At 41.2% G+C, this 144,179-nt stretch overlaps 1 non-coding gene across 1 annotated transcript; it reads right to left on the bottom strand.

Annotated features, from left to right (window-relative positions):
- Positions 1-53,918: 53,918 nt before the first annotated feature.
- Positions 53,919-53,986, bottom strand: LOC148022141 (small nucleolar RNA SNORD36). Its single transcript, XR_015694531.1, has one exon. It is a non-coding gene; the product is annotated as a small nucleolar RNA SNORD36 (small nucleolar RNA).
- Positions 53,987-144,179: the final 90,193 nt, after the last annotated feature.

The following is a 144,179-nucleotide window of genomic DNA, read 5'->3' as shown; positions in this document are numbered from 1 at the left end:
TGGGCATATAATACGACGTTTAAACGAGCCATTGGCCACATCCCATTCAAATTAGTTTATCGGAAGGAGTGTGTATTGCCCTTAGAAATTGAGTTGCCGACCATTAGATTCATAATCAATCATTCTTTGGGTGATGAAGATGCCCTATTTGAGCGGTTTATGACTATAGCCCACTTGAACGAGCTCAAATTGCAGAGTTTGTTGCACTTGGAGGTAGCTAAACATCGAATGAAATGGTTGCATGATCTGAAAGCGAAGAAATATACCTTTAAGAAAGGGCAGTTAGTTCTATATTACAATGCGCGTAAGGAGCTATTTCTAGGAAAGTTGGAACCTCGATGGGATAGCCCTTACAAGATAGTTCGGATAGGTAAAAATAAGTCCACAGTTCTATTAGTTGATCTACAAGGAGTGGAATTTAAGAATAAGATTAATCTTAATAAGATTAAACCTTATTATTTCTAAGTATGCTAATGTGAAAAAATGCATTGCAGTTCCATGTTGGGGATGATTGGAGACTTGCAGGAGAGCTTAAACGGGTTGATGGGGCGGTTAATCCCTTATTTGGAGCACTCATTTCTTGAGCAAAGATATCATCAGGGGGGGGCTTATCTAGTGGAGCAAGGGATATAAAGTGATTGAGCAAGAAGACGGTATCTTTGTGTGGAAAATTAAAGTTTTCTGCCATCACTGCTTACAAATCTTGACAAGCATCCCTGTTGAGTTTAATGAAGAAGGTGCGATGGAGCCATCAGTTCATCCTCTAAATATGTTGAACTTTGACTACCATAATTACGAATAGCAGAGTTCTTGATGGCTGGCTGTGTAAACCCATTATGGATGTATACATTACACTTTGATGGAGCGTCCAGGGGCCCTAATAGAAAAGAAAGTGTTGGAGTAGTTATCCGAGATCCCCGACGTAGAGTTACAATGAATTAGCTGCTTACCTCGGGGTAGGATTTACTAACAACATGGCAGAGTATAAAGCTTTGATTATGGGATTGAATATTGCCAAGAAAGGTGGCATTAGGCGGTTGTTAGTAAAAGGGGATTCCCAGCTAATCTTAAATCAACTCAATGGGACATATACAGTCCGGAATCCTCTCCTTCATATGTATCATCGAACTGCTATAACCCTACTTGATGAATTTGAGAGCATATCTCTTCAGCCGATTCCACATTATTGGAATCAGTTTGCGGATTCCTTATCTAATTTTGCTTATGAAGAGGACCTCTTTTTCAACTGTGGTCCTAGTCCGGATGTCATTATTGATAATGAGACAGGACCTGGTCACTTGTGGGGGATGTTATCAGACCATGCGTTATATGGCAGGCGATGGCTGATATGGGTAATGCAAAGAGTAACCGAGACCCATCTACCATTGTTATCTTGGACCCATAGGTTGATCAGAAGACATGTTATGCGTACGTCTCTTGCTATATATGCAGGAGGTATGGGCCATAATTTGATGCATTTAGTTTAGGGCTGAGAGTCCTATTTTGCCCCTTGGAATGGAGCGTATTTGCGTATATTTGCCTTTTTCCAAGGAGGGATCTCTATGAGTTGTTTTGTTCGATTCCGTTAGCCCAAGAGGGCCAGCTGCTTTAAGTAGTTAATGTCTGATTTCTTTAGGCAAGAGGGCCAGTTGTTTGTAGGTTTTAATAATCTATCTCTTTAGGCCAAGAGGGCCAGTTAGTTTGTTGTGAAATGTGCTATTTATTTAGGCCAAGAGGGCCCTATCTCTATTTGGTGCAGGTACGTTTAATGTTTTGTTGTATTAATGATTGCACCATACAGGTCGACGAAGTCGCTGGAGGGAGCCTTTGCTGCGAAGAAGCTTCTTGTGGCCATTCCAGGTGGTTTCGTCCCCTTTTCTAGTTTTTTCCTTAAGCAATTAATTATATATGTGCGGGTGAGGGTTACTTTCTTTTGTTTGTTGGGGACCGGCACTTTAGGCATGAAGTCCCAGGTTTAGGTTCTGTATGTCTAGGGGAGGTTTGAGTTAGTCATTGTCTCCTACAAGGTTGTGTCAGGCATTGAAAGACCTGTTTTAGATGGGAGTTCTAGTGACCTTGTTCCGCTGACTTGCTAGCCGGCCGTTCTAGGAGTTCCTATTAGTTGTGAGGCAGTTAGAGAAGCCTACTAAAACAATGATGGAAAGAGACAAAACCCTAAAGATCTGAAAGACAATATATGAATATATGGAGGTATGTAAAAAGGGGTTCTAACCCCTATAAAAATACAAAAGGAAAGAAAGAAAAATCCTTGAGTTGTTGTTTATCGCCTTGCGAAGGCCTAGTAGGTTCCTGGGGATGAGACAAGATCTGGGGCTGATGCCTTGTCTTCCTAGGGGTGGCATCTAGCTAAAAAATAAAGAAAATAAAAGAAGGTTGGAGTGAAAATAAAAGTGAGTGTTAGAAAAGGATTAAGTGTTGCCTTGCGAGGGCTTGGTAGGTTCTTGGGTACTGAGACAGGACCCGAGGCCGATGCCCTATTCTCCTTGGGTCACTACACTCAGCTCCCTCCTTTTTACATGCTCGAGTATGGAAAATAAAAGCTTAAAAGAAGAAATGTGCTAAAAGAAAATATTTCTTGATCAGGCTATAGGAGTCCTCGCCTGTAAGGAGCTCCTAGTTGAGTTGTCCTTAGTTAGGTAGGTAGTTGAGACCACCACTTAGGGCGACCTCTTTGATAGTTCTTTTTAGTTTGGTTGTGTTGGACCAGTTGGTTAGTGACTGTCTTCGCGACTTCTATCAGATTATGCTAGGCCTACTCCTGGTGGATTTCATGCCTTGGTTTTATCAGAGGGTAGGGTATGAGCTATGATGTATTGTGTTGTGTATTTTTGTATCAGCTTGATGCTCCTTTTTGTTGTTTATGTGCAGATCTATTCGTGGGATTTGACAAGCTGAGTCGCCCTATCCCGTGGTCGCCAATGACAGATGATTTTTGATGCTGAGAAGTGCTTAAAAATAGCAAAAAATTATGAATATCCGGGAAAAAATAGGCTTCGTCGAAGGTGGTGGTCGCAATCAGTATAATTTTAAGCAGCAAGTCCCTAAAGCGCTAGTACTTATTTTCATGGAAATCAAACGGTGGCGGATGGTCAAGCTAGAGTTTTCCTAGATGTAAAATGACGTCAGAAATCCAACGCGTCTCAAATCTTCATTTCGAGGTCGTTTGATCCCCCATTTAATCCCTCCAAGGTTTGGGGTTGTGAAGTAGCTACTAGATCCGAAAGCCGAGAAGAGCGAGACGGGACCCAACTTTGTAGATTTCGACGTCACGGAGCCACCCGTTCATATGGATCTCGAATCCGATGTCGTTTGCCCCCTCAAAACTGAAAAATCCATTTGTCAAAAGTGTGAAACCAAAGTGAATGAACTAGATGATTGGGTGTTTAGCTTAAAGCTCTAATTAAAGAGCAAGAAAACATCATGATATGAAACGTTGAGGGGGGGAGGGGGCGTCGGTTTTTTGTGCCCCGTTTTTTTCTCCCCTCATCATGATTTTATGATCAGGTGAAGTAGGAGGAATGCTCCTGGGCCTGGAATGCTTCTATCCTTCACCCTCCATCGCCACAAACGGATTGAGGAATGATGCGCTGACTCAAGAAATGAAAAATCAATCTTTCTCTCTCCTCCCTCTCTCTCCTGCATAGAGGCTATTCATGTGCAAGAAATCAAGAAGAAGAGGGATTGAAGAATGCTTGTCCGGTTGTGATCGAATTGCTTCAAGATGAAGACAAGGTTGAGGAAAGAGGTTCAGCACTGAAGAATGGTTGTTGGTTGGTCTGTGGGCTGCTCAGAATAATGATTAAAAAACCACAACACACAAGACACGCGGTACGCTTCAATTTTATGAAGAAGTTTGATTGTTTTTGTTGTTTCATGGTCCAAATGTTGTTCATATGCGATGAATTTTTGTTTGAACCTTTTTTGCATCATGGTTGAGGGTTGGAATTACAAAAATATAGAACCTGTAATGATTTAGAGTAGTTATTAATTCTTTAAACCCCGCAAAATGGCATTTTTGATGGAAATTAGTGGTTTTTATTGATTTTGAGTTGGAGAAAAGGGATGGAAATGGGATAAAATCAGAAAAAATGTTAAGTTTTAGTCAAAACAATAAGCCAATACAAATAAATCAGAAAATACCTATTTTTCATGAATAATAAATAGGAAAAAATAGCACAAATTAGAGAAAATTTCACATTAAAAAAATATGGAAAAATAAGATTTATGTGCATGAATGTTTGGCAAGGTTAAAGCATGAGGTTAAGCCTCAGCTTGGCCTTGTCCTTTGTGTTATAGTCTGTGTTTATCACTTTTTACATACAAAAATGTTACAAAACAACCATTTACACCTATGCACCGTAGCAACACCTAAACGGTAAGGGGAGGATGAAGATTGTGCGACGATCTAATTGCTGAAAAGATAAAAATTCTAATTTTCCTCTTTGTGCATAGCATTTAGGGATCGTTCCATAATTAAATATAGGCGACTAGTAGCACGGAAGTTCCGATGCTAGTCCCTAAAGCAACGCAACACGTAACACTTAGTTAAAATTCATGAAAAGGCTGTTTTCTGCACCTCACATGGCTGGTTTTTAATCATAAAATGGTTGTGCACAATTGTCATACACCTTGCATCAAGCATGCCATGTGGTATCTCCTGGAATGCATTGCACTTGATTGATAAACTTTGACCAATGCTGAGAGGACATGAAACCTAAGCCATAGGTTAGACGGGTGTTTCCATTGGGGAAAGTTTTGTAAGGAAAATTAAAACTTCCTGGAACACTGACTTATAAAAGAGTGGAGTTTGTGCGAATGTTATATGTGTTAGCGACGCATCTTGGGGCTAATCCTTGAGGTGTAGGAGAGTCGCAGTGGAGCTGCGGCAATCAGCCAAGAGGTGCTTCCCTATGTGTGTATTATGAGGCATTATGCCTATATGTTACGAGATCTCCCTCTGAGGAGGAGGGAATGTGAACGCTGAACTACATATTGTTTACAAACACAAAATTGTCATAAGCATTTAGTGCAAAGTGAGTTTTAGACGCTCCTAGCCTGCGAGGCCATGTGGTGGGGTTGTCTGTCGTATACATGAGGTCCAGCTAGTGCTATAGCTAGCGCCGACACATTTTAGGTTCCATCGATAAGACTCTTGATAGGGGTTTTGACCAAGTTTTGTGGTAGAAATTTGGTTTGTAAAAAACTCGAATAAGATACATTTAATACATGTGCTGAAAGAAGATGGATGTCTATAGAGCTTCAGTCTAAATCATCAGCAGGCCCATAAACGTTACAATAGTATGCAAGTGAACATGTCAAATTAGGAAGTAAGCAAAGGCTTGTACAATTTACTATTGTATATGGGATTCATCCCTATTGGAATTGATGTTATCCCATTGGAAATGTTAGTGATTGTATTTATCTTCCTTTCACCATACGACAGATCAGTCATGAGAACACCAAATTGCTAAAAGATGTCTAGCTCTCACATAAATTCAATAAAATACAAGTTGTTGATCATACCTTGCCAATGCCAAATGAAGCCCCAATTATGATGACGATCTTCCCATGCACTTTCTCCTCGAGTCCTCGAGGACCACATGGAAGAAGCATAGTAGCACACTATAGAAGATGAGTGGGATCCACATGACTTCTCTCTCATATGTACACAAAGACCCTTTTGGAGAGGTGGATTTTGCGCAAGCTATAACCCTCTCATCCCCCGAATTGGACATGCTGTCGGTTTTGACATCGCATGTTGGATCCATTGCAGGTGAATTTTTTTGCCTGTGGATGTCATATCCCCACGTGTGATGGAGCTATCTATAGTTGTCATAGACCTAGCTCTGTCTATCTTGGTGGCTACATCGAATGATTCCACTGTTCTAGCCAGAGTCCTTATCAGGCCTTGGAGATTGGATTATTGCGGACGGTGCAACTAGGCGTACAACCTTGACAAATCAACAATCACAGTGGTGCCTCGTCATCCTCTAATGCCTCTTACTCTAGATAGTTATCTCCTGTTGCGACCACATAGTTTGCCACTATGGCACGTTGGTGTTGATCGGTGTGGCCCGATGACTTTGCCTCTTGCACACTTGTTTTCTTATTGCTCCTACAAACAAGTCCAAACCAGACCCGATGCAGACTTGTTTTTTGGTAATGCTCACTCCATAGCCACGTATGCATGTTTCTTTAGGCTAAACCCTCCTTGAGAAGGCCCTACCATGTTAACCTACTGGCTTCTTCAAACATTACCATGTTTAAAGCTTGAGACTAGCAACTACCCTACAAAGTCAAATAGTCATGGATAAACTAGTGGTGGGTAAGGCAACCACTCTTTAAAAATCTTGAAATATGTAAAACAAGCTCATGGTTGTAATCTCAGGGAAGGGGCATGTTCATGCCTCATTTTACAGCTCCCACCTATTGTCATGTTATAAGGTCTATATGTACATTCTATCTATAGACTGAATTTTCTAGTTGAAGTGTGCTCATGCACAACTCCCACTAGAATGCTAACAAATTTCTATTGACTCTTCTACAGACTCATAAGTGGCTGCTAATATCTATTTAGAGACTTGCAAGTTGCAGGTTGCTGCTCTATTGCTCACCACATGAATATCCCCAAGACCATGTCCAAGTCTAGGACATATTGATTACCAGCCTTATTTTGTAAGCCCCATATCCAGATGTATCACTATTTAAAAATTTACTCTGAATCGCTACTTTGAATAGTGCATTCAAAAATATGTATCATTGTTTGAAACATTCGTGCACAAAGAAAAAATATCTTAAGTCCACTTACATGTTGGAAATCTGTCAAAGGTGCCTGCAAATGGATAACAAGAGTTGTTTTGCTTGAAGATGACTTCTGGTCCTCTTCTATCCTTCTACTAGAAGAATCTCCTCCCTACTTTCCAAACATAAGAATTTTTCCCCTTTTACTACCATGGAACCTATCGTTTGTAACTTGAAAGAAGCAAGGATGATGGTGGTGATACACCATACATCATTTGATCCAAAAGAAACATCTAAGATCGTGTTCCTCTAGATGTGAGCCCCAAATGTATGGCCACTGGTTAATGCAATAGGAAATGTAGTAGCAGCAACCTTGTAGCATCCTCAAGCCATGTCAATATGTTGCACAATAATGCCAAGGTCAATTGATGCTTACAGCAACAACAGATAAATAACATTGTGTTGGAACTCACCATATGGATCCATGGGAAGAAATTTCTCTCTTTATGCACATCAGGGCACACCAATGTCCTCAACCATATGTCCACCAGATATTTGCAAAATCATTTCTCCAGTATGCTCATCATTCATCCCAATCTATACCTAGTAGAAACAGAGTGAAATTTTTGTTTTCCCCTTTTGGCTTATCCCTTCACTCGTCTTTTATATGCTCTGCTTTATATGAAAACGAGTGATAAACTAAAGCGTTGATTATTATAATTTGTTTGGCTCAAGGTATAGTCTATATGGGAATTTTCACATACAAAAACTTTAAACTTTCTTTAGACTTTAGGTTTAAAACTTAGCCTTCAGTACCAAGTTTTTTAACAAATGGCTTTGTAAATTAGATATAAGGACTACACATGCTAGCAAGGGAAATATGGAACTAATACCATTAGGTTAGATTTCAAGTGGCTATCACCAAACATGACATGGAGCAAGGTAGAATAGATCATCTTTATGCTTGCACTGTGTTTGCTCTCTACTTGTGGATGATGGTTTGCATGTATTTTTAAAGAAATTTCCTTATGGTAGAAATAAATACTTGCATGTGAGGCTGTACAATGCAAGAGAAGCCTGCAACACTCTATTTGTCTTGCTTTTAGAAGACATTGTACATCCTTCTGTTAATGATTTGTTGCAGTTACTGGTTTTGCTTGTATCAACCTCTTTAGTTTGGTCACCTTCTTCACCATGGTCTTCTTCTCAATGCAAGTTCAGAATATCATTTGCCTCCCTTGAAAGTTAGTAGTAGCCCCTACTCAAGGTTCTCATGGACCCACCACAATTTGTTCCTTCTTGTCTTATCCAGGAATAGGCCCCCTTGTTTGTCTATTTCAGTCACCTCTAGCCTGATGATGCATAGTGGAATTATCATACAACTAACAAGAGGTTGAAAATTTGTTGAAGGTTCAAATAAAAAGTATATACCTCAACTATCTACATATCAGTAAAGACATGCAAAAAATTGATTGTTGAATATATTAAACGCAGATCAAGAACAACTATACCAATGAACTTTCCCACTTCTCATGTCCTTTTTTGCTAGAAAATTAAAGTGGATCCGAGAGCACCTAATACGTATGGATACGAGTTACGTTATTGCTTATGCACAATCGCAAGTGCAGTACTACGCGTTGAAATATGTTAATGTATGCAAATGTGTCATTTACGTACCACGCATTATCATCATACTTACACAATTACACGTGTAGTACTATGCATTCAATTATGTTAATGTATGCGAATGTGTCATTCATGTACCACACACTATCCTCACACTTACATGAATCACACATTTATTCAATAAATCTTTATTTATAGGGAAAATGTAAAATATATTATAGTCATCAAGAAAAAAAATATGATGGCTGATAGTAATGGTATATACAAAAAGCCGATAGTAGCCAACAAGAACTCTCAATTGTTCCTTGTCTTTTTCATCGGTGGAGAGGAGGGGCCAGATTTCTGATGAAAGTATTTGAAGAAGATGGCACCATGAGAGCCAACCCTTACTTTGCCACCACTCAATGTTCCTCTTCAACATTTATGAGCTCTTCAATCAGTTCTTCTCACGTGTATGTGATAGCAACAACCTATGGAGTTGTATCTTCATCGCACTCCTCCTCTAGGGATGTATACAATGCAAGGAGGTAAATTGCCAATGCACAATCACATTCCATGAGATCCAAAGGTGCTGTACCTGGTGCACTGCCCATGGGAATAGTGCATACTCTGTGCAAAGGATCCACATGGGCCAAACTCCTATTCACCACTTTTTGGTGATTCTTTTCTACCTCAAATACCATGAGATATTCCAAAGGCACCCAAGTCATGTCGGATCCCTCAATGGATTGCAATGGTGCTCACAAATTCTTCCAAAACCTAAAGGGTGGGATCTAGTGATGAGAGCATGCTTTCAAGGTTTAAGTTCTTACTAGAGAAAACTTGAAATATCTCGTCACCCTAGCGGGCAAAGATAGTCTCATGGATCCACTCATCAAAGTGTGCACGAGCATCCATCGTAACAGGTAGGAGGGATGTGGTTGATATAAAGAGATGAAGAGGGAAAGTGTGAAATGAAACAATGAAACAAGAACTAAACTAGTTCTACCTTAAAAACCTTAAGTTTTAAACCATTAAGGGTTGTTCACCTACGATATTTAGTTATGGCTTTACTTATATCTTTGTAAAGTTTACATGCATATGTAAATGTGTTGATGTGGAAAGTGTATAAAAAGTGTATGATTTTGCATAAATACCATAATTTTTAAATATTGCAAGTTCTCAAGTGACAATATTCTATTGGCCAAAAGAATCCGAAAATTTATAGGGGTTGGATACTACAACTTGTGGTATTGGGATTGTTAGGGAGACTCTATAATTTCTAAAATATGTGGAGCCACACACTTTCTGCTGATAATAGTATCCTTAGCTCGGCTTCAAATTTTCCTACCATCTAGTGTAAAAAATAGAAGCTAACAGGTGGATTCTGCATTAACAATGTAATTTCCTGGCGCATTATACTCAAGGGCCAATCATTCTCCATTTGTAACACTTGGGGCTTGCAGCCCTCACAAATGACAGTAACATCCACAACTACACTTTCACGCATGTCTTGATCAAGGCACAACCATTTACCCTTGAGCATCCTCCATCTATGATACTTGAACACTAGGTATAAAGTCTGTCGTGTGACAAAGTATCTATAATTGGAAAGGAAAGTTAGCCGATTCATCCCAAAGTAAGATAATAGTCAACTAAGAGAGAAATTTTTTACCTGAAAGCCATGTCCCTTATTGTGACACAACACTCCACTGTGTCAGGACTGTGAGTCATTTTTTATGTCCATGTTTTACCTAGAATCCTTGTTACATAATCCTCTGATGCACTTTTTATGACGTACATGCTTCTGATACGTCTCAAACCCTTACATTCCTTGAACATGTATGCAAAAATTGCAATCCGTATGAACCATCTTAGATGCACATTCTTTGAGCCGGTGCTTGGCTTCATAGAATTCAATATGTCTGCTGAAATTCTTGTGCTACACATGTGCAAAATGTCGCTAGTATATAATGGCCATTCTATGCTATTGAGATTTGATATGTGCAGCATAGACTCAAGGGTTCCATATTCTCGACCCCCCTTGGGCAATATGTACTTGGAGTCATAGAAAAAAACAAGATCCTCTGCGAGCTGCTTAGCTGTACGCCCCTCAAAGAGCAATCTACCCATTTCGAGCTGGTAACACTTAAAAGAACTATGAAACTCTCAACATTTTGCCACTCACATCAATCTGAAGGGTATACTTCTGTAAATAGGAGACAAATTGCTACATAGATATCATGAAATTTCTCATTCTCAATGAGTTGCAAATACTTATTGTTTGCAATGTTTCGTTGAAAGGGCACAGTGGGCGCAATATGTATTTGTTTTTGCATGGATACATGTTGTACAAATGCCTCTGTTACAAGGTGAGAATAAACATTCCTTTTTGTGAGAGCTAAAATTTTAGCCTTCCAGTGCTTTGATACATCTGTAATTGCATATGCTTTCACCCCAAAAGCTCCCTTCATACTTGGACGCATATGTACCCAAGATCAGCAATGATACATATCAATGATCCAATTCCCTTCTTCATCTTTTCTATTACGTACTTCTATCAAGAGAATGCTTGTTCTTCTCTCATGCATTATAACCTACGCATTAGATGTAAATAAGTATGTATTAACCCCTAAATAATAAGCATTTTAAGTCTGTCTAGTAATCACCAATATGCCGTACGAATTGACATGGCACTAAGAGATTTTTACACTTTTGTAAATAGACACAAACATCAATTTCAAAATGCATGTGGATATGTACATCGACATAAAGTATAGATTCAATTTTAAGGCATCACTTTAATCATACCATTTACACGAAATATAATAAAATGAATAGCATAAGAATACTCATAGAATTTTGCAAAAATAAAATTTATTATAATGAATAGGAGTCTAATTAGACTCAATGCATTGTATGAAACATGGGTATTATAGAGTAGTTGTTACAAGGATAGCAGCCACATGGCATGCAAATCTTAATAGGCACATGGGGTTGACACCTTAGATATTCTAAGACTCAACACATTGTGTGTTATATGGATGATATGATACAAGAGTTTCATGGATCATTGCCAATCGGCATGGAGATCCAAATGGACACATAGGACCAATAAAGCAAAGGATTTTTGAACCATCGACTTGTTGAGATGACAAGCTCAACACATGCGGACATTGATGATGGACCGCCTGGTTAGATGGGTCCACACGTCTACACTTAGTACGTCGGTGGTCATTATGACTCTCACATGGCCATTGACTCATTACTTATTATATTCAGGTTGTTACACCTATTTACAGCTAGCATAGTTATAGCGCCAGTCGACTAGTGTAGTCGATTATGCATTGTTTGACTTAATAGGCCACTTTTCTTTATGTTGTATCTTATCTATACTTTGTGTACATTGAAAAGAGTGTGGAAGAAGAAGAAGAAACCAGCAAGAAAACGTTTTGGCCTCCATCTCTCTTCTTGTCTCTTGAGTGAGCTTCTCCTTGTGCATTCTCTGTGTGTTCGGTGCAGCATCTTGAGCAAGTCCCCCCACCATGCAATTCTTGACATAGTATCAGAGCTGCGCCACTAAGAGAGGATTATTTTAAAGGCTGAAGTGAAGGAGAAGAAGTAAGGTTCGAGCAAGCAATCCACGGGTAATAAGCTCTCCCATCCTTCCACTCTTTATCTTGGATAGTGCCTATGGAGGCACCGGAAGCAGGGCGGAGCAAAAATCTCAGATTGCAATGAGATTTGGTGTGCACGAAGAGCACTGTGTATTCTACAGATTTGCTCTTTAGGGCTTTTTCGCAGTTATTTTGGGCATCTGAGGCCGTTTTAGGCCCCGTTTTAGAGCCGCAAGGTTGCGAACAACAGTTTCAGGGTACACTGTGATTTCGGCTATTTCGACCGAAAGTGGGTGCGTAGGTTACAGATTGTGAATCTGTAAATATTGAGGTGTTTGCAGGAAGCAAACATAAGGTTTATTTGCAAACAGGTTGCAGATTCCATGTATTGTTGAGCAGACAGTGAAAAAGGTTGTCTGCTGTATTGTTGTGCACTACAGATCGAGGGTTGCAGAAGATTTGCTTGCTGTTTGGTATTAGTTTTGTGATAATGGCAGAGAACAGTGGAAGCCCCATCATTGAGAAGCTTGACAAAAACAACTACCTTTCATGGAAGTTTCGTGTCATGAACTTCCTTATTGGAAAAGGCCTCTACAAGTTTGTTTTAGGTGAAGAAAAGGAGTCGGATGTGAGTGATCCTCCAACTGCAGAAGAGACACAAAGGCACGGAAGGAATGGAATGTAAAAGACAAGAAGGTCATGTATTGAAGGTAAGGAGCATTGCAGATGCATTGGCAGCGATTGATGCAATGCCCGATGATGATGATTTGGTATCGTCTACCTTGGGCGGACTTAACAATGAAAAGGCTTGGAAGTCTTTTGTAACTTCTGTATATTTCAGAAAGCCATTTCCAGATTTCGATGAGTTGGTCTCCCTTATGATCACTGAAGAGATCAACATGCAGAGTGAGACATCTGAAAGAAGTGGTGAACAGGTCCAAGCTTTCTACTCGAGCTCAGGAAGGGGACGTGGCAGGTTCTCTTCAAGAGACCGTGGTACAGGACGTGGTAGTGACAACCAGCAAAACAGATTAAATCAACAATTTGGCGATATGCAGGTTTCAGGAGGTTGTGGTAACTTTAGAGGCAGGGGGAGCTTTAGAGGAAGAGGTGGATGGCAGAACAGAGGTTCTAACAACTCTGGTATTGTGTGTCACTACTCTGGCAAAACAGGTCATATTGCAGCCCAATGTTATGCTAAGAAATATAATATTCACAGTGGTAAGTTACGGCAAGGAAAGTATGCATCGTCTTCATGACATAATGAAGACAAACATGAACGTCTATTTGTTATGCAGCATATGTGCTGAATGTTGTTACAAAAAAGGGAACACATGATGATGTTTGGTATGTTGATTCAAGTACATCCAATTATATGACCCACCATGCAAAATGGTTTGGAGAGATGCAAGATTTGCAAAATGTAGGTTATGTGCAGACGGGTGATGATTCATGCCACCCAATTTCACACATTGGAAAAGTTCCTTTGTTCTTGCATGATGGTAAGTCAAAGAGTCTTTCAGATGTATTACATGTGCCATCTATTACAAACTTGTTGTCAGTCAGTCAAATGGTAGAGCAAGGGCTGCAAGTTAGATTTAATGCAAAGGGCTGCTTTATAGAAGACTTCAATGATAAGTGCAAGTTGGTAGCAAAGGAAAGTAGAGTTGCTCTGGATGCTGGAATTCCTACTATGAATACTGCTATGTATGCTAAAGGAAAAGATGTTGTTGGCAGATATTGAAATTTGGCACAAATGCATTGGACATGCAAATGTACAAAGGCTGAAATTAATGCAGTCCAAAGGATTGGTTACAGGTTTGCCTACATTTAGAGTTGCAGAATTTCATAAGGTATGCGAAGCATGCCAGTTTGGTAAGCAGTCAAGACAACCCTTTTCACATGACAGAGATGTAAGCAGAAATATCCTTGATGTTGTGCATACCAACATTTGGGGGCCTACACAAAATGTATCTCTTGGAGGCAGTTCATACTTTTTCACATTCATTGATGATTGTTCTAGAAAGCTGTCGGTATATTTTATGAAGGAAAAGAGTGAAGCGTTTGAGCACTTTAGAACTTTCAAGGCTGTAGTTGAAAGAGAAACATGCTTGAAAGTAAAGTGCTTGAGGTCAGATGGAGGGGGAGAGTACCTCTCGAATGAATTCCGTGATTTTCTGAGGACTCATGGGATAAAGAGACAGTTCACATGAACATATACCCCACAGCAAAATGGGGTTGCAGAAAGGAAAAAAAAGCATATTGCAGAAGTTGCACACGCCTTGATGGCTGAAAAGAATATACCTAAGCATTTTTGGTCTGAGGCTGTTCATACTGCTGTTTATATTATGAACAGAACTCCCACAGCTGCAGTTCATGCGATGACTCTTGAAGAATGCTTGACTGGCAAGAAGCCTGATGTAGCGCACTTGAAGGTATTTGGCTGTGTTGCATACGTTCATGTGCTAGATGAGCTACGGAAGAAGCTTGATCCAAAGGCAGAAAAATGTGTTTTTATTGGATACTCTTTAGAGCAGAAAGGGTATCGCTGTTATAACCCTGTTACATGTAAGTTCAGAGTGAGCAGGGATGTCATCTTTGATGAAATGAGCAGTTGGTATGCATCTAGTGGTGATGCATTGGATGATGATGATGATCATGACACTCATGTGCAGGCTGAAAAGCAAGAATCATGAACTCTTAGTGAACCAGATACATCATCTGGTAGTCCTTGGTCTGGGAGACTAAGGAGTACCTCTACATCTTCAGGTGCATCTAGTAGCACTACAGGTAAAGACAAAGGAAGGAATAAAGTATCAGATGGCATTGACGCAGTTCTTGATGGAGACTCCAGTGGCTCAGAGAGCTTGGATGATGAGCTTGGTATTCCTTCTATCAAGACACCAGGTGTACAGAGAGCTCATAGTAATGTAAAGGCTCCATTGAGTGATCCGGTGATACGCAGATCTAGCACGGTTAGATACCCTGTTAAAAGATTTGGTTTTGAAGGTTATGTAGCTCACCATTATGCTTATATGGTGAAACTAGTTGAGATTGTTGAGCCCACATGTTTTGAGAAGGCTATTGGTCATGCTCATTGGGATGCAGCAATGGATGAGGAGATGGCTGCATTAGAGGCCAATAAGACTTGGGATCTAGTATCATTGCCGAAGGGCAAGAAAGCTATTGGATGTAAGTGGGTCTATAAGATTAAGCACAATGCAAATGGTTCTATTAGTAGGTACAAAGCTAGGCTAGTTGCAAAAGGCTATGCCCAGACATATGACATAGATTATGAAGAATCCTTCAGTCCTATTGCTAGGATGGCAACTGTCAGATGTGTGATTGCTTTGGCAGTAGCCAAAGGTTGGAGGTTGCAGCAAATGGATGTGAATAATGCCTTCTTGCATGGTGATTTGCAGGAAGAAGTGTATATGGATCAACCAACAGGTTATGAAGATCTAGAGCATCCCACGTATGTGTGCAGGTTGAAGAAGCGCTCTATGGGCTCAAGCAAGCACCTAGAGCATGGTCTGACAAGATCAGAGAGTATCTTGTCAATATTGGCTTTTATGTTTTTGATGCTGATCACTCACTTTATGTGAGAAAGGGAAATTCAGGTTTGGTCATCATAGTCATCTATGTGGATGACTTGATTATTACAGGTGATAGTGATAGTGGGATTGCTGAAGTCAAGGATTTTTTTAAGAAGAAGTTTGAGATGAAGGATTTAGGTGAGCTAAGGTACTTCCTTGGCATTGAGGTGATCAGATGTGATGATGGTATATGGCTGTCCCAAAGATAGTATGGCTTGGATATGTTGTCCAAGTATGGTATGACAGCATGCAAACCAGTTTCAGTCCCATTGGAGCAGAATGTAAAGTTGAGTGCTGATGTTGGGGATGAGATAGAAGACCCTACTATGTTTAGGAGGATAGTGGGGAGTTTGATCTACATGAGCATTACAAGGCCAGACTTGAGCTATGTTGTTGGTCTTGTGAGTCAATTTATGCAAGTACCTAGAAAGCCACATTTGGATGCAGTCAAATGCATATTGAGATATGTGAAGTCCACATTACATTATAGAATTTTCTATGAGGGAGGTACATATGTACAAGTGTTTGGATACACAGATGCAGATTGGGCTAGTAGTATGTCTGATAGAAGATCTACCAGTGGATACATGTTCTCTCTTAGTAGTGCAGCAGTTTCTTGGAGCAGCAAAAAGCAATCTACAGTTGCTTTGTCGAGTACAGAGGCTGAGTATAGAGGTGCTGCTGTTGCAGCATGTGAGGTAGTATGGCTACAAAAGTTAATGGCTGATTTGGATGTGTAGGTGGAAGGTCAAGTTGTCATTTATTGTGACAACATGAGCAGTATACAGTTGGCTAGGAACCCTGTGTTCCATGCCAGGACAAAATATATTGAGGTACACTACTACTTTGTGAGAGAGAAGGAACTAGCAGGTAAGATTGACTTGGTGTATGTCAGCACACTGGATCAGATAGCTGACATCTTCACGAAGGCATTGGGTATAGAGAAGCTTCAAAAGTTTCGAAGCCTACTTAGAGTTGCAGAGATGCAGTTGAGCTTAAGAGGGAGTGTTGAGATGACAAGATCAACACATGCGGACATTGATGATGGACCGCCTTGTTAGATGGGTCCACATATCTACACTTAGCACGTCAGTGGTCATTATGGCTCTCACATGGCCATTGACTCATTACTTATTATATTCAGGCTGTTACACCTATTTACAGCTGGCATAGTTATAGCGCCAGTCGACTAGTGTAGTCGGTTATGCATTGTTTGACTTAATAGGCCACTTTCCTTTATGTTGTATCTTATCTATACTTTGTGTACATTGAAAAGAGTGTTGAAGAAGAAGAAGAAACCAGCAAGAAAACGTTTTGGCCTCCATCTCTCTTATTGTCTCTTGAGTGAGCTTCTCCTTGTGCATTCTGTGTATGTTTGGCACAGCATCTTGAGCAAGTCCCCTCACCACACGATTCTTGACATGACTTCTAGTAGATCCATATCATCCAACACAAAGGAATCACTCACCACATCAAAATAGTCAATCGAGAATTATGTGCTTCAACTAAACCTTGTACAATACATGCATGTACAAAAAAATACTTACATGAATCCCTTTTAACAAAAATAGTTACATGAATCTCTTTTAACAAAAAATATCTAGATAACTATATCAATAAAAGTATTACAAAACAGGGCCAATTTACCTATAAGTTGATCTGCTGGAGATAAGATTGAATCGTTATACTGATCAAGACCCATTGCAAATGATAGACATAAGAAAACATCAATTCCATCAAACATAAAAGTCACTAATTAAATGAATAAATTTTGGCACCACAAAATATGGTAGATTTACTCGTAAATTAAGCTACAGAATCTCTGCTCTACCTTGTGTCAAGTACTGCAACAACAATTGATCCTTAAGTTAGAACTAGCATCAAACTCTATTGTAAAGATAGTAATGTAAAGATAGTAAAAAATGAATAATGCAGAAAGGAAGAAAGAGAGAGTGTGTGAGTACATGCGAGAGAGAAAGAAATAAGCACCTATCCAATCTTGCCCAGATTGATCTCTGCAAAAGACAATAGCAAGAGTTAGTATTTACATGAAGGTATACTGAAAAAATAGTAGAAAAGAGGAAACATTAAGAGAGAGGGAGAGAGAGATGAGCACTTATGCAATGTCACCCAAAATGATCTTTGCAATAAAACAACAACAAGGGTTAGAAGTAACATTATGTTGTATTGAAAAGATATCAGCAAAAAAAACCAAATAGAGAGAGAGATTAACACCTATGCCTCTTGCTCCAATAAACTCTACAAGAAAACAACAATTTGAACCAACATCAAATTCTAGTCAAAACACAACATAAAAGAGAAACAATACATAGAGAGAGGGGGAAAGAAAGGAGAGAGAGAGACAAAGAGAGAGAGAGAGAGAGAGAGAGAGAGAGAGATGAGCACCTTTGTTTCCTACCCAAAACAACCTCTACAATAAAACAACAATAATAGTAAGAAAAAACATCAAACGCTACTGAAAAAATAGCAAACAAGAGAAAATGCAAAGAGAGATGGGCACCTGTGTTTTGCCCAAAATTTGGAGCTACATGGAGAAGAAAGTGCAGAGGTAAGCAGAATGCTCAAAACCCTAAGTACTCTCAGTATAGGGAGCTTCAATGGAGACAAAAATTCATGAGTATAGAGAAGACAGGGAAAGTGGTATGTTGCTTAACTATTGGATCAAATTGATTTCGTGAGAGGAAAAAAAACCGAAATTGAAAATTCTCCAAAAAAGGGGGAAAAATATGAGGCGAGAGAAACTCAAATTTTGTGTACTATTCATTCTTCGTTTTTTAAAATCTCCCACTACCCCTTTTTTTAATAGAAAATCCAAGATTTGGCAAGAGAAGATTCACCCTCCATGGTGGTCAACATCTAGCCTTCCTATTGGACTATCCAAAAGGCCCACATCTTAAACTATATTATTTTTAAGGGCCTGTTTATGAGTTCATTTTTTTTGTAATGCATGTTTATTCTCTCTCTCTCTCATTCTATCTTCCTTTTCTTCTTTCTCTCTCTTTCTTTGTTGCCCCTCTCTTTGTTTCTCTCCACCCTCTTATGTTTTCTCACTCATTCTCTCTCCTTTTCTCTCTCTCTTTCTCTCTCTCTCTCTCCATTTCTTTGTTATCTTTCATGTTTATTCTCTCTCTCTCTCTATCGTTCTCTCTTCATTTTCCTTTCTTCTTCTCCCTCTCTCATTTCCTATCATTCTCCCTCAATGCATCTCATTCTCAAGAAAAATCCTCTCTTTGTTTCTCTTCACCCCTTTCTCACTCGTTCTCCTCTCTCCCTCCCTCCCTCTCAAGAAAAACCCTCTCTTTGTTTCTCTTCACCCCTTTTTCACTCATTCTCCTCTCTCCCTCCCTCCCTCTCTCTCTTTCTCTCTTTCTCTCTTTCTTTGTTATCTTTCATGTTTATTCTCTCTCTCTCTCTCTCTCATTCTCTCTTCCTTTTTCTTTCTTCTTCTCCCTCTCTCATTTCCTCTCTTTCTCCCTCAAAGCACATCATTCTTTAAAAAAAAAACAAAAAAAGAAGAAAAAATAAGAACAAAACATGTCTTTATTTTTCTCTACCCCCTCGTGTTTTCTCATTCATTCTCCTCTCTCTCTCTCTCTCTCTCTCTCTCTCTCTCTCTCTCTCTCTATTATGTTTCATGTTTATTCCCTCTCTCTCTCATTCTTTCTTCCTTTTCACTTCTTCTTCTCCCTCTCTCATTTCTTCTCTTTCTCCCTTGATGCACATCATTCTCTATAAAAACAAACAAAAGAAAAGGAGATTAAAGAACAAGAACAAACCAAGAGGGGGCAATGTACTCACCGCAAAGGCCCGAGGATGGATTCTTCGTCTCCTCTTTGAGATGGCTCCTCTTCACCCTTCGTGCACTTCCTCCTCTCCTTTGTGAATGGCGACGGCCGTGAGAAGCTCTCTCTCTCTCTCTCTCTCTCTCTCTCACTCAAATGCACAATCTATTTCGTTCTTTGAGGCAAAATGCTATGCTCGAGTTTCAGCCGCTTTTTTTTTCTGAGTACCGTTGCATGCAAATAGCGATGCCACTGATATATATCAGCATTGCTCATCACTATTCCCCTATATCCTTATAGTGTCCTACTTAATATGATCCCTGTTGGGAGACCTCTCACCATTAGAGTCAGTTCATGCTTCCGCGGCGGTAAAAACATCCCCTCTTAGTATGGGGATTCAACACCTATCCTTGTGGGAGGTATAGGGCTCGTCAATTTTTATATGTTTTAATACTTAATTCAATTAGGATCTAATCTAGAAAATCACAAACAAGATTGATGTCTTCAAGCAATTATTACTTCAATCAATCATGCAACTTTCAAGTGATGATTAATCTAGTAGCAATCGACACTTGAATTTCACATAATGAACTCTTTCCCTTGGAATATAACTAAGGGTATCTAGATTTTGGGATCTCTAACTTCTTGGTTTAAGGTTTATTCATGTAACCAAGTTTCTTGGTCTTAAGTCAGTTTCTTTAACTTAGAGTTATTTTCGGTTTTTAAAATCTTCTATCAAAGCTTCCAGATTAAACTAAATCCTTGACTAATTTCTTCGAGGTTCATTCTTAATAAATCCTTCTTGAAAATTTCCTCATGATTTCTCTTGAGTTCTAGAATCTCGTAGTCTTCCTTATAGTTTTTAGCCTATAAGATATTCTAATAATCTACCAAGTGAATACTCTAAGATCACAGTATTTCTTAAGAGACTTATCTTATTTCTATTGAATTTGGATAGAAATTTTTAGAAAAACCTGTGGTATCAAAATTGGTAAAGGGTTGTTATCCACACCCGTGACTCTCTTAATGACTCCTGTGTTGCTCACAACTCCAACTGTTGCTTCCACGTTAGTAGGGTCATTTGCAATTTTTGCTTTTGAATTATTTTTCTTCGGGGCCATGATGGAAATATGATTTGTAGAAGAAGAAGAACACGATAATAATACCAGCTAACGAAGGTGTAAGACTCATGATGATGATGATGGTTATTGCGTGATTCGACGATGTAGGTCTTGTACATGGTTCTTCTTGATTCGTGGAGAGCAATACTTCTCTCTCTCTCACCTTGGCAAGCAAGGGTAAGAATAAGGATAGCTCTTTCTCTAGTATAGAGCAAGAGCGAGAGAATAGGTATGATCTCTCTCTCTCTAGTAGACGGAATAGGGACGAGAGTAGAGGTATGACTTCTAATCAGATTGATAGAATATGATAAAGTTCTTCAGCAACTTCTCTTCTCAAATTAGAGTAGAAGAGGATGAGAGACCTTTACCATATCCCCTTCCTTGGGTTGAATGGAATGATTTCTCTTTATCTCGAAGAATAGAGACTCCTCCTTCTCGATCAGCATCTCGTCCTCGTCAAGATTGCTCTTGTCCCTCTCCCTGGTCATCCCTAAGCCCTCAATTTATAGTTTTGAAAGGGTGGGGGCTAAAAGAGAGGACGCTTGCTTTTTAGCATTTTTCGATGACATCATCAATGACAAAGAGAGAACACTTTCTTTTAGCACTTCTAATGATATCATTGATGATGTGAGAGAGGGAGCTTCATTTTTGTAGTGGGAAGATAAAATTTACGAATATATGGGCAAGCACCATGTGGCACTTCATCGGGCGGCCGTCACTCCAAGGCTTACGACTAAGGCGGTGAGTAACGCGGTGACCAAGGCATAGACCTTGGCACTTGGCCTTGGCATACTTGGCAACGGGCTATGAAGGCTTCGTTGTGGCGCTGTTGGCTGTGTGCAAGAAGCTCCTACTAGCGTATAGAAAAATCAACCTACGAGGTCACCCATCCCGGCACTGTCATCACCCAAGTGCACTTAACTGCCAACTTACTATCCATTAGGCTAGTTATTTTTGTTGTTTTGTACTGCAAACATAGTTTTAATAAGCTAGTCTTGGGAGGTCTCCCAAGTCTTTCTTCCGTGAACGGGCATATAATACCTCAATAATAAGTATTATTATCTTCATAATGAGAGTGAGTTTCATAATTAGAGCTAGTTTTTTTTTTAATGTACATTTCTTTGGAATGTATACACACATTAAAATAATCTAAGTAATAGGGACATTACAAGTGTCTCTTTATTTTTACTATAAATGCTTCATTTTCTACTACAATTTTGACACCTAGTTGTACCTCTCATCTAGTTTCCATTCACACTCCAGCCTTGGCAGCAAAACCTCACTCTAGTTCCATGCTCAAAGAGAGAGTGAAAGAAATAGAAAAATATTGGAGCCATGATCAGATAGCAATGCACTCTCTCTTTCATTATTCATTCATTGTAATATACAAAGGTACTAAGTCTAAGTCACACATATAGTTTATGAAATTAGGTCACTGACTAAACAAACAACTCCAATCTATGTTAAGTCTAAGCAACTCATTATCATGCCACACATGATTGGTAATAGCGAGCTATAGTTGTACTAAGTAGAGTCAGTCAGACTAAGTCTAAGTCACACATATAGTGTGAAAGTCGATCATCTCTACTTCTCTTATCCATTGAAGCTTTGAGCTTGAAAGAGGAAATTACCCCCCTTCTACCTCGTTTTCATTTTCTCTACCCCCTCTTATGCATTTGCCCCATATGACCATACCACTAAGAAAAACGTTGGCAAATTTTTTTTGGATGACCACCAACTCTCCTGAACTACCACATCAATTTCACATGACATCCAATGGCTTCACGAGGTCGCAGAAATTCAAAAAGCCTATTTGAAGCAAGGAAAGCAAGGAACGCGACCGATAGAGAAAATGACACGGTAGGAATTAGCGAAACCCCATTACAACAAACCTGAGAGAGCTAAAATTTTGTCAGTTTGAAAAAAATTAATGTTGTATAAGCTTATCACTATATTTTACTTTAAACAATTATAAACGCATTCTAAAGAAAATGCATATGAACTTTCACTTAGAAAAATAAGCTAAGTAATATAATAATTACCCATTTAGTTAAAAGAATCTTTCACATGGAAAATGATTATATTTTTATCATTAATAAAATATTTTAATTATGGTTTATTTTGTTATATTTATTATTATTTCATTAATGACCCATGTAATCATAATAACATAGAAAATGTAGATGTTGTTGGAAAAGGGAATATTTTATATTTTTTTTCTTGAAAGTGGCTTTCTCCATTTCATTTTGCCAATGATAAATGTATGCATAGGAAATTTATAATATTTATAAAAATAATAATTTAGATAATATCATGAAATAATCAATGTATTAAATCAACAAAAATTTGTATAGAAAAATATATACTAGATGCACATAAATTAGATGTGTGAAAATATAATTCGACCTTTAAAAGATGAAATAAAAATTACACTTATGATTTTCCTAGAATAAAGTTTTCAGAAAAACAATCAACATTGCACTTAAAACATAGCTAAATGAAAAATGATCTTTCTAGATAATGTTGAAAGTTCGGAAAATGGTCAGACATCATCGATTAAACCATAGAATATGAGTAGAATAGAATAAAAATTATTTTCTTACTGAAAATACATGCAATGTTAATATTAATGATTATATTAGCGAGAGCATCAATATTATGAGTTGACCCATGTATGAGTGAGCGAGAAAACCTAACCTAAAATATCAAGAGTGTTGAAGTGAAAATAACTATGAAATACTTGAAAACCTTGAAACTATCAGTATCATGAAATTAAATAAATATCGAAAGTCTGTGTAGGACTTGGTGGACATTGATAAGATTTTGTCAATACAAATTTTAAGCAAAGACAAAAGGGATTTTTCAGTGAACAAAGGTTTATCTTCTACACAGATAGAAGGGGAAAATCATTGTAAATAACTTTATGAAAAAACAAATAAATATGTTTTGCCAAAGTACTGTTTTCTTTGTCTTTATGTTGTACCGTAAAAATTATGCGAAGAAACCTGTGATAACAGGTTAATTAACCAAGCTACTTTTATATGTCATAACTTAATGTGATAGATAATTAGAAAACTAAAGAAAACCATTTATGGGAGCACGTGGGCGAGATCCCTGATGGATCTATCCTATGGATGGGTAGTCCCGGTAAGCTAGGAGTTTCTCTCAAGAGATTGAACAAAACATTAATTAGAAAAAATTAGGTAGAGCGGATCGTTGACTTACCTAGGGTTAGATCTTAAAATCTTGATCAGAAATTGTCTTAGGGAAAAAGTATGGTAGCTATACCAGAACTCTGTTAAGGTTCGTTAAATCCTAACTAGTTAATGGAAAAAAGCATTGCACTCCTTGAACCAAGGGCAAATACGATTGTTCCAGCCGGACGAGAAGCCCTTGTGGAAAACCTCTAATGGAGTTAGCTCATGTATCGAGACATTATTTGTCAAATTAGGATCCCAAACTTACAAGTTGGTCCTCGTGGGGACGGTCGATACCTTCCGTTACGGGGTCCGCTCTGGGAAACCTAGATGATAGACCCCATGCATTCTCGTGAGTTTCGGGCGAATCTGTTTAGAATAGTTGGCCAATGGACCACTAAAACGTACTACTAGGGAGTTGTTAGGTAGGCACATGACACATGGTATCATAGCATAATTGACATTAAAAATATATGTGGTTTTTAAGACCAACTATTCTAAGTAATAATTAGCCTCCTAATTGTTAAGGAATAAACTTTGGCAAAATAATGACACCTGAAACGAGTTCCTTGTTTTTCGAGCAATGTACACATCTGCACTGAGCTCCACGAACCTCCAAAGAAGGATGTCATGGACGAGCTGATCAAGAGCATGCGAGATCTCCATCTTAATCTAATGGAGATTAATTCCAAGGTGGAAAGGCTTGATGTGAAAGTGGAAGAAAGAGGGCGGACAGCTGCCCAAATACCCATACGAGAAGGCTTCAAAAGACGCTTTATCTGGGTTCGGTCCACGTTCCCGGCGCGGCTAAGAACCCCTTTGGTTAGGGTCAGGCAGGTAGTCGGGGATAAGTGAAGCTGCCTCTCCCTTCAGGCCTTCAACCTGAAGCATTAAATATCTTTCCATCCTTTAGTTCCTTGAGCAAACAATGCAAATAGTGCTCCTAAACTGTTACAAGCACAATCAATCCCAGTATGGTCATTTATTTGGCCAACTGCTAAGGAGTGAATCCTTCTCTCTGAATGCATCCAGCATTCGATCCGGGATCAATTGCGGCTTGGCAAGATCCCCAAGGTTTTGTTTGTTAACCCTTTATTCCTTGAGCTAGGGCCATACCCTGTTAACCCATCTTAACCAATACCTTAAGTTTCATACATTAACAATAAATTCTGGCGACCATTTCACTCTAAATTGTCAACTGATCCTTTGCTTTCAAGCACAGACCTAATTTCCCTTAACTTGGCAATTTTTCCCAAGAAAGGTGTTATAACAGGATGACTACTCATCCTCTTGCAAGTTAAACTTGCGCAAGAACCTACCAACCTCATTCCAAGGAATGGAAAAATTCTCTTGTGAACAAACCACAAGACCATGCGACTTGTTGCACAAGTGTTGCTTCTATTCCAAGGGATTATTTCACCCATCGAACGGTGTTTTCTGATCATGGAATTATGATTAGACAAGAAGCAGGGTTTAGGGTGTCTTCTTACCCAACCCACTCAAAATTACACTAGGCCGACAACTCAATCCGAGTTTCATCATTTGAACGAGTGATCCTTAGGGTAGAAACCCTAGATAGTTTCATGCATGAGCGTCCAATTGTCCCTACATTCCGTGAATGTGGGTAGGACCTTTGGGTATGAGAGTTTCGACTTGGCAACAAGTGTGATCCTTAATGTGCTAAACCCTAGTTAGCACTTGGGGTATTTATTGTGTCGCTTGAACCATCCTATGCGAATCCCTTGCGGTTTTAGGTGATTTAGATAACCCGATTTACTTGTCTTGTGACAAGGACGAACCATTCCTAGAGATGTTAACTTGATCTAAAAGGGGAAAACTAGTTGCAACATGTCACAATTCACATAAGCACGCAATTCATTGCTTCTACGTACGTCTAGATTCGCAATAACCCTAACTTTTCTTGTTAAGACCAAAATGCATGTTAAATTGCGGCATAACTTCCATTGAACCTACTAGGTCTTACATTCAAGGATCATGCTCACAATTCTTTTTCTAAGCCTTTAAGATTTCATGCTTAGATGAACCATGCAGCCTTTCCCTAACTACAACTCTTGATGAATGAAATTTTTCATACGACAAAGGTGCAACATGCACTCCTTTCCTAACTACAATGTAGTGAAATTCATGCCAAAAAAAACTAGAGTTAACCTATTCCAATTTAAGTCACATGCCGCATGCAAATTCCTAGAATCATTTCTGTGCTCTTCTATTTCCTACGAGGTTAATAACTTTCCCTAACGAACCATTACAAAGAAGATTTGTCTAAAAATGCGACATGTGATTAATCTTTTCATGCCTAGTCAAAGGTGCACTTTAATAATTTCAACCTTATAATGATAAGCAACAGTTGTTCTAGGCTCGTCACTTTGAAATGCACAAAAAGCAACTTACTGATAAGGTCCTAAAATGCATAGACAACTTATGTTTTTTTCCGTTCATTACATTGAAAATACAAATGACCAATTTCATATCATGAGCTAATTCTAGTAAATTTAAAATAGCCAATTTTATTTCCAATTGCATTTAGCTAGGTGGATTTGACATGCATAGGCGCATCCTAGTCCATGAAATTATCATGCATAATGCAATATTTCTACGTGAAATCAAAATAGAAAAAAAACCTAGACTTGTGGGCTCGGGGAAATATCCATGTGAATACTAGGAGAAGATCCTCCCACAGGCGCGCCTTGTGACTTCTTAGGGGCCATTGTAGGCATAATTACGGACTTCCAGTTGCCTTTGCCCTTACACAATCGGTGAATTTGCTCGCCTTGGTACGCAGCCTCAAGATCTTTGCCTTTCTCCCTGGTACGCAGGAGATACCTTCGTGGGACTTCGGATCTTTAGCTTGTGAGACTTGGGCTTATGGGATCTAGGTGTATGGAATTTGGAGCTTTGCGAGGGGGTTTGCGGAAAGGCTCTTAGGAATGGTGCTTGCAGGAAAGGAGGCTTTATGAGCTTCTTTAGGAAAAACCGGGGTGGCTAGGAATAGGTTTACGGATGGCTTGTGGGATTTCAAGCTAGTTTGTTCTCCTTCTTCTCTTAAAAATCCCAGGGGCTAGGAATGGACTTATGGGGAAACTAGTGGGAAGGGGGTCTAAGGAAGCCCCTTAGAAGCTTCTTAAAAGAAGCTTCTAGTAAGCTTCTGGTTACGGATAGCAGCCACGTGGAAGAGGGAGGGGTAGTAATGGTAGAAGATGACGTCAAGTGGGGGAAATGCTTGTCAAGGAATCGACGGCCAAAGATGACGACTGGCCTGGGGAGCGACCTTGGCAATGGCAGCAGCGGTGTCAACAGCAACTTCCTCCTCTCTCTCCACACAGCACAGTGCCCTCATAGTCCTCCTTTCTTTCCATAACTAAGGGGGGGTTTATATAGCCCAAGGGGGGAGAGGGGAGCTCCGCACGTGGCCATTGCATGGCTTCCCCCCCCTCCTCATGCAGCCCACCACTCAACTAAGCCCACCGCCCCACACTCCCTCTCCTCCAACCATGCATCAGCTGGGGGAAAGGGGTAAATTAAAAAAAATTGCTTTAATAATATCCATTTTGCCCCTCCCAAGAGGGTGTTTACCCGCAGTTTGTGGATTTTCACCCCCGGGCTCTCTTTGCTAATGCAGAGGTCTCGATTTCTCATGTATGGGTTACAGATTACACTGCTAGCAATTCCAATACAGAAGATAACCTTTACAGGAGGTTTACGCGGTGTGCGGGAAGTCAATATTCACGAGCGGGAATATTACAAAGAGCAACGCATGTGGTCACCCTGTAAGGAGGGGAAGAGAAGAAGAATCTTCCTTAGATTATGCTCTCTCTCCCTCTCTCCCTCTCTGTCACCTCTCTCTCTCTCTCCCTCTCTGTCACCTCTCTCTCTCACTCTCTCCCTCATGCTCTCCCTCTTCTTCTTCTTCTTCTTCTTCTTCTTTGTCTCTCTATCTTCTCACCTCTCTCTCTCTCTCTCTCTCTCTCTCTCTCTCTCTCTCTCTCTCTCTCTCTCTCTCTCTCTCTCTCTCTCTCTCTCTCTCTCTCTCTCTCTCTCTCTCTCTCTCTCTCTCTCTCTCTCTCTCTCTCCCCCCCTCGGCAGCAAAGGAGAGGGGGCAAGAGGTGGTATATCACTGCCTTTTAAGGGGGGGAACATATCATGGGGGGGAGTGAGGTAGCACACGTGTGCAATACCCCCAACTTGATTGACGCCATCCTCTCCTCCATCATCAGGATCGTCGCCAAGTCCTCCTTGCTCCTCGATATCATTAGCGCCTTCCCCCTCCACGCCGATTGTTACTACAACTCCCTCTCCCTTTGCTAGCTCTAGTGGCATCGACAAGAGGGGCATTTAAAAAATCTATTAATTCTATTAAAAAGGGAGGGGTGGTTCATATGCAGATAGGAAGGGATATTACATCCTCTTCCCCTTAGAGAACTCGGGATGTCCTTATCTTGGAAGAACTAGGGATCTCATTCTGGAGCCTCTGATAGGACCCATCACTCTTTCGTTGCTATAATATTTCTGCTGAAAATATTACGAGCCGCGTAAGTCTCATGCCATGACAATTCCGGCATTGAAGATACAGATGGTGCAAACTTTAACGGTGCACGACAACATGACCCTCCACTGGCCAAATGAGACAAGGTTTAAAGAAACCCGCATATCCTCGTATGAAACTCGTCTTAGGAGGAGGTCAAGAGGATAAGGATATAATTATGGAATTTTTTTTAATATTCTTTACCCCCAGTCGAAGGCCATGCTGGAGGGGAGGGAGTGAAGCGCGGATGACTCAGCTCCCTTGCTGGAGGTCATTGTAAGGAGAAGGGCCATGCAACTGGCCATGTAGGGAGAGAGGAGACCTCTCCTATAAATACCCCCTCTATGGGGTGAGTGAGGGGAGGGAGTGGAGGGTCGGGATGCTGCCAGGACGAGAGAAAGAGAGAGAGGAGCATAGTCGCCGAATGCTGCCCCCAGAGCTGATAGAAATCACCGCCTCCTGCCGCCAACAAATGACTCCTCTTACTCCACATGGTGGAGTTCTATGGGCCACAGAAGCTTCCAAGAAGCTTCTTGGAAGGGAAGCTTCTAAGGGCCCTTAGAAAGCCCCCTTTCCTATTGAAATTCCCACGAAAGTTCATTTTAACCCTCGGGTTCCTTTAAAACCCCCTTTCTATTGCCCTTCTCAAGCGGTCTCTTATACCCCCGGGAATCAAGCTTTTTCCCCCCTTTCATCCCCTAGAAAGCCCACCTTAGCCCAGGATGTTTTATAAAACCCCTTCTTGTGGATTCGCATTAGCCAATATTAAAACCCCTTTTTTTTCATTGGCCTTACAAAGCGGTTTTTATAAACCTGGGATTTAAGCCCCTTTTTCCCCCTTGCATTCCACAAAGCTATTTACCCCTTTCCGTGGATTCCCACACTAGATGGTTAAGCCCCTTTCCGTGAAGATCAATTGTATTCCTGGAACTTCTACGAAAAGAAGGGGAGTTGATAAGTTTCCATTTCTAAAGCCCGGTTCTAAAAGATGGTGGAATCGGTCAAGGAAGCCGAATCTCAAAAGGAATTGTGCATGCTAGGGAGACGGCCCAAGATCATAAGTCTATGGCCAAGGCAAGAAGGTCGAATTCGCGATGGCTCCTAAGAAGGCACAAGGCGCACTCACAGGAGGATCATCTCCTACCATTCATGTGGACATTTCACCGAATCCACAAGTCCGGGTTTTCTTCCTAATTTTGATTTACGTCGTAATATTTCAATTGTGCATGGATCATTTATGGAAATAGGATGCACTTTTTCAATTGAAATACTTTGGCTAATTTAAAGGAAATAGCACACGATTGAAGAATTCGGTCATTGGCATTTTTCAATGAAACGAACAAAAAAAGAGCATAAGATCTCTATGTATTCTTAGCAAGTGGTTTTTATGCATTGCAAAGTAATGAATTTAGATCATCTTTACAAAGTCAAAATTATTGTTGTGCATTTCGATTATGCATGGAAAGATACAAGTCGCATGTTGCATTACTAGACATCTCTTTCTTCTCAAGGATTCATTAAAGAAGATTGCTAACAACCGTAGGAATTTGCAAGGCATGGAAATGATTTTAGGACTGCATGAAGTAGATTAAACTCTAGGCAATTCGCATGAATCTCATTCAACTGCGTAGTAGTTAGAAAAGACTGCATGGTTCATTTTAACATAACCCTAAATGCTTAGTAGCATAAATCGTGAATGCATCAATGAAAATTATGCCATAACTTAGCCTATGCTTGATCTTAGCCAAAAAATTTAGGGTTTGTAAATCTAATCATACGTAGGCAATGAATCATGTGATTACGAGAATGGTATCATAATCATTTCATGAGTAGACAAGTAAATTGGTTTACCCGAAATACCTAAAACCACGAAGGAATCACTTAGGAAGAGTTAAATTGATGCAACATATCCCAAAGTGCTAACTAGGGTTTAGCACGTTGAGGACGTGACCTAGTCACACTTATTACCAAGTTACAACTCTCATACCCTAAAGATCTGCCCACATTCACGGAATGCAGGGACAATAGGACATACTTGCGAGAAACAATCTAGGGTTTCTACCCTAAGGATCGCTCGCTAAAAAGATGAAACTCGATTTGAATTTGGAACCCTAGGACCGACAATGTCGGCCTAGTGCAATCAGGAACGGATTGTTATGAAGACACCCTAACCTTATTTCCTATGTAATCATGATTCTGTGATTAGAAGACGACGTTCGATGGGTAAAATAGTCCAATGGATTAGATGCAACACTTGTGCAACAAGTTGCAGAGTCCCATGATCTTGTGATTTCATCACAAGGGAATGGCCCAATTCCTCGGAATGAGATTGGCAGACTCTTGCGCAAGTTTATCTTGCAAGAGGATGAGTAGTCATCCTGATATAGCACCTTTCTTGGGAAAAGTGACCAAGATAAGGGAATTAGATAATTTCTTGGAAGCAAAAGACCAATCAACAATTTGAGCAGCATACTTATTGTTAATAGAACTTAAGGTATTGGTTAAGTTGGGTTAATAGGGTACGGCCCTAGCCCAAGGACATATGGGTTAACAAACAAACCCTTGGGGATCTTGCCGAGTCACAATTGATCCCGGATCGAATGCTGGATGCATTCGAAGAGAAGGATTCACTCCTTAGCAGTTGGCAAAAATAACAACCACTGGAAATGATTGTGCTTGTAACAGTTTAAAGAGCACTGTTTGCTTTGTTTGCTCAAGGAATTAAAGAATGAAAAGATATTTAATGCTTCAGGTTGAAGGCCTGAAGGGAGAGGCAGCTTCAGTTACCCTCGACTGTCTGCCTGACCCTAACCAAGGGGGTTGTTAGCTGCGCCGGGAAGGTGGACGGAACCCGCCGTGAGAGGTCTCTCCGTTGAGCACTACTTGGAGCAGGAGGACGCTTGGGTGCCAGGGGGCTCTGGCCATAAATCCCTCGCCTTCCGAGCCCTGCACAAGAGGCCAACGTGACTCGAGATTGGATCTCGAGGCCCGCATACTAGTCTACGGGCAGAATCTTGGATTAGTAATCCCTGTGGATTGCTAGATAGCCTTCGGGCAGATTATGGATAAGCCTACGGGCTGGACTTTATAAATGTATTTCAAAGATAAATATGATAAACTCTTGAAAAGCAACTTTTTTGACATTGTTTTTCTATGTCAAGTGCTAAGATTACGCAAAGGAACAAGTGCCTAACGGACTAATTAAGGAAGCTGTTTGATGCATGTCCAACTAAATGTGGTAGGTAATTAGTTAACTAAAACAACCTGACGATAGTGCGGTGGATATGGCCATGGGTCCGTCCTACGGATGGGTGGTCCCGGTTGGCCGGGAACTTTTCTCAATCATAATGGACAGCAAGAAGATTGTCTCAAAGGAAATGAATAGCAAAGGTACTGACCTAGATTCTAGGTTATAATAATCCCGGTTTACGGTGTTTTAGGGGAACGGAATGGGACTATGCCTTATGGCAGAGAGGTTGAGCTTTGCATTCCTCTCGTTTCCCATTCTCCTTGAACCAAGTGCAGCATGAAACTGCTTCGGCCCTAGCGTTTCTGCGTAAAGTAGTTCGCTTGGGGTTCGATGCTAGTTGCCGTTTAGGAAATGACCATTAGGAAAAACCATGATTCAGGTCGGTCCTAAGTGGGAACGGCCAGAATACTTCCGCTATGTAGCAGACGCGAAAAGTCCCATATCGCAAACCCCGTGACATTCCATGGGAGTGTCGGGTGGAGCTTTCTAGACCTCCTTTCTGATGGACTGCTAAGACGTGTCCTGAAGGGAATAGGTGGACACATTACAGTTGGTATCAGATCGAACCAACGAAGGATTTGTTTTTAAGAAATTTTAATAAGAAGAAGTAAAGCAAATGTTGTTGTTCCTAACATTTCCTTACTTTGGATGCTGTCTTGCAGAATTACAAAGTATGGAACAGGTTCTTAGTGTTCTGAGTCATGCTTATGACCGCGATGCATTCCTTGGATTATCGACAAAGGGTTGAGATGAAGAAAATCCTAGATAGTATTTATAATCCATTGCCTTTGTATGTGGAATGAAGATGGATGGGTGTTTCTGGGATCTACAACATTGCTGCCCACCGACTTGCGTACCTTCGAATCAACTTGAAAAGAATCAAGTGGATGGAGGACTTAAAGATCGTGAAGCTATTCGTCTTTGTTGAGCCTCACTTTAAACGCGACCCTATAGGCTAGAGGTTGAAGGGTTAATCAGAATAAGTATGTGTACAGGGAAGTGACTCGAGTAATCCCCGCCGACCGAATCAAGGTGTTGGGACGTCATGAGAAGAACAGATATAAAAGGAAAAGATACCCTAATCTTCCAATGACCTATCGATTCCTGAAAATTGATGACCCCAATCCGTACTATTACTCAGTTCCAGTAGCTGAATACAACAACATCTTATTCTCCTTGAATTAATGTATCAGCTTGTTCCATCGCCCCAAGAATAATTGTAATTCGAAAGGGCTATGCCCATATGAATGAAATAAGACTTCTTCTTATCAATGATTGTCTTGACTGTGAATATTGACAAAGAAGTAAAGTGATTGGAAACTTGGCTAAAAGCTGAAGTGGACATGTAATGTAATGTGGAATTCTTACTAGGAGGAAAAGTCGACTTCGATCAAATTCAGAGTCATGAACCTTAGGTATCCATGAGTGTCTACTCTCAATGGACTAGCTTAAACCTAATGATGCCCACATTCAGTGTGGAAAGGGCCAAATTTCCTTTCGAAACTCTGAAGGGGAATTGGTCACAACTCAAGGTGAGGCAAGAAAGCCAAAAATTCAATTGGCCAAAGCATCTCGGATTATAAAGGGAGTTAGAAAGGGACTTCGTATCTACTTAATTAAGCTCAATAAGTTAGATCAAAAGCAGGAGTCTAGTGAGGAACCTTCATGGCTAAAGGAATACGCGGATGTATTTCCTGAAGAGTTGACAGAAATCCCGCCTCAAAGAGAAGTGGATCATGAGATCAAGATAGTACCACGAGCTGCGCCGATTGCAAAGAGATCTTATAGAATGTCCATCCCGGAAGCAATTGAGCTAAAGGAACAACTCAAGCAACTGCTAGATTAGGGTTATATCCGTCCTAGCAGTTCACCATGGGGAGCTCCAGTATTATTCCAGAAAAAGAAAGATAGAACGCTTCGACTGTGTATTGATTACAGAGGGTTGAATCAATCAACTGTCAAGAACAAGTACCCTATTCCTAGAATAGATGAGCTTCTTGATCGTCTTCAGGATGAGAAGATCTTCTCCAAGTTTGATCTCAGGTCTGGTTACTATTAGATAAGGGTCAAGGAGGAAAATATCCCAAAGACGGCCTTCAACACAAGATATGGACACTTTGAGTTTATAGTTATGTCATTCGGGCTTACAAATGCGCCTGCCACCTTCAACAGGTTAATGGAGGATATCTTTAGACCATATCTTGATGACTTCATGCTTGTCTTCTTTGACGACACTCTAGTCTATTCCAAACAGAAAAGAAGATCATGAACCCCAACTTCGGATTGTCCTTGAGACAATGAGGTCACACAAGCTGTATGCTAAGATGAAGAAATGTGCATTCTTCAAACGTCAGATTGAATATCTGGGATTTATCGTATCAGCGGAAGGAATCTCAGTGGATCTGGCCAAAGTCAAAGATGTTCTAGAATGGCCAATACCAACAACTGTAAAAGAAATACGCAGTTTTCTTGGATTGACAGGATGGTATAGGGTCTTCATCAAAAACTATGCTTTGTTTGCAGCACCTCTGACAGACTTACTAAAGAAGCAAACATCCATTACATGGTCAACCCTGCCGAACATACCAGCTTTGAGAGATTGAAGCAAAGTTTGGTATCAGCACCTATCCTAAAACTTCTAGACCTCAATAAGGAGTTTGAGATAGTAACTGATGCTAGCACACTTTCCTTAGGATGTGTGCTCATGCAGGAAGGTCATCCTGTAGCATACTCTTCAAGGAAACTGAAGAGCTATGAGAAGAATTATGCTACCCATGATCTAGAACTGTTAGCTGTCATCCATGCCCTAAAGCTTTGGAGACACTACCTGTTGGGTAACAAGTTTACACTAGTGACTGATCATAAAAGTCTCAAGTGGATCTTTACCCAAAATGAGCTCAACGTGAGGCAACATCGGTGGATTGAAGTGCTGGAGGAGTATGACTTTGAAATCAAATACCGACCAGGAAAGGAGAATGTAGTTGCCGATGCACTCAGTCGCAAGGCATTCCTTAATTCTCTAATCTTGCAAAATCCATCAACAGCTAGATCTCTAGCCACAAAGGTGTCCATGCCAAACAACTCAATACTTGAGCTAGCTAGAGAAGAAGCATGCCATGATCCATCCTATCAAAAGATGCTAAGGGAGATCTCTATCAAGGACCAGGACCAAAAGCTACAAGCTAAGTATCATAAATTCTCTATTAATAGTGGACTTGTCTACTATAGAACGAGAGTATGTATAGCAGCAAGCTAGTCACTTAAGCAGAAGATATTGTGGGAAGCTCATGATTCCCCTTTCTTACTACATCCTAGCTATGCCAAGACTCTCAATGCAGTTAGAAAGAGCTATTATTGGGAGAGGCTTAAAGGTGACGTTCTCAAATATGTCACTGAGTGTTTGTCTTGTCAACGTATCAAAGTCGAACATGTCAAACTGTCAAGATAGTTACAACCACTCGACATTCCCCAAATGAAATGGAAATTCATCAGTATGGACTTTGTTGTTGGCCTACCCCAAGTTCAAGGAGGATACAACTCCATCATGGTTGTGGTTGACATGCTTACTAAGGTTGCACACCTTATTCCAGTAAAGACTAACTATAAAGCCTCAGACATTGCAAGATTGTTTATCAAGGAGATATTCAAGCTACATGGGTTACCCAGAAGAATCATTAGTGATCATGATTCTCTCTTCACATCACATTGCTGGAGATCTATCTTTGAAGCCATTGGGACTCAACTCTGTTTTAGTACAGCTTACCATTCCCAAATTGATGGGCCAAACGGAGCGAGTAAATCAAGTCGTCGAAGATATGCTAAGGGCACACTGCTATCGTGAACCAAAAAGGTGGATTTAATACTTGCCTTTGGTTGAATTTTCCTACAATGCTTCTTACCAACAAAGCGTTCAGATGACCCCTTTTCAAGCATTGTATGGTCATGACTGTCGAAATCCCTAAACTTCTCAGATCCAACCTTGAGGGTTGAAGCTTCAAGGCAGATGTTGGAAGAGATGGATGAACAAGTAAAGTCAATAAGATAGGACATCCAAGCTGCCAAGGATAGACAGAAGGCATACGCAGATTTGAAGCGTCAAGATAGAATCTTCGAGGAAGAAGACATGGTCTTCATTTGCGTACGCCCAAGGAAGAGTTCCCTATCCTTAGGAGAGTGCAAGAAGCTAAGTCCAAGGTATTGTGGACCATACAAAAACCTCAAGTGCCTAGGACCTAATGCTTATAGACTACAACTCCCTGAGAACCTAAAGGTTCATAATGTATTCCATATCAGCCTATTGAAGAAGTATGTACCTAATCCTAGCCATGTACTTGATGACCAACAAGTTGTAATGCCTAGCCAAAGAGTCCTTGAGCTACAGCCTGACAGGATCTTAGATGTTAGGAAGAGACAACTAAGATCCAGAGCCTTGAGAGAATGCCTCGTCCAGTGGAAAGATTATCCTAAGGAGGATGCCACTTGGATAGATGAAAGCACTCTCAACCATCAATATCCCCAGTTTATCTTGAGGTGAGGACATCTCGATTTCTCCAAGGGGGAGAGAATGTAATATTTATGCTGAAAATATTACGAGTCGCATAAGTCTCATGCCATGACAATTCCGGCATTGAAGATATGGACGGTGCAAACTTTAACGATACACGACAACATGACCCTCCACTGGCCAAACGAGACAAGGTTTAAAGAAACTCGCATATCCTCGTATGAACCTCCTCTTAGGAGGAGGTCAAGAGGATAAGGATATAATTATGAAAAAACATTTTATATTCTTTCCCCCCAGCCGAAGGCCATGCTAGAGGGGAGGGAGTGAAGAGCGGATGACTCAGCTCCCTTGCTGGAGGTCATTGTAGGGAGAGGGGCTATGCAACTGGTCACGTAGGGAGAGAGGAGACCTCTCCCTACCCTATAAATACCCCCTCTATGGGGTGAGTGAGGGGAGGGAGTGGAGGGTCGGGACGCCGCCAGGATGAGAGAAAGAGAGAGAGGAGCATCATCGTCGAATGCTACTGCCAGCTGACAGAAATCACCGTCGCCTGGCCCGTTTAGCCGCCGCTGCCTCAATCCACCTCCTGCCGCCAACAAGCGACTCCTCTTACTCCACGTGGTGGAGTTCTGTGGGCCACAGAAGCTTCCAAGAAGCTTCTTGGGAATCCCTTAGAAAGCCCCCTTTCCTATTGAAATTCCCACGAAAGTTCATTTTAACCCCCGGTTCCTTTAAAACCCCCTTTCTATTGCCCTTCTCAAGCGGTCTCTCATACCCCCAAGAATTAGGCTTTTCCCCCCCTTGCATCCCCTATAAAGCCCATCTTAGCCCCGGTTTTTTTTTTAACCCTCTTCTTGTGGATTCGCACTAGCCAATATTAAAATCCCTTTTTTTCATTGGCCCTACAAAGCGGTTTTTATAAACATGGGATTTAAGCCCCTTTTTTCCCCTTGCATTCCACAAAGTTATTTACCCCTTTTCGTGGATTCCCACACTAGACGGTTAAGCCCCTTTCCGTGAAGATCAATTGTATTCCTAGAACTTCTATGAAAAGAAGGGGAGTTCATAAATTTCCATTTCTAAAGCCCGGTTCTGAAAGACAATGGAATCGATCAAGGAAGCCGAATCTAAAAAGGAATTGTGTGTGCGAGGGAGATGGGCCAAGATCATAAGTTTGCGGCCAAGGCAAGAAGGTTGAATTCCCAATGGCTCCTAAGAAGGCCCAAGGCGCAACCGTAGGAGGATCATCTCCTAGCATTCATGTGGACATTTCACCAAATCCACAAGTCCAGGTTTTCTTCCTAATTTTGATTTACGTCGTAATATTTCAATTGTGCATGGATCATTTATGGAAATAGGATGCACTTTTTTGATTGAAATACTTTGGCTAATTTAAAGGAAATAGCTCACAATTGAAGAATTCAGTCATTGGTATTTTTCAATGAAACGAACAAAAAAAGAGCGTAAGAGATTTCTATGTATTCTTAGCAAGTGGTTTTTATGCATTGCAAAGTAACGAATTTAGATCAACTAATGATCATCTTTACAAAGTAAAAATTATTGTTATGCACTTCAATTATGCATGGAAAGATAAAAATCGCATGTTGCATTATTAGACATCTCTCTCTTCGCAAGGATTCATTAAAGAAGATTGCTAACAACCGTAGGAATTTGCAATGCATGGAAATGATTCTAAGACTGCATGAAGTAGATTAAACTCTAGGCAGTTTGCATAAACCTCGTTCAATTGCGTAGTAGTTAGAAAAGGCTGCATGGTTCATTTTAACATAAACCCTAAACTCTTAGCAGCATAAATCGTGAATGCATAAATGGAAATTATGCCGTAACTTAACCTACGCTTGATCTTAACCAGAAAAGTTAGGGTTTGTAAATCTGATCATAAGTAGGCAATGAATCATGCGATTACGAGAATGGTATCGTAATCATTTTCATGAGTAGAAAAGTAAATTGGTTTACCCTTAACACCTAAAACCGCGAAGGAATCACTTAAGAAGGGTTAAATCAATGCAACATATCCCAAAGTGCTAACTAGGGTTTAGCACGTTGAGGACGTGACCTAGTCGCACTTATTGCCAAGTTAAAACTCTCATACCCTAAAGACTTGCCCACATTCACGGAATGCAGGGAAAATAGGACATACTTGCGAGAAACGATCTAGGGTTTCTACCCTAAGGATCGCTCGCTAAAAAGATGAAACTCGATTTGAATTTGGAACCCTAGGACCGACAATGTCGGCCTAGTGCAATCAGGAACGAATTGTTATGAAGACACCCTAGCCCTGTTTCCTATCTAATCATGATTCAGTGATAAGAAGACGCCGTTCGATAGGTAAAATAGTCCCATGGATTAGATGCGACACTTGTGCAATAAGTTGCAGAGTCACATGATCTTGTGATTTGATCACAAGGGAATGGCCAAATTCCTCGGAATGAGATTGGCAGACTCTTGCGCAAGTTTATCTTGCAAGAGGATGAGTAGTCATCCTAATAAAGCACCTTTCTTGGGAAAAGTGACCAAGATAAGGGAATTAGATAATTTCTTGGAAGCAAAAGACCAATCAATAATTTGAGCAGTATACTTACTGTTAATAGAACTTAAGGTATTGGTTAAGTTGGGTTAATAGGGTATGGCCCTAGCCCAAGGACATACGGGTTAACAAGCAAACCCTTGGGGATCTTGCTGAGTCACAATTGATCCCGGATCGAATGCTGGATGCATTCGGAGAGAAGGATTCACTCCTTAGCATTTGGCAAAAATAATTGTGCTTGTAACAGTTTAAAGAGCACTATTTGCTTTGTTTGCTCAAGGAATTAAAGGATGAAAAGATATTTAATGATTCAGGTTGAAGGCCTGAAGGGAGAGGCAACTTCAGTTACCCCCAACTGTCTACCTGACCCTAACCAAGGGGGTTGTTAATAGCCGCACCGGGAAGGTGGACCGAACCCACTGCAAGAGGTCTCTCCCTTGAGCGCTACTTGGAGTAGGAGGACGCTTGGGTGCCAGGGGGGCTCTGGCCTTAAATCCGGGCCCTGCACAAGAGGCCAACGTGACTCGGGATTGGATCTCGAGGCCCGCATACTAGTCTATGGGTGGAAACTTGAATTAGTAATCCATGTGGATTGTTGGATAGCCTTCGGGCGAATTATGGATAAGCCTATGGGTTGGACTTTATAAATGTATTCCAAAGATAAATATGATAAACTCTTGAAAAGGAACTTGTTTGACATTGTTTTTCTATGTCAAGTGCTAAGATTACACGAAGGAACCAGTGCCTAACGGACTAATTAAGGAAGTTGTTTGATGCACGTCCAACTAAATGTGGTAGGTAATTAGTTAACTAAAATATGGGAGTGCTGGGTGGAGCTTTCTAGACCTTCTTTCTGATGGAATGCTAAGACGTGTCCTGAAGGGAATAGGTGGACAAGTCACAGTTGCTCACTCATAAGCATATGGTCTTTTTAAAACAACCACTTAATGTATTAGATATATCCGAGTCTGGAGTACAAGAGAAAAGTTTATTGTAGTTATATCTCATGAATATCTTCTAGGTTTTTCCTAAGTGTCTAGTATATTCTGGATCATTGGAGCTTATACAATTGCATTCCTTGTAAGTTCAGTCTTTCCTTAAGTCTTATTGGGACAATTGATGTGGATGTGTCTAATTTTGTGGAACTCCGAGCATCCGAGTTTAGGGTGCTTTGGACATTCCCTTTTGAAATGACCTAATTCCTTGCAATAGAAACAACATGAAGCTTTATCACTTGGGGTCACAAGATATCTGGTTGTCCTGATATGATTTTCTTCTTTACAACAAATTGTCCTAGGATCCTTTCACAACAGACTGAAGTGGTCCTTTATTGCAAAAACTTTGTTTCCATATTGTCCTCTTTTTAGATCTAGACTGAGGTCCATGGTCAATCGGCTTTGCTTATAATACTAAAGAATACTCCCAAATTTTGACATTCTGGCAAGAACCAATCTATAGAAGAACACTTAAGAGAAATTCATTGCAAGTGATAACTGCCATTCCTTGCTAGAGTATCTCTAATCTTTTGCAAGTTCTAGGCTCAAAATGTAATATCAAATGATGTTTTTGGTCCACCAAGGCTCCTTGATTCTTGCTTTTCTTTCTACACACATAGCTATCATGAGTTCTATCATCATCTAATACATCACTAATAGATGCATACCAACAACTGCTCATCTCGTAAAAAATAATATCCCTGCTCACTTTGAACTCACCTATGATGACAGGATTTTTTAGCCTTTGGATCAAGCTTCTTTTGGAGTTCATCTAGCACATGAACATATATCATACAACCAAACACTTTCAAGTGTGACACATTGGGCTTCTTGCATATAAAGCATTCTTCAGGGGTCATCCCATGAATTGCAACTGTGGGAGTTCTATTTATAATATAGATAGTAATATGAATAGCTGCAGACCATAAATGTTTTTGCATATTCTTTTCAGCCATCAATGCCTATGCATCTTCTACAATATGCCTATTTTTTCTTTTTGCAATTCCATTTTGCTGTGGGATATACCTACAAGTAAACTGTCTCTTTATCCCATGAGATCTTAAGAAGCCATTAAGCTTGTTAGAGAAGTACTCTCTCCTTCCATTTGATCTTAAGCACTTAACTTTCAAGCATGTTTCTATTTCAACAACTTTCTTGAAAGATTTGAAGTGATCAAATACATCACTCTTTTCTTTCATGAAATATACCCATAGCCTCCTTGAACAATCGTCAATCAACGTGATAAAGTACTTGTTGCCACCAAGAGATACATTCTGTGTAGGCCCTAAAACGTCTATGTGCATAACATCAAGTATATTTTTGCTCACATATTTGTCATGCAAAAAGGGTTGTCTTGCCTACTTACCAAACTAGCATACTTCACACACTTTATGAAATTCTTCAACTCTAAAAGCAGGCAACCCTATAACCAATTCTTTGGACTGTACTAATTTTAGTCTTTGTAGATTTGCATGTTCAATATGTTTATGCCATATTTTAATATCTACAACCATTTCTTTTCCTTTAGCATACGTAATAAAATTCATTGTAAAAACTCCATCATCTAAAGTGAACATGCAACAACCTCTACTTTATTTTGTGACCAACCTATACTTATCATTAAAGTCTTCTACAAAACAACCTTTGCATTAAATTGAACCTGCAACCCTTGCTCTACCATTTGGCCAATGGACAATAAATTCTTTGTGATTGATGGCACATATAATACATCTAACATACACTTTGTTTGGCCATCATGCAAGGAAAAGGGAATCTTTCTAATGTGTGAAATTGGGTGGTATGAATCATCCCCCCTCTCCACATAGCTTGGATTTTGTAAGTCCTGCATCTCTCCAAACCATTCAACATGATTGGTCATACAATTAGATGCATCCGAATTGACATATCGTACATCATCATGTGTCCCCTTTCTTGTAACAACAGTCATCATATGCTGCATAATAAATAGATGCTCATTTTGGTTTCCATTCTATTGTGAATATGATGTATAGTTTCCTTGCTATAATTCACCACTATGGACATCGTGCTTCTTACCATAACAATGGACTATAATATTACCTATTTTGTCACAATAATGACAAACAATAGCAAAATTTCCAAAACTTTGGTCGTGCCATCCACCTCTTCCTCTAGAGCTCTCCCTGCCTCTAAAGTTTTCACATTCTTCAAAACTTGCATTTCATCAAATAACTGATTTAACATGTTTTGTTGGTTATCACCAACATTTCCCATACCACAACCTCTCAAAAAGGATCCACTATGTCCCCTTCCTGAACTTGAGTAAAATTCTTGGACATGCTCATTGCCATTTCTTTTAGATGAGTCACCCTACATATTGATCTCTTCGATAATCATGAGAAAGACCAACTTATCAAAATCTGGAAATGGCTTCCATATGTATACATAAGTAACAAATGATTTCCAAGCATTTTTATTATTAAGGCCACCCAAAGTAGATGAAATCAAATCATCATCATCAAGCCTTGCATCAATTGCAAAGCATACAAAATACTCATCACCTTCAAAACATACTCATTGACATACATTTTCTCTTTCTTCAAGGTATTCAACTCTTGCTTGAGTTGAATCTTTTGTGCCTTTGTATTTACTGAAAACATATTCTCAAAAATTGTCCAAACTGCATGTGAAGTTTGTACATTCCTCCTGATATATCCTAGCATAGTGTTATCAATGATAAATGTAGATAGCCAATACATTACCTTTTTGTCTTTTTCATTTCATTCTTTCCATGCCTTTAATTCATCTGTAGTCTCACAGGGATACTTAGCTTTGGCTTCTTTTCTTTGCCTAAATGAACTCATAAAGGCTTCTTTCCAATGATAAATTTCATCACATGAAACTTCAAAGTATGAAATCTAGTTGTTCTTATCCAGCTTCTCAATGATAGGATTTCCACTATTCTCTATCATTATCACAAAAATGATACAAAATAGCAAACAAGTCTTCTCCAACCTTTCACAACAAGTCCGTAGCAATACATTAACCAAACTTTTTTACTGATTGCTCAATACTACATATAATATGTGCAGCTTGTTCGCAAATAAAACTTATGTTTACTTCCTGTAAAGAAGACCTAAAAATTTACAGATTCAAAATTTGCAACTTGTGCAACCACTTTCAATTGATATAGGCAAAATCATAGTATACCCTGAAACTACGGTTCGCAATCTTATGGCTCTAAAACGTGGCTTGAAATGGCCTCAATTGCAATATACCCTGAAACTACTGTCCATAACCTTATGGCTCTAAAAAAGGGGCACTTGAAATGGCCTCAGATGCCCAAAAAAGTGGCATGTAACCCCTAAAGGACTAATGTGCAGAATATATAATGCTATGATTGCACACCAAATCTCACAGTAATTCAAGGTTTTCACTCTACCTTTCTTTTGGTGCCTCCATAAGCACTATCCAACCAAGAGAGAGAGTAGAAGAATGGAAGAGCTTCTTACCATCGCTTGCTTGCTGGAATTCTTACTTCTTCTCCTTAACTTTAGCCTTTAAAACTATCCTTTCTTAGTGGCGTTGCTCAAATATCATATCAAGAATTGCATGGTGGGGAGACTTGCTTAAGTTGCTACACCAAACACACACCATACACATAAGAGGAAGCTCACTCAAGAACACAAGAAGAGAGATGGAGGCCAAAATTTTTTCTTTCTTGTTTCTTCTTCTTCCACACAAAATACAATATACACAAAGTATAGCTAAGATACAACATAAAGGAAAGTGGCCTACTAAGTCAAATAGTGTATAGATGACTATAGTAATCAAATGGTGCCATAACTATACTAACTATTTGTAGATGCAATAAACTAAATATAATAAGTAATAAGTCAATGGCCATGTAAGGATCATAATGACCACCAACGTGCTAAGTGTAGACATGTGGACCCATCTAGCGAGGCGGTCCATCATAAGTGTCTGCATGTATTGAGCTTTCCATCTCAACATTATGTGGGTTCAAGTCATTGCTACCATGCAACCATCCACTGGGTTGTGCTAGGTATTGAGGCTCGAAGTACACTCTTAATCTTAGTGTGCATGGAGATGCCTTATATACTATGCATAAAATAGACCTTGAATGCCATGTGAATGTCATATGAAGGGTAGATGTCTTGGTTCTAACTCCTTGTATGCATCTCTTCAAATCTATCTTTGATGTGTAGTCAAAATCCTTTGGGATGGCACCCTAGGAGGATGTAGAGGTCGTAACTTGAATGTCTATTTATATCTCTATAAAATCTAATGTTGTTTACTATGGTTTCTTTATTCAAGAAATATTTGATTAGTAATATTTAGGATAGTGGTTGTTCTTGGCATTTTATGATGTGATCTATAATCTTCTATGAGTTTTCTAAAATTTGAATGTTTTTCTATCATTTTTTAAATTCATGAAGAATGTAAACTACAATATTTTTAGGATAGCATTTTCCTTTTGTAGTCTATAGTGTTAGCTAAATTTTTGGACTATTTTTCTAAATAATATTATCTATTTTCTATCATATTCTAATTCAAGAATCTATGGCTGAGTTATAAGTATTCTTGGAAAATTTGTATATTGGCTGTTACTCTTGTTTTGTTGTGGTAGAATAGGCTAATACATCCAAGTAGAGAGGGGTGTTGCTATTCAAGATGCAAATCCAAAGTTATTGAAAGACAATGATCTCTTGGAGATTCTAAAACCACATATTGAAGAATTTGGGAATTTTCATAAAATTTGGGAATTCCTAGTGTGATTAATATTTGGACACATGGTCAAATCTTATCCCCTTACTTGAAGGTGGAATTTTTCCTAGATACTATATAAGCAATCTCCCAAGTCGCACTCTCAAACATGGGTTTAAGATTTACCCACTTAGTCAAATCTTTACTCCTTATTTAAAAGTGGGACTTGAAAATTTTCAAATTCTCTAATATGATCTAGAAGGACTAGTTTTCATTGTTTACCCACCCAAGAGACACATCCATGCAGAAACTAAAGTGCAAGAGTGTGTACAAAGGGCTTTACCCAAGTTTGGCATTGTTTCACTAGAACGTGTATCAAAAAAATCCCATGAATCTAGAGATCAATGCAACTTTTGCAAGGGTGTACATGATTTCTCAGGAGTATTGAGACAAGGTGGGGCCATAAAATTTTCTTAGACTAAACTTTTCATAGGATACATTGAAGAGATCTAGAAATCAAGATACTTGAGTTCTCATTGTATACAATGGATGGCTTCCAATCAAGCAAATGTTTAGTATGAGCCTCTTGCACTAGGGAAAAACATGGCACAACGCCATGGTCGATTGCGACAAAGCATAGGATCCACCCCATCTAATAGCAAAGTTTTATGGTAGATTGTTTGATAATACTTCCATTTCATTGGCTAAGGTCGAGAAGGTCAACCAATTGGTGGCTAAGGCACATGTAACTTAGAAATCTAGGTCTAGGTTGTATGCAATCAAATTGGAATATGAAGATGCAACCTCAACAAAAAGAGTTAACTAAAGAATGGAATCTCTAATTACAAAGCTACAAGAGAGGACACACCAAGCTAAATTAGAGCTATCATTTTTACCTCTTGACACACCACCCATAGATCGAACTGTTGTTGTGCTGCTGTGCATCCGAGGTGTGAAATCCACCCAAAAGTTGTGTGTGTGGGATTTGATACTTTGTACATACTTAGTCGTTATGTTTGCATCTTTATTCTGCGTGGTAATATAGTAAAGAGGGGCTAGAAAAGGATACTATTGTTCGTATGTATGCCATGTGTGGTTTATTTGCGGAAGCACAAAAAGTGTTTGAAAAGCATCGACTTTGTAGCGTAATCTCGTGGAATGCTACATTATCTTGGCTTGAAGGTGGCAAGGGGTTTTGTTTGCTTGTATTGTGATGATCAAGGAAAAGAATTCCAAAGTTTGGAGGCAGTTTGAAAGCATATGATATGAAAGAGCCATTGTAAGCTATGATATGAAGATGAGGGCTTGTATGCTTTTCTAAGGGCCGCGTTTCTAGAGCCAATGATGGAAGGAGCTTTTTCAAATGGGATTTTTGGGGAGATGAAAATATCCAATTTTATGTTTACAGTGGTTGTATGCAGATAACCAGTACCAGTACATTAGTGGATGAGCCAGGTTACTTCGGCTCGGAAGGGACCTGAAGTTCTGGACATTCCAAAGCAGGCGGCTACAAAATATCTGATTGCTCCCCTGGAAGCTTCAGAGCCAAGAGGTCTTAACAAAAAAATCAGGGAAAATTTATCGGCGGAAAAACTCCAGAAGTATGACTGATGTAGATTTTGAAGAACTCTAGGGGTTTATGGACCTGGGTTTCAACTTTAGCCAAGACGATCTCACTCCACGAATTGTTAGCATGTTTCCTGCATTGAGACGTCAGCGTGGAGAGGAGTATCTTCCAGTGGAAAGCTCAGATTTCACACTTTCAAGAACCAGAGTAGTTTGAACTGAGGCATGATTATTACAAAAGCCTAGGCGTCCCCTACATAGCTGGCGAATCTCAGCCCCAGTTGATGGCTCTATAGACATGAAAGAACAGATAAGATTTTGGGCCTGAGCTGTGGCATGTATTGTACGCCAAGAATGTTAGCACAAGTCAAGACGGCCAAGTTGAGTTAAAGATCACATTAATCGGAGCACGATGATTTGCTGTTCACCTCTGTTTTGGGGGAGAGAAAGCAACAGGTGGTGATTACTCGGTGCTATCATGTATGAAATGCTGATTGGCTGTCTACCCTTCTATTCAGATGAATCAATGGAAACCTGTAGAAAGATAGTGAATTGGAGGAGCCATCATGATGTATTGAGAATTGTCAGTAAAGGTATCAGTCACTCTGCTATTAGATTCAGAAAAGTGACAAGGGGAAAAAGGCAGCTGGCTACTGTTTGAAGGCTCTAAGCCCCTACTGTAATTGCACTATACTATCCAAAAGGCCACATGTTAAGAAGTTATGCCACATGCTTGCAAGTAGTTTATGGAAACAGGACTTTACCATGGCTCCTTGATGCATCTCTTTAAACTAGATGTGAACATTCCATTAGTTCCCTTCACCATCTTCAACCAGTTTTGCAGCATGGCCAGCTATAACAGTTATAATCAGAAGCTTGATTATGTTTACAAAGTCGTCATTTTCAAGAGTCAAATTGTCATGATTTGAAGAGCTATTCTCAATTTCCATACTGCTCATGAGAGGGTGGAACAGATTTGTCAACTGTTGCAATCACATATAGATGATGCAAAGCAAGCAGAAACTGTTGTCAATTGTGTGCATTTGAAATCTTGCTTCTCATAAGCTTGGACTCTAATAAGAGCTTGTATACATGGCATGGGTCAATTTCATAGATCACATGTGGTTTGTCATGATGTTTCTCTATGCTCAGAGTTAACTTGGCAGTAATACAATTGTTACTTGGCATCATATTTGTCTTGATTATTTGCTTCGATTGATCTTCTGTCTTGGAATTTCTCAAGAACCTCTGTGGTTGCGACTTTGCTTTTGAAAACCCTTCGACACCATGATATATTTGTAAGCCCAAATATTGATTGCAATAAAGCAATCATTCAATTGATTGCTCCACATCATACCAATGACAAGACTCTTGACCGTTTGGTATTGGAGGTAATGTCTCAAAGTCTAACAATGCATCAAGTTAGCTTGCGTTCCATTTTTTGTGTAGGATGCTTAATGTGGATATTGTTTCTTTGCATTGATTGAGACTCCATTTATCATTTTTAGGGATTATATAAGTTATTATAGGTTTAGTATAGGAGATTTTAGCCATTATACTCCTTATAGCATGAAATAGGTGTATTTAGTGGTAAGAGGCCATTTAAACCTTCATTTGGATGAATTCTCAATCATCTGAGGTGTTCTAGGTTATTCCAAATTGGTTATAGGTAGTAATCAGAGTATTGTACTCAAAGAGTGAATTGGGACCACTTTTGGGAGGCCTTTTACTTAGTTACAGGTGTTACAAAGTAATTCAGAGAATGACCAAGACCTATACAAGGTATTGTAGGTTGTATTCAACTCCTATATGTCATATACAAGGTACCATAGGGTTGAAAGATCTTATCCTAGACTTAGGGCAAGTGGATACACTAAAATAGTGCTTCTCTAGGGTGCAATACTATTCTAGATAGTAGTAAAAGAATATTTCAAAATATTCTATTTTTATTCTGAAACTCATTATTATAGTTCATCCCAAAAAAGCTATTTGCGGGCTTTGTTTTCATAAAAATTTCTTGATTCTAATATCGAATCCAAAAGTTATACCCATTTTTGTATCAAGGGGTCTATTAGGTCTGCCATTGTACTAGTGTGCAAAAATGGATAGAAACATGGGCAAGAACAAGTCTAATGATGATTTTTAGCAAAACATTAGAGAAGAACATGAGACAACACCTAAGACACATCATGATCATGAAGATTCTCAAAAATGTGGTGCATATAGTACTCTTAATGCCACTCTTTTTAACCACGAGACTAAGCATTCCATTAAACATATAGAATTAGTTTCTAAATTGGATCAAGTAGTTGAAGAGTTGGTTCAATCCACTATGAAAACCAAGAAAGTCACATGGCCCAATCTATTAAGGATTCCTTGGAGAATTTTACTTCTTCCACTAAAGATTCTTTGGACAAACTTGGTACTCAAATCTCTATGCTTGTGGCAGCACAAATGGCAGACAAAGATTATAGAGATAAAAAATCCTTTCAACCATCAAATAATCTGTGATATTTTTGCCTCAAAATATTGAAGACCTGTAATCTGCGCAAAAAGAAAACTAAAATAATCTCCCGCATCGGCAAATGTTGGTGGTTAAGTGCTTACCCCGCGCGCACGTCAATAAACTCTAGCTGCTTGGAGCACAACAGCCGAGGCTTGAAACCCATAGGCCGCACGGGAACATCTCCTCAAGGGGGGGGAAAAGGATAATGGTTAAAATTGTGGAATTTTTTTTAAATAATAACCCCCTCCCCTCAGGCGATGCATGGCGGGGAGAGGGAGTGTGGGAAGGGCTGGAGCTAAGTGGAGTAAAGAGGAGTTGGGGAGGGAATCATGCCTCCCTCCACATGTGTGGATGCCCCCCCCTTAAAGGCCTATATAACCTCCCCCTTAAGCTTGGGGGGAGGAGAGAGAGGGACATGACCCTGCCGCTTGAGGAGGACACTGTGAAGAGCCGCCACGCCACGCTGCTGCTGCGCCAGGTCGTTGCTACCACGCCACCTCCACCATCATCATTGTCAGCATCATTATCATCATTATCCTCATCATCATCTTCTCCATCATCCAATTTCTCTCTCCATGTCACGTTTTCTGTCCCAGAAATTTGGAAGCTTCTTTAGAAGCTTCTAAGACAAGGCTTCCATAAGCCTTGTTCATCCACACCATCTCGGGGTTCTAAAAATCGCATTCTGTAAGGGCCGTGTCCTGCGCAGAGGAGTAGAACTCGGTCAAAGAGGATTTGTAACACGTAAAGGACCCAAGAAGAAGTTGCTGAATCTGGATTTGATGTCAAATGGCCCCCAAACAAAAGATGCAAGGAGCACACGCGGGAGATTCTACTCCGAGTTCGCATGTGGACAACACCCCGAACCTCAATGCCCAGGTTCTAAAAAATTGATTCCGCATGAAAAGAATGCACTAGGCATGTCCAATTCTCATAGGAAAGTTTAATTACACTTGGAAATTTTAATTGATCATCTGATTCTCAAAGATTTAATTGCATGATGTGCATTTGAAATTTCTTGCACTTCCACGTTGCAATCCTATTGCATAGGTTAAAAGGTAGAATTGTTTAAGTGCATCCTTGATTGCCTCGCGAAAAAGAACAGCGCATAATGCATCTAGGCAATAATTTCCTAGTTGTGATTCGTATGAGTTAACCATTGACGTCCATCAAATGTTGTCCAAGTAGTCGCATTGCATGAAAGGGATTTAAGTACCTTGCAAATGCCATGCGGTTATAATTACATCCTAGGTTGGGCTAAGTGTCGAAGGACGAATTAAATCAATAATGGTCTCATGGTATTCGTTCATGCACGGAGTCTTTCCATCAAAGTTTGTATTTAGGAAAGGATGCATTTTTCATATTAAAGCTTGAATTCAATGCATTAAACGAAGGCTTTATAAGCATAGTTCTTGATATAAATCAACGTAAGATTTATACGAGTAGCCCTAAATTGTCAATCATTATAGTTTAGGCAAGGAAAAGAAATGGCCATTGTACATTTTATAGTTGCATAGAAGGAAAAAGTCTATGAATTGTATATTTGCATGGAATGTTATATCTTGAAATTTATTTACATCTCTTAGGAAAAGTATTTGCATCTCTTCTAAGGAAAGATCAACTCTTGTCGCAAGACAATTAGATCGATTTAGGTAAATCGCTTGTAATCGCATAACCCACATGGGATTCATAAAAGCATAAATAGTTAGTATGACGAACACCTCAAAGTGCTAGGTAGGGTTTAGTTACATTAAAAATTCTACCTAGTATCGCACTTGGGATTCCAAGTCAAGACTTTCAATCCCAAAGGTCTTACCCACGTTCACGGAATGTTAGGGTTAGTTAGACGCCCATGCAAGAATGATCTAGGGTTCCCATCCTAATAATCGGATGACCAAACACTAGACTTCTGCAAGGAAGTTAGAACCCTAGGGCTAAAAGTTGTCGGCCTAGTATGGTTAGGGTTGGGTTGGGTCATGAAGGCATCCCAAACCCTACATCTTGACCAAACGTATTTCTTGACCAAGGAACACCGTTTAATGGGAGAAATGATCCTACAAGTTAGGTGCGACACTTGTCTCATGCAACAAGTTGCAACGTCGCATGGCTTTGTGTTTAAATCACAAGATGGAATTGCCACTCCTTGGAACAAGGTTGGCAGGTTCTAAGTACAAGTTTAATTTGCAAGAGGATGAGTAGCCATCCTGCTACATCACCCTTCCTTGAGGCTGATTTGCCAAGTTAGGAAAGTTATGTTTTGTCTAATAAGAAATTGACCAATCAAGATAGGAAGATGAGGTTGTCCAGGATTTAATGACCTTAATGTAAGGAAACCTAAGGTATTTGTTAATTTTGGGTTAACAGGGTATAAACCCTAATCCCAAGGAAAAAGATTAAACTAGCAACACAGCTTAGGAAACCCTTGGGGATCTTGCCAAGTCGCAATTGATCCCGGATCAAATGCTGGATGCATTCGGAGAGAAGGATCTATACCTTAGCAGTTGGCCAAATAAACGACCACTGGATTGATTGTGTTTGTACAGTTAGGAGCACTGTTTGTACTTCTTTGCTCAAGGAACTAAAGATGGAAAGACAATTATAGCTTCAGGTTGAAGGCTTGGAGGGAGAGGCAATGTCAGTTACCCTCGACTGTCTACTTGACCCTATCCAAGGGGGTTGTTAGCCGCGCCGGTGGGTACGTGGACCGAACCCGCCGCGAGAGGTCTCTACGTGGGTGCTACTTGGAGCAAGAGGATGCTTGGGTGCCAGGGGGGACTCTGGCCGTAAATCCCTTGCCTCCGAGTCCTACACAAGAGGCCGACGTGACTCGAGATTGGATCTCGAGGCTCGTATACTAGTCTAGAGCGAAAACTTGGAATAGTGATCCCTGAGGATTGCTAGAATTGCCTTCGGGCGGATTATGGAATTGCCTTCAGGTGGATTATGGCATTGCCTTCAGGCGGATTACGCATTAGCCTTTGGGCGGATTATGGAATAGCCTTCGAGCTGGATTATATGATATATTCCAAAGACTGATAAATAAGATCGATTGTTGAAAAGAAACTTACTTGACATTGTTTTTCTATGTGAGTGCTAAGATTACGTGAAGGAATTGGTGATTAATTGGCTAATTAAGAAAGCTATTTTTGCGTGTCAAACTAAATGTGGTAGGTAATTAGATAACTAAAGAAACCCTGGGGAAAGTGTGGTGGATGTGACCATGGGTCCGTCCTACGAAAGGGTGGTCTCGGTTGGCCGATAACTTTTCTCAAAGGAATTTGACAGCAAGGAACGATGACCTAGAATCTAGAGTACTAGAGTCCCGATTTATGCTATTTTAGGGGAACGGAATGGGACTATGCCTTATGGGAAGAGAGGTCAAGCTTAGCATCCCTCTCGTTTCCCATTCTTCTTGAACCAAGTGCAGTATGAATCCGCTTCAACCTTGACATTTCTGCGTAATGTAGTTCGTCGACGCTAGCTACCCTTTTAGGAATTTGACCATTAGGAAAACCCTGATTCAGGTCGGTCCTAAGTGGGAACCTTTGGAATGCTTTCGCTTCGTGGCAGACTCAGGAAGACCTAGATCGCAAACCCCGTGACATTCCGTGGAAGTGTCGGGTGGCACTTTCTGGACTCTCTTCCCGATGGGCTGCTAAGATGTGTCCTACAAGTGGACATGTGGACACATTACATAATCATCCTCAACCAATTATTATTCGGAAGAGGGGGATACCATAAGAGTACCTCTAATCTTGCAAAGTGCAATGGCAGTTACATACACATGCAATCCCAAGTAACTGATGGATAGAAAGGCTTTCTTGAGAGGGAACTCTGTGATAAGATTGTGTTAACCAAATATAGTGGTCATTCATCATCACTCGCTGATTTGGAGGAGTGGACTTCAAAGTTAGAGTCCTACTTTGATATTTTTCCTAGGTCATATAACCAAAAGCTTCACTTTTCTACACTTTACCTTGAGGGCTTTGCTCATACATGGTGGATGTACATAAAGGGAGAAAATCAGTGGGTAAATAGTTGGGGGGAACTCAAAGCTAAGAGGGCTCACATTTTTGTATCTCCCATTGAGAAAGAAAAGCTACCTAGAAGATAGTATCAATTGGGCCAAAAAAGCCTATCAGTTAGAGAGTATATAAATTAGTTTTTGAATCTTACCATGTATGTAGAGAGTGTGAGTGATGATACAAAGTTGCATAAGTATATCTATTGTCTGGAGCCTAAATGTTTAGATCATGTTATGACCCAAAGCCTACCACATATTTCATGCCATTGAGTTAGCAAAGAGGTATACTCGTTAGTATAGAAGGAACATTTCTATGCAGGTTTCTTTTGGATAGCAAAGGGATGTTGCTAAATAGAAAAACTTTGGTGGAAATTATAGAGATCTCAATATGGAGCCCCAAGAGGAACACCAAGGAAAAGGGAATTCTCTTGCAAGAAAATCTATCTTGTAACATCAACAAGCTTATTTATCATGTTTCATATGATCACAATGAAGAAAAGAACACCAGGCACAACAAATCTTCATACAGCATCATGTAGATCTCCCACGGATTTGATAGAATCAACCATATTCTTCAATATCTTCATAAAATCCATCAATAGAACAAAGAAAGCAAAGGAATACACCATCTTTGAATGGAAATACATCACATAGTATTCATCTTCAATATCTTCATAGTCTTCTCTCTCAATCTCTCATATACAATCACTCTGTTTTAGTAGAATTGGCTATCTCTGGCTCTCTCTCTCTCTCTCTCCATCAATAATACATCATATCCTCACTACAATCTCTCAAAAATCACTCTCAATAATCCTTCTTAGGTCGTGGATACCCCTCCCAAGAGGTATGTCTGATATGAAGAGTCACCAGAGCCACTACAGTGTCCTTTCATAGCTCACTACTGTCACTTCACTCTAGTCTTCATTTGAGTCTTCAGCAGCTACTTCTTTCACTTCTTTCAGCTCTTTTGCACTTGTATTCCCTCTTTCCAAGGCTAGAAAACTTTTCCAAGCTACACTCTCATCCATCAGAACACATACAAAAGCATACAGAACAGTCACAGAACAGTACCAGAACAGCTACAGTACAGAACAGAACAGAACAGAGACAGAGCAGAGACAGAGCAGAGACAGAGGCTCTACAGAAGACCTACATAAGGTTACAGAAGGTCATCAAAACCACATAACTCATTCTCAAACCATTCCAAACTCTCAAAAACTATTCAATAAACTTTCACAAGATCTCAATCTTCATCAATCAATACTCCATCCCTCTTTACAGAAGATAATCAGAACAAAACAGAGCAAAACAGAACAAAACAGAAGGTATACAGAACCAATCAGAACCTATCAGAACATCACAGAACCACTAATAAACATCATGATCTTCCAAAACTCAATCAATATCATCCAAAACACTCTCAAACCACTTCTAAACCAATCAATCATCTCATAAAATCAACCATTCAGCTCTCAAAAACAACAAAAATCAGCCAAAAAACAAGTCATTTCAACACTCAACATATCCCCACACTTAATAAGGAAGCGTCCTCGCGACCCAGGAAAAAGGGAATACAAGTTCAGGGAAAAGCTCAACTTTAATCTTCAATATCTCTTCAAAAAGAATCCATCCACCATGACCCCAACTTCTAACCTGTTTCTGATATAAAAATACAAAGAAAGGAAAACCCGTTACACATTAACACCTCTTATCAAACTAGAAATCACAACAAATTTGTAAAGGATATAAGAGTTTGCTTCTCCTTCATCATCATCAACTTCAACTCTGCAACCACGACCCCATCACCACAAATCTCCAAAATGTAGCTCGTACACGAAATCCAATCCAATAGAAAACCACCACTCTCGTATTACACAAATGAACTCACAACACAAACACTAATACACAACACAACCATCTGAATGACTCCTCCAAAAAGAGAGATTTTCATTAAAAAACATTCACTGTACATTGGAAAGGTATCAATGAAGATGATCCCTCTTAAAAGATTGATGTTGGCGGAAACGATCCATAGACAAGGATTCATCTACAAAGTTTTTGGGAGGATTTTGAAAAAACTGGAGACAGCACATCCTTTCCAACAGGACCAAGTATCTGCTTGGCAAACAAAGGGCATGAAAATACAATATATCCAGCTGTTGGGAATCAATGCTCACATTGACATTCATGCACAACTTTGGAATAGGCTTGGAATCATTATGAGAGTGCCTATGCATATACGCCAGGTACCAAGCAAAGTGAGCAGTTAATCTCACTGAGGGATCTGCAGACTGTGAATACTACTGAGCAAAATGAACATAGTTCTGATAAGCTTGACTGGAAGCTGTCCATTCTCCTGGAATTACTGGCCAATTGATCTGAGGTCCTGTAAGGCAATCATCCAAACTCCATCCCCGTCTTCTAGAAATCTGATTATCAAACCCGTCACAGTCACTAACCAACTGAGGTGGTTGAGATATAGAAGTGTTAGGAGAGGGTAATGGAATAAGGAAGAGTGGATGAAGTGAGGGATAGGAAAAATCATAAAAGGAAGAAAAGGTTAAAGAAGGAGTGGCAGAAATTTGGAGGGAATCACTAAGGAAGGGTGTTAACTGATAAATAGGAAATGTGGAGGGTACATGAATGGATGGAGAAGGACAGGGCGGAGAAGGGGAAAATACCCTATCCTCAATAAAGGAGCAGTATGTAAAAATGGGAATTTGAGGGAAAGATGAAGGTTGGAAAAGAAGGGGTAAAATAGTGGTGGAATTAGATTGACAAAGGGAAAGATATATAGCATAGCGGTGAGCCATTTGTTGGTAATAGAGGAGGGTAGGAACAGAAGGTCCTAAGAGAGATCGTCGATGATAGGCATCAAAGAAGGTAGCATCAAACGGATTATGTTTTGAAAGATAGGCTAAGAGATCCATCCTCAGTTGATTAGTACTCTGGGCAGAGGTAGGAGCTGTGTTTTGTCTTTGATTCAGGACCACAGAATCAATCATGGGATGCCACGAATTATCATGACAATCAGCCACGTTGGAGGAATAACTCTGGAACATGTTAGCGATGCGCAACTCCAAATGGTTGACATACAAAACAGCCTGTAAGACCACATCCCCCACATACCATGCCATATCCACCTCATCTGAAATTAACAAGTCTCCTCGTAGATACATGTATGACATCAACATGGTATCTGGCGTGACAGAATCTTCAAACACCATTCTGACTACCTCTGTCAACAACTCAGCAGACCAAGCCCCACTCCAGCCATCCTCTGGAAGAGGTAAATCCATCGTGGAAAGCTTCATATAGAAGACCAACTTCTGTAAGTGGTAGTGGACAAAGAAAGAATGGTCTGCTGGAACATATTCCCGAAACTGCTCAAATGTAGACCATAACAAGTCCATTCTGGACTGCAATCTTTCCACTTTATCTTGGAATAAAGGGCACAAAGTAGCCTGTCTCTGAAGAGCAGCCAAGTCCTGCTGTGAAAGAGAAGGAATCAATGGAACATTAGGGCTTGGAGGAATAGAGCGGGATTTGGCCAATTGATCTTGCAACTGCTGGATTTGGGAGGCTTGGTTTGCCACTGTGTCATTAGCCATCTGTAAAGCTGAAAGTTTGTCATCTAAGATAGCTTGGAACTCTTGCGCTTCTCTGGACATCCTCTCCTTCTCCTCTGAAAGGCTAGTAACCTGGGATTGAGCCTCTAGTAACTGGAGCTTCAAATAAGAGATCTCATCGCTTTGGGTGGCAACCAGTTGGGTTTGCTGTTCCATTTGCTTAAATAAATCTGCTAGGGTATCCTTAGCAGAGGCTAACTCAGATGTTGCCTTATGCAACTGGTCCTTAGACTGCATGAGTTCTTCATAAAAAGACGCGTACAGCTGTTGAACACAGGCTGTCACTGACAACTCAATGGAGCTCTGAATATCTTTACAGAGAAAAGGAATTGCATCTCGTGAAACTGGACTGTTCAGGGAGGGAGCTGATATGTCCAAGGATCCTTCTCGATGTGCTCTGAACAGGTTATTACAAGTGAGATACCCAGGGAGTTCACTGCCAGAGGTAGCAGGGATGGGCACTGAAGGAAGTACTGAAGGAGCTTTATCCGCTACCCTCTTCAAGCGTTTGCGTTGTATGACCAGGGGAGGCGGAGAATCATCATCCTCTATGTCAATGGGTTATGACTCCTCTGAAGGTGGAGGAGGAGATACTGGATCTGATGGAGGAGGTGGAGGCACAGTCTTCTGTAAACCTGAATAGGTCAAGAAGGCAGACAAATATGATCCATATGTGACATTGGTAACATTACCCCTAGTGACTTTAACGAAATGTTGATCCATTTTAGTGAGGAGGTAAGTGCTCCAATTAATAGCAACTCCTTTCAACACCATCCTGGAAGCTGTGAAAAGCTCTTTGGACAAATACTGGGATGGCGTTTTGGTAGGCATAAACCTGTCCTGGAGAAATTGACAGATCGTCTTCCATACAGGATCAGTGATCATAGAAAAGGAAACTCCTGAAGAGTTAATCACCTTCTTAACATCCAGCATTTCCCTTGTCTGCTTTTGCAACAGCTTCAAAATCTCTTCATTAGAGAAAAGCTGATGAGTGGTCACAAAAGGTTCACCTTTGGAGGGTAGAGACAGAGCCTTCCCTAAGCCTCGAGGTGTCAAAGTCGTAGAAATTCCCTGGACTAGTCCTGTCTTCTTGCTGTAGGAGGCCAGAAACTCATCACATAACGACGGATCCTCTGGAAGCAATGGAAAAGAAGTAGCCACAAAAGCAGCAAGTCCCGCCTTCGTGAGAGGTTCAAAAGTAAGTAGGGAAGAGTAATCCCTACTAACTAATGGGACGTACTGGATAGGGGGAGGAGCGTGAGAAGGCACCATTTAGATGGTTACACACACACCATAAACACAGACAATCAAGGAGAATGCCTGCAAAGCAACAGACAAAAAACCAAGGATAAGAGAACAACCAAAACAATAAAATGTGACTCGACCAACTAACCCCAAGCAAACCACAACCTAGAAAAAATTCGACATGACCTTGAGACATATGCGACCGAAAGCTTCATGCTATGCATCAGACAAACACCCTGAACCCCGTATCAGGCAATAAAAGAAAAAACTGCATACCATACCCGTAACTGTAACAAAGACAGTAAACCAAAATAATACCACATCCGACACATATCAAGACTACATCGTTGATAAACCAGTGTGTAACCATGGAAATAACTCCAAGGACTGCGCATACCCACCCCACGAAACGGTTCATTAAAAAGGGGAAGTAAGTGTAGTGAGGGGGGATTAATTTAATGAAGGGTTGATTTTAATAAATTATTAAAAATGGGTGAATTTTTATTAAGTGATAAACCTTAGCAAGAAAACGGCGGTTCTTTATTAGAAATTTAATTATCAATTATTAGGTTAAAACGGTGCATTAATTCGAATCCCGGACTTCGATACCCAGACTGGGTCTCTAAATGCAAGTTCATTGATTACAAATTAAGGTGATGTGGAGCGCTTTTTTGCCAGCGCATGCTCATGTGACGGCTGGTTCATTTTAATTAAAAATTAAAGTGCCTCTGTAGCGCACGTAGCACGTGCGAAGTGAACGGCGGGTTTATTTTAATTAAAAAGATATGTGTGTATATAGCGCGAATGCGCGTGCCATGGTGGTATTGTTTGTGTGTTTTTTGTTGTTTGCCGTGGTTGTTTTTTTTAAAAAAAGTTTTACATTAATCGTGGGTTTTGGGGTAGCTTGTGTGTATGTTTTATTATTATTATTTTTTTAAAAAATGAATAAAAGAGAAATACCTGGTAGTGGGTGTATGGAAATGCAAAGAATGCGCTCTCCTCAATCCAAAAAAATCTGGATTTTTTTCTAGACGGTTAGTTGGGGTGTGGAGGAAAAATGTGTTGTTTATATTGTTTTTTTTTTTGTTTAATTTGCGAGGAATTTAGGTGTGAAAGAAAATATTATAACAGCTAAGAAAAATATGCCAAAGATAAATAAAAATGGTAAGGAAAGTGTGAGGAATTTTTCAGAAATTAAGTTGGAATTTTTAAGCATTTTGAATGAATTTTTATTATATTTTTGGGTATTTGGAAAGATTTTGGAATTTTAAAAATAAGCAAAAATAAGTTTGCTGAAATTTACAGGATTAGAAAAATATGGCCATGGGTTGCAAAAATAAAAGGAAAGTTTTCTAGATTTTTCTGGATTTTTTTTCAGAATTGAAAGGAGTTTTTAATGAGTTGTTTTGTATTTGTCAATGTTTTTGTATTTTGTGTTTTGTGTGTGTTTTTTTTTTTGGTAAATTAATTAAATTTTTTTTTTGAGAATTGTTTGGAGTATTTTTGACTAATTTAAAATGAGTTTTTATTTGTGGTTGGTTTGGTTTTTTTTTTGGTTTTTTTTTTGTTCTCTTTGTTTTTTTTTTTCAGGTAATGGTGAATAAATTTGGAAAATAGGGAGTTGTTTGGAATTGTGGAATAGGAAATTTCAGGCTATAAATATAGATATATGATGGTGGAAAAAGGTGTTAGGAATTTTTAATAAAATTGCAAAATGTTTGTCAAATTCGTTTATGATGATTTTTTTTTAAATTTTAAGTGTGTTTAATGGAGGTGTGGATGTTTTTTTAAAAAAAATGATATTCGAGATGCCAAAAGGAATACCTGGACGCGCATGACAGCTGCGCATGCATGAACCAGCACGCACCACCTCAATCAGCAAATCCAAACGTGCGTCCCGCGCATGAATCAGCAGCTAAAAGATACTCCCGCGCTAACAATACACATACACTGGCGCGCACACGAACGCCTATCGAGCGAGGGGAGGTGAAGCCAACGGGGATTGGGGGGAAAGCTGGTTAAGGGGGGTGGGGTGCGAATGGGTTTGAGGGATGGTTATGGGAGGAATGAGGGGTAGAAAGGGAGGGGGGGTTAGTGGTGTGTGAAGGGGGGTGTGGGTGGGGTAATGGGGGGAATGTGTGTTTTGGGGGGGGTGGGGGTGGGTTTGGTGGGTAATGGGGGCGTAGGTGGGGGGGTTGTGTGCAGGGTGTGGGTGATTGTCCTGGGGGGGAAAAGGGAAAAAGGGCTTAGGTAGGGGGTTAATGGGTGGGAAGGGGGGTTAGTGGGGGGGTGGGATAGTGGGTTGGTTTGAACAGGGACGAAGGTGGGAGGCTGACGAGGAGCACGTGGCAGAGGGTGGACATGGGAGGATGAGGCGCGGCAGGGGGCGGCGACGGTGACGGAACTGGCGGCGGCTGCAACAGAACCGGCGGCGGCGGCAACGCGGGAGGCCGGCGAGAATGTCAAGGACGAGGCGGGCGGGCGACTGGGCAGAGGGCGTCGAGGAGCGGCGGCCTGGAGGACGGCACTGACGACGTGGGCGGCCAGGCTAGCGGTACGGACGCTGGCGGCCTGGAGGACGGCACGGACGACCTGGAGGCGGAGGTGACGGCACTGACGACGTGGGCGGCCAGGCTGGCGGTACGGACGCTGGCGGCCTGGAGGACGGCACGGACGACCTGGAGGCGGAGGTGACGGCACGGACAACCTGGAGGCGGAGGTGACGGCAGCCTGGAGGGCGGCCACAGTGACTCGGGCGGGCAAGAGGGAGGGAGGGAAAAGGTGGAGGGGAAGGAGGGGAAGAATGAGGAGGAGGAGGGGAAGAAGAGGAAGGAGATGGAGGGGAGGAGGAGCATACGGGAGAAGGAGGGGACGCAGGGAAGAGAGAGAGAGGGGTAGTTGGAGGAGGGAAGGGGTCGGGGGAGGGGAGGGATAGGAAAGGACATGGTGGGGGGTGGAAAGGGTGGGAGGATATGGGCAGGGGCCCAGAGGGTGCCCGGAGAAAAGGGTAGGGGGATAGGGAAGGGTAGGGTATAGGGGGGGTGCCCAAGGGGAAGAGGGAAGGGTTAATGGGCAGGGGCCCATGCAAGGGGCACGCTCGTGCGTGGGGCGAGAGTAAAAAAATTTGCCATGACAGGATTGAATGGGCGCCAGAACGTCGCGACGGGGAACGTGGAGGCAATCGAGGCGCGTTAAGACGCGGAAAATCGAAAACAAGCGCGGTCACGCGCAAGACGGTCACTGCGAAAACTCATAAAAATAAAGAAAAAGTAATAACTCCCAATCCGAACGTCAAAACGAAATGGCGTAAAAACAAAAAGTGGGCAGGACGACAAGGGGAAAACAAGGAAAATATGGGACGGAGGTTCCGGGAGGGGGAAAGGGCGGTCACGTGCAAAAAACACAAAAAACGAACCAAAAAACGCAATGAAAAATTAATATCGGGAGATCCGTGCACCGGAACGAGGTGCAAAAACAAGGAAAACTGTGCAGAAAGACGTGCCCGACAAGCTATCACATCAAAACATAGTTCCGACGGAGATAAGACGCGTTCACGTGGGAAAAACCCAAAAAACAAACCCGAAAATGGGATCGGAAATTAATATCGGACGAACCGTGCACCGAAATGACATGCAGTAAAAAGGAAAAATGTCTGGAGGAAGGGGTTGCACAGGGTTGGCATGTTAAACCGCAGTTCCGGTGGAAGTAAGAGGGGTTCACATGTGAAAAACACCAAAAATACTCCCGAAAACTTATTTAAAAATTAATAAGTAAAAATCCAAAAGTCAAAAAAGGGGGGAAAAAAGGAAAAAGGTGGGGGAAGACACAGGGGACACGGCTGTCAAAACAAATTGGAATTTCGATGCAAACAAGGCAGGTTCACATGGAAAAATGTCAAAAATACGCACGAAAAATGTGTAAAAAACCAAAAAATTAATAATGGACAAACCGTGTATCGGAATGACTCGGAGGAAAAAGGAAAAATATCAGGGAAAAAGTGATTGTCAGGGCTATGACATCAAATCACGGTTCCGCAGCAAGAAAAACACGTTCATATGGAAAACCGGCTAATTTGTACAAAATACTTCAAAAATTAATAACGCAAAAACCGTGCACCGGAACAAGGGTAGGTAAAAAGGAAAAATGATCAGTTCAAAGAGAGGAAAAGGGCTATAGGGTCGGATTGGGACTTCGGTGAACGTAGGGTGCATTCACATGGCAGGACCGCAAAAGCAAGGAATGAAGGAAAACTGCAAGGGAACAGCCCCAAGGGTGGGTGGGAAGGGACCCCATCAGGGTAACAGCAAGGCATGGCATACATGCATGAGCCGGTTGAGGCATATGCAGAAGGGTATGCAATGTAGACGTGCAGGGACGCGTCCCCATACTTAAGACCTCAATGGATAGGGTTAACCGAGCAACAGGGACCTAGGACCACGCCACAGACCATCCACTCACGTCCCCACACTTAAAACAGGACCGTCACGAAGAAACCAAAGTGGGAGGGTTAGAAAAACTTGGCCCATTTCGTCAAGAAGCAAGGTTGAGTGTCGATGGCACGTCCAGTGTTGTTGTCGGCGTCTGGAGGTACCAAGGCATCTTCTCGGCACACGTCCATCATGGAAGGGACCACGCGGCAGCACCCAGGGAGGTAGCTGGTTGAAGGAATCGCAGGAAATTCGTCGATGATGAGGGATACTACACTCAACTCACAGTCACTTAATTGGAATGAAAGAACAGTCACTCGCCCCATGACTAATATCACTCGAAGAAGAATGATTGAACCCCATATCTCATGCCCAGTTGAGGAATCAACAAGGGGGAATGGTGCAAAAGGGGTATGCCAGGGTGCACAGTTGATGGTGCATTAGTGCATCCAACCCGTCTGGCATAAGTGCAAGGAGGAAGGCAAGGGAGCCTTACAATGCAGTGTACAGAACAGGGCGACGTGGCTTGTGATAACGGTAAAGACCCATCCCGTGGGTGCATAGGGAAACGGGAACATACCTGACTCCAAGTGTCGTAACGTCCCTCAATCTCGCCTCTCGATATTTGATTGAAGAAACTCCAGTCACACTCAACCTTCCCTCTGTCTCACTCTCTGTTGATAACTACAGAAGGGCAGTCTTTTCCTGAAACCCGTTGATGTAATCCTCACAATCACTTGTGCAAAGGTTGTATGCCTTGTGCGCATTTGATGGTGCAATTGTGCATCCCACCCTGTGCCGGCATACGGTGCAAGAAAGAAGGCCAGGGAGCCTTATGGTGCAGTGCACAGAAACAAATTGTGCTTTGTGCATTGAGAGGCTCATCCCGTGCGTGCAACACTTCATTCACACTTCTCACCTCGCATTTGATTTGAAGGGAAAAAACTGGTCTCTCGCCCCCACCCTCTGTCTCACGCTCTATCGATAATTATAGAGGGAAACCATACTCACTTCCCCATCCGGTTAGGATGAAATCTCACGTCACTCGATTGGTTGTCGATGAAGATCGCGTCATCAGTTGTTGAAGAGGCGTACCCAGGGAGGTAGCCCTCAAATCGGCTATTGTATTGGATAGGACATGTCATCTGCTAGAGGACAGTTAGACGCTTTGCAGAGAGACCCAGGACATAGCGTACCAAGGGAGGGAGCTTCGGAATTGGATCCTGGGGATATCAATTAATGAACCACTTTCTGGACTGTTGGGTGTTGCCACCTTTTCCACAGCCAGCTTCTCGCCCAAGGGTGATTGCCACCTTTTCTTGGAACGAGGCCTGCTATGACAGGGAATTGCTTCCTTTTCTCTCATAACAGATTTGTTTTTCTTATTATTTCTTTCTTTTTCTTTTCTTTTATTTTCCTCTATTCCCGAGGGTGTTTCCACCTTTTCTCGAAGAATAGGTCGGCATGACAGGGGCCTAAGTCATTTTCTCCCATGACCGATATGTATATTTTTTTTTTCTTTCTTTTTTTTTCCTTCTCGAATTAAGCAAGGGAATGGTAGAAAGACCATGTATCAGAACCAACCTCGCCACTGTCGCTGGTGGAAAATAGAGGATAAGAGATCAAGGCTGGAAGGTAGGGTTGAGGAGACAGAGGGTTGCGTCCACTTCATCAGGAGTGACTGGAGAACGGCTATCAGAAGTAGCATCATAAGAAGTACAGTGCCGCGCCAATGAGGGAAAAGATCAAGTGTCTGTAATTGTCAAGATCCCCAAGGAGGGAAGTACTTCTTCAGGCGATATCCATTGATCAGAAAGGGATCATCAGAGGCATCAACGGTCTGTACTTGGACAGAGCCATTAGGGTTGACGGCAAGTACCTTATGGGGGCCCATCCACCGCTGCTGGAGCTTGCCAGGAAACTTGCCAAATCGTGAATCATAGGCTAGGACCAAATCACCTTCTTTGAACTCCTTGTGCTTGATGAAGCTGTCATGGTAAGCCTTGCGTCGAGCTTGCGTGGCTTCCATGCACTGGAGAGCCATCCTACGAATTTCGTCCAAACATTCCAAGTGCAGGAGACGGCGTTGCAGTGAATCATCGTCCCCCAAACGCTCTTTGATAGCCACTCTCAAAGAGGGTAGTTCCAATTCAACAGGAAAAACAGCTTCTGTACCATACACCAGCTGGAAAGGTGTCTGTCCTGTTGCTGCTTTATGGGAGGTTCTGTATGCCCAGAGGGCCTTTGTAAGTCGACCGTCCCAATCACGACGATGTGCGGCAATTGTTCTTGTCAGAATCGAGCAGAGGATGCAATTGGTGACTTCGACTTGGCCGTTGGCTCTGGGGTAATAAGGAGTGGACTTGCGATGGCGAATCTTATACAACTCTGTCAACTCTTCCATGACTTTGTTAAGGAAATGAGTGCCTCTGTCACTTACTAGCTCTAAGGGACTGCCAAAACGGGTGATGATATTCTCGTACATGAACAGGGCCACGCTGTTACCATCATCCCGCTTGAGGGCTTTAGCTTCACACCACTTTGTAACATAATCCGTACATACGAGGATGTATCGGTTCTGTTTCCTTCTGGTAGGAGGATCGATTGGACCTACGAAGTCGATGCCCCACTTCTCAAACGGCTTTAGGGGAAGGATAGGTTGCAGTGGCATGGCACTTGCTTGGTGGGTTTCCCTATTCTTTGACAAGCATCACATCTTTTACAGTAATCATAGGCATCTTTGTGAATTGTAGGCCACCAATATCCTGCTAGCAGAGCCTTCCTGGCTGTAGCTTCTCCTGCAAAGTGACCTCCACATGGCTCGTCATGGCAAGCCTTCAAGACAATCCCAATCTCATTTCCTGCAACACATCTTCTGAGCGCTTCATCTTTGCCTTTCTTGTACAGTGCATCGCCTAACTGGGTGTAGGGGGCTGATTCTAGCATAAGCTTCTTCCTCTCCCGACTAGAAATGCCAGGAGGATACTGTTGGGTTGCCAGTAGATTGGCAATGTCTGCATACCAGGGAGTTACAGTTTCCACCAAGAATAGGGAAGCATCAGGGAGGTCTGGATCATCCTGCTCCTCATCTGCAGTTTGTGGGATACGCGACAGATGATCAGCCAGAACATGGGAACGACCAGGCTTAGTAATCACCTCAAAATCGAACTCCTGAAATAGAAGGAGCCATCTCATCATTCGTCCTTTCACATCTGCTTTATTCATCAGGAAGGATAAGGCCTCATGATCCACATAAAATTTAAAGTGGGTGGATAGGAGGTAGTGGCGAAACTTCTCTAGGGCAAACACCATTGCCAAGCACTCCAGCTCCGTCACTGTATAGTTCCGTTCCCTATCAGTGACTTTTCGGCTTGCGTAATAGATCGGTTGATCCAACTTCAAGGAACCCTTTTGGCACAGGACAGCACCTAAGCCTTCAATTGATGCATCAGTGTGTACATGGAACTCTTTCGTCCAATCAGGAGGTTGCAGAATGGGTGCCTCTATCAGACACTGCTTCAGAGTGTGGAAGGCTTTGTCACATTCTTCCGTCCAAGTAAACTCTGCATCTTTCCTCAGGAGCTTGTGCAAGGAGGTTGCCTTTGTTGCAAAATGGGCTATGAACCTTCTGTAGTAACCCACATGGCCTAAGAATCCCCTCAACTGTTTGAGGTTGGTGGGTGCGGTCAGAGCTGCGATCTTCGATCTTTGCAGGGTCTGTTGATATCCCTTGTGCAGAGACAATGTGGCCCAACAGGACTCCAGAAGAGACCCCAAAGATGCATTTGTCGGGGTTGAGGGAAATCCCATACTCCCGACATCGGTCAAAGCATTGTTCCAGGTGTTCCCAGTGTTCACGGATCAAACTATAGACACAGAAGTCATCCAAATATACCTCAATAAAGTCGTGCAGATGATTTTGGAATGCGGCCATCATGACTCGCTGGAAAGTAGCAGGGGCATTGCAGAGCCAAAATGGCATCACTCGGTAAGCGTATGTCCCCCATTCTGTGGTGAAGGTTGTTTTGGATTGGTCCTCTTTTGCGATGTGGACTTGGTTGTATCCGTTGAATCCATCCAGAAGGGAATAAAGCTCATGTCCTGCCACTGTATCCAACAGTTGGTCTATGAAAGGGATAGGAAAGTGATCCTTCTTCGTCTTGGAATTAAGCTTTCGGAAATCCACACATATTCGCAATTTGCCATTCTTCTTGGGTACAACCACGATGGGTGAAACCCATTCACTATTTGCCACTGGATAGATGAACTCGACTTCCAGAAGCTTCAGCAGCTCCGCTTTCACCAATGTGGAATAATTCGGGTTCATTCGCCTCTATCGTTGCCGTACGGGCTTGGCATCAGGCTCCAAGTCAATATGATGTTGACATATTGTGGGATCAATCCCCTTTAGGTCTTTGTAAGACCATGCAAACACGTCCAAATTCTCTTTCAACAAGTTGTACAAGGTTGACAACTCCTCTTCTGGGAGGCTGCTACCCACCTTGAAGTGGCGTTCAGTGCCTTCTGCATCCACAAAGGTTAACTGCCTTTCACCTTCTACCTCACGGATGAAGGTCCCACGGACTGCTTCTGGATACAGATCTGACTCCTTCAAGGGAGTGATGTCCTCTTCTGATGTCCCACTAGAACCAACTTCTTCTTTTGGTGGAGACTTAGGTTGCTCCTTGAGATGTTGGAATGGGATTAGGGCCGTTTCGGGTTTCGTTTCACGATTAGTTACCTCTTGGCTTGAAGACTCATCTTCTGATGACACATCCAGGAACGTCACATAACAGGAACCCTCTCATTTCTGTTGGGTTTGTGGGACTGGTGCTTGTTGGCACGGTGCATCATCATCATCTTTCTTTGGCAAGGATGGATTAGGACGGCATGAGCCACTGCTGAAAGATGGCTTGTTTTTCTTAACCCATTTCTTATAAAGATTTTGCATGTGAGAAGATCCATTTACCAGACCAAATGGTACCATCGTCATTCTATCCCATAGCATGAGCTCGTCTGCTTCTGATGCTTCTAGAACTTCTTCTTCATATATATTCGCTTCGGGTGGGATAGATTCTTCTGGCTCACTTTCATAACCTTCTTTGTCCATATCATATTCATCCTCTTCTGTCTCTGTCTCTGCTTCTGCTTCTGCTTCTGCCTCTGCTTCTGTCTCTGTAGGCGCTCTGTAACAGAAGAACAGGTTCTCAGTTTCCTCTTCGGTCTCTGTCGCTGGCTCTACTATGGCCATGTAACAGGGAGAGCAGTACATCCATGCTTCTATCTCACTATCAAAAGTGATTTCAGAAGTCATTCCCGGTTCAGGCAGGAAGTATTCACCCATTGATAATGGCTTTGCATCTTTTGGAAGTCGACTTACAGTATCCACTGTTAAGGAATGTGCCACTGTTTTCTTGGGAAGGATCTGTTTGACAGCATCTTCGTCTACTGATGTTCCATCTGTAGCCTCATTAGGGGAGTCAGAAGATAATTCCAAGGAGGTGGATCCATGTCCTTTTTGAGAACCATACAGTTTCAGCACCACTTTATTGGGTCCTCTACCCAAGGTCAAGGTTCCTTTGAACCAATCCGTCCTTGCTCGGTCTTCAAAAAGCCATGGTCTGCCCAGTAAACAGAGGATAGGATGTGCCATAAGAGTTTGGCTTCACCACCAGATAGGTTAGCCAATAATCTTTTCCAGCCACTGTAGTCTTCACATATGGGAGAATGCCCAAAGGCTTGATTCTACTCTGATCCGCCAGTCTGATGAGCCATTGGGTGGGTTGCACACCTTGTAGGCCTAGATTCTTCATTGTCACATCCGTCATAATGTTCACTGATGAACCACCATCAATCAATGCATTTGCAATAAAGCAGCCTTCTATCCACACGCCAGTTTCTAGAGTACCCGGATCTAGGAAGGCGTTAGCTACGTCCACTTCTTTGACAGGCTCTGGAGCCTTGTTGGACTTTGTTGCTGTTGAGGGAGCAATCCTTAAGCCACGTCTTCTTGTCAGTATACTTTTGAACCTTTACTGGGAGACAACATCAATAATTGTCGAAATGTGAGGTTTGGTTTAAAGGTATCTAGATCTCTGACTAGATCGTATTCCTTAATAGGATCCACTGGCTTCTCTAACCGGTTAGGGAATGGGGCAACACCCATTTTCATTTTCCCTCTTTCTTCCAACAGGGGCATCATGGGAACTTCTTCTGCCACTTGTGGCACTTCCTCCTCTTCTGTATCCTGGACCTCTAGTCCTGTCTCTGTAACTGTCTCTGTAACTCTCTGTGGCACTGTAGGGCTCTGTACGGCACTGTTAGGCTCTGTTCTGTTCTGTTCTTCTGGTGGAAGATTCAACTTCACTGTTTTGGCAGGACGGTTATTTTCTTTCTGGATAGGTGGTTCCTTCTTCTTTGCACGCGTGATGGCAGCAACTTCCAATTCCACTAAATTGGAGGTAGGCTCTTGGGCCTTGGCCGGACTATCAGTAGCACTGTTTTTCACTGGGGCTGGGCTTGGACAGTCTTTTGCAGTGTGGCCTTCTCCTTTGCATCGACTGCATAAGGGCTTGTAATCCACTGACCTTCAAGGATTTGGACAATTTGGTGAGATGTGTCCCTTTTCTCCACATCTGTAACACTCCACTTCTGATCTTTAACCACCGCCAGACTGTCTTCCTCTGTAACTTTGAGAGGGAAATCTTCTGGGTCCGAAATTAGGACCAAACTCTCTAGGCTTGGGTCCAATATCCTGTGTTGTCATTTTGGATTCCAGCAAGTTGAATCTTGCGTCTTCTTCCTTCCTTCTCCTATCATGCATCTCCTTTAGAGATCAAATGTCCTCTGTATGGTTCTTCCGCAAACAGTAGGAACAAAAGGCCCCAGGAATAGTTGGTTTGCGTGTACATTCAGTGGCTAAATGGCCTGCTTGATGACACTTACCACACCAAGTATTTGACCGCATCACATCTCTTCCTGCTCCTGCAACGTTGGATATGCTCGCGGTATTCACTTTCAGCGTCTGTAGTTGTTCTGTAATCACATCCATCAACTCCTTTTTGATGTTGGCAACTGAGTTAGATAAGTAGTCCTTCAAGCTTTCTCCTCCGGACGTACTGGCAGGAGGGTTTCTCTGTTCTGGTTCTGATTCAGAACTCCTATTTGAACTGTTGGCTATTGGCTCCAGTTGGTAGGGTTCCACTGTTGCTGCTGATTTGGCATTGAGGAAATTGGTTGGGACCATTGCTGTTGTGGTTGCACCATCATTTGAGGCATGGATTGTGGCCACTGTGGATTTGGTGCACTGTATTGTGATACCGAGGGCATCTGCTGGTAGGGATAGGGAACAGTCCCTGGAACTGCATTTGGTGGGTACATCATTCCTGGCATCAGAGGAGGTAGGACTCCTCTTCCTGTATTCATCGCTAGTCTAGCTTCCACTTCATCGTACAGTCTTGCATCTTCTGTTGCAGCTTGCAGGGTGGCTGGTCTTTGCAGCTCCACAAACTTACGGACTTCGGGTTGTAATCCTTTGAGAAATACCCCCTTCTGAATGCCATCATCTAGATTATGGTTAGTCCATCTCTTCAGGATGGATTCCATTCGTGAGACATAAGCTTCTACTCTTTCTCCAGAGGACTGACTTAGGTTCATAAATTCCTCTCGCATCCGCTCTTCAAAACCTTCACGCCTGAATTTAGTGAGGAAGGCCAACTTTAGGTCGTCCCATGTGCCAAAAGTTCCTGCTGCTTGTCTCTCATACCACTGAAACGCCGCGCCCTTGAAAGTGGCGGGGAATATTGCTAACCAATGCTCAGGGGTTCTGGAATTGTTAGCCACACATGCTACCATAAATTCTGCTACATGAAGATCAGGGTCTTCATTGTACTCTCCCTTTAAAACTGGCAATGGGACTACATTCGTTGGCCTGTCATCAATATTTCCAGGATGAATCTGGCTTGGAAGTGGACCTCCAGCAGGAAGAGGAAGGGCTTGATGTGCCATTGGGGCTTCTGTAAAGAGTTCTGCAAGGGCGTCAAAGGCGGCTTCTGCTGCGAGCTCGTTCTCAGCCTTGATTTTTGCTTTCTCTCTTCTCACGTACCTCTGGACTCATTCTAATGCTTGCCTCTTTATTGCGTCATTCATCGGGGGGTTGGCTCCACTATGTTGTTAGTGCTCCACAGAGGGTTAACAGAAGGCTTCAATCTCTGGAGGACTCTCTTGCCAACATTTCTTCTACTTCTTTCTTTTCAACGTCCCTGAATTCTGCTTTCATTCCACTGCACAGAGGAAGGTATTCGGTTCTGAAGGTGTCGAAATGCATACGTCTGAGCATTGTGGTGGTGCCATCATCATAGTAATGCCAGCTTCTGATGGTTTCAACAGTGTATGTTGTGAAAAACACTCTGTCTACCAACTTCCAGTGGGTTGCTAATTGAACAAACAGAAGATTATCAGTACACCAAGCATCCCATGTATCTTGCTGTTGAGCATCCACGAACAAATTCCAACTCTTTTCCTTCTTGTCTTTGTGAACCTCTACAGACCAAGACTCCTGAAGCTTCTTCACAATCTCCCACTTGATGTTGTCTGGAAACTTCTCAATGAATGCCAAATCTTCCATGGATGGTCATTCTCTCTGTTTCTGCTCTTCAGTTTTTTCCCAAACAGTTTGCCACCAAGATGCAAGTTTTTGCTGCTTCAATAGGAAGAGGAAACTGTCCACTACATAGAGCATGCATCATGATTGTAATGTGTTTCCGCCATTGTGGGATGAACTTCTTGTGGAAAGTGGCTTTGATTATGAGAAATTCCAACTCTTCAGTAGAAGAATGAACTTTACAAACATCCATTCAATTCTTCTCTTCTTGGCAATGCCATTTCCTTCATTTTCAGCCTCTTTTGGTGCTTGTTGATGGCAAGATTCCCCGGCTGTGCACCAAAAACATGGAGCCCCAAGAGGAACACCAAGGAAAAGGGAATTCTCTTGCAAGAAAATCTATCTTGTAACATCAACAAGCTTGTTTATCATGTTTCATATGATCACAATGAAGAAAAGAACACCAGGCACAACAAATCTTCATACAGCATCATGCAGATCTCCCACGGATTTGATAGAATCAACCATATTCTTCAATATCTTCATAAAATCCATCAATAGAACAAAGAAAACAAAGGAATACACCATATTTGAATGGAAATACATCACATAGTATTCATCTTCAATATCTTCATAGTCTTCTATCTCAATCTCTCATATACAATCACTTTGTTTTAGTAGAATTGGCTATCTCTGGCTCTCTCTCTCTCTCTCCATCAATAATACATCATATCCTCACTACAATCTCTCAAAAATCACTCTCAATAATCCTTCTTAGGTCGTGGATACCCCTCCCAAGAGGTATGTCTGATATGAAGAGTCACCAGAGCCACTACAGTGTCCTTTCATAGCTCACTACTGTCACTTCACTCTAGTCTTCATTTGAGTCTTCAGCAGCTACTTCTTTCACTTCTTTCAGCTCTTTTGCACTTGTGTTCACCTCTTTCCAAGGCTAGAAAACTTTCCCAAGATACACTCTCATCCATCAGAACACATACATAAGCATACAGAACAGTCACAGAATAGTACCAGAACAGCTACAGTACAGAACAGAACATAACAGAGATAGAGCAGAGACAGAGGCTCTACAGAAGACCTACAGAAGGTTACAGAAGGTCATCAAAACCACATAACTCATTCTCAAACCATTCCAAACTCTCAAAAACTATTCAATAAACTTTCATAAGATCTCAATCTTCATCAATCAATACTCCATCCCTCTTTACAGAAGATAATCAGAACAAAACAGACCAAAACAGAGCAAAACAGAACAAAACAGAAGGTATACAGAACCAATCAGAACCTATCAGAACATCATAAAACCACTAATAAACATCATGATCTTCCAAAACTCAATCAATATCATCCAAAACACTCTCAAACCACTTCTAAACCAATCAATCATCTCATAAAATCAACCATTCAGCTCTCAAAAACAACAAAAATCAGCCAAAAAACAAGTCATTTCAACACTCAACACAATACTTCATTTAGTAGTCCCAAAGTACCTACATACCCTACTTTCAATGCTTCAAGACAGCAAATCGCTTCAAAGCCAACAATCACCCATAAAGTGGAGCTTTAGCAAGGTGATAATAGACCCTAAAATAATTTAGCAAACAATGACAAGTTCATACCTATGACTCTTTTTAAGGAAAGAAAAGAAAAGGGTCTATGCTTCAAATGTGGTAAAAAGTATATGATTGATCATGCATCCACGTGATCCAAATGCACTTTCAAAATGCAAATTCTAAGAACTACAATATGATAATACTTGAGGATGTGGATGCTAAGATTATTGATGAACCAATAGTGAGTGCACAAGTTAAATTTAAAGAGTATGATGAGGATCTTAATCTAATCAACCACACATATTCAAGAACTTGGGAATTTTCATAAAATCTGGGAAATTTTAATGTGTTTAATATTGGACACATGGTCAAATCTTATCCCCTTACTTGAAGGTGAAATTTTCCCTAGATACTATATAAGCAATCTCCCCAAGTCTCACTCTCAAATATGGGATTAAGATTTAGCCACTTGGTCAAATCTTTACTCCTTATTTAAAAGTGAAACTTGGGAGATTCCCAAATTCTCTAATATGGTATTGATAGGTCTTATCAAGTTGTAGATGGATTTCCATTTGACCCTGGTGGGCATATTTCTTTTGATCCTAGTGGGACAAATTTATCGCTTGTTGCTGGTATCTAATTTCATATGAAGGACATCATTCATGGAAAGGATGTGTTTATCATTATAAACAGTGCAAGTACACATAGTTTTGTGGATAATTTATGATGGGACCTAAAATGGGCCGGCACTGGCTATAGCACTAGCCGGACCTCATGCTCATGACACACAAACACCCTCACGGCCTCGCGGACTAGGAGCGTCAATCTAATGCTAAAGGACACACTGCCCTAAAGCTTAATTTATACGTTCATAGTTTATAGTCCAACATTTCCCTTAAACTCCTCAGGGGGAGATCCCAAAGTACTTAGGCATAACGCCTCGATTACACACACATAGGAGACTCTCCACCAACTAATAGTCGGAGCCCCACTGCAGCTCTCCTACATCTCAGGGATTGGCCCTTTGATGTGCTGCTAAACATATAACACATACGAACGCAAACTCCTCTCTTTTATATTTCTCGTATTTTCAGGAGATATACCATGCTTCCTCACTTCACAGTCCCTTAGGAAACCGACTCTCTATCCTACGGCAAGGGATAACCTCACACTCTCAATCGTGGGTCAAAGTCCTAAGAAAACAATTGCTATGCAGTCCAGGAGATTTTCCTTCGATACCATGAACCATGCATAGTGCATAATGTGAATGGTTTAGTGCACAAACAATAGAAAATCAGCATTGTGCATCGTGCACAACCAATCTTTTCATGATTTCCATACTAACATTTATGTATTGAAACGAGGAGAGACACCGAGCCTTACGCTCATGCTGCCTTTTTCCTTTATTTAAAAAAAACATCCTATAGCCATGATGCAACACATAAATCATATTTATGATTATACTTTAACGTTCAAACTCTCCTCTCACCCTACCGTTTAATGTTTTGCAATTGTTGATAGGTGTAAAAGTCGTTTTATGTGTATTTCTTTGTAGAGAAAGTAATAAATACAGACAAAACATAGAAATGAGGGTAAACTGAGGCTAACCTCGTGCTCTACCTTCATTATACATTGCACAAACACCTATGTGATTTTTTGGAATTTTCTTTTCATCGTTTCCTAATTTTCTCCCATTTAAAACCCAATTTCCACCATTTTTTGGTATTTTTCTTCTATTATTTCCAATAAAAAATAACTATAAATTGAAATTGATTATGGGCTTTGGCCCTTAGGTTCTTTTACAGCAAAATTCAGGTTTTGTTGATGTTATATCTCATATTTCCCCTTTATTTTGCAAAAAACCCCCATTTTGCCTCTTAAACGCGTGTTTTACGGGTTTTATACCATTAACTTCAGTAACACTTATAATTTTCTGATTTTTTGAGCATAAACTGATCAAAATCATAGCAAACAACAACATAATGCATAATCAGCCCATGGGAACAAATATTCATGAAGCAAATTGCATAAAACATCAATTTCCTTTGTAAAAATGAAATTACCGTTCTTTGCGGGTTGCGGGTTTTTATTGGCCATGTCTCGGGACTGATTTCCAGCAGCCATTAATGTCCATGACAGTCGAGAATCAGCAATCTACCCTCCTCTTGCATCACGGAGCAATCCCATCTCGGTTGGACAAATCCTTCTTCTTCCCACATGAATCTGCCTCTAGAAGAGAGAGAGGGAGGAGAGAGAAAGACTGAAATCAGAGATTTCCATAGAGACCACCATTGTGCGAGTGAAGCACAATGATATGACCAGCAGACAGAGGGGAAGCAAGGGCCAATGTCAATTGGGGTGGTTGTTCATAGCTAGGGAGAGGCATCTCCAAGATCTAGGCACATTTTTCGGCACCATACTGTTCACGCCATCCTCCTCTCTCTCCTCACGTTTTTTCCTTCATCCCAACATTTCATGTGGCATGAAAAATCGGCCCCAAGGGTCACTTACCCATTTGACCACTCTAATGTCCACCTCTTCAAATCTTGAATGGTTTCTTGGCCATTCCCCCGTTCGGACTCCGAATTGAGCTCTGAAAAATCCTGGGCGTCTGGCTTGACATCCCGCATTGGCCGGTAACTCTTGACAACCCGCATGGCATTTTGAAAAATTATAAAAAATTAACAAGTGTCGCTCGATTGCCTTTAAAACACATTGATGCTTAAAATCGTCCTAGATCGAGCCACCACCTTCGACGTTGAATATTTTTCCCTTAATATTCGTAAATTTTAGCTATTTTTAAGCACTTCTCGGCATCAAAACTCCGGTCTCATTGGCGACCACGGGATAGGGCGACTCGGCCCGTCGAATCCCACAATATATCTGCACAAAACAACCAAAGAAAGCATCAAGCTAATAACAAAAGAGATACATATTAAAGACAGCACAATGCTCACCCTACCCCCTGACAAAACCAAGGCATGACATCCACAAGGAGTAGGCCTAGCATAATCTGATAGAAAGTCCGAAGCTAGTCACCAACCAACTACTCCAACACGGCCAAACTAAAAAGAACTATCAAAGAGGTTGCCCTAAGTGGTGGTCTGAACTACCTACCTAAGGACAACACAACTAGGAGCTCCTACTAGGCGAGGACTCCTATAGCCTGATCAAGAAGTATTTTCTTATAGCACATTTCTTCTTTTAGGGTTTTACTTTATGGACATACTCGGGCATGTAAAAAGGAGGGAGCTGAGCGTAGTGACCCAAGGAGAATAGGGCATTGGCCTCAGGACCTGTCTCGATACCCAAGAACCTACCAAGCCCTCGCAAGGCGACACTTAATCCTTTTTTGATGCTCACTTTTATTTTCGCTCCAACCTTCCTTACTTTCTTCTTTTCTAGCAAGAAGCCACCCCTCGGAAGACAAGGCATCGGCCCCGGGTCTTGCTCATCCCTAGGAACCTACCAGGCCCTCGCAAGGCAATGATCAACTGCTCATAATTTTTTTGTTTCTTTTCTTTTCTATTTTTATAGGGGCTAGAACCCCTTTTTACACGCCTTTGTATATATTGATTGTCTTTAAGATATTCAGGGTTCCTTTCCTCGTATCATCTTTATTTTTCTTTTGGCAGGCTTCTCTAACTGCCTCACAACTAACAAGAACTCCTAGAACGGCTGCCTAGCAGGCTAGCAAAACAGGGTCACTAGGACTCCCGTCTAAAACAGGTCTTTCGATGCCTGGCAATGTCTTTATAGGAGGCAACGACTACTCAGACCTCCCTCAGACATACTTAACCTAAACCTCGCGCTTCATGCCTTGGACGCCTGTCCCCAATAAGAAATGAAAACCCCCCTTTCCAATACACAAACACATATAACATAACAACCACAGTACACATAAAGGAGAGATATCACCTGGACAGGGCCACGAGAAGCTTCCATGCAACAAAAGGCTCCTTCCAAGCTCTTCTTCCGAACCTGTCTAGCACAGACTTAAAACAAGAAACCGTTAAACGCACCTGTACTAAACAGACAACTGGCCCCCTTGGCCTAACGAAATAAAGCACTTCACTACCAAACTTAATCGGCCCTCTTGGCCTAACGAAATAAAACATTTCAACACCTTGCAACACGAGCCCTCTTGGCCTAACGAGATCAAACAGAATAACACCTACACATCCTTCCTTGGAAGAATCTAGATATACAATAATAGACTCCTTTCTAAGGAGGGAAAAGAGGCTCGTAGCCCTAAACTAAATGCATAAGGTTATGACCCATCCCTCCTGCATATATAGCAAGAGGCGTACGCACAACATGTTGTCTAATTAACCTATGGGTCCAAGATAACAATGGTAGATTGGTCTCGGCTACTCTTTGCATCACCCATATCAACCATCGTCTGCCATATATCACATGCTTTGATAACATTCCCCACAAGCGACCGGGTCTTGTTTTATCATTGATAACAATATCCAAACTAGGACCACAATTGAAGAAGAGGTCTTCCTCATAAGCAAGATTTTCCAAAGAATCTGCAAACTGATTCCAGTAACATGGAATCAGCTGAAAAGAGACTCTCTCAAACTCCTCAAGCAGGGTCATAGCAGTTCGATGATACATACAAAGAATGGGATTCTGCACTGTGTATATCCCATCTAGCTGATTCAGGATCAACATATGCAATCCCATAATCAAGGCTTTATACTCCGCCATATTGTTAGTGAATCCTACCCCGAGATAAGCAGCTAACTTCATCGTCACTCTAGGTCGGGGATCTCGGATTACTACTCCAACGCTCCCTTTTTTATTAGGGCCCCTGGACACGCTATCGTATTGCTGCGCATTCGAGGTGTGAAAACCACCCAAAAGTTGTGTGTGTGATTTGATACTTTGTACATACTTAGTTGTTGTGTTTACATTTATTTTCTGCGTATGGGTATAGTGGGGAGAAGTTTGGAAGCATAGTGGTGGATATGTTTGTGAAGAATGGCAAGAGATTAAGGCCCTTGTGATGAAACCCACTTGAAGGTGGACGAGACAGGTTTTTTATTTCAAAATCATGGTGTTAGGAAGTGACACACATGGAGCTAAAGGTTGGGGAGTCAAAATGGTAGACTACTTTTATCCACAAATGGGTCTACCTCTATCACTGGTCTGTCACCTGTGCTTGAAGCATTTTACTCAATCTATAGAGTCTTGGTTGCTGCCGACTTTTGTGTTGCTCGTGTTCAAGTCCAAACTGGAGTCATGACAGCTGAGACTGGCACCTAAAGATGGATGGCTCCTGAGAAAAGATGATTGGGAAATCGATTACAGCTAGCTCAAGTTCAACCATAATTGGTAAGTGCAAGGGGTCTTCTAAATTTGTGAGTTGTAATAACGTACAAAAGCTCAACCTTGCAAGAAGAAAGGTATCTATTCAGTAGAATCTAGAAAGTGATTATGAGGCTTCACAGAAGGAGACGAATTCAGACTCTCTTGATTTCTTGAATCTTGAGAATAGTGATAGTGACATAGATATCAGTGGTGAGGAAGATGAAGAGATTTCATGCTTGGAATTTCAAATTCAAGGAGGCCATGATTGGGGCCGCTTTTCTGGAAAAAGAAAAAGGGGTCGCTTTTCTGAGCGCAGGCGTGGGGGGCAAGAAAGCTTTTTGGGGAGTCTTCGGCAAAGATTTTCTGGGGGGTGTAAGAAGGTGATGAAGGAGATCATCATGCGGGAAGATGTGACGAAGAGGAGTCGAGAAGAAGATCAAGGCAACTACAGAAACAAAAGAGCTGGGAGAGGGAAGGAAGCTCGCCGGCAGTTGCTGTGATCAGAACGACAAAGGAGCTAAGAGGATGAGGACGCTGAAGCGGGAGGAGCAGAAGAAGCTGAACTCAGGTGACGATGCATCAATCCTGACTGAAGGAGGATGAAAGGAAGTATGACGCGGATGCTGCTGCATTAGAAAGCTGATAGAAGCTAATGACGAAGGACAGAAAACCTTATATGAAGAAGGGATGCATGTCAAGTCTTGTGATGTAAAAATCGTCGACCTGCTCTCCTACCTTCATCCTCTCACTCTTGCCTCTCGAAAGTTGCCCATACCGACATCAAATGCTGCATCATTGAGGATTTCATTGCCTATTGACACCAATAGATGACATTTAGTTAAATAACTTGAACGGTCACTTACAGGCATCAAATATATTTACAGGCGAGGACAACTCTGAGCTAAGAAGTGAAGAAGAGCGCCTGAGGCTTAAAGAATTGTTACACTTGGTGATTGTATGCATCCACTTCTCCAAGAAGCCGTTTCCTGCTTTTGTGGATTGTAAAGAGGATTTTTGACTACAGTCTGCCAGGGAATAGCTATATTCTCACACATGGATCTGCCTTCAATTTATAGGTCATTCAATCATAAATCTACTTCAGCAAACCAATTATTTCTGAAAATTGCTAGTCTTTGAGATGAGAACTTGTGCTTTTACAAGTCCTACTTTTCAGTTTATAGAGGTGCTATCATCTACAAGAGAGTCTTTGGAAGCTATTGTGACCAAATTTGCTGAGGTAGAGCTTGATGACATAAAGGATGCGGTGGCCCTGTCTGGTGCACATACATTTGGTAAATCAAGCAGTATGCTTTCTTACAAACTTAGGAAGAGCAACAACAATGAATAATTCTGAACCACAAGGTTTGAGCAGTTCACTCAAATTGTCATGATTTGAAGAGCTATTCTCAGTTTTCATATTGCTCTTGAGAGGATTGCATAGATTTTTGTCAACTGTTATAATCACAAACACTTGAGCTTGTATACATGGCATGGATTGATTTCATAGATCACATGTGGTTTGTTATGATGTTTCTCTATGCTCAGAGATAACTTGACAGTAATGCAATTGTTACTTGGCATCATATTTGTCTTGATTGTTTGCTTCGATTGATCTTCTATCCTGAAATTAGTCAAGGTCCTCTGTGGATGCGACATTGCTTTCACAAACCCTTCGACAGCGCCGTCAAAATATAATGTATACATCCACAATGGGTTTACACAGCCTGCCATCACAAACTCCTCTATTTGTAATTATGATAATCAAAGTTTAGCATGTTAAGAGGATGCACCGACGGCTCCATCCCACCTTCTTCATTGAACTCAACAGGGATACTCGTCAACAGTCGTAAACAGTGATGGCAGAAGACTTTAATCTCCCACACAAAGGTTCTGTCTTCTTGCTCAATCACTTTGTATCCTTTGCTCCACCAGATAAGCTTCTCCTGATGGTATCTTTGCTCCAGATATGGATACTCCAAATAAGGGATTAACCGACCCATCAACCAACTTCTAAGCTCTTTTGCAGGTCTCAAATCATCCCCAGCATGGACTTGCAATGCATTTTCTTTGTATTAACAGACTTATAAATAATAAGGTTTAATCTTATTAAGATTAACCTTATTTTTAAACTCTACTCCCTGCAGATCAGCTAATAGGGCTGTAGACCTATTCTTCCCTAACTTGACAATCTTGTAGGGGCCATCCCATTTAGGTTCCAACTTCCCTGGAAACAGCTCCCTACGCGCATCATAATAGAGGACTAATTGCCCTTTTTTAAAGGTATATTTCTTCGCTCTAAGGTCATGTAACTACTTCATCCGATGCTTGGCTACCTCCTGGTGTAATAAGCCCTGCAGCTTCAGCTCATCCAGATGGGCGATAGTCGTGAAACGTTCAAAAAGGGAATCCTTATCTCCCAAAGAATGGTTAATTGCAAACCGTATGGTTGGTAACTCAATCTCGAGGGGTAACACACACTCTTCCCCATAAACTAATTTAAATGGAGTATGGCCATTAGCTCGTTTGAATGTCGTATTATACGCCCATACTGCCACATACAACTTCTTGTCCCAGTCTTGTTTCTTCTCAAAGACTATCTTAGACAAGATACCCACAAGCTGTTTATTAGTACTTTCAACTTGCCCATTTGCTTGCGGATTATAAGGAGTCGTTTTATTATGCTTGATTTGCCAAGCCTCAGTCAAGCTTTTGATCACCTTATTCAAAAAATGGGTTCCACGGTCCGACACTAATTCCCTCGGTGGGCCAAAGCGGTAGATAATCTGCTCTAACAGGAAACTTGCAGTCTCTTTTGCATTGTCCTGCCTCGTCGCCTGCGCTTCTGACCATTTTGTAAAATAATCAGTGGCTATTATAATATACCTCTTCTAGGTAGTAGACGACGGGGTGATAGGACCCACAAAATCAATGCCCCACTTCTCAAATGGAAGGATAGCCATGATAGGCGTAAGTGGATGTTTCCTATTCTCTCTACTGTCATGTATTTGACAGGTATTACATCGCTTCACATACTCAAAAGAATCTTGAAAGATAGACGGCCACCAGAATCCAGCTCTTAAAGCTTTCTGCGCCTTCAACCGTCCCGCGAAGTGCCCTCCACACGCGGAGTCATGGCAGTCTTCCAAGATGAAAGGAACCTCGTCAGGCATCACACATCGGTGATAAATATCATCAACACCCTGCCGATATAGTGTTCCTGCGATCAAGGAAAACTTCAAAGCCTGTTGTTTGATTTTCCTCTTTTCAGACTTTGATAAACCAACTCCCGTCTCTCCTGTTGATAGATAATGCGTAATAGCAGCATACTAAGATGGGATAGAAGCTGTATCAATTTTAAATATTTCCTCGAAATCACTTCCTTCAGCCAAAGTCTCTTTCGGCTCCCCGAAATCCACAAGGCATTCCACAATACCCTGCAACCTTGGTGGCTTACTCTTAATCTCATAATCGAACTCCTGCAAAGTGATTAACCACTTTGCCAAATGATCAGGCGGTTGTAACTTGTTCATAATAAATCTTAGCCCTTCCGCTTTCGTATAGAAAACTACCTTCTCATAAAGAATGTAGTGTCTGAATTTTTTAGTGCCAAAGACCATTGCAAGATACAACTTCTCCATGTAGGTATAATTGATCTCTGATATGGCCAACTTCCGGCTAGCAAAAGCTATCGGATGGTACCATTTATCCTCCGAGATTTGGGCTAAACATCAGCTTATACTATGTAAAGTTTCTGCTGAAAAGATATAAAACATTTCGCCTCTTTTAGGTGCTTTTAACATAGGTGCTTTAGTGAGCTCTTGCTTCACATCCTCAAATGATATTTTGCAAGCATCACTCCATGCAAATAGACAGTTATAGGATAATAAATTCGTTAGTGGCAAGGTTCTTTCTGCCAGGGCATTGATAAACCTCCGATAATACCCTAACAGAAAGCTGTGTACCTCTTTTGGAGTACGTGGTGGACTCATAGCAACAATGACCTTTATCTTCTCAGGGTCAGTTGCAATCCCCACTGAGCTGACCACATGTCCTAGCAATAACCCATAAGGCACTCCAAAGACGCACTTTTGTGGGTTAAGAGTGATACAAAATTGTCTGCAGCGCTCAAAACACTTCCTAAGTATAATCAACTGTCTATCCCTTGTGGTGGCTGCCCCGAGATCGTCAATAAATACTTTAAGCTCCTTGGGGGAGATGTCACCAAAGGTCTTGTCTGCTGTTCTTTGCCACGAGCTTGGTGCATTGCATAACCCTAAAGCCATTACATGGTATGCAAAGGTACCGAAGATAGTAATGAATGTAGTTTTCAGCTTGTCTTGCTCTGCAATCGCCATCTGGTTATAACCCGCACAACAGTCCATAAATGAATATATTTCCCTACCCGCTAATTGATCCAAAATCTGGTCAATGAATGGCAACGGGTAGTAATCCTTAATTGTCTGCTTATTCAACTCTCTAAAATCTACACATAGTCGGATCTGGTTATTTTTATTCTTCCTAATGACAACTGGTGAACACCATTCTGTGTGCTGCACAGGGAAGATTAAACCAACTTTCCGTAACTTCTGTAACTCCTCAAAAAGCCCGTCCCTCAGTTCAAAAGGCATACGCCTTACTTTCCGACGTACAGGACGACTACCCTCTTTTACAGGAATAGTATGAACAGCCAGGCTAGGAGGAATACCTCTCAGCTCGCCATAACTCCAGGCAAAGTTATTGCAGAATTCTTAAATTAGGGACACGTAGTCCGCTCTTTCTGCTGAACTGAGCATGGATCCCAATTTAATTGGTCGCGATTCATTTGGCATGCCAAGGTCCAACTCAATCACATCCGCGTCTCTTATCCTATCCTGAGGCTCTATCGGCTCATTTAGAGTTATTTGATAAATATCCTCTGTAGTGGACCCCTCTTTAGATTCATTACTGGATGATGTCTCACTACCAGATGGATCATCTACTGTTTCTAATTCAATAGAGGATAAAGGAGCTCTCTCACTCTAAGGAGACTCAGGGTAAGCATCGACTATTACCCGATTAGCACCTCTACCTAGAACCACTCGACCGGCGGGTATATCGACTTGACAGTCTATTCGTAAGATCTAAGGCCTGCCTAGCAAAACTTGATAGCTAGGACGTCCTACAAATCTTATCACCCTAAAGTCCAAGAAACATTCTACACTTGCAACTGTAACATGGACCTTAGTAACGCAACCTTCTGGTTGTCTTAGACTATCATCAGCCATTCTCAGAAGGGTGGAGCTATCCTTTTGGATGCCCAAACCCAACCTCTCCATCAACTCTGAACTCATGATATTGGCAGAGGATCCAGTGTCTACAATGGCATGTTCCACTAATATTCCATCCACATAAGCTGGAACCCTAGGGCAGTTCTTTTCAGCATGGTCAAACCAATCTTCCCCTACTCGTGCTATGCCCAGAGGTTCCACAATATTCCCGATACGCATGATCTTCTTAAATTCCTTGCGTACGCCTGGAGATAATTTGATCAATTGCAAGAGGTTCACATCTGGTTTAACTTCGCAAAGAGAACTTGCTAAATCAAAGTCATGATAAGTAGCCAAAGTTCTCTTTTCCCGCCAAACCATCCTCTCTTTTGGTCTTTGGACCGGTTTCAGTGCTTCTTTCTTAGCTCTTGCCTTCTTTCTTGGCACTTCTTCATCGTTCTTAGGGTCACCTTTTCCGTCAACCGGCCTTAGCGGTCCCCCTTCTATGCTAGGATTCTGGACTTGCGTCCTCTTATCCCCTTGTTTAGGGTTTGCCTCAACCGGTTTTGCATTATCTTTGCCAACCTCTTTAGCCTTTTGGCCTCTTGTCACGGCTCTTAAGTTAGAGGTTTCAGCATCATTAACTCGTACAGCCTCAATAAGGCTGACTCCGTTGCCTTGTGGCAACTCTTCTATAGTTGTTTTTCCCCTCTGCAATATTTGCCTAGGTGCATCATTCTGCTGCAAGTTATTTCCTTGCGCTCTATGATTCACGGGGCCTAGTTGTTTACTCCCTTGTTGGAGAGAGCTAATCTTACTCCAACAGGTAGCAGCTAGATGGCTCGACTTCCCACAAATGTCACATTTCACATTTGGACAGTTTCTGGGGAAGTGCTGTCCACCACACCATTTACAACTGAATCTAGATGGTCCACCCTCTTTAGGGCGTCGACTCCCTATCAAATTTTGTTGCTTCTTTAAGAAATTAATGTCGACAACTATTTGTCAATATTGTTTCGAAATCATATCGGTATAATGCTTCATCATGTCCTTAACTTCGTCAAGGACATTAGATGCACTCGACTCGTAGCCTCGATCGTCAACTCATCGTTCCATTGGTCTAACAATCTGATTTGGCATTGGCTGTTGACCCACAAGAACAACATTAGAACTCGGAACTTGGCCTCCAACATTCGATGGAGCCAACTGACTTGCCATAGGCATAGTCACACTGGGAGGAGCTGGCAATAAAGGTACATTTTGAACCATACTCCCTCTCCCAATAGGATTAGTCATAGGCATCCCTTGACTTCCATTCGTCAATGATGGATTGTCACTAGGTGCTAAACCCCCATTAACATTTATTCGAGAGGAGTAGGCCATTTGTAATCATGCTTCTACTCCCTCTGCTTGCGTAATAGCGGTATCTATATCTACTAAGGCCACACTGCTCAATTGTACTTGGATATTAAAATCCAACCCATGCAAAAAGTATTGCAATTGGGCAGCTGGTGGAATGGGAATGTAAGTTTGCAACTTACGGAATACTTTTTTCAACTTCTTGGCATATGCTTTTATATTCTCATGAGGATCTTGACGTGTTACATTCAAGACCCGCAACCAATATTGGCTACCTCTTTCAGGGGCATATTCTGCTCGAAAAGCTGCATAGAATTGATCAATGGTGGTTATGGTTCCAGACTCTATGCTGTGATACCATACCGCAGCCCTTCCTTTTAACGTCATATTGAAGAACATCATGAGATTTCCCTCGTCTTGGATGCGATAATTGAACATCAATATCTGAAATTCACAGATGTGAAATTCTGCATCCTCTTTCGCTAACCCATTAAAAATGGGCAAGGGAACTCCTAAGGTTGGTAAATCCGGCGTCCGTGCAAGAATCGCAATAGGTTGTGCCATGGTGACAATCGGATTAGCAATAGGAGCTTGAAGTGATGGATTCACACCCCCACTTAAAGTGGGTAGACTTGGTGGAGAAGAGGAAGAACTTATGCTTCCTCCTGCACCTAATGGAATAGGTGGAGCAGTTAAGTGACTAAGTCCACTGCTTTGTATACGCACTGGGCTACTCCTTTGAGGAGAATAACGGCTTATGATCTCTAACCTCCGTCTATCCCTCTCAGCCCGTTCGGCTTTTTGGATTTCGGCTTGAAGGTCCTTGTCAAAGAACATAAACCAACTTTCTTTTGGTCCCTAGAAACCCTAGATCCGAAAACCACTAGTTATAAGTGGCTCCTGGCAAATGCACCACTGATGGGACCTAAAATGGGCCGGCACTAGCTATAGCACTAGCCGGACCTCATGCTCATGACACACAAACACCCTCATGGCCTCGTGGACCAGGAGCGTCAATCTAATGCTAAAGGAAACATTGCCCTAAAGCTTAATTTATGCGTTCATAGTTTATAGTCCAACATTTCCCTTAAACTCCTCAGGGAGAGATCCCAAAGTACTTAGGCATAACGCCTTGATTACACACACATAGGAGGCACTCCATCGACTAATAGTCGGAGCCCTACTGCAGCTCTCCTACATCTCAGGGATTGGCCCTTTGATGCGCTGTTAAACATATAACACATACGAACACAAACTCCTCTCTTTTATATTTCTCGTATTTCCAGGAGATATACCATGCTTCCTCACTTCACAGTCCCTTAGGAAACCGACTCTCTATCCTACGGCAAGGGATAACCTCACACTCTCAATTGTGGGTCAAAGTCCTAAGAAAACAATTGCTATGCAGTCCAGGAGATTTTCCTTCGATACCATGAACCATGCATAGTGCATAATGTGAATGGTTTAGTGCACAAACAATAGAAAATCAGCATTGTGCATCATGCACAACCAATCTTTTCATGATTTCCATACTAACATTTATGTATTGAAACGAGGAGAGACACCGAGCCTTACGCTCATGCTGCCTTTTTCCTTTATTTTAAAATAACATCCTATAGCCATGATGCAACACATAAATCAGATTTAAGATTGTACTTCAATGCTCAAACTCTCCTCTCACCCTACCGTTTAATATTTTGCAATTGTTGATAGGTGTAAGAGTCGTTTTATGTGTATTTCTTTGTAGAGAAAGCAATAAATACGGACAAAACGTAGAAATGAGTGTAAACCGACGCTAACCTCGTGCTCTACCTTCATTATACATTGCACAAACACCTATGTGATTTTCTGGAATTTTCTTTTCATCGTTTCCTAATTTTCTCCCATTTAAAACCCAATTTCCACCATTTTTTGGTATTTTTCTTCTATTATTTCCAATAAAAAATAACTAGAAATTGAAATTGATTATGGGCTGTGGCCCTTAGGTTCTTTTACAGCAAAATTTTAGGTTTTGTTGATGTTATATCTCATATTTCCCCTTTATTTTGCAAAAAACCCCCATTTTGCCTCTTAAACGCGTGTTTTACGGGTTTTATACCATTAATTTCAATCATAACACTTACAATTTTCTGATTTTCTAAGAATAAATTGATCAAACTCATAGCAAACAACAACATAATGCATAATCAGCCCATGGGAACAAATATTCATGAAGCAAATTGCATAAAACATCAATTTCCTTTGTAAAAATGAAATTACCGTTCTTTGCAGGTTGCGGGTTTTTATTGGCCATGTCTCGGGACTGATTTTAAGCAGCCATTAATGTCCATGACAGTCCGGAATCAGCAATCTACCCTCCTCTTGCATCACGGAGCAATCCCATCTCGGTTGGACAAGCATCCGTCAATCCTTCTTCTTCCCACATGAATCTGCCTCTAGAAGAGAGAGAGGGAGGAGAGAGAAAGACTGAAATCAGAGATTTCCATAGAGATCACCATTGCGCGAGTGAAGCATGGCGATATGATCAATAGACAGAGGGGAAGCAAGGGCCAATATCAATTGGGGTGGTTGTTCACAGCCAGGGAGAGGCATCTCCAAGATCTAAGCGCATTTTTCGGCGCCATACTGTTCACGCCATCCTCCTCTCTCTCGTCACATTTTTTCCTTCATCCCAACATTTCATGTGGCATGAAAAATCGGCCCCAAGGGTCACTTACCCATTTGACCACTCTAATGTCCACCTCTTCAAATCTTGACCAGTTTCTTGGCCATTCCCCCGTTCGGACTTCGAATTGAGCTCTAAAAAATCCTGGGCATCCGGCTTGACATCCCGCATTAGCCGGTAACTCTTGACAACCCACACAGCAGTCTAAAAAATTATCAAAAATTAACAAGTGTTGCTCGGGCGCCTTTAAAACACATTAACGCTTAAAATCGTCCTAGATCGAGCCGCCGCCTTCGACGTTGAATATTTTTCCCTTGATATTCGTAATTTTTAGCTATTTTTAAGCACTTATCGACATCAAAAATTTGCTCTCAATTTAGTTGTGGATAGATTACACTATTTTCCCACTTATTTACAACAACCCATAAGAGTACAAGTAGCTAATGGTAAAGAGAAAATCATCACTCAAATGTGTCCCCACAGGTTCCCATACAGTTAGCAAAAAATTATGAGGTACAGGTAAACCTACTTGCTTTGGAAATGGGACCCATAGATATTATGTTTGGTCGTGATTGGCTAATGACTTCAGAAAAAAATTCTACGATTTTCTTACAATTATACATGGAGTTTTCTATTGATGGGAGCAGCCTACCCATCAACAAGAAATCCCAAGTAAGTGTGATTTTCAGCTTTTCACCATTAAACAACTCGAGTATAAGAAGTGCTCATAGTTTTTTGTTTTATACCTGAATAAAGAGGTAGAAGATCATCCAAGAATTCAGCAAGACATTTAGCTTTGAAAGATCCACTTGAGGAGTATAAGGACCTATTTGAAGTAGCTACTTCATTATCTCTTGAGAGAGCAATGGATCATAATATTGATTTGGAGCTACAATTCAAAGCCATTCAATAAGCTATCCTACAAATTATTGAAATGTGAGCATGAGAAAGTAGCCAAAAAAATCAAAGAGCTTTTAGATTGGATTTCTTAAGCCTAGTTCTTCACCTTATACATTTTTAGTCTTGTTAGTGAAGAAGATAGATGGATCCTTTAGGACGTGTATTGACAACAGGGATCTGAACAAGATCACAATGAAGAATAGGGATCTTTTGGATGATGAGTGCAACTATGTACTTCATAAATTACATCAAGGTCTCATAAAGAAAAGCTATTATTATCAGCTTAAAAACAGCTCATTTAGCTTAATGAAATGATTGTTATTCCCTTTACTTTTTCTTTTGGATTTAAAATTATGAAGGAGTTACATTATTTATCCATAGTTGGACACTTTGGAGTATTTAAAACCTATGATAAAATCAGCAAGAGCCTTCATTGGAAATAGTTGTGGAAATATGTTAAAAACTATGTCATGAAGTATATGCCTTGTGAGTAGATTAAGGATAATACCCATAAACTAGGTGGTTTGTTGCAACTATTGCCTATTCCAGAAGGAAAATGGACACATATTACCATGGATTTCATTACTAGTCTATCTATTACTAAAAAGGGTTGAAATAGAATTCATGTGATAGTGAATAAACTCACTATGGTAGCCCATTTTATTCCTACCATGATTCGGTTCATTGCTTCATATTTAGATTACATGGATTACAACATATGATTGTGCATGATAGGGATACCAAGTTCATGAGTAACTTTTGGTAGGCAGTATTCAACTCCATGGATATTGAATTGACTCCTTCTAAAGCCTATCATATGTAGATTGATGGTCAAACATAAAGGATAAATAAATGGTTGGAGACTTGCCTTCACCATTTCTCTCATAATGTGGAGCATGTGTCGGATTCATGGTTGAATTTTGCTAAGTTTTACTATGATAACTCCGCTCATGCTAACATTGGAGTTTTACCCTTTGAGGCTATATATAGCTATAAGGTGCCCCCCAACCTTCTGTGCAGCGCGTGTATCATCGCGTGTACATTACAGAGCACACACGCCAGCACACCCGCCAGCACACGCGCTCTAAGAGGCGCTCTCAAACGCTCTGAGAGGAGACATTTTTGCGCATCTATGTCCACGTCTACATTGAGATGTAGACGTGCTAGCAGACGCACTGGGTCGCCTGATTTTTGGCCGATGACAGCCATTGACAATTTACATAATGCAATACATAATGGAATCACAAATAAATCCTAAATACACAGACATAAGAGAGAGGAAGAGAGAAAGAGAGAGAGAGAGAGAGAGAGAGAGAGAGAGAGAGAGAGAGAGAGAGAGAGAGAGAGAGAGAGAGAGAGAGAGAGAGAGAGAGAGAGACTCACCTTGGGTGTTTGGTGTGGCGGGTGGTGGCGCTTCTCCTTCTCCTTCTTTCTCTCCTTGGTAAGTTACCCTCCCTTGATGCTTGTTTGCTTGCTTGCTGCTTCTTCTTATTCTCCTCTTTCTTGTTCTCTCTCTCTTCCTCTCCTTGGCTTTCCTTTTTCCCTTCTTGTGTGTTTGAAATGAAAGAAGAGGTGAGTCATGAGGAGGTGAGGCATGAAGAGACTAGGTGAGGTATGAAGAGACTGCATGTCAGCTTAAGTCAAGCTTCAGAACCGCAAAAAACGCAAGAAAGAAAAGGCACAGTTTGAAAAGAAATGATTTAAGTATGGTTTCAATTTTGACGTGTGCATCTATTTTCGCGTGTATAGGTGTGTCTATTTTTCACATAGACGCGATTATAGACGCATAAGTAGACGAAGATTTAGACGCGCATTTGGGATTTATCATAATTTTTTGTTTTTAAGATAAGTTTTGATAGTGAATTCTTCTTAAGTTTTGATAAGTTAAGATAAGTTAAGATATGTTTGAAGATGATTATTTTTGTGTATTTAAAATTAAGATCTTATGTAAACATATGAATGTCAAATATTTTGATGTTGTCATGAATTAGGTGTAATCATGTCGACGTCGTCATCACCTAGTGCGGTGCAAGCTGGTGAGTCAATGAGCACATCCTCAAGTGAGGATGAAACATTGCATCTTCATAATCGAGATGCATGGCTACGACGAAAAATTAAATGCATGTGTGATCGTTGTCGAGGGTGCATTTTTCGAGCACGTTGAATTGCAATGTCACACCTCAGCTTGTATGGAGAATGGAACCAAGAAAAATCACCGGTATTCATTGTTTTTTTTTACCACTAAGATTTCTAGTCTATGTTACGGGAATTATATATCAACGTACATGAAACTCCCTTTTGTGGTTGAGCAGGATGCGGTGCCACATCCTCAGATGCTCCCTCCCGGGCGTCGAGAGGCTGCAAAACGTCAACGCGAGGAGGCAGAGTCTTCAAGAAGAGTAGAGACTGATGACCATGATAGTAGCCCTTATGAAATGCCCCATCAAGTCGTAGAGGATGAGATTTTGGACAACATGGTATACCATCTATTTTCACAACCGGTTCAGGGAGAAGGTCACTCTACGAAGCTAGATGATCCACTATATGTAGCATCATCTACTCCGTTGTATGAAGGTTGTACGTACTCCGTTCTTCATGCGTCCCTCGAGATACTTAACTTGCAAACAATTTATGGATGGAGTAATGTCAGTTTGGATGCATTATTGAACTAGGTATCAATTCAGTTTGGCTTATATATGAATCATAATATTAATTGTTAATTCTATTTTGAAATCAAACAGAAATATATGTTGGTGGTTTTTTAACTCACTTTTAAAATATATGTAGGTTATTATCACAAATGCTTCCAAAAGGAAACAAATTGCCAACTAAGAGAGAGCAAGCACGACATTACTTGACATATATGGGAGGCCTCGATTATGTCAAGATCCATGCATGTGTCAATGATTGTGTCTTATTTCGTGGGATTCATGAGTTCGCACGAGAGTGTCCTGTTTGTGGCAAATCAAGATACGAAGTGGAGATGAAGTCAATGGATGTGCCTCATAAGGTTTTGCGACATTTTTCGATTGTTCCACGTATAAAACTTATGTTCAAGTGTAAGTCCTATTTGCGGTCCCTCTCTAGTTTCCTCTAGGCCGGCACGTTTAAAGAAGGTTATCTACGACAATCATCATCGATCTCTTCCTATTGACCATCCCAAATATGTTTTCCCTACTAATGGAATGACTCCACAATCTCTAACCATTCGAGATTGGAAGGAGAGATGGATTAATGCCGACAGCCACCCTCCACATGGCATGAGTCGGTAAGAAGTGCATTTCTCTCGATTGACTTTAAAGTATTTAGCATGATGAAATGTTTACATAATATATTGTTTGTTTGTTAGGTTCTCTATATTCTTTCGTCTTCCATACTGGACTGAACTCAAGATCAATCACCTGTTGGACCCCATGCACATATTCAAAAATGTTGTATCTACATTATGGGATCACTTGATAGGGGCTCACGATTCAGTTAATGTAAGGGAGGATTTACGTAACATTGGTCGCATGAGATGAACCTGGCCACGAATTGGACCCAGAGGAAAGATTGAACTACCCCATGCACCTTGGATATTGTCAAAGAACGAGGAAAAAATAGTGAAGGAACAAATATATAGCTTTCGAACACCCACAGGATGTATGAGATGTCTCAAGGGAGCCTTCATAAAGAAAAAGAAAAGGGGTGTGGAGCAACTATCTGGTTTGAAGTCCCACGATTGGCACAAAATGATTCAAGTAAGGGTATCTCTAACCATGAATATAGTAATTAGTGGCGTAACTATGTGTAAACTTTGGGGTATGATGACTTTTTCCTCAACTAATCATTTGCATCTATGAATATTGTTTACATTCAGTTCGTACTTCCTACTAGCATATCCCATTGTGCCTCCAAAGATGTACGTGATATCATTTACAAGATGGGAGAGCTTGTGAGGTGTGTATACATTGTATTTTTTCATTATATATCTTTAAACTTCTACACAAAAATAAACAATTCTCAAATACATCTTGACAAATACGTGAGCTCGAAGGAAATTGATCCAAACACATTGCAAGATGCTCGAGTATTATCTATTGAGGTGGTTTGTTTGGTGGAGGAAAATTTTCCTCCATCCATTTTGACTACTCAATTACATTTGCTCGTACATTTGATTGATGAGGCACTTTGTGGGGCAGTTCATGTAAGGTGGATGTTTTTTCTTGAGCGCTTCATAAAAACCTTGAAAGATTTTGTGAGGCAAAAAGCACGGCCTGAGGGAAGTATGGCTGAGGGTTGGTTAGTGCAATCATCCCTTGTTTATATCTCTGAATATCTTGCTGAAGTGGATCCCTCTCAACCACGACTATGGAAAGATGATGAAGACTTGAGGATGACCTCTATAGTACCTCAAGGAAAAGGAATGAGTAAAGTGCTAACAAAAGAAAAACTTCGTAAGTTAAATAGTTTTTGTGTGCTCAATAGTGATGTTATGAGCAAATGGGTGACACTATATAATGAAGCAAGGGCAAGAAGAAAAAGCGAAAGACGAGAATTTCACACTAGATATGGACGTAATGTTTCATTTCCAGATCATCTTATGTGCTCCCACGTCATATTGATATAGATTGGTTACATGAGGTAATGGAGAGAATGGAAAAAGAGGAGGAAATTAATATATCTCAAGAAGAGTGGGAATACGCACGATGTTGCTTATCAAAGGTGAGACATACTATCAATTAATTTGTTTCTATAAGTTTTATTTTATATAAATAATTGACAATATGTTTGATCTTTTATCTTTTACTACTAGTGCACATCATTCAATGCACTTTGGTGTGAGGGTAAACATCTTCGAACTCAACGTATAGATGAAAAGAGAAATACCCAAGATTGTGGTGTCCTTGCTCACTTCGAGGCTGCCAATGTTACCATGGAAGGTTATTGTGGCTTGATCCAAGATATTCTGAAGCTTGACTTCAGACGATTCTTTATATATGTACTGGATATGAAGTGGTTTAAAGAAGTGGTAACAAATGGTGAGCATTGCACAATCAGACGTCATCCAAGTGGTTTTGTAATCATTGACTCTACAAAATTTCACCAAAACAAGAATGACACATTAGTACTACCTCAACAATGCGAGCAGGTATATATGCAAAGGCTAATTTTTATATATGTATACATGTGATACATATATACAATATAATAAGTAGTTAAGTTTTTTGCTTTTGTTTTTCAAATACAGGTTGTGTATCATCCAATGGTAAACAAAAACCGGTGGTGGTATGTCATCCCTATATCTAATCGTTCAAAATCAATATATGGTAATATTACCGACATGGAGATAGCAGATGACAATCCAACAAATAATGATGATGTGCATGATGACACCATAATGGATGATATGCGAGATATAGTACAAGATGAACCTTGCGATGATGTTCAAGGAAACACAGAAAAAGACAATAATGTGATTGTTGATGATATTGATGAAGTTATTGAGCAATATAGCAACACATCTGATAGTGGGATAGACTTATTTGTTTCGTTACCTCTTGGTAACATAGACCTAGAAGTAGATAGTTTAGCAAGGGCTGATCTCATTGAAGATGAGATGGATCATTCACTGTAACATACTTAATTTGCTTATTGGTTCAATATATGTGTATTCCTAATTCTATGCTTTTTATCATGTGCACACGTGCATACTCAAGAATCAATAGTCAATTTTAAAGCAAGCATTGAATTTTCCATAATAAAAAGGAAGTATGATCTTTTATAATCTTCAAGTACATAGAGAAACTACGAGATACATATTGCAATGCTTGCTACTAATTGTAAGGTTTCTGTCGCTTGCCGCTAATTACTTATATCAGGCTTGTCAAGTGGAGGAACTGCCATTCATTAGAGAGCAATGAAAAAGAAATTATTAACTCTATTTTTTTAATTCAAATATGATTCAAGGTGTATTCTTAATTCTATGGTTTTTATCATGCACACATGTGCATGCTCAAGAATCAATTTCAGGTGGTTAAATAATTATTAACTTTGGTTTTTCAATTATATGAATTGCTAATTTTAGGTGGTTAAATAATTGTGCGTCTGATAGCGCGTCTATATTAGCGTCTATTTGCGCGGATATATAGATGCAAAATTTGCGTCTACTTACACGCATGTTTACACGCATTTATAGACGCTCTGATAGACGAGCCCGACTTTGCGCGTCTATGCCTCGTTTTTGTTGTAGTGTAGTATTGCTACTCTTTAGACCAAGGTTGGTGAGTTCTAATTGCAAGTTAAATTTCCTACGAATTGAGTAGTCATCCTGCTACAACACTCTTCCTTGGGACTGATTTGCCAAGCCAGGGAAGTTACAAATTTGCCAAGAAATCAAATAGACCAACCAAGTTAGGGCAATGAGGTTGCCTAGGATTTATTGACCTTAATATAAGGTAACCTAAGGTATTGACAATTTGGGTCAACAGGGTATAAACCCTAACCCAAGGAAAGAGGGTAAACAAGAAACTCAGCTTACGAAACCCTTGGGATCTTGCCAAGTCGTGAATGATCCAGGATTGAATGCTGGAAGTATTCGAGGAGAAGGAATCACACCTTAGTAGTTGGCCGTACAAACAACCACTGGAATGCTCGTGATTATACAATTAGATGCACTGTTTGTACTTCTTTGCTCAAGGAACTAATTCAGGAAAAACATCTAATGCTTCAGGTTAAAAGCCTGGAGGGAGAGGCAATATTCGTTACCTCCGACTGTCAGCCTGACCCTATCTAAGGGGGTTGTTAGCCGCATTGGGTATGTGGACCGAACCCGCCATAAGAGGTCTCTCCGTGGGTGCTACTTGGAGTAGGAGGATGCTTGGGTGCCAGGGGAGGCTCTGGCTGTAAATCCCTTGCCTCCGGATCCTGCACAAGAGGCTGACATGACCCAAGATGGGACCTCGTGGCCCGCATACTAGTCAACGGGCGGAACTTGGAATAGTGATCCCTGAGGATTGCTGGAATAGCCTTCAGGCATGTTTATTTGATGTATTCCAAAGACTAATAAATAAAGATCAAATGTTGAAAAGGAACTTGCTTGACATTGTTTTTCTGTGTTAGTGCTTAAGTTACATGAAGGAACCAGTGATTAAAATTGGCTAATTAAGGAAGCTATTTTTGCTTGTCAAACTAAATGTGGTAGGTAACTAGATAACTAAAGCAACACGAGGAAAGTGCGGTGGATGTGACCCTGGGTCTGTCCTATGGAAGGGTGGTCCTGGTTGGCCGGGAACATTTCTCAAAGGAATAGACAGTGAGGTAACAGTGACCTAGAATCAATAAAAGCTAGAGTCCCGATTTATGTTGTTTTAGGGGAACGGAATGGGACTATGCCTTATGGACAGAGAGGTTGAGCTTTGCATCTCTCTCGTTTCCCATTCTCCTTGAACCAAGTGCAGCGTAAATTCTCTTCGACCCTGATGTTTCTACGCAAAATAGTTCGATCGTTTGGGGTTCGACGCTAGCTACCTTCTAGGAACTTGACCAGTAGGAGGGAAACCTTGATTCAGGTCAGTCCTAAGTGGGAATGATCGGAATGCTTCCGCTTCGTGGCAGACTCGGGAAGACCTAGATCGCAAACCCCGTGACATTCCCTGGGAGTGCCGGGCGGCACTTTCTAGACTCCCTTCCTGATGGGCTACTAAGACGTGTCCTACAAGTGGATAGGGAGACACGTTACAGTTGGTATCAAAGTGAACCAACGGAATCTAATATTTACAAGGAAACTTAATGAGGGGAAGTAGAGTATAGTCGTTGTTAAGAACATTTCCTTACTTACTTATGGATGCTGGCCTGCAGAGTCGCGAAGCATCATTAGGGCCAAAAACGCTTAAAAAATGGCACTTGTAAGAAAGTGATTAAGTTGCTAATTAGTTGAGGTTTAGGAAGAATAAAACCTCTAAATTTGGTTGTCCAGATGTGATTAATGAGAGAATATTTGGTTCATTGAAGAGGTCGGCCATTAATTGCCCTCATCTTTTAATCCAGGTCAGGGGTCACCTTTTCGGCCGTTTATTGTCTTGGAACTCGAGAGATTTTGTATTTTCGAGATTTTCGTACGAACTTCGCATTTGTTTGCTCCCGCGTTTTCTTTCTATACACTATTCTCTTTTACCATTCCTTTTGCTGCACTTGCTTTCTATCACTGTGAGATTCTTGCTCGGTTCATTTGCTAGAATGTCTAGCAATACTACTTCAAATAACACAGGCACAAGCACACGTAAATACAAGCTATCTATTCAGCTAGATCCGACTTACACATCTTGGAGAAGTATACATCATCGAGTATTGATAGATGAGATTGAAGCCAACAGGTTGCGAACACAAGGAATGAAGCATATAGATTTGTGGGTGGATGGAAATATCTATCCCAGGGATCCTTCTACAGGTAAACCACCTCCTTTTTTGAATGTCCATGACTATATAAGATATGCTGGAGAAGGTTATAATGGAATGCTTGGCTACTGTATGAGGTTATACTCTGCATCTTACACATATATAGCCCAAGTGCACGAAATGAAAAAAGCACTAGAAACTACACAAACAAAAATTTTAGAGTTGACAAGTCAGATTGATATTTTGAAAAATGTTAATAATTCATTGCAGAATAAGCTAATACGCTTGAGAGAAACTCCAGTAGGATTTAGAGAGAGGAAGAGACCGTTAAAAAATATAACCAGCTTGTGTGAGAGAGCAAAGAAAAGGAGACTAAATCTTACAAAGAAATATGTCTCTAACATATTAGGCATAAATATCCGAGAGAATGAGGAAAGAATCAAACTTTTGAAGGAAACCATGAATAAGAAAGACATTTTGAGGATTCTTAAGTCACCAGAAAATGTGGATTTGAGAGGTCCAACTCTGAGAGAGTTAGTGAAGGATTTAAAAGGCACAGTGAAAGCAAATGAAATCGTAGAGACATGCGATACTGTGGGTATAAGTCGAAAAGGTTACCGTGCTATCTCTGGATTATGGTTTAAAAATCTTAAACGCAATAGGGTAACTATATTTGGATTGCCCCGAGCCCTTGCAGTTTCCACTGCAAGAATTTCCATGAATCGCAAGATTCCACATGTTTTTGGAGATTACTTTCACATCGAAAGGTCTATGTCCTATGAAAAACAAAAAAAACAGGCAATTTTTGATTACAATGAGTTTAACAATATATGGGTTGATCTAAAAAAGGTGCAAATTGCAATGGTTCACATGTATAAAATCACAGTAGAAGAAAGTTATGGTGTTCTAAAGTTTGCCTTGAAGTTGGATGAAGCACAGATTCAAAAGGGACAGAAGATGGAAAGAATTAGCATTTGCCTCATGAACATAGCATTGGACCATGGCAATGGCGAGGGCAAAGCTCCATTGCATAAGATCCAATCCGAGATGGAGATTTGGTGGATTGGTGCAGCCCAGGTACCAATTGAAAATCATCAAACGTTGAAATGGTTGTTCAACCATACAGGTATTCCAAATATCATTAAGTCTCAAAGTGAAGGCGAAATATTGGTAGTTGATGGGGTTGGTAAATTTAATGTGGAATGGCATATGAGTGCTGATTTGAAAACTATCAAATGTATGCTTGGAATATGTAATGGTGCAAATGCAAAATATCCTTGCATTTATTGCATGGAAAGTATTGGATCCAAAGATTGGAGTAGTTTGCGACCAGTAAGAAGAGCCCCAAATAGAGACTCTATAGATTTGAGTAAATTTAAAAACATAGAAGACATCTGGGATCCCATTCTTTCCATCTCTCTTAAGAATGTTCATATTTGTACTTTGCATGCAGAGATTAGAATAATCGATAAGCTTCTCAGGTTGCATCTCGACTACGCATATTCCATTAAGCCATTATCTTTATCAGATGAGTGTATTGATAAATGCGAGGCATTGCTATCGAAAATGGGATTTCATGGGGGCCAAGTTCACTTAAGAAAGGATCCAATACTTTCAGGAAAAACAAGAGATATCTTGGCCGATGTCTCTATGGGAGGCTCAAAAGCTAGACGATTCTTAGGAAATCATTCAGGAAAGCAGGTGAATGCGGCTTGGGAGTGTTGGAGAGAGCTATGTGAGATCACAACAAATGTTGCAAGCACGCCGAGGCTTGCGTTTCTTAGAATGGAGGTCTGGATACACCTTGATGTTTTTCTGAAACTCCTCAGGCAACATAAGACAACATATACATATGCGGAAGAGTTCAAAAGATCAATCACAAAGCTTGTTCAGGCGATAAAAGAGGCATGGGGAGAAAAAGATATCACTTTTTATCTGGTAAAGTAATAATTATTTAATATCGGCTTATTTTGACAGGTTTTTCAATTGGTATAAAATTTGTGTTACTTTGTATTGCAGCATATTCTTCATATTCATGGACCTTTCTTTGTGGAGGAGCATGGCCCCTTAGCAACTTATAGCAACCAAGGCATGGAAAAATCCCACTATCAAGCACGCACAAGTTATTTTCGAAGCACAAGGCATGGGGGAGGAGTTACAAAAAGCAATGCTTTGGAGGAGCTATTCAACTGGTTTTTTCGACGACAACTTCAAAGAATGCAAATAAAAGACGGCAATGACACATGAGCAATCGCACTTTTATATATAAGAAAGAATATATACAAAGCTAGTTTTCCAAAACTCTCACATTCTCTTCCTCCTCAGGAATCTTTCCTCTATAACGTAGAAATTTTTTTCTCTTGTAGCCAGCTATAGATTTTACATCAGTTCTGTCTGCAGCTAAGGCGTAGGATGAAAACGCCAAAAAGTATCCTGCTCTAGAAGCAGAGTAACCTAGACCGTAGCCAAAAATCCTAATTGCTGCAGTCTTTTCCAAAAACATTATTTTGTGGGCATTATATTGTAATCCTGAGAAACCTAGAAGCCTTGTAAGAGCTTTAATATAAAGTATCGGCCATGCTGCGTCCTCTGAGAAACTACCATGAAGTACAAAAAAGGATTCAGGGTCAATCCTAGCCAAGTAGTGGCCGAGTGCAATGTCTTTGGTGGTGTTACTAGCAGCTCTCGATCCTTTGCCACGCCCCAAGAAGTTATCTGTATCGGCAATCTCCAACTGCAAATAAAAGCCATACTGAATGAGCATGAAATGTAAACCTACCAATGTGTAAAAGCAAATTCAAAATTATCTTACCACTTGATTTTCATCGTACTCCAATTTCAACGGATTCCATAAATTAATTGATGATGCTGTCTCATTGGTGTTAGTCAATTCTTTAACATATTCAGACTCCTCTCTTCCAAAATTGGAAATGCCGAGCTCGCTTTGAATGCGATCGAAGACCTCATCAGTAATACTCAACTCCTTTTCAGCTTCTTTGGCCTTTTCAAAACAAAGAGAGAATGCCTCACCAGCATCAATAAACTTATCATCTAGAGTTTCTTTATCAAGTTTCAGAATCTCTTCCTTTGATTCATTTTCTGTGTCAATTATCCCATTAGCAGCATCAGATGCCTCTGCAATAATTGCAAGACAATAATCTTCCCTGAGATTAAAAAGTTTTTGAATATCTGATAGTAAAATGTACTCCTTGTCCTTGAAAGGTATACATGGCAGGGAAGGAACAATATGGTGAGAACTCTCATCAGGTTGAGGGTTTGTATCTCCTTGGCTCTCCTCAATGATAGTCTCAGCTTTGAAGTGAGCAACATCCAAATTCTCAGCAATGGAAGCCTCAAAATCTGTATCTACAACCTCCTCTGTTTCCCTTTCATCTGCCAGATCATCCAACATGCAAAAGCTAGCACTCTTTGCTCCTTCCAACTGTTGCTCCTCAGCTTTCATAGGGTATTTGACAAGGATGAATATAATAAAAGCAGCAGATTTTCTCATCATCTTGCAGTTTTTGGAATGAGTGCAGCAAAATATGTCTGTTGAATGAAACCTCTCCATAGAGTGGGCCCTGGACTTCCTAGTAAATACTGCCTTTTCATTTCCTGTTGACCCAATGGGAATATGGACATAGTCAATTGTGCCAACTTCAACAGAAGGACCTGCAAGAGTTTCAAACTCCAAAAAGTCCTCCACAATATATTTTTCACAAGATTTCAGAACTTTGTCAAGTTCCCAATCAGGATTAAAAATATTTTTCACAACTCCATAGAATGAGAGATCCATTCCATTCTAAAGCATAAAATCAAGTAGCCTCTCTGATGGAGTGATATCAATGAGCTCTGATACTCCTTGACCTCTCACTACTGGCGTTCGCTTCCCTGGAGATGTACTTGGCTTTCTCACACTGGTGGCAGAGGATGGAGAGGAAAAAGAATGCACAGGCTGATCAGCTGTTGATGCACTTGAGCCTTTTGAAAGCCTTCTTCTTTTACCAGTTCCTGAAGAAACCTTGGATTGTATGGGTTCAGACATGTTTCCAACTTCTGACGATACGGCGCGATAAGAGAGAAACGATTCAGACGGAAAGGCCCCCTCGCGCCGTATCGGTGATCCCAGTAAGAAGCGCAAGAGCCACAACAAAGGTGGTCACACGAGCTTCAGGAACGCTGAAAAAAGACTAGATCTACAGAACCTCCAAAACGAAGCGAAGAGAGGAAAGTGAAGAAAACCAATAGTCGCCCTCGCGCCGTATCAGCAATAGAAACAAAGGTCAGAAACCGAAAAAAGCCGTACAGATAAGAAACACACCCTTATGTAGGCACGGATTATGCCACCTGGCAGTATCCGTTAGTGTCATACACGTGGCAATAGCCGTTGGGCAACACGTGGCCGAAAACCACGTGGCGAACAAGTGGACCGGTCATTACTTGACACGTAGCATACGGACCATAAATGCAGATACGTGGCACAATCAGTATCGGACACGTGTCTGACACGTGTCATGATTTACCTGGGTATATAAGTGGTCATTTGTCCGACGTGTACACTTTTCAATTCTCGAGCTCTTCGCTAGCAAAAAGAGGTGTGCCGATACGGAGCGAGGGCGTCCAAACGGTGAGCTCGTTTTCTCCTAATCGCGCCGTATCGTCTTCTCATCTCCGATACGGAGCGAGGGCCTGCAAACGTTGTGGTCGTTTTCTCCTAATCGCGCCGTATCGTCTTCTCATCTTCGATACGGAGCGAGGGCGTGCAAACGTTGTGGTCGTTTTCTCCTAATCGCGCCGTATCGTCTTCTCATCTCCGATACGGAGCGAGGGCGTGCAAACGTTGTGGTCGTTTTCTCCTAATCGCGCCGTATCGGCTTGTCATCTCCAATACGGAGCGAGGGCGTTGTTCCATTCTGCTCGCTTTGTTCATATCGCGCCGTATCGGAATTGCTCATTTCGTCACTTTCCTCGCCAGTTTGTCTTTCAGTTATTGTCCTTCTGGTTGTTATTTTACCTTTTCTGGATGGCAAGGACAAAGCAAACTGCAAGAAGAGTGTATATAGATGGGAAGGACAGTGGGGATAGAAGAAAGTTAAAATTTGATGAATCTAAGGGGGTAGAAGAAGCTGGTCCATCACAGGCTCCAGAGCATTTTACAACAGAAATCCCTCCTACACCAGGTGTTGTCCTTACATCTTCCATAAATGTTTCTTCACCTGAAGTTGAGGAAGCAAAGGATGAGGCTAACCCTGTGAAAGATTCATTCCCTACAATGGTACCTGAGCCCACATCTGCTGAAGCCACTGAACACCCCAAGCCACAGAAGAGGAAGAGGAAGTCCAGGTTCTTCTATATGCAAAGATGTTTCAGTGAGATCAGGAAAGCCCAGAGAGCTACACAGCATGTCATTCCAAAAGCTGCTTTTATAAGGGTGGTTAAAGAGATCTCTAATAGATTGTCTCAAGTGGCAACTGTCTCTGGTCTAAATAAGAAGTGGCAACTCTCACCCATTCTTGCCCTGCAAGAGGCCGCAGAAGATTTTGTTATTGATTTCATGAACGACGCTTACATTGCTGCCGCCCATGCTCATAGGATCACCCTTATGAATAAAGATTTCAGCATCATTAGCAGAGTGAGGTATAGGTTTGACAAAGTCCTGAGGCCCTTGCCTTCCAATGATCAAAAAGCCTTTGAAATCCTTAACGTTCCCCCAAAATTGTCCAAGAAAGAGAAAAAGCTAAATGTTGAAGATGTTAGTGACCTTTACCCTACAAGGGGTGCCACCCAGCAAGAGGCTTTCTTGAGTGAAAAAAATCAGGAGGTGTTTGAAACTGAAGACGATGTTTACAAGAGGAAAGCCGCATCACTTGCTCCCGTCAACAGCGAGAGGATGGGCAAAGTGTATGGGCAGATTCTTGTGAATGTTGCTGGGGAATCTGAGGAGGAATATCTTAGTATATCTCCCGAGGACAAGCCCATGTTGGAAAAAAGGGATCTCCAACTATCTGACTCCGTGGTATTTTGTTGCATAAGGTAAGGTTTTTTGTTGCATAAGTTAAGTCTTTTCAATTATATTTTGGATGAAATTGGTATTGAATAGCTTTTGCTATTATCTGCAGGGCATTGGTGTCCTCTCTCACTCTCGATATCCGAAGAACCATATACATTGTTGATCCACTTCTCTCTGTGGGACTTTTTGCAAAATCTGGTTCTAATATTTCACCATTTTTTCGTAGCTTCGATAGTGTGAGAAATTACCACATCTTTTTCCCTTATGTAGAAAGGTATTTTTCTTTTACTGTAGAGGAGAATTTATGTTCATTTGCTTTCACCCTTCTACTCACCTCTTTTATGAATTTGCAGAGGGCATTGGAGTCTCATCTACATTAATTGTCTTTCAAGGGAAATTATCTTTATGAATTCTCTCAACGGTGTTCACGGTCAAGCACGAATGTATATTGGAAGAAAATTACTTACTTTGATTTCTTTTATAAATAATATTTTGAACTTACAAAGCTTCCTTTTGCAGTGTTGGTAGACTCGTTTCTACATTTTTGGATACAACATACGAGGATCTTGCTGATCCTCAAAGGCCGTATACTTTTCTTCTACAAGAAGTTCCATTGCAAAGCGATGCGCATTCTTGTGGATGGAGAGTTATCTCAAACATTTGCAGAACAGTGGATTCAAAGCTGTTACAAATAGAAGGAGTGAATGTAAGTTTATTTCATTTGATGTTTGTGTAACCCTTATCATGATGTCTTTTCACTAACTTATAACATTTATTCTTACAGTGTAGAGACTATCCTGAATCATATGTTTGGTGGATAAGGGAGAGATGCATCGAGCTGATTCTAGACAAAGCAATCACACCGTATGATCCTGACTCCCCTCTTCCTCCCAAAACTTCAATGGCAAAGGGCACAAGCAAGGGAAAGGTCAAGGGAAAGGGTAAGGACAATGGCAATGGTAAAGACAAGGGCAAGGGAAAAGGCAATGGGACCACTGCTGCAGAGTCTAAGAAAAAAGGAATGCCAGTGCTCTCTCCTCTTAAATTTGATCCATCCCCTCTTAAGCCCCAAGAAAGGAGACTACCTGTAAAGGTCAAATTTTTTCAACAATCAAAGAAAGGCCCTGTGAGGAAAAATATCTTTGAAGAAATCGATAAAGAATGAAAATAGCAAACATAAGCATACACGAGCCATTTTATTTTGGCTTTGTACATTTTTATGCAATTTTTGTACCTCATTGTGTAATGAAAATTTTCACTTGTAAATCGAATGTAATGTACATTTTATACACGAGCCTTATTATTTTGGCCTTGTACATTTTCATGCAATTTTTGTACCTCATTGTGTAATGAAAATTTTCACTTGTAAATCGGATGCAATGTACATTTTATTTATACACATTCGAAAGGCGACTTGCTTCACGATAGCTTATGAAGTTCCCATTAAAAAATATCTTAAGGACAGTCTGTTAAGATAAATTCCTGCCAAGTTTTCATTCTTAAGGCCCCAAACTCACAATTGTGGGAGACAAACAACTCGTACAAAAGAAAGAGCGCTCGGCTCTTTTACCAATTGTTACACCATTCACTTTGAACTTATATCTAGGGGATGTATTGTCTAGCAATTCCAAGGTATCCCTCACATCTTTCAGACTCCAATTGGAAGTAACACTCACCTTCTTTACTTCTTCATGCGGAAAAACGTGCACCACAAGTTTATATGTTGTGTTCTCTGTATCAGAATCCAAGGGAACCCAAATACCCAATCTTCGTTTGTATCGCCTGTAATCAAAGGCCAAAGCAAGATTTTGGCGAGGGATACTGTAAGCCAAAGCCAAGGATTGAGGGCATGCACTGCACCTCAAGATATCACCTTTATGATCGCACTCTCTAGATTTCCAATGCGTCCCTATAGTGTTGTCCAAATCCTCTTCCGAAAAGTTTCTACTTAACCAGGATACCTTCGTTCTTTGTAAATTTGCTGTTTTGAAGCAAGCCACGAAGATATGGAGGGGTACAAACCATGATAACCGTATTCTTCTTGAGATCCTTCCAGCTGTCATGGACTTTTTAATATCCTGAGATATTTTGAATTTGAAACTCTGCACTGTTACCTTGTCAGGAATCTCCCAATTTAGAGATGAAAGACTTGGCAATGGCAAATCTTCGATATTCCCATACCTATCCGCTTTAGAGGGAACCACATACTGTGCATAATATATAAAAACCTTGCATTCACTATAAAAAGACACAGTTTGATCGGCATAAATAATGTCTGCCAATACCTTATGAATGGCATGGAAAGTCCCACTTAGGCTTTCCACAGGTTGCCATTCAATACTTGTTGACGGAAAGATATCTACAATGACGAACCATTTGTTAGAACTTGCATAAATGGAAAAGAATTATATACGTTATTCAACTTATAACTTACAATGTGTTTGTTGGGGAACACGTTCGTTTGGAGGCAAGTGCATATCCTTGGCCATGTAAACATGTTGCACCTTGACAAACCAGCCTTCGGGCATAATTTTGAAGGCAATGATACGCCCCTTCCAGTGATGTTTTATATCTTCTCGTTTTCTTCTTTTCACCTTATGGGAGCCCTTGCAAGATGGCAGCATGGTAACCCAATCATTTACATCAAAGGTTTTGGGCTCAAAATTTCCATCTACTCCCTGGCTATAGACTGTGCAAGAGTGTATTAAACGAGAAGGGCGCCTGGAGGAAGCCATGAAAAGAATGAAAGCGCAGAGAAAGAAGCTCAAAGAGGGGTGAATGAACTAAAAAGTAGCGCCAAGAACCCAAATGAGTATGTATTGGGCGCCAAAAACAATATTGAAAGATCTCCCGACTTTCAAAAAACTCATTATTAATTTCATCACATCTCTGTCATGTATTTTGTCAGATTTGTAAGTAAATAACGTCTTTGGGACTCCAAAACATGTCAGACTTTAGGGGTTTTGGCTAAAAAAGAAGAGAGAATCACGAAATGGACTCCACTATCTCTAAAAAAGACGAGACAAGAATACCATATTCTTGCACACGTGGCGAACTCTCTTTGGCCCTTTCCTTAATCCCGTGATTAACAAAAGTGCATTTTTTGAAGCGTTTTTGGCCCTAATGGGAACAAATTCTTGGTGTTCCAAGTTATGTTTATGATTGCAATGCATGCTTGGGATTATCGATGGAGGCTAGGCATGATGAATATTCTTGACCGCATTTACAATCCTTCACCCCTGTACATGGAATGGAGATGGACAGGTGAATTAGGAATATATTACATAGTGGCCCACCGACTTGCGTACATTCGAACCAACTTGAAGAGAATCAAGTGGATGGGGGATTTAAAGATCGTGAAGCTGCACATCTTTGTCGAGGCTCATGCAAATGCAACCCTACATGTCGACAGGTCAAAAGGTCGAGCATAACAAGTATGTGTACGAGGAGGTGACTCGAATAATCCCTGTCGAGACAGAATCGAGGTGTTGGGACATTATGAGAAGAACGGGTATCAAAGGAAGGGATACCCCAAGCTTCCTATGACCTATCTATTCTTGAAAATCCATGACCCACTTCATATTATTACTCACTTCCCATAGCCGAACGCAAGAAAATCCTATTTTTTCCAAACTGATGTATCAGCTTGTTCTACCTTCCCAAATAAACATACTCGAAAGGGCTATGCCCACATGAATGAATAAGATTTTTATCACTATTTGTCATGGCTGTAAGTGTTGGTAAAGGAGTTAAGTGATTAGGTCACTTGGCTAAAAGCTGAACTGGGCATATTAATGTAATGCAAGAAACATGTAGCAAGTTTTTAACGTAAAGAATCTGATTGCTTAGGCACAACCTCAAGTGCAGATTCCTAGTCCGACCCCTGCACTAAATATGGTTGTAATTCAAGAGAAGAAGTTTCTTCTCAAACAAATCAGGCCACCTGAATTCGATGGCAAGGGAAGGTCAGTCCAAACTGACACCGAGGTCTGGATTGAATCCATGGAGGATTACTTCGAAGCAGCAGGAACTGCACCCCCTAACCAAGCCATGCTTGCCAAACTGAAGCTTACCGACGAAGCAAGACTTTGGTGAAAACAATGGTGTAGAGACCAAGGGATCTCAGAAGGGTCAGTTACTTGGGAGAAGCTTAAAAGAGCTGTGCAAGGGAGATATCTGACACCTTCCTATTGCACACAGAAGATGAACAAATTCTACGAATTAAATCAGCTTGGACTATCCCTGGATGCATACTATTCAAAGTTTGTCTCTCTCTTAAAGTACACGCCACAATTGGATATGACACAACAGGTGTCAAAGTTTTGTGCTGGGTTAAAACCATCCATAAACACCCTCCTAGAATCAATGTGCCCAACGGACCTGCAAGATGCGCTCATTCGATCTATGCTAATAATACAGGAGATGCAAACCAAGCCAAGGAATAACAGGACTTGGTCTTACAGGGATCAGAACAAGGAAATATATAGGTCTCAGGCTAAGAGAGCACAGGGCCAAAACTAGGGACAAAGGAAGAAGGCTAGGGCCAACATTGTCAACAACTTCGTTCCTACACAAGGTAATGGCCGCAATCTCCGTTACTTCCATTGCAACAATCCTGGTCATTTTAAAAGACAGTGTCCCAAGCTTAGCAGAGGACAATGTCAAGGGCCATTCCAAGGAGCTGCCCATGGACAAGGAGCCACCTCCAGGGCCAAAGGGAGAACCGCCAGTGTTGCCAACAAGGAGCTAAGTGATGAAGAAGATCCATCCATGGAAGCTGACATTGAGAGGGCAACGGTTCATGCCGCTCTTCACAAGAAAGGCCAGAATCGCCAATTCTCGGTGATTCAAACTCCATCGGATTATCAAGGTAAAAGCTTCAAAATCTCGATTGATTGTGGCAGTACACATTTCTTCATTTCACCAATCTGTGCAAAAATATTAGGAATAGCCACAAAAGATGCACCTACCTTACTTGTGGAATTAGCAAATGGTCGTGAGGTCTCTTGTACCAGGCAAACTGCTAAGGTGAAATTCCTACTGGGTGGAGAGCCGACTTCGGTCAGATTCAGGGTAATGAACCTAGGTGTCCACGAATGTTTGCTCGGTATGGATTGGCTAATACCCATTGGCTAATACCCAATGACGCCCACATTCATTGTGAAAAGGGCCAAGTTTCCTTTCGAAATTCTGAAGGGGAACAAGTCATAACTCAAGGAGAGGCTGGGAAGCCAAAAATTCAACTGGCCAAAGCAACACGGATAATAAAAGGAGCTAGAAAGGGGCTACCTGTCTATTTAATTAAGCTAAATAAGCTAGATCAGAATTAGGATTCTAGGGAAGAACCTTCATGGCTAAAAGAATACACAAAAGTATTTCCTAAAGAGCTGACAAAACTTTCTCCTCAAAGGGAAGTCGATCACAAAATCAAGTTGGTGCCAGGAGCTGCACCAGTCGCAAAGAGACCATATAGGATGCCCATCACAGAAGCGATTGAGCTGAAGGAGCAACTCAAGTAACTACTGGACCAAGGCCACATTTGTCCTAGCACTTTTCCATGGGGAGCTCCAGTGCTGTTCTAGAAGAAGAAGGATGGAATACCTTGACTATGCATTGACTATAGAGGGTTGAATCAATCAACCATTAAAAACAAATACCCCATCCCAAGAATAGATGAACTCCTTGACCGTCTTCAAGGTGCGAAGATCTTCTCAAAGATAGATCTCATGTCTGGATATTATCAGATAAGGATCAAGGAAGAAGATATCCCAAAGACGGCATTCAGCACAAGGTATGGACACTTTGAATTCCTACTGATGTCATTCGGGCTGACAAATGCTCTTGCTACCTTCAACAAGCTAATGCAGGATATCTTTAGGCCCTATCTTGATGCTTTCGTACTCGTCTTCTTTGACGATACCCTAGTTTACTCCAAGCAGGAAAAAGATCATGAACCCCAGCTTTCCATTGTCCTTGAAACAATGAGAGCACACAAGCTTTATGCCAAGAAGAAGAAGTGTGCATTTTTCAAGCGACCAATTGAGTATCTGGGATTCATTGTATCAAAGGAAGGAATTTCAATGGATCCGACCAAGGTCAGAGACGTTTTGGAGTGGCCAACACCAAATTCTGTCAAAGAGATACGTAGTTTTCTTGGATTGATAGGATGGTACATGATCTTGATCAAAAACTATGCTTTGATTGCAGCACCTCTGACTGATCTACTAAAGAAGCAAGTATCCATTGTATGGTCACCTGCTGAATAGTCCAGCTTCGACAAACTAAAGCAAAGCTTGGTATCAGCACCCATCCTAAAACTTCTAGATCTTAGTAAGAAGTTTGAAGTGATAACTGATGCTAGCGTACTTGCCTTAGGATGTGTGCTCATGCAAGAAGGTCATCCCGTAGCATACTCTTCAAGAAAACTAAAGAGCCATGAAAGAAAATATGCTACCCATGATCTGGAGTTGTTGGATGTCATCCATGCTCTCAAACTTTGGAGACACTACTTGCTGGGTAACAAATTCACCTTAATGACAGACCATAAAAGTCTTAAATAGGTTTTCAACCTGAATGAGCTCAATATGAGGCAACGTCGATGGATTGAAGTGCTGAAAGAATATGATTTTGAAATCAAATACCAGCCTGGAAAGGAGAATGTAGTTGCTGATGCACTCAGTCTCGCAAGGCATTTCTAAATTCTTTGATTTTGCAAGATCCATCAACAGCAATATCTCTAGCCACAAAGGTATCCATGCCAAACAACCCAATTCTTGAGCTAGCTAGAGAAGAAGCATGCCATGACCCAACCTATCAGACATTGCTAAGAGAGATCCCCATCAAAGATCAAGACCCGAAGCTACAAACGAAGTATCAAGAATTCTCTATCAATAGCAGACTTGTCTACTTTAGGACAAGATTATGTATCCCGGCAAGCCAATCACTCAAGCAGAAGATACTTTGGGAAGCCCATGACTTCTCCTTGAACCAAGTGCAGTGTGAATCCGCTTCGTCCCTAGCATTCTGCGTAAAGTAGTTCGCTTGGGGTTCAACGCTAGGTGCCATTTAGGAAAATGACTATTAGGGGAAGCCCTGAATGGGAACGGCCGGAATACTTCTGCTATGTGGCAGACACGGAAACTCCTAGATGGCAAACCCTGTAACATTCCATGGGAGTGCCGAGGAGAGCTTTCTAGACTCTCTTTCCGATGGACTACTAAGACGTGTCCTGAAAGGGAACAAGTGGACACGTTGCAGTTGGTATCAGAGCGAAGCAATGAAGGATCTGTCTTAATAAGAAATATTTATAAGAAGAAGTAAAGCAAATGTTGCTATTAAGAACATTTCCTTACTTTCGATGCTATCTTGCAGAATTATGAAGCATGGAACAGATTCTTAGTGTTCCAAGTCATGTTTATGATCGTAATGCATTCCTCAGATTATCGACGAAGGATCAATATGATGAACATCCTAGACCGCATTTATAATCCATCGCCTTTGTACGTGGAACAGAGATGGATGGGTGACTCAGGAATCTACTACATAGCTGTCCACCGGTTTGCATACCTTCGAATCAACCTAAAGAGGATCAAGTGGTTGGAGGACTTGAAGATCGTGAAGCTGTTCATTTTTGTGGAGGCTCACGTAAACACAACTTTACATGTCGAAGGTTGGAGGGTCGAGCTGAACTCATATGTATACGAGGAAGTGACCCGCATAATCCCCGCCGATAGGATCAAGGTGTTGGGATGCTACGAGAAGAATGGGTACCAAAGGAAATGATATCTTAATCTTCCGATGACTTATCGATTCCTGAAGATCCATGACCCGAAACCATACTATTATCCAATTCCTGTAGCTAAATGTACCACAACATTATTCTCCCCGAACTAATATACCAGTTGCTCTAGCATCCCAAGAAATATTGTATTCCAAAAGGGCTATGCCTATATGAATGGAATAAGACTTCTTTTTATCAATGGTTGTCTTGTCTATGGGAATTGATAAAAAGTTAAGTGGCTAGGTTTCTTGGCTGAAAGCTAAATTGGGTATGAAAAATAATCATAACAATTAGCGAGTTGTTAACACTAAGAATCCTCTATCCAAGGCACAACCCTAGGTATAGATTCCCAGTCCATCCCCTACATCAAGTACGACCGTGATTCAGGAGAATAAGTTTCTTCTCAAGCAGATCAAGCCACTAGAATTTGACGGGAAAGGAAGGATTGTCCAAGCGAATGCTGAGATTTGGATAGAGTCCATGGAAGATTACTTTGAAGCGGTCGGTACTGCACCCGCCAACCAGGCAATGCTTGCCAAACTGAAGCTCACCGGCAAAGCCAGGCTTTGGTGGAAGCAATGGTGCAGAGATCAAGGGATCTCGGAAGGATCCGTTACCTCGGAAAAGCTGAAGAAAGCTGTGCAAGGAAGATACTTACAACCTGCGTATCGCACGCAGAAAATGAATGAGTTCTTTGAGCTAAAATAGCTGGGTCTGACTCTTGACGCATACTACTCAAAATTCATCTCACTTCTGAAGTATGCGCCACAAATGGATATAACACAATAGGTGTCAAAATTTTGTGCCGGTTTAAACCCACCAGTGAATATCCACCTCGAATCTATGCGCCCAATAGATCTACAGGATGCACCCATTCGAGCTGCGCCCATAATTCAGAAAGTGTAGGCTAGGCCAAGAAGTAACAAGACTTGGTCTTATAATGATCAGAACAAAGGAGCATATAGGCCCCGAGCGAAGAGAGTTCAAGGTCAAAACCAGGGACAAAGAAAGAAAGCAAGGACCAATAATGTCAATAACTTTGTCCCTACCCAAAGTAATGGCCGCAATCTCTATTGTTTCCACTACAACGAGCCTGGTCATTTCAAAAGGCAATGTCTCAAGCTTGGCGGAGGACAATGTCAAGCTCCTTTCCAAGGAACCGCCCGTAGCCAAGAAGCCACCACCCAAGGCAGAGGAAGAACCGCATGTGTTGCCAACACGGAAATGTGCAAAGAAGAGGACCCAACCATGGAAGCATACTTTGAAAGGGCAACAGTCCATGCCGCCCTTCACAAGAAAGGCCCGAATCTCCAGTTTTCGGTGATTTAGACACCATAGGACTATCAAGGTAAAGGTTTCAAAACCTTGATTGATTGTGGCAGTATGCATTCCTTTATCTCACAAGCTTGTGCAAGAAGATAAGGAATAGCCATAGTAGAAGCACCTACCTTGCTTGTGGAATTAGCAAATGGTCGTGAGGTCACTTGTACCAGGAAAACTGCTAAGGTGGAATTCTTTCTGGAAGAAAAGTCGACTTCGGTCAAATTCAGGGTCATGAACCTAGGTATCCATGAGTGTTTGCTCGAAATGGATTTGCTTAAACCTAATGACGCCCACATTCATTGTGGAAAGGGCCAAGTTTCCTTTCGAAACTCTGAAGGGGAATTGGTCACAACTCAAGGAGAGGCTGGAAAGCCAAAAAATCAATTGGCCAAAGCATCTCGGATCATAAAGGGAGTTAGAAAGGGACTACCTGTCTACTTGGTTAAGCTTAATAAGCTAGATCAAAAGTAGGAGTCTAGTGAAGAACCTTCTGTCAAGATTGTGGGAGAGAAGGAAGGAGTCTCACTTGTAGCTTTCTTGCTTGCATAATGGGGGAATACACACAAGGGTGGAGGCTGAAAACTGTTTTCCTCTTCTTAGTTGTGTAAGCCAAAAGAACTCAAGTACATAGAAATAGAAGAACCCTATATATGGGTCTCAAACCAAACTCAACTAACTAAGGTGGCATACTAACTGAGCCACGAACTAGAATAGATAAGGATAGTTGTCATCTAGCTATTATTCATGGGCGGTGTACCAACCGCATCTGCAACTGACAAGTCCGTGACATAAACGCACAACGGTCACCCTGGCATATCACGAGTGGAGCTCGATATCTCCACACTCCCCCTCGAGCTCAATCCCAATTCCTGCACACCAAGAAGGTCTCTGAACTTGCGCAGCTTCTCTGTGCCCAATGCCTTCGTGAATATGTCAACTACCTGATCCTCTGTGCTGACATAAACTAGATCAATAAGACCTAGTAAAACCCTCTCCCGCACATAGTGATAATGCACCTCAATGTGCTTTGTTCTAGCATGATAGACTGGGTTATTTGCCAAGGGTATACTACTCATGTTGTCATAATAAATGACAACTGGCCCATCTGTAGACTGATGCATATCATAAAGTAGCTTATGCAACCAAGCTACCTCACATGCAGCCATGGCTGCACCCCTGTACTCAGCCTCTGTGCTCGACAAGGAAATTGTAGGCTGTTTCTTGCTGCTCCAAGTGACTGCAGCACTCCCAAAAGAGAACACATACCCACTGGTAGATCGTCTATCAGAAATACTACCAGCCCAATCAGCATCAGTGTATCCATGCAACTGTATCTGAACCCCAGTCTCATAAAATAGTCCATACTGCAATGTGGACTTCACATACCTAAGTATGCGTCTAGCCGCATCCAAATGCAATTTCCTTGGAGCTTGCATAAACTAACTTACCAATCCAACAGCATAGCTCAAATCTGGCCTGGTAATAGTCATATAAATCAAACTTTCTACTATGCGTCTGTACATAATAGGGTCTTCCAGAAGCTCACTTGCATCTGCGCTCAGCTTCACATTCTTCTTCAAAGGAACTAAAATAGGCTTACAGCCTGTTATCCCATATTTGGACAGCATGTCCAATCCATACTGCCTCTGCACGAGCTGTATCCCACTTGGTGATCTAATCACCTCAATGCCCAAGAAATAACGCAGCTCTCCCAAATTCTTCATCTCAAACTTTTGCTTCAATAGCATTTTCACATGAAGGATATCTTCATCACTGTCACCTGTCATAATCAAATCATCAACATAAATGACAAGTAGCATAATACCTTTCTCTGTTTTTCTCACATCAAGTGAGAAATCTGCCTTGGAAATCTGAAAGCCAATAGTGACAAGATACTGTCCTATCTTGTCAGACCATGCTCTAGGTGCTTGCTTCAAGCCATACAAGGCTTTCTTCAACCTGCAAACAAACTCAGGATGAACAGCATACACATAACCTGGTGGCTGCTCCATATAGACCTCTTCTTGCAAATCACCATGCAAGAAGGCATTCTTTACATCCATCTGATGTAAAGACCATCCCTTTGATGTAGCCATAGCAATGACTGCTCTTACGGTTGCCATCCTTGCAACCGGACTGAATGTTTCTTCATAGTCAATGCCATATGTTTGTGCATACCTCTTGACTACTAATCTTGCTTTGTATCTGTTCATAGAACCATCTGCATTGTGCTTCACCTTATAAACCCACTTACATCCAATTGCATTTTTACCTTTGGGCAAAGATACCAATTTCCATGTAGCATTTGCTTCCAAGGCATCCATTTCTTCATCCATGGCTTTCTCCCATTTTTCTTTTCCCATGGCTTGCTCAAAAGAAGTGGGTTTTGGTTCCTGTATCACTTTGACCATATATGCGTAGTGAATGGCTGTAAATCCATCATATTTCAGCCTATCCATAGGATACCTAACTCTGGTAGATCTGCGCAAAGTAGGTTCACTCCCAGGTGCTCTCAAAACATCCCTGGTCTTCCTTACTCCAGGTGTAACAATAGAAGGAATACCCAACTCATCATCAATGCTCTGTTCTGAGCCACTGGATTCACCATCCACATAAGAGTGACCTGCATTCACATCAAATATGGGCTGATCTACCTTCTCTTTTCCTTTTCGTGACACTTGAATACCACTATCTGCATTACTTTGAGAAGATTCTCCTGATCTCAATCTGCCTGTCCATGGCAAAGAATGTGAACCAGTGCTAGAGGATGCTCCATGTCCACTAATATTTTGTGACTGCTGCTGTGAATTCTGTGCAGCATTACCATTTTGTGCATCTACATTATCAATCACATTTACTGGTTTATACTAGCTACTCATCTCATCAAAAACAACATCTCTGATCACTGTAAACTTACGAGTAGAAGGGTTATAGCATCTATACCCTTTTTGCTGCAGAGAGTAACCAATAAAGATGCATTTCTTAGCTTTTGGATCCAACTTGGATCTCAACTCATCTGGCACATGTACATAGGCAATGCAACCAAAAATTTTCAAATGAGAAATATCTGGTTTCCTACCAGTATACCTCTCCTCTGGAGTCATCCCATGTATTGCTGCAGTGGGAGTCCTGTTCATTATATAGACTGCCGTAGCAATTGCTTCAGCCCAGTAAAAATCTGACAAGTCTTTTTTGTTGAGCATGGCACGAGATACCTCTCCAATATGCCTGTTTTTCCTTTCTGCAATTCCATTTTGTTGTGGGGTATGACTGCATGAATATTGCTGCTTTATGCCATGCTCCTACAGGAACCTTGCAAACTCATTTGAGAGGTACTCTCCCCCTCCATTTGACCTTAGGCATTTTATTTGCAGGCCTGTTTCTTTTTCAACCATAGCTTTAAGAGTTTTGAAATGCCCAAAAACTTCACTTTTCTTTTTCATAAAATACACCCAAACTTTTCTGCTATAGTCATCAATAAAAGTGACAAAATAATGATAGCCTCCAAGAGATGCAGCTTTAGTAGTCCACACATCAGAGTGGATTAATTCCAATGGCTTCTTACTCTCTTGAACATGTCTAGGAAATGGTTTCCTTGCATGTTTTCCAAATTGGTAGGCTTCACATACCTTATGCATTTCTGCAACCTTGAATTTAGGCAATTCTGCAACAATATTTTGGGCCTGCATTGATTTAAGTCGCTGTACATTAACATGACCAATGCGTTTATGCCAGATATCAATATCTGCAACTACATCGGTCCCATGTGCAAACATTGCTGCACTCAATTCAGACATGTCTGCATCCAACATAAACATTCTGCCCTTCTTCTTTCCTTTTGCTATCAAGTGACCTTTATTTTTCATATCCTCAACAAAGCATCCATGAGGATTAAATCTGACCTTCAAGCCCTGCTCAACCATTTGACCAACAGAAACTAGATTCTTGGTGATATTCAGGACATGAAATACATCGGACAGGTATTTCTTTTTCCCATCCTGCATAGACAAAGAAAATTTTCCAATCTGCACAATAGGATATGCAGTATCATCACCAGTCTCCACAAATCCTGGTTTTTCCATTTTCTTTGCATCCTCCATCCATTCTGCATAACCTGTCATGTGGTTTGATGCACCTGAGTCAACATACCATACATCATTGCTTTCTTCTGCACTTGTCACAGAATTGTTCATGTGCTGCACCATAAACAAATGCTCATTTCTGTCATCACCCTGTCTACTAGAAGATGCATAATTCCCTTGTTGCAGTTTTCCATTCATGATGTCATTCTGCTTTTTATAGCAGTCTTTAGCCATATGACCCATTTTACCACAGTAGTAGCATTCAACATTGCTGTTTGCATTTTGGCCTCTTTGCCATCCACCACGACCTCTTTGGCTCCCCCTGCCTCTAGAGTTACCACGTCCTCCTCCATAGGACTGGTTTTCTTGAGTTTGCTGCATATTCTGATTTCTACCATGGCCTCCAGATCGGCCTCCTCTACCTCTGCCTCTACCTCTTCCAGCATTTGAGTAGAAGACAGCTTCCTTTGAAGTTCCTCCTGAAGAAGATGCACCACCATTTCTCTTCTCCTCAGAAATTAGAAGAGCAATCAACTCCTCAAAATCAGGAAATCTTTCATGAACTGAAATGGATGTCCGAAACTGTGTATAATCCTTTCCTAGACCATTCAAGGTCACAGAAACTAAATCATCATCTTCCACTGGCGACCCAATGGAAGCAAGTGCATCTGCAATTTTCTTCACCTTCATGTGGTAGTCATTGATGCTCATATTTTCTCTTTGCACATTATGCAACTCTTGCTTGAGCTGCATTTTCCTGGCTTGCATATTTGTGCTATACATTTTTGACAAAGTATCCCATGCCTCCTTTGGCGTACTTGCATCCTGAATATGCACAATCATAGAGTCTGAAATGCTGATAGGCAGCCAATACATAACTTTCCTGGCTCTCTCATGCCATGCTTTAAATGCCTGCATTTGTTGTTGATTGGGAACATCAGGAAGAACTGGTTCTTCTTCATTTCCTGCGACAAATTCCCAATATCCTTTTTCCATAAGGAAATTTGTCATTCTAAACTTCCATGCTTGGAAGTTGTTCTTGTCAAGCTTTTCAGTTACAATCTGTGAAAGAGAATCAGACACCATTACAGAACACTGCAAAAAATTCTGTCACTGCAAAAAATACAGCTTCACCCTCACAAGGGCAAATCTGCAAAACTGGCGAAAGTGGTATTTGACCACACAGTCACTTCCTAGTGACGATTTTGCATATACAGGAACCAAGGATGATTCTGTAACTCCCAATGTCTTTGCACACAAACATACGATGCAATTTCTGTGGTAACTTTTCACCGACCTGTAGAACAGTGGTTGCACAACATAAAACAGGGCTTTTTCCTAAGTGCATACAGAAAACTTCTGCCTCCAAAATAGGCCCCGAAATGGCCTCAAATAAAAAAAACAGCATATACTGCCCTCTTGCTTCACCGCGAAGGGCATCTCAACCTGAGACAATGCACTCTTGCAATTTTCGGCTATGCTACTTGCAGAGATCTGCTCCCAAAATAGAAAATGAAAGCAACACTGCTCCTCTTACCAGAACACCGCGAGCTTGGCTTGCTTTCTTGAGCTCCTTAACACGAACAAGGCTCTGATACCATGTCAAGATTGTGGGAGAGAAGGAAGGAGTCTCACTTGTAGCTTTCTTGCTTGCACAATGGGGGAATACACACAAGGGTGGAGGCTGAAACCTGTTTTCCTCTTCTTAGTTGTGTAAGCCAAAAGAACTCAAGTACATAGAAATAGAAGAACCCTATATATGGGTCTCAAACCAAACTCAACTAACTAAGGTGGCATATTAACTGAGCCACGAACTAGAATAGATAAGGATAGTTGTCATCTAGCTATTATTCATGGGCGGTGTACTTATACAAAGAAATAGAAGTCGGTGAGATAAACGCACAACGGTCACCCTGGCATATCACGAGTGGAGCTCGATATCTCAACACCTTCATGGCTAAAGGAGTACGCGGACGTATTTCCTGAAGAGCTGACAAAACTTCCGCCTCAAAGGGAAGTGGATCATGAGATCAAGCTAGTGCCAAGAGCTGCGCCATTTGCAAAGAGGCCTTATAGGATGTCCATCCTGGAAGCAATCGAGTTAAAGGAGCAACTCAAGCAATTGTTATATTAGGGCTACATCCACCCTAGTAGTTCACCATGGGGAGCTCCAATGCTGTTCTAGAAGAAGAAAGATGGAACGCTTTGACTATGTATTGATTAGAGAGGGTTGAATCAATCAATTGTTAAGAACAAGTACCCTATTCTTAGAATAGACGAACTTCTTGATTGTCTTCAGGGTGGGAAGATCTTCTCCAAGATTGATCTCAGGTATGGTTACTATCAGATACGGATCAAGGAAGAAGATATCCCAAAGATGGCCTTCAACACAAGATATGGACACTTTGAATTCCTAGTCATGTCATTCGGGCTTACGAATGCACCTGCCACCTTCAGCAGGTTAATGCAAGATATCTTTAGGCCATATCTTGATGACTTCGTACTCGTCTTCTTCGACGATACCCTAGTCTATTCTAAACAGGAAGAAGACCATGAGCCCCAGGTTTGGATTGGTCACACAAGCTTTATGCTAAGATGAAGAAGTGTGCATTCTTCAAATGTCAAATTGAATATTTGGGATTCATCGTATCAGCGAAAGGAATCTCAGAAGATCTGGCCAAAGTCAGAGATGTTCTAGAATGGCCAATACCAACAACTGTCAAAGAAATACACAGTTTTTTGGGATTGACAGGATGGTATAGGGTCTTTATCAAAGACTATGCTTTGATTGCAGCACCTCTAATGGATTTACTGAAGAAACAAACATCCATTGCATGATCAGCTGCCAAACAATCTAGCTTTGATAGGTTAAAGAAAATTTTGGTATCAGCACCTATCCTGAAACTTCCAGACCTCAGTAAGGAGTTCAAAGTAGTAATTGATGCTAGCACACTTGCCTTAGGATGTGTGCTTATGCAAGAAGGTCATCCTGTAGCTTACTCTTCAAGAAAACTGAAGAGCCATGAGAAGAGTTATGCTACCCATGATCTGGAACTGTTAGCTATCATCCATGCTCTAAAGCTTTGGAGACACTACCTGTTGGAAAACAAGTTTACTCTAGTGACGGATCATAAAAGTATCAAGTGGATCTTTACCCAGAACGAGCTCAATATGAGGCAACGTTGGTGGATTGAAGTGCTAGAGGAGTATGATTTTGAAATCAAATACCGGCCTGGAAAGGAGAATGTAGTTGTCGATGCACTCAGTCGCAAGGCATTCCTTAATTCTCTAATCTTGCAAAATTTATCAACAACTAGATCTATATCCACCAAGGTATCCATGCCAAACAACCCAATACTTGAGCTAGCTAGAGAAGAAGCATGCCATGATCCAACCTATCAAAAGATGCTAAGGGAGATTCCTATCAAGGATCAGGACCAAAAGTGTTGAGATGACAAGCTCAACACATATGGACATTGATGATGGACCGCCTAGTTAGATGGGTCTACACATCTACACTTAGCACATCAGTGGTCATTATGACTCTCACATGGTCACTGACTCATTACTTATTATATTCAGGTTGTTACACCTATTTACAGCTGGCATAGTTATATCGCTAGTTGACTAGTGTAGTCGGTTATGCATTGTTTGACTTAGTAGGCCACTTTCCTTTATGTTGTATCTTATCTATACTTTGTGTACATTGTAAAGTGTGTGGAAGAAGAAGAAAAAACCAACAAGAAAACGTTTTGGCCTCCATCTCTCTTTTTGTCTCTTGAGCGAGCTTCTCCTTGTGCATTGTGTGTGTGTTTGGCACAGCATCTTGAGCAAGTTCCCCCACCACACGATTCTTGACAAAAAGCTACAAGCTAAGTATCATGAATTATCTATCAATATAGTAGACTTGTCTACTATAGAACGAGATTATGCATACCGGCAAGCTAGGCACTTAAGCAGAAGATACTTTGGGAAGCTCATGATTCCCCTTTCTCAGGACATCCCGGCTATGCCAAGACTCTCAATGCAGTCATCAGGAAGAGCTACTTTTGGGAGAAGCTTAAAGGTGACATTCTCAAATGTGTCACCGAGTGTTTGTCTTGTCAATGTATTAAGGTCAAACATGTCAAAATGCCACGAAAGTTGCAACCACTTTGACATTCCCCAAATGAAATGGGAATTCATCAGTATAGACTTTGTTGTTGGCCTACCCCAAGTTCAGGGAGGATAGAACTCCATCATGGTTGTGGTTGATATGCTTACTAAGTTTGCACACCTTATTCCTGTTAAGACAAACTATAAAGCCTCAGACATTGCAAGGTTGTTTATCAAGGAGATATTCAAGCTACATGGGTTGCCCAGAAGAATCATTAGTGATCATGATTCTCTCTTCACATCACACTTCTGGAGAGCTATCTTTGAAGCCATTGGGACTCAACTCTGTTTTAGTACAGCTTACCACCCCCAAACCGATGGCCAAACGGAGCAAGTCAATCAAGTCATCGAGGATATGCTAAGGGCACACTGCTGCCATGAACCAAAAAGGTGGATTCAATACTTGCCACTAGTTGAGTTTGCCTACAATGCTTCTTACCAACAAAGCATTCAGATGACCCCTTTTCAAGCATTGTACGGGCATGACTATTGAAGTCCTTTAAACTTCTCAAATCCAACCTTGAGGGTTGAAGCTTCAAGGCAGATGCTAGAAGAGATGGATGAACAAATGAAGTCAATTAAACAGGGCATCCAAGCCGCTAAGGATAGATAGAAAGCATATACGGATTTGAAACGTCAAGATAGAACCTTCGAGGAAGGAGACATGGTCTTCATTCACGTACGCCCAAAGAAGAGTTCCCTATCCTTAGGAGATTGCAAGAAGCTAAGTCCAAGGTATTGTGGACCATACGAGATCCTCAAGTGCCTAGGATTGAATTCTTATAGACTGCAACTCCCTAAGAACCTAAAGGTTCATAATGTATTCCATATCAGTCTACTGAAGAAGTATGTACCTAATTCTAGCCATGTACTTGATGACCAAAAAGTTGTATTGCCTAGCCAAGGAGTCCTTGAGCTACGGCCTGACAGGATCTTAGATGTTAGGGAGAGACAATTGAGATCCAGAACCTTGAGAGAATGCCTCGTCCAGTGGAAAGATTATCCCGAGGAGGATGCCACTTGGATGGATGAAAGCACTCTCAACCAACAATACCCCTAGTTCCTCTCGAGATGAGGACATCTCGATTCCTCCAAGGGGGAGAGAATGTAATATTCCCGCTTGTGAATATTGACTTCCCGCACACCCGCGTAAACCTCATGCAAAGTTATCTTCCGTATTGGAATTGCCAGCAATGTAATCTGTAACCCGCACGCGAGAAATCGAGACATCCGCATTGGCAAAGCGAGCCCAGGGGTTAAAATCCGCGAACCACGGGTAAACACCCTCTTGGTGTAATATTGTCGTTGAAAAATATTACTAACCCGTGTGATACTCATGCAAGGAAATTCTGGCATCAAAGTTACGAACGAGGCAATCTTTATGTTGTACACAACATGACCCCCACTAGCAATAATCGAGACTAAGGTTTAATAAAAACCCGCATATTTTCATGTGAACCTCCTCTTGGGAGGAGGTCAAGAGGAAATTAATTTAATTTATGGCAATTTTTTTCTTTAATTATCCCTTCTTTCCCCCAGTCGAAGTCCGTGCTGGAGGAGAGAGGTATGGTGCTGATGACTAAGTATACAACGTGAGGGGGGATAGGCAATGCATTAGGCCACGTGTGGGGGGGGGTCCCTCTCCCTACCCTATAAAAACCCCCTGTGGGGAGGGGAGTAGGGAAGAGGAGCCGGGAGGCTGATAGAAGTGAGAGAGAGAGGAGTAAGGAGGAGCTGAAATTAGTCGTGAGAAGGGAAGCTGAGTTGTGACGCTACCGTAGAGCTACGTCGTCTGCAGCCTGAGCCGCCACCAGAAGTCGATGCCATCAACCGTCATCTAAATCGTCTCCCTTTTCCTCCCATGTGGATAACTAAAGTCCATAGAAGCTTCCAAGAAGCTTCTTGGAAGCTTCTAATGGGGGGCTCTCTAAGCCCCCTTTCCTATTGGCTCTCAAGCGGGTTTTATAACCCCTCCCTCCCCTCCCCCCACCCCCCCGGGATTCAAGCCCTTCCCAAGCGATCTTTACATCCCTTTCCTCTTGGATTTTAAGCCCTTTTCCCCCTTGCCCCCAAAAACCCACCTTAGGCCGGGTTTTAAAGACCCTTCTCGTGGTCCATTTAAATCCCCTTCTCGTGGGATTTCCTATACAAGTCCCTTTTTGGGCCATTTACCTCGGGGCTCTTCAAAACCCCTTTTTCCTTGCATCCCCAGGAATTAAACCCTTTTCGCCCTTGGTTTCCCCAAAAGTCACCTAGCTCGGGTTTTTAAGGCCTTTTCATAGCATCTCCACAAGGCTATTTAACCCCCATTTCCTTTTAAACCCTTCCCACACAAGCCTTTTAAAACCATTGTATCCTTTTTTCGTGAAGGCATATTATATCCGGAATCTCTAAGTTCCCTTTTTACTTACAATCCCCAAAAGTCATATTAGCCGGTTTTTAAAACCTTTTCCATTTCAAAGCCTTCTAAAGCTTGATTCCGAAAGACGGTGAAATCGTAAAGGAAGCCAAATATCAAAGGGGGTTTCGCGTGCGAAAGAGACGGGCCAAGATCATAAGTCTGCAGAAGGCACAAGGCACAACGGCAGGAGGATCATCTCCTAACATTCATGTGGACATTTCATCAAATCCACAAGTCCAGGTTTTCTTTCTATTTTTGATTTATGTTATAATATCGTAATTATGCATGGTTAATTCACGAAAGTAAGATGCACTTTTACGATTGAAAACATTGGCTATCTTAGGGAAAATAACTCACAATCGAGGAATCAGTCATTGGTATTTTTCCAAAGGAACGAATGAAAGGACATAAGACATCTATGCATTCTTAGCAATTTGTTTATATGCATTGCAAAGTAACGAATTTAGATCAACTAATGCCCATCTTTACAAGTCAAAATTATGGTAGTACAATTCGATTATGCATGGAAAGATTAAATCGCATGTCGCATTATTAGACATCTCTTCTTCGAAATGATTCTTTAAAGAAGGTTGCTAATAATCCGTAGGAATTTGCAAGGCATGGAAATGATTCTAGGGCTGCATGAAGTAGATTAATCTCTAGGAAATTAACATAAATCTCAATCAATTACGTAAGTAGTTACGAAAGGTTGTGTAATGCTCATTCAACATACGAATAATTCATTCATAAATGAAAATTAGAAAGGGCTACATGGTTTGTTTTAACCCAAAAAAAACCGTAAAGCTTAGTAGCATGAGTCTTGATTGCATGTTATAGGAAGATCAATAGGAATTATGCCATAACTTAACATACACTTTGATCTTAACTAGAAAAGTTAGGGATTGTAAATCTAATCATACGTAGGCAATAAATTGTGTGCTTACAAGAATGGTATCGTAATGGTTTACCCTAAACACCTAAACCACAAAGGATTTGCTTAGAAATGGCTAAATCGATGCAACATACCCCAAGTGCTAACCAAGGTTTAACACGTTGAGGATGTGACCTAGTCGCTCCTATTTCCAAACTAAAACTCTCATACCCTAAAAAAAACTTGCCCACATTCACGAAATGTAGGGACAATAGGACATACTTGCGAGAAACGATCTAGGGTTTCTGCCCTAAGGATTTCTCGCTAAAAAGATGTAACTTGGTTTGAATTGGAACCCTAGGACCGACAATGTCGGCCTAGTGCAATCAGAAGCGAATTGGAAATGAAGACATCCTAACCCTATTTCCTATCTAATCATGATTCCGTGATTAGAAGACATCATTTGATGAGTAAAATAGTCCCATGAACTAGATGCGACACTTGTGTAGCAAGATGCAGAGTCGCATGATCTTGTGATTTGATCACAAGGGAATGGCCAATTCCTCGGAATGAGATTGGCAGGTTCTTGCGCAAGTTTATCTTGTAAGAGGATGAGTAGTCGTCCTGATATAGTATCTTTCTTGGGAAAAGCAACCAAGATAAGGGGATTAGATAATTGCTTGGAAGCAAAAGACCAATCAGTAATTTGGAATAACATATTTACTGCTAATAGAACTTAAGGTATTGATTAAGTTGGATTAATAGGGTACAGCCCTAACCCAAGGACATACGGGTTAACAAACAAACCCTTGGGGATCTTGCCGAGTCGCAATTGATCCCGGATCAAATGCTAGATGCATTCGGAGAGAGAAGGATTTACTCCTTAGTAGTTGGCCAAAAATAAGGACCAATGGAAATGATTGTGCTTGTAACAGTTTAAAGAGCACAATTTTGCTTTGTTTGCTCAAGGAATTAAAGGATGAAAAGATATCTAATGCTTCAGGTTGAAGGCCTGAAGGGAGAGGCAGCCTCAGTTACACCCGACTGTCTGCTTAACCCTAACCAAGGGGTTGTTAACCGCGCCAGAAAGGTGGACCGAACCCGTCGCGAGAGGTCTCTCCGTTGAGTGCTACTTGGAGCAAGAGGACGCTTGGGTGCCAGGGGGGCTCTGGCCATAGATCCCTCACCTTTCGGGCCCTACACAAGTGGCCAACGTGACTTGGGATTGGATCTCGAGGCCTGCATAGTAGTCTATGGGCAGAATCTTGGATTAGTAATCCCTGTGGATTGCTGGATAGCCTTCGGGCAGATTATGGATAAGCCTATGGGCTGGACTTTATAAATGTATTTCAAAGATAAATATGATAACCTATTGAAAAAGAACTTGTTTGACTCTGTTTTTCTATGTCAAGTGCTATGATTACGTGAAGGAACCAGTGTCTAACGGGCTAATTAAGGAAGCTGCTTGATGCATGTCTAACTAAATGTGGTAGGTAATTAGAAAACTAAAACAACTTGAGGAAAGTGCGGTGGATGTGGCCATGGGTCTGTTCTATGGATGGGTGGTCCCGGTTGGCTAGGAACTTTTCTCAATCATGAGATGGACAGCAAGAAGATCGTTTCAAAGGAAACGAATAGCAAGGTGCTGACCTAGATTCTAAGTTATAATAATCCCGATTTACGTTGTTTTAGGGGAACGGAATGGGACTATGCCTTACGGCAAAGAGGTTGAGCTTTGCATCCCTCTCGTTTCCCATTCTCCTTGAACCAAGTGCAGCATGAATCCGCTTCAGACCTAGCATTTCTGTGTAAAGTAGTTCACTCGGGTTCGACGCTAGTTGCCATTTAGGAAATAACAATTAGGAAAAACCTTGATTCAGGTCGGTCCTAAGTGGGAACGGCCAGAATACTTCCACTACATGGCAGACGCGAAAAGTCCTAGATTGCAAACCCCGTGACATTCCATGGGAGTGCCGAGCGGAGCTTTCTAGACCTCCTTTCGGATGGACTGCTAAGACATGTCCTGAAGGGAACAACTGGATACATTACAGTCGGTATCAGAGCGAACCAACGAAGGATTTGTTTTTAAGAAATCTTAATAAGAAGAAGTAAAGAAAATGTTGATGTTTCGAACATTTCCTTACTTTTGATATTGTCTTGCAGAATTATGAAGCATGGAACAGGTTCTTAGTGTTCCGAGTCATGTTTATTACCACAGAGGGTTGAGATGATGAACATCCTAGATCATATTTATAATGCATCGCCTTTGTATGTGGAATGAAGATGGATGGGTGTCTCAGGAATCTACTATATAGCTGCCCATCGGTTTGCATATCTTCAAACCAACCTAAAGAAGATCAAGTGGTTGGAAGACCTAAAGATCGTGAAGTTGTTCATTTTTGTGGAGGCTTATGTAAACTCAACTTTACATATTCGAGGTCAGAGGGTTGAGCTAAACTCATATGTATATGAGGAAGTGACCCGTGTAATCCCTATTGATAGGATCAAGGTGTTGGGGCACTATGAGAAGGATGGGTTCGAAAGGAAAGGATACCCTAATCTTTCGATGACTTACTGATTCCTGAAGATTCATGACCCGAAACCATACTATTATCCAGTTCCCGTAGATAAATGTAATACAACATTATTCTCCCCAAACTAAATGTAACAGTTGCTCTATCATCTCAGGAAATATTGTACTCCGAAAGGGTTACGCCCACATAAATGGAATAAGACTTCTTTTATCAATGTCTGTTTTGTCAATGAGAATTGATAAAAAGTTAAGTGGCTATGATTCTTGGATTGATAGTTGAATTGGGTATGAAATATAAATCATAATGATTAACGAGTAATAACGTTAAGAAACCTTTATCCAGGCACAACCCAAGGTAGAGATTCCTAGTTCGCCTCCTACATCAAGTACTATCGTAATCTAGGAGAAGAAGTTTCTTCTCAAGCAAATTAAGCCGCCCGAATTTGACGGGAACGCACCCGCCAACCAGGCTATACTCGCCAAGCTGAAGCTCACCGGCGAAGCTAGGCTTTGGTGGAAGCAATGGTGTAGAGATCAAGGGATCGCAGAATAATCTGTTACCTAGGAGAAGCTGAAGAAAGCCGTGCAAGGAAGATACTTACCACCTGCATATCGCACGCAGAAAATGAACGAGTTCTACGAGCTGAAACAATTGGGACTCACTCTTGACGCATACTACTCTAAATTCGTTTCACTTCTTAAGTATGCACCATAGATGGACATGACATAGCAGGTGTCAAAATTTTGTGCTGGTTTAAACCCACCAGTGAATACCTGTCTCGAATCTATGCGCCCATCAGATCTTCACGCACTCATTTGATCTGCGCCTATAATTCAGGAGGTGCAGGCTAGGCCAAGAAGTAACAAAACTTGGTCTTATAATGACCCAAACAAAGGAGCATATAGGCCTCAAATGAAGAGTGTTCAAGGTCAAAATCGGGGACAAAGAAAGAAATCAAGGACTAATAATGCCAACAGCTTTGTCCCTACTCAAAGCAATGGCCGGAACCTCCATTGTTTCCACTGCAACGAGCCCGGCCATTTCAAGAGGCAATGTCCCAAGCTTGGAGGAGGACATTGCCAAGCACCTTTCCAAGGAACTGGTCGTGGCCAGGGAGCCGCAGAACTGCCTGTGTTGCCAACAGGGAAATGTGTGAAGAAGAAGATCTGACCATGGAAGTAGAGTTTGAAAGGGCGACAATCCATGCTGCTCTTCACAAAAAAGGGCTGAATCGCCAGTTTTCGGTGATTCAGACGCCATCCGATTATAAAGGTAAAGGTTTCAAGACCTTGATTGATTGTGGCAGTACACATTCCTTTATCTCACCAGCTTGTGCAAAAAGATTAGAAATAGCCATAGTAGAAGGACCTACCTTGCTTGTGGAATTAGCAAATGGTCGTGAGGTCACTTGTACCAAGCAAACTATGTGGTCAAATACCACTTTCATCAGTTTTACAGATTTGCCCTTGTGAGGCTGAAGCTGTGTTCTTTGTAGTGACAGAATTTTTTGCAATGTTCTGTAATGGCGTCTGATTCTCTTTCACAGATTGTAACTGAAAATCTTGACAAGAATAACTTCCAAGCATGGAAGTTCAGAATTGACGAATTTCCTTATGGGAAAAGGATATTGGGAATTTGTTGCAGGAAATGAAGAAGAACCAGTTCTTCCTGATGTTCCCAATCAACAGCAAATGCATGCATTTAAATCATGGCATGAGAGAGCCAGAAAAGTTATGTACTGGCTGTCTATTAGCATTTCAGACTCTATGATTGTGCATATTCAGGATGCAAGTATGCCAAAGGAGGCATGGGATACTCTGTCAAAAATGTATAGCACAAAAACGCAAGCCAGGAAAATGCAGCTCAAGCAAGAGTTGCACAATGTGTAAAGAGAAAGTATGAGCATCAATGACTACCACATGAAGGTGAAGAAGATTGCAGATGCACTTGCTTCCATTGGGTCACCAATGGAAGATGATGATTTAGTTTCTGTGACCTTGAATGGTCTAGAAAAGGATTATGCACAGTTCCGAACATCCATTTCCGTCAGTGAAAGATTTTCTGATTTTGAGGAGTTGATTGCTCTTCTAATTTCTAAGGAGCAGAGAAATGGTGGTGCATCTTCTTCAGGAGGAACTTCAAAAGAAGCTGTCTTCTACTCAAATGCTAGAAGAGGTAGAGGCAGAGGTAGAGGAGGCCGATCTGGAGGCCGTGGTAGAAATCAGAATATGCAGCAAACTCAAGAAAACCAGTCCTATGGAGGAGGACGTGGTAACTCTAGAGGCAGGGGGAGCCAAAGAGGTCGTGGTGAATGGCAAAGAGGCCAAAATGCAAACATCAATGTTGAATGCTACTACTGTGGTAAAATGGGTCATATGGCTAAAGACTGCTATAAAAAGCAGAATGACATCATGAATGGAAAATTGCAACAAGGGAATTATGCATCTTCTAGTAGACATGGTGATGACAGAAATGAGCATTTGTTTATGGTGCAGCATATGATGAATTCTGTGACAAGTGCAGAAGAAAGCAACGATGTGTGGTATGTTGACTCAGATGCATCAAACCACATGACAGGTCATGCAGAATGGATGCAGGATGTAAGGAAAATGGAAAAACCAGGATTTGTGGAGACTGGTGATGATACTGCACATCCTATTGTGCAGATTGGAAAAATTCCTTTATCTATGCAGGATGGGAAAAAGAAATACCTGTCGGATGTACTTCATGTCCCGAATATCACCAAGAACTTGGTTTCTGTTGGTCAAATGGTTGAGCAGGGCTTGAAGGTCAGATTTAATTCTCATGGATGCTTTGTTGAGGATATGAAAAATAAAGATCGCTTGATAGCAAAAGGAAAGAAGAAGGGCAGAATGTTTATGTTGGATGCAGACATGCCTGAATTGAGTGCAGCAATGTTTGCACATGGGACCAGTGTAGTTGCAGATATTGATATCTGGCATAAACGCATTGGTCATGTTAATATACAGTGACTTAAATCAATGCAAGCCCAAAATATTGTTGTAGGATTGCCTAAATTCAAGGTTGCAGAAATGCATAAGGTATGTGAAGCCTGTCAGTTTGGAAAACAGGCAAGGAAACCATTTCCTAAACATGTTCAAGAGAGAAAGAAGCCATTGGAATTAATCCACTCTGATGTGTGGACTACTAAAGCTGCATCTCTTGGAGGCTATAATTATTTTGTCACTTTTATTGATGACTATAACAGAAAAGTTTGGGTGTATTTTATGAAAAAGAAAAGTGAAGTTTTTGGGCATTTCAAAACTCTTAAAGCTATGGTTGAAAAAGAAACAGGCCTGCAAATAAAATGCCTAAGGTCAGATGGAGGGGGAGAGTACCTCTCAAATGAGTTTGCAAGGTTCTTTCAGGAGCATGGCATAAAGCAGCAATATTCATGTAGTCATACCCCACAGCAAAATGGAATTGCAGAAAGAAAAAATGGAAATATTGGAGAGGTATCTCGTGCCATGCTCAATGAAAAAGACCTGCCAGATTTTTACTGGGCTGAGGCAGTTGCTACAGCAGTCTACATAATAAAAAGGACTCCCACTGCAGCAATACATGGCATGACTCCAGAGGAGAGGTACACTGGTAGGAAACCAGATATTTCTCATTAAATTTTTTTTGGTTGCATTGCCTATGTTCATGTGCCAGATGAGTTGAGATCCAAGTTGGATCCAAAAGCTGAGAAGTGCATCTTTATTGGTTACTCTCTGCACAGTAGAAAGTGTATAGATGCTATAATCCTTCTACTCGTAAGTTTACAGTGAGCAGAGATGTTGTTTTTGATGAGATGAGTAGCTGGTATAAACCATAAATGTGATTGATAATGTAGATGCACAAAATGGTAATACTGCACAGAATTCACAGCAGCAGTCACAAGATATTAGTGGACTTGGAGCATCCTCTAGCAGTGGTTCACATTCTTCGCCATGGACAGGCAGATTGAGATCATGAGAATCTTCTCAAAGCAATGCAGATAGTGATATGCAGGTATCACGAAAAGGAAAAGAGAAGGTAGATCAGCCCATGTTTGATGTGAATGCAGGTCACTCTTATGTGGATGGTGAATCCAGTGGCTTAGAACAGAGCATTGATGATGAGTTGGGTATTCCTTCTATTGTTACACCTGGAGTAAGGAAGACCAGGGATGTTTTGAAAGTACATGTAAGTGAACCTACTTTGCGCAGGTCTACCAGAGCTAGGTATCCTGTGGATAGGCTGAAATATGATGGATTTACAGCCATTCACTATGCCTATATGGTCAAAGTGATATAGGAACCAGAACCCACATCTTTTGAGCAAGCCATGGAAAAAGAAAAATGGGGGAAAGACATGGATGAATAAATTGATTCCTTGGAAGCAAATGCTACATGGGAATTGGTACCTTTGCCTAAAGATAATAATGCAATTGGTTGTAAGTGGGTTTATAAGGTGAAACACAATGCAGATGGTTCTGTGAATAGATACAAGGAAAGATTAGTAGTCAAGGGGTATGCACAAACATATGGCATTGATTATGAAGAAACATTCAGTCCGGTTGCAAGTATGGAAACCGTAAGAGCAGTCATTGCTATGGCTGCATCAAAGGGATGGTCTTTACATTAGATGGATGTAAAGAATACCTTCTTGCATGGTGATTTTCAAAAAGAGGTCTATATGGAGCAGCCACCAGGTTATGTGCATGCTGTTCATCCTGAGTTTGTTTGTAGGTTGAAGAAAGCCTTGTATGGCTTGAAGCAAGCACCTAGAGCATGGTCTGACAAGATAGGAGAGTATCTTGCCACTATTGGCTTTCAGATTTCCAAGGCAGATTTCTCACTTTATGTGAGAAAAACAGAGAAAGATATTATGCTACTTGTCATTTATGTTGATGATTTGATTATGACATGTGACAATGATGAAGATATCCTTCATGTGAAAATGCTATTGAAGCAAAAGTTTGAGATGAAGGACTTGGGAGAGCTGCGTTATTTCTTGGGCATTGAGGTGATTAGATCACTAAGTGGGATATGGCTCTTGCAGAGAGGCAGTATGGATTGGACATGCTGTCCAAATATGGGATGACAGGCTGTAAGCCTATTTCAGTTCCTTTGGAGCAAAATGTGAAGCTGAGCGCAGATGTAGGTGAGCTTATGGAAGACCCTACTATGTACAGACGCAGAGTAGGAAGTCTAATTTATATGATTATTACAAGGCCAGATTTGAGATATGCTGTTGGATTGGTAAGTTAGTTTATGTAGGATCCAAGGAAACCGCATTTGGATTCAGCTAGATGCATACTCAGGTATGTGAAGTCCACATTGCAGTATGGACTACTTTATGAGACTGGGGTTCAGATATAGTTGTATGGATACACTGATGCTGATTGGGCTGGTAGTATTTTTGATAGACGATCTACCAGTGGATATGTGTTCTCTTTTGGGAGTGCTGCAGTCACTTGGAGCAGTAAGAAACAGCCTACAATTGCCTTGTCGAGCAAAGAGGCTGAGTACAGGGGCATATCAATGGCTGCATGTGAGGTAGCTTGGTTGCATAAGCTACTTTATGATATGCATCAGCCTACAGATGGGCCAGTTGTCATTTATTGTGACAACATGAGTAGTATACACTTGGAAAATAACCCAGTCTATCATGCTAGAACAAAGCACATTGAGGTGCATTATCACTATGTGGGGGAGAGGGTTTTACTAGGTCTTATTGATCTAGTTTATGTCAGCATAGAGGATCAGGGAGCTGACATATTTACGAAGGCATTGGGCGCAGAGAAGCTACGCAAGTTCAGAGACCTGCTTGGTGTGCAGGAATTGGGATTGAGCTCAAGGGGGAGTGTTGAGATATCGAGCTCCACTCATGATATGCCGGGGTGACCGCTGTGCATTTATGTCATCGACTTGTCAGTTGCAGATGTGGTTGGTACACCGCCCATGAATAATAGCTAGATGACAGCTATCCTTATCTACTCTAGTTCGTGGCTCAGTTAGTATGCCACCTTAGTTAGTTGAGTTTGGTTTGAGACCCGTATATAGGGTTCTTCTATTTCTATGTACTTGAGTTCTTTTTGGCTTACACAACTAAGAAGAGGAAAACTGTTTTCAGCCTCCACCTTTGTGTGTATTCCCCCATTGTGGAAGCAAGAAAGCTACAAGTGAGACTCCTTCCTTCTCTCCCACAATCTTGAAAACTACTTGTCTACTTTATTAAGCTCAACAAGTTAGATCAGAAGCAGGAGTCTAGTGAAGAACCTTCATGGCTAAAAGATTACGTGGACATATTTCTTGAAGAGTTGATAGAACTCCAGCCTTAAAGAGAAGTGGATCATGAGATCAAGCTAGTGCCAGAAGCTGCACCAATTGCAAAGAGACCTTATAGAATGTTCATCCCAAAAGCAATTGAGCTGAAGGAACAACTCAAGCAACTGCTAAATCAGGGCTACATCAGTCCTAGCAATTCACCATGGGGAGCTCCAGTACTATTCCAGAAAAAGAAAGATGGAATGCTTCGACTGTGTATTGATTACAGAGGGTTGAATCAATCAACTGTCAAGAACAAGTACCCTATTCCTAGAATAAATGAGCTTCTTGATCATCTTCAGAGTGTGAAGATCTTCTCCAAGATTGATCTCAAGTCTGGTTACTATCAGATAAGGATCAAGAAATAAGATATCCCAAAGACGGCCTTCAACACAAGATATGGACACTTTGAGTTTCTAGTTATGTCATTCAGGCTTACGAATGCACCTGCCACCTTCAACAGGTTAATGCATGATATCTTTAGGCCATATCTTGACGACTTCGTACTTGTCTTCTTTGACGACACTTTAGTCTATTCCAAACAAGAGGAAGATCATGAACCCCAACTTTGGATTGTCCTTAAGACAATGAGGTCACACAAGCTGTATGCTAAGATGAAGAAATGTGAATTCTTCAAGCGTCAGATTGAATATCTAGGATTCATCGTATTAGCAGAAGGAATCTCAGTGGACCCAGCCAAAGTCAGAGATGTGCTAGAATGGCCAATACCAACAATTGTCAAAGAAATACGCAGTTTTCTTGGATTGACAGGATGGTATAGGGTCTTCATAAAAAAACATGATTTGTTCGCAGCACCTCTGACAGACTTACTAAAGAAGAAAACATCCATTGCATGGTCAACTGTCGAACAAACCAGCTTTGATAGATTGAAGCAAAGTTTGGTATCAACACCTATCCTAAAACTTCCAGACCTCACTAAGGAGTTCGAGGTAGTAATTGATGCTAGCACACTTGCCTTAGGATGTGTGCTCATGCAGGAAGGTCATCCTGTAGCATACTCTTCAAGGAAACTGAAGAGCCATGAGAAGAATTATGCTACCCATGATCTAGAACTGTTGGCTGTCATCCATGCTCTAAAGCTTTGGAGACACTACCTGTTGGGTAACAAGTTTACTCTAGTGACTGATCATAAAGGTCTCAAGTGGATCTTTACCCAAAACGAGCTCAACATAAGGCAACGTTGGATTGAAGTGCTGGAGGAGTATGATTTTGAAATCAAGTACCGATCTGGAAAGGAGAATGTAGTTGCCGATGCACTTAGTCGCAAGGCATTCCTTAATTCTCTGATCTTGCAAAATCCATCAACAGCTAGATCTCTAGCCACAAAGGTATCCATGCCAAAAAAACCCAATACTTGAGCTAGCTAGAGAGGAAGCATGCCATGACCCAGCCTATCAAAAGATGCTAAGGGAGATCCCTATCAAGGACCAGGATCAAAAGCTACAGGCTAAGTATCATGAATTCTCTATCAATAGTGGACGTTTCTACTATAGAACGAGATTATGCATACCAGCAAGCCAGTCAATTAAGTAGAAGATACTTTGGGAAGCTCATGATTCCCCTTTCTTAGGACATCCTGGCTATGCCAAGACTCTGAATGCAGTTAAAAAGAGCTATTATTGGGAGAGGCTTAAAGGTGACATTCTCAAATATGTCACTGAGTGTTTGTCTTGTCAACATATCAAAGCCGAACATGTCAAAATGCCAGGAAAGTTACAACCACTTGACATTCCCAAAATGAAATGGGAATTCATCAGTATGGACTTTGTCGTTGGCCTACCCCAAGTTTAGGGAGGATACAACTCCATCATGGTTGTGGTTGACATGCTTACTAAGACTGTGTTGAGAATCTGTCAATCACACCTTGTGTATGCCCCTTTGTATGGAACAGCTAGGTTAGGAAGATGCAGTTTATTCTAGGAAGAGAGACAGAATCCCATATGCACAGTGGATGAAATGTGCCACCAAGCAATCCTATATAATGATGTACTTGACTATCACTTTCATATGATGATAATGCAATAGTACTTGTCTCTTTGTGTCAAGTCTCTGTGTCATTGTCAGTCCTACACAAGATTGTGTTTATGAGTTCAAGTCTCAATCTTGAAACCTAATTCACTTGTGTAACAGTTGTCTTCTTTGTCTATGTCATCATGAGGTTTATCTCTACCTTCCAACCTCCATAGCTTCTGCCATGCTCTAGATCCCGCATTTTTAACATGGTATCAGAGCTCAGCTGAGCATGGCTTAGCATGTTTCAGGTCCTCTCTCTGCTCCCTCAGTCTCTCATAATCTCTATCCAGCTCAGGTCAAGTACATGACTTCATCTTCAACTTCATTCTCATCTTGGACTGCTTGGCAGCCATAGCCACCCTGCACCCTGCCTGCTTCAAGCTCCTGGATCTCTGTCCACAGGTCATATCTTGCTGTGACTCCTTCTGGGAAAGTATTCCTATGCTTCCATAGCTCCTCTGTGTCAACTCAGAACTCAACATTACCCTAACCACAGCTCAGCATTGCTCAAATTCTTAATCTCTGTTTTTTGGTCCACCATAGCCAGATTTGACCTGCCCACCTTTGAGCACTCCAATCTCATCATAGAAGCTGAATCAGCTTTCGATTCCTTCTGGGGGATTGCTCTACACCTCAAGGCGCTGCAGCGTGGCACCATACAGGATGACATTGGAGTCCATACACGACGGCATTGAAGAAATCGACAGATCTGGCCGAAATCTGCGCCCGTCTCTGATTTTCGATTCTGCCCGCCTGCACGCGACGTGATCTGGTCGATTGCTATGGGGCTTTGGTAGAGCATCATGAGAGCTACATTTTCATAAAAAAAGTTTTGAAAATGGTCAACCACAGCTCCCACAATCTGTAAAAAACCAGGGCTGCCTCAGAAACCCTAAAAGTCAGCCATAGCCAAAACCTTGAAAGCTTCATTTTTTTTCAATTTCTCACTCCTCCAAGCTCACTGAAGGCCCTGCCACTCTGATCCACTGTGTCACTGAAGTTCTCAGCAAGATTTGCCTTCCAAGCTAGCAAGCAGAAGATTCAAAGTGAAGGTCAAGTTCAACAAGACGACATCAACAAGCATCAAGAATCAAACTACATAGTGTGTTTTCACACTAATATTACTTGTGTCTCTTGACACACTGCAATCTGCCCTTCCACTGATAAATCTGAGAATCTGGAGTTGATTTGCTGCTCATCCTTGGTCATGGAAATGACGAACAAAAAGATCGCTATGTGGATACACTCCATGAAGAGCAACATGACTTGTGTTGTTTATCTACACTACATAGAAGATGTGCCTATTCTACTTGCAGGGAAGATTCAAGCCATTCAAGCCTTGATTCAAGTTTCATCCTTGTATTTATTTGAAGAACTAGAAGACATGCCTATTGCTTTGGGGAAAATAAGAAATTCTTTGCTTGAGGGGGACAACTGGAAGAGCAAACTCAAAAATGCTACAAGGAAAGTCAATAAAGGAGCAGACCAAGAAGATCATGAAGAAGATAAGAAGATTTTCCATGATGCTGACAAAGAAATAGCATATGCTGAAAAAGACCACAAGGGCTTATCGGTCCTTGTCTCTCATTTTCTGTTTTAAAAGCATTGTACCTGCCTTAATGTTCCTTTCATAAGCTTTGTAAACTCCTCATGTAGCCTTGTACTACAGCCTCTGTACACTTTGTGAGGCCCCTGTTACAGCCTCTGGATGTCCACCATGTTTATGGTACCCACACTTAGCCTTTTCTGCGACAGCCTCTGGTGTTTTTGCCATGTTTGTGGTATGCCCACACTTTGCAGGTACTGCTCTCACTAAAGCCTCTACACACTTTGTACTTTCAGGTTGTGATTGAGGAGGGGTGTTGAGAATCTGTCAATCACACCTTGTGTATGCCCCTTTGTATGGAACAGCTAGGTTAGGAAGATGCAGTTTATTCTAGGAAGAGAGACAGAATCCCATATGCACAGTGGATGAAATGTGCCACCAAGCAATCCTATATAATGATGTACTTGACTATCACTTTCATATGATGATAATGCAATAGTACTTGTCTCTTTGTGTCAAGTCTCTGTGTCATTGTCAGTCCTACACAAGATTGTGTTTATGAGTTCAAGTCTCAATCTTGAAACCTAATTCACTTGTGTAACAGTTGTCTTCTTTGTCTATGTCATCATGAGGTTTATCTCTACCTTCCAACCTCCATAGCTTCTGCCATGCTCTAGATCCCGCATTTTTAACAGACTGCACACCTTATTCCAATAAGGACAAACTATAAAGCCTTAGACATTGCAAGATTATTTATCAAGGAGATATTCAAGCTACATGGGCTACCCAGAAGAATCATTAGTGATCGTGATTCTCTCTTCACATCACACGTCTAGAGAGCTATCTTTGAAGCCATTGGGACTCAACTCTATTTTAGTACAGCTTACCATCCCCAAACTGATGGCCAAATGGAGCGAGTCAATCAAGTCATCGAGGATATGCTAAGGGCACACTGCTGCCGTGAACCAAAAAGGTGGATTCAATACTTGCCACCACTAGTTGAGTTTGCCTACAGTGCTTCTTAGCAACAAAGCATTCGGATGACCCCTTTTCAAGCATTGTACGGGCATGACTGTTGAAGTCCTTTAAACTTCTCAGATCCAACCTTGAGGGTTGAAGCTTCACGGCAGATGCTAGAAGAGATGGATGACCAAGTAAAGTCAATAAGACACGGCATCCAAGTCGCCAAGGATAGACAGAAAGCATACGCGGATTTGAAGCATCAAGATAGAATCTTCGAAGAAGGAGATATGGTCTTCATTCGCATACGCCCAAAGAAGAGTTCACTGTCCTTAGGAAATTGCAAGAAGCTAAGTCCAAGGTATTGTGGACCATACAGGATCCTCAAATGCCTAGGACCTAATGCTCATAGACTGCAACTCCCTGAGAGCCTAAAGGTTCATAATGTATTCCATATCAGCCTATTGAAGAAGTATGTACCTAATCCCAACCATGTACTTGATGACCAACAAGTTGTAATGCCTAGCCAAGGAGTCCTTGAGCTACGGCCTGATAGGATCTTAGATGTTAGGGAGAGACAACTGAGATCCAAAACCTTGAGAGAATGCCTCGTCCATTGGAAAGATTATCGTGAGGAGGATGCCACTTGGATAGATGAAAACACTCTCAACCATCAATATCCCCAGTTTATCTTGAGATGAGGACATCTCAATTCCTCCAAGGGGAAGAGAATGTAATATTTCCATTGAAAAATATTACTAACCCGCGTGATACTCATGTAAGGAAATTCTGGCATCAAAAAAGAGAGAAAAAACATTAATCATAATAGGGAAAAGTACAAGAACAAAATCTTGCTTACTAAGTTGCTTGGAGTACAACTTGGGTACACTCTCTCACTCTTGATAGTGATCCATAGGCTATTTATATAGCCTTTTTCAAGCTCGGGTTAGGGATTCCCTTGCCCCTTAAGGCTATTCACATACATCTACCCTCATAGATCCTTGCTTAGGGTGAATTCCCATGCCTATATTCTAACACCCCCCTCAATGCCAGGGTGGCATTGCATCACAAGACATGTTAAAGTTCCCCCCTTAATCAAATGGGATGCCTTTATAAATTAGGCTACAAGGATATTCATAGGTAGAGGATGTTACAAGACTCAAAAGAGTTGGTCATCTGTGGATTGGGAGGCAAAGTTGGCCTCTGATTCCTTAGTTACTTCTAGAACACCGAGACACTTACTAGTGATATGCCCACAGTCTTTTTGCATTTATTGCACTTCATTTTGTCAAGATATTTCTTCCAGCAAAGTGCTTACAACATGCCCTTTTTTGTGACAAAAGGAGCACTTAGTAGAAGCGGTATGGACTAACACTTACTCACGGGAAGTGAATGTTGTAGTTTCTTCAGTATGGTTTCTCTTCTCTTCATCCAGGGGCAAGAGTGGATGGTACTTGCCAAGATTGGGTTTGGGATATTAGTTAGGGTAGTCACAAGAGTTGGAAAAACCTTTTTCACAGACTTCAGAAGAATGGTAATGGCATCTTCATCATGAATGGGTGCTTCAACGGAGGCAAGTTGTGCCATAAGCCCCTTCATATGTGAAACAAACTTAGATCTTCTCCTTGTTTGTACTCCAAGCTAAAAAGCTCAATCTTTAGAAATATATTGGAGTTCTTCCCTATAGCACTGTAGAGCCTTTCAAGCTCATCCTAGTTCTCCTTGGTAATGGAGAGTTGGTCAATATGGTGAATTAAAGATTCATCTAAATGAAGCATGATGATGGCTTGAGCCCTTTCATCATCTTCTACATCAAGGGGGTTGGATGGGTCAATTACTTTGGTCCCTTTTATGAAGGGCCAGTAGCCTCTTTCCATCATTTCGTATTTTACCAAGACTTGACAAGGATGGAAATATTTTCCATTGAACTTGCAAATTTGAGGCCTTACATCTGCATAGGCCATGGCCATTATAGGAAGGTCTTACCTATTGCCTTAAAAGCAATGGCAGTGTCTAGTCCTTTAAAGGTGGCCAAGTACAATCGAATAGTAGAACTGATAGCCAACTTTTAAAGTTGTAAATTTGAAAATGGTTAGAAATCATACATATGTAATATCTCAAGATGGGATTTAAGATGTCCTATTCTTCAAACAAATCTTGATTTAAGCTTTAGTGTTTTCCTAGGTTTCAAAGAGGTGCACTTTGACTAGACTTCAAGCTCTTCATGATAATGTGGCCTATTAGAGGAGTTCTTGGTGGAGCACATCTTATCAATCAACTCTATGCTGTGAGATGAATCAGAGGAAAGAACAATAAAACTCATATCTCTAATGTACCAGTAGCAACCTGATATTGGGATATGGTCTATGTGTTTATAGTTGTACACATAGCCTTACAACCAAGAAAGAAGAGGTTAATGAAATAAATCCTTGATGAATTTAATTTTCTCATTAAAAACACAAAATTGAGTCAATATCCAGCTAGCAACATGATTGTAAAATGCCACATTAGTGCTTACAAGCACTCATCTCAAAGTTTTATGCCACTTGAGATGTGAAATGTGGATTGTTTGATGAACTAAAGGAGGTCAACCAAGGGTAAGAGACTTTGAAATAGAGGTTTCAAATCTTTAACTAACTTTGGAGAAGATCAATCAGTGAGTAGAATCACTACTGGTGCTTAGAAATTGAAACAATTGAAGAATGGAAAAGCTTGAATCTTTCAGGCTATGGTTGCCAGAAGATTGCAGGCAGTTAGCGTTTGCCTCCGTGTGGCCAGCAGAGAAGAAATTTTGTCAAACCCTTTTAGAGTTAGGAAGCCCACTTGGGGGGCTATCATTGGCCCAAGACGCCCGCCATGATTGTGCCTTCTATAGGCTGTGCCAAGGAGCTGAACAGGAGGTTGCAAAATCTATGCCAAATTAATGATTTCTACAATGTTGCCCTCCACGATGCATTATGTTTTCCTCTAATGTGCCACTCTAGGCCGCCTGATTTTCCATCATCTTCATCTTTTTCCTCTGACTTCCCATGCCTATATTCTAACACATGCTTGGTCTACAAGAGATTCACGACAGGTTACAGGTGTTTAGAAACACGTGGATCTAGAGCATGACGTGGCTAAATCTTGATCTATATTTGAAAGTGGGATTTGGGAAGATAGCTTATATAGTATTTAGGGTAGACTCCATCTTTACGTAAGACAATAAGATTTGACCATATGGTCAAATAATAAAGGTATTGGGGATTTCCAAAGTGCATGAAAGTCCCAAATATAGTGTTAATATGGCAGAATACCTCACATCAAAAGACTCAAAAATGGGCATATGAGGGAGATTTGCTAGACCATACCTCCTTTGCAACTCTACTTGTGGGATTCACCTCTATTTTAATATTAATTGTTAGTTTTTTTAATTTTCAAATTTATGAAGCTTAGGTGAATTGTGATTCAGCATTATGTTCAATATAACTCCATAAGAACACCATTTGAATCATAAATATCCATAAAATTATCATTTTTAAAAAATTGACCTCAAATCTTCCCCAATGTCTATTATTGCCAAAATCCTTCCCTTACATCCTATTTGTACATAGAGAATCGCTCTTGTGGTAGCTATGGAGGTTGGAATGTAGTAACTAGAACTAGAACCATGACAACATAGGCAAATGACACTAACTGTTACTTGGTTGAATTAGGTTCCAAGATAGAATGCTTGGACTCATAAACACAATCCCTAGTAGGACATGATAGGGACTCAGAGTGAAGTACAAAGTACAATAGCATGTCATTGAAAAGTGAACCATGTACATGCATTTATAACTTTTCAACATCTCCACTCTCCTCAACTATGCTTATGGGATACAAGTCTCCTCATCATGAATCATACTTCATTTGATCTATTTTCCAACACTCTCCTCAATTGATGAATCCCTACACTTGTTGGATTTTTCCCCCCTACATGATGACATGGCTTGGGAGACTAGCTCATGGGTAGCTTAGTTAAGTCAAGCTTGAAATTTTACATTTTTGGCCGGGATATTTTTCAATACAAATCCACTAAGGGAAAGAAAAATCCACTATGGGAAAAACATGATCCACTATGGGAAAGATATAATGAAAATTTCTTTAGAATAATCTGTCAGAGTTTTTGATGGTGGTGGAAGCATATTCTTCTTCTTCTCCTTCATTCATAAACTGACCTTGATGATGATCATCTTGCACTTGTTGTGCTCTCTTCTTGTGGAAACATTCACTAGCTACATGGCCAGTCTTGCCACGTTAATGACAAATACTTCAATTCTTGTTGCTATTGGTGGTGAATCCTTGACCACATCCTTTTGTTGCATAAGTACCCTTGGTGTACAAGAGGTTATCCCTTGAGTTGGTTTCTTTCACATCCTTGCTTCTAAATTTTCTTTCTCCATCAAGCAATGAGTGCTCAATGTCTTTGAGTGAGACTGGGAACATTACTTAGTGTGGACACAAGATTCTCATATGCTTCATGATTAACACTAGCAAGTAGCACTTCTATTGCCTCATCCTCATCAATGTTCTTTTTAAGAGTTGCAAAAACTGAGTTTTAAGGCTCTTGAACTTATTGATGTGTACATAACTATCTTTAACATCCAACTTATAAAATTGCATGAGTAATTTTACCTTTGAGTTCTTTGCTTGTGCACCAAAGATCATGTCAAGCTCTTCCCATGCCTTCTTTGCATCCTTGATGCCAGAGATGTTGTAACGTGTCCCCTTGTCCACTTGTAGGACACGTCTTAGCAGCCCATTGGGAAGAGAGTCTAGAAAGCACCGCCTGGAACTCCCAAGGAATGTCATGGGGTTTGTGATCTAGGTACTCGCGAGTCTACCACGAAGCGGAAGCATTTCGGTTGTTCCCACTTAGGACTGACGTGAATCAAGGTTTTCCTAATGGTCAAGTTCCTTGAAGGTAGCTAGCATCGAGCCCCAGACGAACTACTTTATGCAAAAAAATTAGGGTCAAAGTGGATTTATACTGCACTTGGTTCAAGGAGAATGGAAAACGAGAGGGATGCGAAGCTCGACCTCTCTGCCCATAAGGCATAGTCCCATTTTGTTCCCCTAAAACAGTACAAATCCGGACTCTAACGCTTTAGACTCTAGGTCATCGTTTACCTTGCTGTCAACTCCTTTGAGAAAAGTTCTCAGCCAACTGGGACCACCCTTCCATAGGATGGACCCATGGTCACATCCACCACACTTTTCGCAGGTTGCTTTAGTTATCTAATTACCTACCACATTTAGTTTGACAAGCAAAAACAACTTCCTTAATTAACCAATTAATCACTGGTTTCTTCATGTAACTTAGACACTGACATAGAAAAACAATGTCAAGCAAGTTCCTTTTCAACATTTGATCTTTATTTATCAGTCTTTGGAATACATCATATAATCCAGCCCGAAGGCTAATCCATAATCCGCCCGAAGGCAATTCCATAATCCACCCAAAGGCAATTCCAGCAATCCTCAGGGATCACTATTCCAAGTTTCTGCCCCTTGACTAGTATGCAGGCTTCGAGATCCAATCTCAAGTCACGTCGGCCTCTTTTGCAGGACTCGGAGGCAAGGGATTTATAGCCACAACCCCCCTGGCACCCAAGCGTCCTCCTGCTCCAAGTAGCGCCCACGGAGATTTAGTCACAAAATCATGTGGCGTTGCAACTTGTTGCACAAGACAAGTGTCGCACCTAACTTGTGGGATTAATTTTCCCATCACACAGTATTCCTTGGTCAAGAATACCTTTGGTCAAGATGTAGAGTTTGGCATGTGCTCTTGACCCAATCCACCCTAATCTTACTAGAACGACAACGTTTGGCCCTAGGGTTTCTAAATTCAAACGAAAGTCTAGTATTTGGCCAATTGATCCTTACGGTGAGGACCCTAGATCGTTCTTGCATGGGCCTTTAGCTAACTCTAACATTCCGTGAATGTGGGTAGGATCTTTGAGGTAAAAAATATTAAGTCGGTTTCCCGAGTGCGATACTAGGTAGAATTTTATCGCGGCTTAACTCTATCTAGCGCATTGAGGTGATCATCATTTGAGTTACACCATTACAAGCGATTTACCTAATTGATCTAATTGTCTTACGACAAGAGATGATATTTCCTTGGAGATGAAAATGATTTTCCTAAAAGATGTAAATAATTGCAAGATATAACATTACATGAAAATATGGGATTTCAAGTCCATAGACTTTTCCCTTCTATGTAGCCATAAGATCTGCAATGATCGTTACTTTCCCTTGCCTAACTATAATGATTTGACAATTCAAAGCTAACTTGTATAAACCCTACGTTGATGCAACGAAATCAAAGCTTTCATATTTTTGATGAAGATGCATTCAAACTTTGATAGAAGGACTCCATGCATGAGTGAATACCATGAGTCCAACATTAAATTAATCCTTCCTTTAGCACTTAACCCAACCTAAACGCACCCATCTTCACAGGCAATTTGCAAAGTTCGTAATTCCTTTCCATGCATTGCGATGATTTGGACATCATTCAATGGGCGTCTAAGATTATCCTAGATATGAACCACGACCATGAATTTAATTCATAAGTGCATTATGCGACATAAGCTCTATCCTTCTTAGCACGATATCATCTTCTAAGTTATGCATTATACGTTCAAGAAGATTGCAACTACCCTTGTCCATGGGAGTGCGAGCAATTCCAATATTCGACATGCACTCAACTTTGTAAATCGAATGAATAAATGCATTTAAATTTCCCTAAAAACCAACATTCTTAATGCGTCCCTTTCATGCGAGAATACAATCAAAACTTGGGCATTAAGATTCGGACACGTGTACTTGGGGTGGAAGCTCCCGCGTGTGCGCCTCGCGACTGTAGCTTATGAGCCATCAAGGACATGGATCTTGACTCAACAAATCCTTCTCTTGGCTCTATTACACGCTACGAAGCCACTTCTATCTGATATCTCCTCCTCTGCGCAAACTAGCCTTGCTGGACATGGTTTTAAAAACCCGGGAAGGCACACGTAAGCAAGGCTTATGGAGGCCTTTAATGGAAGCTTCCAAGCTTTTGTTCCACAAAATGACGTGGAGAGAAAATGATTGGAGAGGAGGAAGATGACAACGATGGTGAAGATGATGATGATGATGATGGTAATGATGATGAAGATGGTGGTGATGAGGACGGCAGGGGCGCGCAGCTTGGTGGCAACAGACTGGTGGCAGCAACAATGGCGGCTCCTCATGGCAGCAAGCGGTACACAATTCCCTCCTCTCCCCCCTCAAGCTTGAGAGGGGGGTCATATATAGGTAGAAGGGGGGAGGGATAGCCACACATGTGGCTAGTTGCATGCCTCCTCCTCCTCCCGTGCTCTCCTACTCCACACCCACTCTTGATACTCCTTCTCCCCGCCATGCAACGACTGAAGGGGAGAGGATTAATAGTAAAAAAATTTGCAAAATTTTGTCCATTATCCATTTGCATTTTCCCATGAAGAGTGTTCCCGCATGGGCTTGCGGTTTCAAGCCACGGCTTTCTACACAACACGGAGCTGGAGTTTATTAATGCGCGCGGAGGGAGCACTTAGCCACCAATATTTATCATTGCAGGAGATCACTTGAAATTTCCCTTGAGCGGGGTCGTGCGGGGTCTAAGGTTATTAATATTTCGTGTGGAAATGTTACATTCTCACCCCCTTAGAGAAACCGAGATGTCCTCATCTCGAGAAGAACTGGGGATATTGTTGGTTGAGCGTACTTTCGTCCATCCAAGTGGCATCCTCTTCGAGGTAATCTTTCCACTAGATGAGGTATTCTCTCAAGGTCGTGGATCTCAAATGCCTCTCCCTAACATCTAAGATCTTGTCAAGCCGTAGCTCAAGGACTCCTTGGCTAGGCATTATAACTTGTTGATCATCAAGCATGTGACTAGGGTTAGGTGTTGAGATGACAAGCTCAACACATGCGGACATTGATGATGGACCGCCTGGTTAGATGGGTTCACACGTCTACACTTAGCACGTCGGTGGTCATTATGACTCTCACATGGCCACTGACTCATTACTTATTATATTCAGGTTGTTACACCTATTTACAGCTGGCATAGTTATAGCGCCAGTCGACTAGTGTAGTCGGTTATGCATTGTTTGACTTAGTAGGCCACTTTCCTTTTATATTGTATCTTATGTATACTTTGTGTACATTGTAAAGTGAGTGGAAGAAGAAGAAGAAATCAGCAAGAAAACGTTTTGGCCTCCATCTCTCTTCTTGTCTCTTGAGTGAGCTTCTCCTTGTGCATTCTGTGTGTGTTCGGCGCAGCATCTTGAGCAACCCCCTCCACCACGCGATTCTTGACATTAGGTATATACTTCTTCAATAGACTGATATGGAATACATTATGAACTTTTAGATTCTCGGGGAGTTTTAATCTGTAAGCATTAGGCCCTAAGCAGTTGATAATCTTGTAGGGTCTA

This window comes from Lygodium microphyllum, chromosome 17 (assembly GCF_053477565.2).
Source record: "Lygodium microphyllum isolate KBCC chromosome 17, Lygodium_microphyllum_v1.1.10, whole genome shotgun sequence".
NCBI classification, from domain to species: Eukaryota; Viridiplantae; Streptophyta; class Polypodiopsida; order Schizaeales; family Lygodiaceae; genus Lygodium; species Lygodium microphyllum.
The sequence above is the reverse complement of the archived record's forward strand: the minus strand, read 5'-3'. Positions and strand labels throughout refer to the sequence as shown.